The following is a 142,015-nucleotide window of genomic DNA, read 5'->3' on the forward strand; positions in this document are numbered from 1 at the left end:
TCTCGGTTCTTTTTTCAATATATATATGTTACCATTTCCAAAAAAATAAAATAATAATGAACTTTTGATGCTGACGAAAATCACGAAGAACATATCATATGTTGCTATGGAACAAGTCTCTTATTCTTTAACTTTTATTTTCATCATTTTGTTCGTATCCAGCTTTTCCGGTTGGCGATCGAAGTATTCTTTTCCCTACGATGGTGATTGAATGGCAGTTTTTGCTTTATTTGTTCAATTTTGCCTCCGCTACTACGTAACAAGGTAGTTCGTATCTTCGGATTGCAACAACTTTGAATAAAACAAAAAACATATAAGACAAAAAAGTAAAGGCAGAATGCAAATGATGAGAAGCCATTGTGGGTTTTTAATCCCACATTGCTTAGGAGAAAAAGTTGGGGGAGGGAAGAGGCTATAAATATGGCCTTCCCCTCTTCCTTTATTTTGACAAGTCCTCACATCTGTGAGGCCCCTTTGCTTGGCCATTAAAGGCTAACTTAGGAAATATAATATAATATTTATATTGGTGGTGACTCTCAATCTATTATTTTTCGCTCTAAGTAACAGCATAATGGTTTCAAGTCTCGTGCTACCTTTTTAACTTCAAGGCAAGATTTCCAGCGCTTGGAGTCACCTCTGGTAGCCTAAGCTCTCCCTGGTCATCATGACGGATAGCCCTATCGTTGGCTCACGACGTCTACATCTGATCCGGCATTCCTCTCTATGGAAGAAGTCCGAACCAATCTCAACTGCTTTGTGAGTTTCTCCACCCGCCTCTTCAGTGCCACGATCTATCTCTAAGACGCTTCCAACACCATATGCTTTGGTCTTGGTAGTGGAACACAAGCTTTGGTACCAGATGATGAAGCATGGCTACGAGCATGTGGGTGTTTTACTAAGGATGAATGACTGTTACACCCACTAATTCAAATTGGAGAAGAAGATAAAAGGAAACATTTATGTTTCTCCCTTCTCTATATTATTTCACAAAATCAATAAAAGTCCCCTAGAAATGCACATCTTTTATATTAAACATAAATCCTCATCCTAGCAGCTTTCTTAAGATAACCACCATACCTCTAAAATATAGGAAAACCTCTAATAATAGACTCCTAATAAAAGGAAACTTTCCAAACTACTAAAATATATAAATTATTATAGATATAAAATTCCTAACAATATATCTTAGAATCTGAAATCTAATTTGTTGCTCAAGATAAAGGTGGATATTAGGAAACAAAATCCCATGGCTCCAAGTTGCCAAAACATGCGATTGCATCACTTCCAAGGTTGGAGAAAATCCATCCTCGGATTTGAATCATCTGAATAGCGCACGCCCTTAATAATTTTTATCGGCATGAGAATGAGTTGAGATCGGTTTACTGATTATCTATGTGCAATAGCCACCATTCCAATGAGGAACCACACTCTAGATGTGTCTTAATTCTTCTGAAGCTCCTAGAACATGAAAATGTGAAAGAACCATGCATCACTCCCAAGGTTGAAGAAAATCCATCCTTGGATTTGAATCATCTGAATAGCGCACGCCCTTAATAATTTTTATCGGCATCAGAATGAGTTGAGACCGGTTTACTGATTATCTATGTGCAATAGCCACCATTCCAACGAGGAACCACACTCTAGATGTGTCTTAATTCTTCTGAAGCTCTTAGAACATGAAAATGTGAAAGAACCGTGCATCACTCCCAAGGTTGGAGAAAATCCATCATCGGATTTGAATCATTTGAATAGCGCACACCCTTAATAATTTTTATCGGCATCAGAATGAGTTGAGATCGATTTACTGATTATCTATGTGCAATAGCCACCATTCCAACGAGGAACCACACTCTAGATGTGTCTTAATTCTTCTGAAGCTCCTAGAACATGAAAATGTGAAAGAACCGTGCATCACTCCCAAGGTTGGAGAAAATCCATCCTCGGATTTGAATCATCTGAATAGCGCACGCCCTTAATAATTTTTATCGGCATCAGAATGAGTTGAGACCGGTTTACTGATTATCTATGTGCAATAGCCGCCATTCTAACGAGGAACCACACTCTAGATGTGTCTTAATTCTTCTGAAGCTCCTAGAACATGAAAATGTGAAAGAACCGTGCATCACTCCCAAGGTTGGAGAAAATCCATCATCGGATTTGAATCATCTGACTAGCGCCCGCCCTTAATAATTTTTATCGGCATCAGAATGAGTTGAGATCGGTTTATTGATTATCTATGTGCAATAGCCACCATTCCAACGAGGAACCACACTCTAGATGTGTCTTAATTCTTCTGAAGCTCCTAGAACATGAAAATGTGAAAGAACCGTGCATCACTCCCAAGGTTGGAGAAAATCCATCATCGGATTTGAATCATCTGAATAGCGCACGCCCTTAATAATTTTTATCGGCATCAGAATGAGTTGAGACCGGTTTACTGATTATCTATGTGCAATAGCCACCATTCCAACGAGGAACCACACTCTAGATGTGTCTTAATTCTTCTGAAGCTCCTAGAACATGAAAATGTGAAAGAACCGTGCATCACTCACAAGGTTGGAGAAAATCCATCCTCGGATTTGAATCATCTGAAGAGCGCACGCCCTTAATAATTTTTATCGGCATCAGAATGAGTTGAGACCGGTTTACTGATTATCTATGTGCAATAGCCACCATTCCAACGAGGAACCACACTCTAGATGTGTCTTAATTCTTCTGAAGCTCCTAGAACATGAAAATGTGAAAGAACCAATTACTCCAAAAGCTTAAGATGTCAGAGTTGGTGTTATTTAATTATGATCACTGCTAGGAAACGGGATTCCGTTTTGCAGGAAAAAAGGGCATCAACCATTTGAGCCACGTCCGCTAAAAGAGAAAGGTAGTGAGCACAAATCCAAGTAAAAGCAATAAATACAACTTCAAAATGTTAAATCAACACTCATGTCACGCCCGTTTTTATGCTCCGTTTGGTTGCCGGAATTTTTTGATTCTTGGGACTTTTTGTGGAATTTTCGTAGGAAACTCACTTTTGGTTGGTGGGCCCAAAATAATCCCAGGAACAAAAAATAAGCTTGCAGAAGAATTTTTTTTCTTCCCAACAGTTCAAGCAACCAAACAAAGCTTTTTTCCCACCATAGTCCGGTCAACCAAACATGGGATTTTTATTTTGCCGGGATACTTCCAGGGAGTTTTTTTCCCCACCGAAATTTTTTGTTCCACAAAAATCCCAAGAACCAAAAAATTCCGGCAACCAAATCGGAGCATTAATTATTTATACTTCAACAACACTCCCCTCACACGTGGCCGCCCCTCATTTTTGGGTTGGCCTCACATGTGGATTTTAGGGAGATCATATTAGCACAACCATATTTTGATATTTTCGCTATCCTATCCTGTCTTTTAGTATTTAAAGACTTGTAAAAAGGTTATTACATTTCGCAAAAAGCTCTCACTGCATCCGATTAAAGAAGAAAAGACAGCTGAGTTTGTGGAAATATCAAAAAATGATGGTTGTGCTGATAGCATTTCCCGATTTTTAATATCAAAGAGTTATTGGGTTTTGATATGTCGTGAGGCGTTATCTCAACACCGCGTGAAACACCCAATTACTCCAAAAGCTTGCCTTCTCTTAATTATCAATTTATGTCTGTGTATGACAGCTCTTTCGAGTGGCATCATTATGTTTTTTCATGTTCAAGAGTCACGATTGCACATGCACGTACGTATCCTATTAGATAACAAAAGACAAGGCGAGTTCGCGTCCATATCAAAACATGGTAGTGTGCATATCATTAGCGACAAGGTTATCTGCCCTAACTGAAATACAAAAGTATGGACCAGGACTGGTCGGTCTCTGTTAGGTAGAAACCTTTTTTTTTTTTACCTTTTGTAATCCGACATCTTCCATGAATTATGATTGATAAAGTCTATTGATCTGTAGTACCATGTTTTGATAATAAGACGAACTCACCTTTCCTTTTTAATAGGCTGATGAGAGCTTTTGAGGAATTGTAATAGCTGGTTAAATAACAACCATTCACATGACAGTGCAAATATCAGAGGACTTAATAAAGTAGGAATCACCCTTCAAATCTCTGCTCCAACTCGAAAGTGGAAAGAAAATATGGCTGGAATCATGGAAAAGCCACATGCCCTTTGCCTTCCATATCCTGCCCAAGGCCATATCAACGCCATGATGCTCATCGCAAAGCTACTCTATTCAAGAGGCTTCCATGTAACCTTCGTTAATACTGAGTTCAACCATCGACGTCTTGTTAAGTCTGGAGCCATAGATCCAACGGTCCAGATCGATGGGTTTCGATTCGAGACTATCACAGATGGTTTACATACACCAGATATGGACGCGACACAAAGCATTCCTGAGCTTAGTGATTCACTAACCAGACATTGCTTGGTTCCTCTTAGAGAGCTTATATCAAGGCTTAGTGAAGAAAGGGTTGGTGGTCGGATTTTCACTTGCTTAGTCAGAGATGGAGTCATGAGTTTTGCTCAAGAGGTTGCAGATGAGCTCGGCATTCCTGATGTCATGCTGTGGACGATGAGTACTTGTAGTTGGATGGGTTTTTTTCAGTACGATGAGCTTATCAGAAGAGGCTACACGCCCTTCAAAGGTTCTTCTCTTATCTTTGTTCTCCCATTGTTTCTTTCTCGTAGCCATGAAATATGTGAAATGCTTGTAAATCATTGCAATATTTGTGCTCCATTATTTTGATAGATTCATCTTTATCTTAAACTTTGTATAGAAAATTTTGAAGGCTCATTTTCATAGCTTACTGTTGAACTGTCGAACCTTGTGCGTTTGGTTGCACAAAAGCTCGACAGCCGTTGGCATTAGGCTTACATTTGGCATATTATTACAAGTTCCCAAAATGGCATTGGACTCCTCTTTCACTCCCTTTGATGTCTTCCTTTTAAGAATTGCTTGTCTGTTGGCATGGATTCCTTTTTAAGCCAAATTCTTCCAAAAGAAAGGAATTTTGTTTGAATTTTCTGGGGAATGATGCTCTCTCTCTTACTATATTGGAAATGACATCCTTCCTTATTCTCCTACTCTCCGAGTATATGCCGTGCAACCGAACACTACTCACACTATTCTCTTAGGTAATTCTAGACAACTCAAAATGCTTGCCTAGCCGGAAGCTTAAAGAACTAGGCAGGTAGATCACTCTAGACCTATTGCGCATGTGGCTTTCTTTTGGGTTTGGCCATTACATGTGAATTTTCGCTATCAAGGAGGTTTGAACCCGGGCATTTGCTCTGATATCAGTTACTCCAAAAGCTTAAGCCATTGGAGAAGGCGTTATTTAATCTTTCATACCTTAGCACTTTCAAATCAACGAAGATAAAACACTACTCTCTAAAAGTGAAAGGAGATTTTATTTTATTTCAAGCAAACAAATAGTCAATTGTATAAACACACCCATTGCGCGTAGGTATTTTATTAACCCACTGCCGGTATTAAACCCCTGTACTATGTACTAGCAAACACCAACCACACATAGCATCTATATTTCCACTAGGACTCCCCTACACAAGATACAAACGGTGAGGGTTTTTTTTTTTTTTTTTATCTTTTTTAAAGTCATATTATTTGAAGGAGAAACAAAACAGAGAAGTGTCGGTTTTCTTCCTCACTAAAGAGACGTGGACCGCGTCCTCTGATAATTCCTAAGTGCACGTTTTTATGGCATCCAACGGGGAGTAATTGATACAATAGAGATGCTCAGCGCTCAGTCACACTATCGTCTGATGGGAGTAGTTTTTATATAAATGGTTTGTATCATTAAATAAGTAGGCTCCATGTACTTCTACCTGCTCATATTTTGCCTCAAAAATATGCACAAACATCATATAAGCGTCCAAAACTATCGATTCTAATAAGGAGTATTGATATGGTGTCCACATCTCAAGAGTGTGCAACTCAAAAAGGACAATGAGGCCCGCATTAATAAATAATCTAAGATCATTTTCCGGGATATGATGTTTCTATGATTGGATCTAAATTAGAAACTTTATGCTCTCATTGTTGTCATTTTAATCTTTTGTACTAATCCATTTGATCAATTAACATTCTTGCTGATGCAAGTAACTCTCATGCCCATTGCAGATGCTAGTTGGTTTACCAATGGATATCTCAACACTCCAATCGATTGGATACCAGGAATGCCGGATATTCGTTTGAAGGATCTGCCAAGTTTTATAAGAACAACAGATCCCAACGACATACTGCTCAATTTCTGCAAAGAGGGGGTGACGAGGTCATTGAAATCTTCGGCGATAATTTTCCATACATTTGATGAATTAGAACATGAAGTTGTTGATGCCATCAAATGCGTGTTTACACCGAATCTTTACACCATTGGTCCATTGCCACAACTCTATAATAGCAAATCAGAGAGTCGAATGGATTCAATCCAGTCCAATTTGTGGAAAGAAGAGAAAGGAAGTGTAGAATGGTTAGACAAGAGAGACCCCAATTCGGTAGTTTATGTCAACTTTGGAAGCATCACCGTCTTAACGCCTGAGCAGCTAAATGAATTTGCTTGGGGGCTTGCAAACAGCAAGCATCCCTTTTTGTGGGTCATTCGACCTGATCTTGTCTCTGGCGAGTCTGCGGTTTTGGCGCCAGAGTTCGTTGAGGAAACCAAAGAAAGGGGTTTGCTTATGGGTTGGTGCCCACAAAAGGAAGTCCTTGCTCATCCTTCAGTTGGGGGTTTTCTTACACATAGTGGTTGGAATTCGACGTTGGAGAGCATTTTCAATGGGATTCCAATGCTATGTTGGCCTTTCTTCGCAGATCAAATGACAAATTGTCGATACACTTGCAATGTGTGGGGAATTGGCATGGAGATTGATAACGGCGTAACTAGAGTTGAAGTTGAGGGTCTAGTTAGGGAGTTGATGGAAGGAGAGAAGGGAAAAGAGATGAGAAAGAAGGCAATTGAATGGAAGGAGAGTGCTAGAAAGTCGACTGAACCTGGAGGATCTTCTTACATTGATTTGGATAGGTTGGTGAATGACTTGCTCATTATGAAACGTTAGCCGTTTGCTTTGCATTTAGATCGATGTATTAGTACGGTTGTGTTCTTTTATTGTTATTAACTTGAATTTTAATCTAGTTATCTATAATAAATTAAAGAACATTGCTATCCCAATTTTGCTGCCTAGGAACTTCAGCAAGCATCTTTCCATATTGTCCTACACCACATTGTGGAAGACAACATAATTATTAGTCGAATGCATTTTTCAGCCATGCCACTTGTAGAACTTGGCTCCTTTTAGCTCTTCCGTCAATTATAATTTTTGGTTGGCAACGCGTCGACCGAATCGGCTGGCGAGAAGGAAATCAAAGAACCCATCGACTAAGGGTGTCACTTTTGGCTCGGGCTCGGAAGCTCGCTCGAGCTTGGCTCGATAAAAGCTCGGCTCGAGCTCGACTCGAATCCTTAACGAGCCGAGCCGGCTGGCCAGGCTCGTTAAGTTTAACGAGCCGAGCCCGAGCTAGGCCAGGCTCGGCTCGGCTTGTTAAGGCTCATTAAGGATTATATATATATATATATATACACACAAACACACTAAAAGGGTTGTCCAGGGAGTGAAAGGGGGAGGCAAAATATGTCACTTTTTTTTTGAACCCCATTTGTTACTTGGATCACCCCCCTTGGTGTAAAAAGAGTAGTCAAATTACAGTAGATAGGGCTGTCCAAGGAAGATGGGGGTGTGAATATATCATTGCCTTAATATTTCCAGAGCTTGGGAAGGCTCGCGAGCCTGGCCGAGCCAAGCCGAGCTCGAGCCTGGTTCGAGACCAAGCCGAGCCCGAGCCGACCTCTTGAACTTAACGAGCCGACCCGAGCCTAGCCAAGCTCGGCTCGGCTCGGCTCGTTTACACCCCTACCATCGACCTTTGTTATATCAAATGTACAAATGTGGTTAGACTCTGGTCTGCCAAAGCCGATGGCATGGATTTCTTTCGGGAAACCACTTGGCATGAGAAACCTGCCGAACATGTAGGCACGTGCTACGCTATGGGAAATGGTATCGCAGTATCTAGGGATGCAACTCGGGTTGGGTTGGATCGGATCCGGTTGAGGCCAACCCAAGCCTAACCAGAGGCTGCATTCCATCAAATCTAACCCGACGTAGCCCGAGCCTCGAGTCGAGGGATGTCACCCCAACCCATCCACCGCCTCTAAATCTCTCAACCCTTTAAATACTACGTGACAAGCAAGTGAGGGCATGTTTATCAAAACATTGGAGCGCTGAAATCATTTTTCAAAAATATTTCTTACCTAATTAATCATTATAAAATTAGAGGATGGCAGTTGGGTTCGGGTTGCCCACAGCATCAACCCTAACCTAACCCAAGTACCCAACCTAACCCTAACCCAACCTGAAATTAAATCGGTATGGTTTTTCCCAACCCCACCCGAGCTACATTCAGGTTGAACTGGTCAGGTTCGGGTTATTAACATATTTTTTTTGCCTTTGTGATTCTTATAAAGTAAAAATAGGGTTTAAGTTAAAAAGGTAAGACATTAGCTATAAAGGAAGGAATTTACTAGGGGTGCAACTCGAGTCGGGTTCATCCCAAACCCGCCGGGTTCAACCCGAATTTGGGTTGGGTCGGGTTAAGCTTTTCAAAAATCAGGTTGGGTTAGGGTTGGGAAAAATCAACCCGAATTGAAAATGGGTTGAGTCGGGTTGGGGTGTCAGGCAACCCAACCCAACCCACCCGGAATTGGAAATTTCAAATTCCCATTTAGTAGTGATGTTAATTCCAATATATACATATGATCCTAGTTTATATTAATATCACTGTATTCCATCTGAAGAAGTTCTGTATGTGTTTTTCTTTTTCAACATTGAAATAGTCTCCACAGTCCACAATGGATGGTTTGGATAATCCTATGGTTCGGGCCATACCTCACTTTAAGAAAGTGAGGAGTGTGACCATCAAAATATAGTAGTACGGATAAAATTTCCCTTTGTTAATTGTTAGTCCCTGTTTGTTTTGGATTTTGAGAACCTATTGTGAGTCAAAAACTAATTGTTGGTGACTCACTATTGGTTCTCAAAATCCAAAACAACCCAGCTTGAGTTGAGGTGGTCAATTGTTGGTACCATATCAAATCGGGTCAACCCGACCCAACCCAACCCGAATTGGAAATCGGGTTGGGTCGAGTTGAACCCAGCCGGGTTGGGTCGGGTTGGGTTGGAAAAGTGGGTTCCTCGGGTTGGCCTCAACCCGACCCAACCCAACCTGAGTTGCACCCCTAGAATTTATGTCGACATCTAGAAAATTTATATACGGTATTGAATAGCTACGAAGTAAATTACATTCTTAACTTAATAGGAGATTTTATATGATAGGTGGCCAACCAGGGGCGGAGCCAGGAATTTTGTTCCAAGGGGGCAGCAAATGGTTGTTATAGACTTATAGCATGTCGGGCTCACCATTTTATACGCACTTTGCACGATCGAAAGTGCAGAGTGCCTCTGGAGACGCAAAAGAGTTTTGATTGACTTTTGTTTGACAAAATGTGGACTCGGACAAGAATGTGGACAAGGTAAACGGGAGTTGATTCTGGCCGAGTTGACGGTGACGGGGAGGAGTTTTGAGACTGTCTTGCATAGAAACAACCATGGATAGCCCATAAACAAAAGGGCACTATACTGTACAATACCAATAGTTGACAAAAAAATAAGTCTTGCAAACATTGATAGAGGGCATTGATGATTTGTCCAAAGAAGAATTCATGTTCCAATGCCATTTTCGCACATTCAAAGAAAGTGAAGCTAGAGTTATTTAGTAATCAAAATGTTCCATGTATACAGAAAGTTGAGCTGCATTGAATTTCTTTAGATGTTCATGCTATAACTATAATTGGCTGTTGAGATGTTATCAAAAGGAAAAAAAGTAAGTATAATAGGTTGTAATGACGCTCATGAGTACAACACCACATGATAAGAAAAAATATGACAAACAAAATGCAATTACATTTAAGCAAAGAAATTAGACTGACAACAGAAAGCCCACCAAAGCAACAAACTTTTACAAACAGGAGCCAAGTACAGTAAAGGCACTCTGCAACATGTTTACATTTTGGACTTCTTTTTCAATATAAAATATATAAAAGAAAAGGAAGACAAGATTTACATATTGGAGTTTTCATGCTCTCTTCATCCACTTTGAAGAAAGTTTCAGGAAGGGCTGACGTTGCACCGAAGATAAGGTCATCGAGAGAAGCAGATTGAACATTCTAATGGACTGTAAATAAGTTACAGGCTTCTAGCAACACCAACCAAACAATGAGGCAATTCAATCAGGATATTGAGGCCGAAGAGAAATCATCAAGTTATTCCCAATGAATTGCAGTTAAACAGTTAAACCTGTTAGGGCCTTGAACAAAAACTGGAAACTAAGGGGCAGTTTGGATAAGCGGATTTTAGAATCTTGGATTTCCTCAAAATCATGGATGGGAGACAAGAGAAGAAAGAGACCGTCCGTTTTGCTTCTCTTTAGAATCTTGGATTTTAAGTAAGAAGTCCAGGTTTTAGAAATCTCTCCCTCATCCTGAGATTTCTAAAGCCTGGAAACATAGGATGATCTCCTACGCTCTTGCTAACAGAAAGAGGGGCGAGAAATCAGAAAACAACGGCTGGTCTCCTTCTCTTGTCTCCCATCTACGATTTTGAGGAAATCCAAGATTCTAAAATCCAAGTATCCAAACGTCCCCTAACAGAAGTACAAGATAGATTTTGGAATGCCTATAGCTCCTATAGGGAAGAAATAAACAAGTCATGTATGCAGCAAATTTGTCTGGATTTCAAGAACAGAACAGTTTAGAAAACAAATACCCATGACAACCCTGTACTGTATCAAGAAAAGGAGCTGTCTGGCATGCTTCCTCAGCAGGACGGTCCATCCATTTCTGAACAATTTCTTCAGCAACAAAAGCAATCTGGTGCTGCAATACTGATGCACCGAGAGGTCCAACCAAATTCAGCCTCGTCGCTGCAGAAATAACATCTCTCATTGTCATGAACAAGTAAGCACGCTGAGTCGTCCCACTGTCAAACCCAAGACGTCCACATATAAGGCCAAAAATGGGTGCATGGTGGAAATAGACCTTCCCTGAACCTAATAATGTCTCTCTCATTTTCTTAAGAGATGGAACCTCCAAAAACACTGATGCAGCTACCCTCAAAAGTGCCGAGCCTTGTGAAATGGATGCCTTTCTACTTACTTCGTTTGTTAGTGTTGCCTCTAGCATTTTATCAAGTCTGGACCATGTTTCCATGTTAGGAGACTTGTTTGCACTAAATACAAAGGGAAGAAGTAGGCTTCCAGTGTTTTCCAACACATGGATCACATGGGTTTTAAGATCTTCTGGCCCTGTGATAATGCGAGCTTGGATGGCAGCCTCGAGACCATAAGAATGGGCAAATCCACCAGTGGGGAGAATGGAATCCAGCAGTTGCCATTGGGACCATTGTAGAAGGCGATCTGGAGATGTAGGATGTCTACAAATTTTGCTCGATTCCAGCTCACACTCCATTGGAGATTGAATACTCTGATAACAAGAAAATGATGCATTGGTCAAAGGATCAAACAAACATGAATGGAAAAAGGAATAATGTTTAAAAGGAAAAAGCCATACATCAAATTCAAAACATCCCCAAAACAATCCAGCACTAACTAATCCTAAATATAAAAAAATAACGTTTAAAAAGGAAAAAGCAACAGAAAAAAACAATATTGGAGGATCCATACGAATGGACAGTGAAATATAAATTATAGGATATAATAGAAGTAGAATAAGACATGAAAAACGGCTGTCCTAGATCTCAAGATTTTAGAAAAAGTACAAAACTAGGAAAGAGAACACAGTTTCTAATCAAAACCTTAAGAAAGATCAATATAACTCTCAAGCTAATTCCCATTTAACATGTACACTGCAAGCTTGAAAATATGAGGAAAAGGCCTCATGGTTATCGAAACTGAAACAAAGGCAACTTCAGACCTAAGGCCCTGATTGGATTGCATTAATTATCTGGAAAAGTTTGGAAAGCAAAAAGATTCTTAAAATTTTCTACTTTTTAACTCACAAAAAAAAACATATAACTTGAACGAATCCTATTCAAACATATAACTTGAATGAAGCCTTCGATTTATGATAATATCTCACTAAATTAACCTTGATCATATTATTTTCCTCTAAATTATGGAAAAGAAAAGAAAATCCTAGGAAGACATTTTCCATCAGAAATGTTTTTCGTGAAATCCAAACAGAGCCTAAGTGACAAGCTAAAGATCCAATAAAGCCTAAAAATTCAAACAGATTCTCCCAATTCTGAAACCTAGAAATCCTACATAGAGGGTCATAATCTGCTTAGCACTAGGAGCAAAAGAAAAACAACTGTAATCATAGATCACCATACTGTAAACAATCCAAGAAAGGAAACATGACAAGAAAAGAACTTGAAGAATACAATTAAAGGATAACAGATTAGTATTCCGAAAAGGAAAATTAAAAATACCCTGAATCGGATCATAAACCCTAACTCCACCACTCTTTGGAGAATCAAATCCCACACCCCTGAGAAAACCTAGTTCTAATACTAATATTAGAGATCAGCTACAGAAGGCCAAAAAGAGAAGCATAAAAATAAAAACAAGTATTTGAAAAAGAGGAGCATAAAAGAAAATTGTAAACTAAAAACAATGAAATTGAAGAGAATTAAAGCCACAAACCCCAAATTCAAGCCCCAGATCATAAACTAAAAATCAGCTTAGGACTAAAAATCAATTGATCAACCAAGAAAAATATTTACCCTAGACCCAATAAATGAAGGAACCCAGAGCAATTGAACTATAATATCCTAATCGAGGGAATCATGTATAGATAGAGAGAGAGAAGGCGTGAGTTTCAGAAACACTAACCCTAGGCCAGATAGATAGAGAGAGATTAGAGAGAGAGAGAGAGAGAGAGCGAGCGATTTTTCCTAATTTGAGGCGGAGCCCATGGTTGAGGGCAGAGACCCGATCAAAGGACCCATTTTCTCTTTCTTCTAAGAATTCCAATTTTCTCTTCTTATTATCTCCCTCAAGATGATAAATTCGCACCCGCTGTAGGATTATTCGTACCACTTATTACTTTTTTTGTTTTGTTTTGGTAGGCAAGCTGGACATTTATTACTTGATTTGGCGTCAAAAAGCTTTAAAGTCTGCCAGAGAGGGGCGTGAATTAACCTACAGGGAGTGTGAATTTATCATCTCCTGGATATCATATCATCAGAGAATAAAGGGCAGAAGAAGATGACGTGGAAATATTCCACGAGGATGTGTTGACAATTCTCTGACGAACAAAGTGTCTTGAATGAAAGAAGAGGAGAGAATAAGGACGTTGAGATCATGCGCGCGGGATTGTAAAGTTTTATCCTACGCACCTCCACAACGGGAAAAGAAGCATGTGGAGGATGTGGAGATGCAAGGCGGACTCTGATTGATCTGAGCCGTCGCCTTGTTTCGGATTTCTATCTGTCTTTGGTTCTAACAGCATGTCGGGCTCACCGTTTTTTCTCTGTAAACGCACTTTGCACGATCAGCCATCCACTTTGCACGATCAGCCATCGTCATCGTATTACTCAGTGCAAAGGCCCTGATAGATTGCATCCACGTGCGCCCACATTCATCAGCCTCCATCGCCATCCTCATTCCAACTTCTTATGTTCTGCCCCTGGCCGCACGCGCCCACTTTATCTGTGTACCTCCCACTTTAAACGATCAACCAACATCCTCATCCTCATCCTCATCCTCATATTCATTCCAATGTCCTTGTTACTTTCTTCCCCATATTCTGTGTACCCAATTTAAACGATGAGCCAACATCCTCATCTTCATTCCAATGCCCTTCTTACGTCTGTGCACCCACTTCAAACGATCACCCAACATCCTAAACTATCCCAAAATCAACTTAGGGAGAAGAAGAGTAAAAGAAAACGTAAAGAGAGATAGCGGTGTATGTAAGGTTTGTCTACATAAGATTGGGACTCCAATTTGGTTGCATTACATGTGTAAGCTTGGCTTAATTTGGAGAGAGAGGGAGGATAGAGATCAGATTTAATGAGCCTGGCACACTGAGCTATCATTAATAATCAAAGAAAAGCAAAAAATCTCGGGGTTGAGATGGTGGCCTCCACCCATCAAATCTTTTGATATCTCATCCAATACTAACAGACAAGAAGCAAGGGTGTGTATAACAAGACAAAGGTATGTGGATATCATTTCCCTTTGGTTTTAAAACCCAAACGAGGTGGGTTTCAAGTATTTAAAATGGGGGTTTTTGTGAAGCTCGAACCATGGGTTTTGGGTTTAAGTACTCAAAATTGAATTGGATTTTTTAAATTTCAGTGTGCTGTGATCATGAGAATTCAAGTGGGTTGCTGGGCTAGTCTTGAAATCGAGTGGGTTGTGTTCATGGGTTCATGAACTTAGGTGTGGGTTTTGAAATTATGTGGCTGCAAAGGTGGGTTTCAAAATTAGGTAGCTGCAAACGTAGTTTTTGAGCTAAATTGAAGAGGACCTTGATGTTGTTGGTGTTCGGGATTGCAAATAAAGTGGGTTTGTGTGCAAAAGTTGATGTGGGTTGAGTTTTCTGGTTGAAATCAAATTGGTGATTGTGCTGTGTGTGAAATCATATTGTGAGTGCCCCTTTTTGTTCCAGCAACATCAAGTGTGCTCTGCATTTTCATCAATATGAAATCAAAGTTGATTAAACATGTAGATTATGTTTGAAAGCATATAACAGAAAACAAGAACCCAGAATTAGAACTCATGAAAACTGAAATCCGAACTCGATGTTGACAATCGACCTTCTTAAAACCAAAAAAAAGAGCAAGAATCTAGTGCTTGAACGTGAAAATTGCTTACTTGAATGGGGAATAGAGGTGAGTCTTAGCCGTTCACAAAGAAAGATGAAATACGAGATTCTCTTTGAAGAAATCTCTTGAGAGAGGAATAAAATCGGTGACCAAGAAGAAGATGGCTGCTGTTGTTTCAAAAGGTTGCAGAGACCTGTGGTGACCTCCTTTCCAAAATAAATAAAGTAGAGAAAGATCTCGGTTTCCAAAAAAATTTAGATTGAGAAGTTTCTGAAATTACTAAAAATAGCTCAGAATGAGAGAGGTGAAGGTCTTGCGAAATCCAGGGGCGGAGCCAGGAATTTGCTTGAGGGGCGGAACATGGGTGAGGCCCATTACTCTTTTACACTAGAGGGTTTCTCCCAGGTAAAAAAGGGGGCTAGTATAACTTTTCCCTTACATTTCATGTAGTGGGCCAAATTATATTACACATGTTTTGACGGGTTGGGCCCACTATTTAACACTCCGAACATGGCATGGGTAATTTGTTCTGGGATGGTGAAAGTTCGCGTAGTCTAGTATCATTCAAAAAGTAGTGTACAACTTACCATACAATTATCCAAACCATTCATTTGATAGGCCACAATGTAAGGCTATGCTAGAAAACTCATTTCAATAGAACGATCCTAGCTCTATGAAAGGTCTCCATAATATGCAATTCCAATACAGATCGTAGAGCTAGGATCATCCTATTGAAATGTGTTTTTGGGCTATGACCCTAACATCGGAAATACATTGCACCCCAAAAACCATGTTCATTGGGGTGCCAATGTATTTACGATGTGGCCTAGGATCATTCTATCGAAATGAGTTTTTGGGCTATGACCCTAACATCGTAAATACATTGCGCCTCAAAACCATTTTCATTGGGGTGCACTCTATTTACGATGTGGCCCATCAAAGGACAGCTTGGATCATCCTATGGTAAGTTATACAATACTTTTTAAAAAAATAATTTGAACTATACGAGCTTACACCATATTGTAACTGATATATTTTGAGCGTATCAGTGGAGATTTTATATGGTGTGTGTATGCGTGAATTCCAATTTTCTTCTGGGTCCCACTTCAGAGGATGATCGAACCGTTCATTTGTGGGCCACAAATCCACAATGTCATAGGAGATTTTTAGTTCGCTGGAGAGAGAGAGAGAGAGAGAGAGAGAGAGAGAGAGAGAGAGATTATTCGAAGTTGAAAAAAAAAAAACGCTATGTTCTCATCCCAGAGAGAGAGAGAGAGAGGTATTAATTGCAAGAGTCAATTTCTGACAATTACAATTTTGGACAATTTTGTACACAGATTATTCGAAGTTGAAAAATATGCTATTTTCTCATCCGAGAGAGAGAGAGAGAGAGAGAGAGAGAGAGAGAGAGAGAGATTAATTGCAAGAGTCAATTTCTGACAATTGCAATTTTGGACAATTTTGTACACAGATTATTCGAAGTTGAAAAAACACTATGTTCTCATTCTAGAGAGTGAGAGAGAGAGAAGTATTAATTGCAAGAGTCAATTTCTGACAATTACAATTTTGGACAATTTTGTACACAGATTATTCGAAGTTGAAAAAAAAGCCTATGTTCTCATCCTAGAGAGAGAGAGAGAGAGAGAGGTATTAATTGCAAAGTCAATTTCTGACAATTACAATTTTGGGCAATTTTGTTCACAGATTATTCGAAGTTGAAAACAACGCTATGTTCTCATGAGAGAGAGAGAGAGAGAGAGAGAGAGAGAGAGAGAGAGAGAGGTATTAATTGCAAGAGTCAATTTCTAACAATTACAATTTTCGACACAGATTATTCGATGTTGAAAAAAACACTATGTTCTCGTACCCTAACTTTGTCCATACTTCTATAGATCCGAGAAATTGAGAATTTTTCAACCCTGATGAAATCTGACGAGGGTTGCGTAAAACCAAGTAGCCGCGAGTATTTATAGCCTTTTTAATATGAACCTTTTTTCTTAGTATCCACTTAATAAAGAATCAAACTTCGACCAAGTATTTAAGAAGGTTTCATTCTATTATAAGTGGGACCCACACGGAGTAGATAAGTTCAATACCTAAGGTGGACCCCACTTCAACCGAATATGCATACATCCAAACTATAACAACCTTGTTAATTATTAGTGAGTCCCAACATAATTATGTGTCCCTTTAGAATTCAAAAATTTTATACAGTTGTGGACCCAACTTGAATAAATTTCAAGATTTTGAAACTTTGTTGGGCTCCACTCAATTTTATTGCATTCTATTGGGAAATAAGTTCGAACCATTTGTAGGCCCCACTTAGGTTCGACCAATGGAATGAAATTTGATTAAAATTGGAGTGCCCTGCTTGGTCCGGCCGAAACCCATAAATTGAAAAATTATGTGGGCCCACTAACTCGGGCCCAACTCCATGTAATAAACCCAATTTCGAGAATTTGATGGGCTGACCTCTGTCCCTCATTTTGAAATCCAAGCATAAAAATGATATGTCCACTCCCCGACCAAAATCGGACCTTTCAATTTTCCACGGAAAATGAATTCTCTTTGAAAAATGTACCAAGGAAAACGAATTGAGAATGAGGAAAATCCCGGCAAATTCCGAGAAAACTCCAAAAAATAGAAAGACGTAAGGGAATGAGCATTGGGAAAAATGCCAAAAAGTGGGAATTTTTTGGAATTTAAAATGCCTTGCGTCGTTTGGTTGTTGTTTTATTGCTTTAGCGCCATTTTGACCACCTGGGATGTCGGGTGCTGGTCGGCTGATGTGACATGGCTATCCAAAGAGAGCCGAATTGCAAACCCTCAATTCGAGGAAATTTGGGTGGAATCTTGGTGCAATGGAGTTTAATGACGCTTCTGCGCCTTAGAATTTATTATGATTTTTTTTTTGTCATTTTCAACTAAAAGTCCAACACCAGTAAAAGCAACCAAACAACATAAATAAATATGCCAACTTATCTTCTCTTTGACTTCCATTCCACCGAAAGCACTTCGACTTCTTCAAAACTTCCGCCCCAACGGGCTACCAACATCCAAATAGAGCCTAAGACCTGCCTGGAAATATTATGGGGATTAAGAGGCTAGGAAAATAACCCTGGGGAACGTCCAAAAGTGTAAAAACGGAATCGGCAAAATGGAAAACGGACCTGGAAATGGAAAACATTGGAAGAATTGATAGACAAACACTAACTTCTTTGTTGATTAAAGCGGAGCAAAATGAGGATGTCTACACACACCAATTAAAAAAGATCTTGCTAATTGATCTTTGGAAAGTCCAGGAGAGACCAAACAATTGACCATTGCCTGCCACAGCAGTATGAGAACGGACAATGCACCATAATGTGATCTAACGACTCCTCGTTTTTGGATAGAAAACATCTACTTGCAATGTGAAAGTTTCTTTTCTGAGGCCAGTCACAAGTGTTGATCTTCCAACTAATCATAGACCATGCAAAGGCTGTGATTCTTGGAGGGGCTAAGGACTTCCAAAGATTCGCACACCGAGTAGCTCTGCCTTGAAAGGTAGTTAGAAACTCCTGCCCATCTATTGGTCGCTAAGATGTATAGGTTTGGAAAAGCATGGCACAGACCTACTCTCCTAACCATGGGTCTACCCAAAACCTCGTACCCTCGCCTATCCCCACCCTAAGCTCTTCCTCTTTGTTTATACATAGGTCATTTGAGCTGGATTTTGATGCTCTCTTCTTGTCCTATGTTCATCGTTGTGATTTTGTGGGGTTTGTATTGTTGAAACGTGAAGCTTAGTGTCCACTCCAAGCTGCTGATTTCATTTTGATTCAAAAGCCTCGAGATACATCACAATTGGTAAGATCTTTCCACTAATCGGTTAAGTGGAAACAATGTGCAAAAACAGCATTTGCCTTAAATGTAACTGTTTTTAAAAGTGGAACAGTGTGCTACTTGGACTCCATTCGATTCTGGAAATTTTGGCATGTTTCTAATATTTGAATAAGGGGACATTTCAGTTATTGTTCCCTTCTTATCCTAGATTTCCTGTGAGGCTTGGGATTGAAAAGCATTAGCATCAAAATGGCTTACTGCCTTACTATGTCGGTGTCTTACAAGTTGAATGCATATAGCAACATATTCTTTTGAAAAATCATTTTAACTACAATTCATTTGGTCATTAAAACAGAGCTCTGCTCTTGATATACAAAGGATTCCTAGGCCATTATTGTCCTCAAGAGATGGGTTGTCTCTTTGGCGGGAGTTGTGATTTGAATTCATATTGGGAGCTGTGCTTTGGGGAGACTGTAAATCTGTAATGTATTAGACAAGTTATGAGTTGGGGTCAGGGAAACAGAGCTAGGACTATTTTTTGAATTAAGGGAAGTCATTAATCCAGTGAATTCAAAGACCACCTGGGAGTTTCTACCAGTCAAGGACCTTTGGGTATTGCAGGTCTCATTTGCCAATTTTTCTGGGTTGTCTTTTCTAAGGAGGGGTTGGCAAGAATGTGATCCGTCTTCAACCTCTCGCTCACTCTCTGCTGGCCAGTTTCTGTCGCCGAGGTGATGAACTGGTTAACTGTAGGAGTTTTGAGAGGAGGTTTCTCAAGATGAGGCTCGGTGTAGGATGGGGCTTTTTTTTCACATTGTATATGTTAAACCAGTGCATATGAAAGACGTCCCTGAATATTTCCTGATTTCGACAAGCAGAATTTATCGGACGGTGGTGAATACTCGAGGAAGCCATTTAATCTACGTCGCGAGGTAGGCAAGACGGCCTCCAATGTAAAAGCATGTGTGACTTGTGAGAATGTTTGGTTTGACTTACTGATAAAAAGCTAAAGATAAGGATAAAGATTATAAAATAAAATCCTTTAGAAAAGTAAGTTTTTTAATACCTTTCTTTGGCTGGACGCTTAGACTCGTAATGGTGACATGGGTTTTTAAGAAATTAGACTCATCTATGTGATATGCAAAATATTTGACCTTTATACCTGTTCATATCATCATCTTTTAATTTAAGAAAAGGACTGATGGATGTAGGTTTCTAAAGGGGTGTTTGCCTGTTTGAGTTATGGACAATTTTATTGGAAAAGATTTTCCCTAGAAAATGGATTTTCAATCCTTTAGTAGATTTTCAATCATTACAAGCATATATACCATTTATATTCCCATGTGTGTCTCACACTCTCACCTATGGTTTTAAATTTCGACCGAAATCCGACCGGCACCGAAATCACCCAAAACTGAAACGGTCATTTATTTCGGCCGAAATTTCGGTTTTTCCCAAATTTGACCAAAAAAATCTGTTTTTTAATATTAATTTAATATTTCGCCGAAATTTAATATTGAATAAAATATTGGTTTTGGGTTTTGTACCAGATTTCGGTCGAAATTTCAAATTTTCAGGGTCCGAAACCGGTACCGAAACTGAAATTTTAAACCTTGCTCTCTCACCTTATCCTTTTCTAAGATAATGTAAAAGCATTATTTTGTCCCGTTTTACATCCACCACCCATCCATCCATCCATCCATCATCAAAGTATAATTCTTTCTATAAATCATATAGTTCACAACTAGACTCTAATCCGAAAGCGAAAAGAAAACATGGCTGAAATCATCCAAAAACCCCACGTTCTCTGCCTTCCATATCCTGCCCAAAGCCATATCAACACCATGATGCTCATCGCAAAGCTACTCCATTCAAGAGGCTTCCACGTAACCTTCGTTAATACCGAGTTCAACCATCGACGTCTTGTTAAGTCGGGCGCCATCGATCCGACAGTCCAGATCGATGGGTTTCTATTCGAGACCATCACAGATGGTTTACATACACCAGATATGGACGCGACGCAAAGTGTTCCGGAGCTTAGTGATTCACTAACCAGAAATTGCTTGGCTCCACTTAGACAGCTTATATCAAGACATAGTGAAGAAAGTGTTGGGGGTCGGATTTTCACTTGCTTAGTCAGAGATGTGGGCATGGGTTTTGCTCAAGAGGTTGCAGATGAGCTGGGCATTCCTGATGTCTCGTTGTGCACGACGAGTGCTTGTACTTGGATGGGAAATTTTCATTGCGATGAGATTATCAGAAGAGGCTACACCCCCTTCAAAGGTACCTCTCTTATCTTGGTTCTCCATTGTTTCTTTCTCACATACTTGAAATATGTTACATGCTCCATTGTTTTGATAGATTCGTTCATCTTTACTTTAAACTTTGAATGGAGCATTTTGAAGGCTCAATTTTGCAATGTACTGCTGAACTCCATGGTTCCGCCAAAAAGACCATGATGTAGAACGAGTGGGTTAGAAGTTCTAGCACAGCGGGAAGCACAGAGAACGAGTCGGGGTTGATCATCATCGACCACTGATTGGCTAGAACTTCGAATCCAATGAAAAGAGGTCCTCTTACAAAAATTAATAGCTAATGCCATGCTTTGGGTATACGAGGTTAGGCCTACCCTATTAAAACAAAACATGAGGTATAAAGAAAAAAATTTCCAATAAATTTTTTGGAAAGAAAGCGAATTACAGTGGAAAGAAACATGTCTAGGAAATCTGCCGACAAGTGAGCCTATGTGGCTGCTCTCACATGCAACAGCCCATCCGCGAAATTCCTTCTATGAGGGACCCGCCATTTTCCACCTCATGTTTTGATGTAGTGAGCACATCTCCACCCAATCCCATCCATAGGGTGGGGTCCACCATTTTCTAGCTCGAAGGGGCCACTATTTTACACCTCATGTTTTTTCTGGGGTGGGGCTTACCAATTTACACTTTGTTTATATGGGTGGAGCCCACCATCTCTACCCAAACCGATGCATAGGGTGGGGTCCACCATTTTACCTCAAAGGTTGTTCTAGGGTGAGGCCCACCAACTGTACCCGAACCTATGCATTAGGGTGGGACTAGGGCTGCAACAAGGTCAGGTTGGGTCGGGTTTTTCAAAACCCTAGCCCAACCCTAGATCCCATTATCTCTGCCCTGACCCTGAGTCAGGGCCGAAAAACCTCAACCCATTGCCTGCCCTACAGAGCTCAGTGCTAGCCCTGACCCGCCCTGATTGGGCAGGGCCGGGCCGGGCCGGCCCTAATTGACCATAGTGCAAAATACCTGTTAAGAGTGCCAAAAATAAAGCAACCACTTATCATATAGAACAAAATGATCAATAAACAGAGAAAGAGAAAGGGAACAAAATAAGACAATATGAATTCAACAACATGACGGGCAACAGAGACAATTAATAATAATAATCTAAAGAAACATCAATCCAAGATAATAGAAAACACTAGCAAAAGAAACATGCACAGATGGTTCAATTCTATAATAAAAAACTTAGGGTCGGGCCGGGTCAGGGTACCTGAGGCAGTAACCCAGAACCTGACCCGACCTGAGTCAGGGTCTAAAAAAATGAACCCTGACCCGCCCTCAGGGTTGGAAAATCCAGTCCTGACCCTGTTCGGGCTCAGGGCGGGTCAGGGCTGACAGGGCCAACCTTGCACCCCTAGGTGGGACCCACCATTTTAAACCTCATGTTCGATAGGGTGGGGACCTTACACCTAGGGGTGCAACTCGGGTCGGGGCCGTTGGGCGGGTCGGGTTTTAAGAAACCCTACCCTACCCAAGAATTATCTCTGGTCAGGTTGGGTATAATTTTTTATGGGAAAACCCGAGATTCATAAACCCAACCTTACCCATGATTGTTTCTCGGGTTGGGTCGGGTCGGGCCGGGCTGGGTTTTCATTTTTTAGCGTAGGATAGTGACTAATTTTAAAGATTGTAGAGAAAAAAGCAAATCTTTACACCAAAAATCTCTAAATGTATAGCATCAAGTGTTTATATTTAAGGACACTATATTTTCACATAATAGACATGATCACCTCAATGAAAACAATTGTATCAATATATTGGAAAACAACTTTCTATGTTACTCAAGAGATATTTAAGAAAGTCACACGACACCCATATGAGTCGGGTCGGCTTTTTTTCTTTAAACCCGGTCCTACCCAACCCAAGATTGAGTAGGGTTTTCCAATTTAAAACCCGACCCTACCCAAGACCCATGATTTCTAAACCCGTCCCATGTTATTTTCAGGCCGGGTCGATGCGGGTCGGGTAAAACCCGACCCAAGTTGCAGCCCTACTTACACCAGTGCATAGCATGGGCCTGGAATACTAGTCTCATATATATGGTTTGGGCAGTGTTTCAAAACTCGGCGACTCGACTCGGAACTCGGCCGAGTCGACGTGGAAATGGAATGGCTGCGTTTTGGAGTCAAGAACTCGGCGAGTCCGCGTCAAGTCTGGCCGAGTTTGGCTGAGCCTGGCCGAGTTTGGCTGAGTCTTGGTGATTTCGAGAATCTTGCTGATTCGTGACCTTAGACTCAATCATCCCGCAATCAAAAAAGGAAAAAAAAAAAGATTTCAGGCAAAAATCATACCTGAAAATATGCTTAGGTTTCTTCATTCAAGGTAGAAAGAAAGAACCCTAACTTGAGGGGGATGGGAGAGGATGGGTTGGTGATAAAACAATATAAAATGCTTTTTTGTCTTGTTTAATGCTATTTTGATTTTTTTTCCAAAAAACGAAAGAGCTACTGCGATCTTACAGATTTCTAGAAAAAGAGATGGAGATGACAGGCTCTGCCCAACAACCCCATTATTTATTATAAAAATGAATAGTTTATTATGAAAATGACTTTGGCAGATTTTGTCTTCTTCATTTAATTCATAGGTGGCTGGCTGTTCTCACGTCCAAAAGCCAGACGCGAAACTGGGTAGCAAATCCCTTATTTACTATGTGACAGATGCAACTCATCTTCATAATAAATATGAGGAAGTGATACGTACGCCCCATTTTCTTCCCTTGGCCACTCCCCTCTTGTTTATTTATGGCTACTCATCTATACAACAAGAGGGTAGCCCAGGTAAGGAAAGGGGGCTAATATATCATTTCTACATTTGCTTTTCTCCCACTTTCCTAGAACTGTCATTCGGCTATTTGAATGAGAGCTTCTTGGTAACTGCTGTACCACTCGACAGCTGGTTAAATAATAAAGACATAAGGGAATTGTTATTAGCACAACCCTTTTTGATATTCTCCTTACTAAATGTAGGAAAATATCAGTAAAGTAACTAAAATCTAAAGTTCTAAATTAACTGTAAAGAAGAGAAGTGATATACTTGCCCCTGTTTTTTACTTTGACAGCCTCCTTTAGTGTATTTATGACTACCCTTTTACACTAGAGTGGGCTGTCCTAAGAAAAAAAGAGGTGAATATATCATTTCCAAGCATACTAAATTTTTTATAAATAATTACGACTCGTCTGACTTGGCCGCGTCACCCGCGTCAACCGCGTTCTTGACCGCGCCCGTGTCGAGTCAACAAGGATTTTCTTCGCCCGCGTTCCGCGTCGAAACCGCATTTTCAAACACTGGGTTTGGGATCTTCCAATGGGAGGAACTTTGAGCCATGACAAGTATTAATGGCAATAATATTGTTATGAGTTGAAATCAAGTTTTGTGCTTCAGGCTCTACTTGTAGTCATGTTAATCTTTTGTTCTAATCTTTTTGTTGAATTAACATACTTGCTGATGCAAACTAACAATTCTCATATGCTTTTACAGATGCTAGTTGGTTTACCAACGGATATCTAGACACTCCCATCGATTGGATACCAGCAATGCCGGATATTCGTTTAAAGGATCTGCTCACTTTTATAAGAACAACAGACCCCAACGACATAATGCTCAATTATTGCATTAGTTCTGTTAAGAGGTCACTGAAGTCTTCGGCTATCATTTTTCATACATTTGATGAATTAGAACATGACGTTATTGATGCCATCAAATGCATGTTTACACGGAGACCTTACACTGTTGGTCCATTGCCGATGATCCATCAATGCCTATCGGAGAGTCGGTTGGATTCGAGTGAGTCCAATTTGTGGAAAGAAGAGAAAGGATGTGTAGAATGGTTAGACAGTAGAGACCCCAGTTCGGTAATTTATGTGAGCTTCGGAAGTATCACGGTTCTAACGCACGAGCAGCTAAATGAATTTGCTTGGGGGCTTGCAAATAGCAAACATCCCTTTTTGTGGGTCATTAGGCCTGATCTTGTCTCTGGTGAGTCCGCTGTTTTGGTACCTGAGTTCATTGGGGAAACCAAAGAAAGGGGTTTGCTTGCAAGTTGGTGCCCACAAAAGGAAGTGCTTGCTCATCCTTCAGTTGGGGGGTTTCTAACACACTGCGGTTGGAATTCGACTTTGGAGAGTATTTATAATGGGATTCCCATGTTATGTTGGCCTTTCTTTGCAGACCAACAGTTGAATTGTCGGTACATCTGCAATGTTTGGGGAATTGGAATGGAGATTGATAATGATATAACGAGAGTTGAAGTTGAAGGTCTAGTGAGGGAGTTGATGGAAGGGGACAAGGGGAAGGAGATGAGGAAGAAGGCAATTGAATGGAAGGAGAGTGCTAGAAAGGCTACAGAACCTGGAGGATCTTCTTACACTGATTTTGATGGGCTGGTCAATGACTTGCTTGTGATGAAAAGGTAGTTGTTTGCTTTGCATGCATATGCTTTGCTCTCAACAGTTTTTAGACTATTTTGTTCTTATTAACATATATTTTATTCTAGTTATCTATAATAAATGCATTACCTGCATTGTGTTCTATTGGTTATGTCACAAAATTAAAAAAGAAATCGAAAATAAATATTTTTTCAAGAAAAATTAGTTTTAAAATAAAGTTTTTGATATACTCATAAATTTTTGAAAAACAAATATTGGAAAGCAAAGTAATGTTAATTAGAACCGTCACCTTTACTATGTGTGTGTTTGGCGTACCGTTTAAAACACCGTTTGGCGTTTGAAACACCGTTTTGGAGTATACATCAAGGGAGACAAAAACAACCGTGAAAAAAATACAACGAAGGGTAGAGCAATAGAGGTTGTGGAGAGGAAGAGATATTTTTTTCCTTTTCATTCTAGCAGAGAAAATAACCTCAGACCTCCAGAGGAGATAGTCGTAGAGAGGTGATCCTGAGCAAGTGCGATCAGGACCATAGGATCGCTCGGATGAGTTCTAACGGCTAGTACTCGAACGGGTGCGTTCCAGAGCGGATCGGTCGGGATCTGATCTGGTGCAATCTGGGTCGTCAGATTGCGAGCTATCGACGTCCCAACAATCAAGCATCAATGGGATGCAATCAGAGCCGTGGATTGGCAGTTGGTCATGACCTAATGGTCATCGGGGGGTTGGTTTGCACACGAAAGACAGAGAGACAAATGAAATACCTTTAGGCCATTTTTGGCAGCATTGATTTTTATTTCATAGAATATTAGATTACTAAGTGTTGAGACTAGGGCTGGCAACGGGGCGGGTCGGGGCCGGATGTTGGGGTCCCCTAACCCTTCCCCTCTGCGGGGAATTTTCCCCCTCCCCTTCCCCCTCCCCTTCCCCTTCCCCTTTGCGGGGATGGTGGGGAATCCCCCTCCCCTCCCCGCGGGGAATATCTAATCCCCTTCCCCTTCCCCTTCCCCTCTCCGCATCCTTCGGGGACAAAATCCCCTCCCCGCCCCGCCCCGCATCCTTCGGAAACAAAGGGAATTCTCCTGATTCCTACCTTAAACAAATTGAAACTACAGGGGTGTATTTGTCACATTTTAAACTATAGGGGTGGAAGTGGATGTGTCAGAAACTAGAGGGAGTGTAAATGTAATTATCCCTATTATTTTAGTGTCCATTTGATATTCTATGTGTTGTGTCTCTCAGTCTCTGTGAAGGCCGTTCAATACCATAGTCATACCATCTAATTACTGATTTACTGGGGAGTGGGGAAATGATACATCTCAATCTAATTACTGGGGAAATGATAGAACCATCTAATTTGGGATGATTTTTGGCCGTTCAATACCATAGCAAATTAGGGACTAGCAAATGAACAATCCAGATCATCCGAAGCGAGTCATGTTCTGGGTTGTTGTTTTTTGTGATCTAATGTAGTAATGTGGTACGTGGCACACACGCAAGGTGATCCGAGCTGTTGGTATGGTTTGGCAATTGGCACTTTGGGCCTTTGGCCACCGCCTACTAGATTTGAGATTAGCTGATCCACAACTAGGGGGCGAAAAATCATCTCCCACAAATAAATTGTACATTTTTATTGTGGGGCTAGGATCGTTCAGATCACTTTTAAGCCGTTTCTTTCGTGGGAAGGAATTAAGGAAACCCTAACTCCCTAAGTCCCTAACCAAAATAAAAATGCAATTTATTATTTTATTTTCGCCACCGATATTGAGCCTGTTGGCACTACGATTTTTTGATAATTGCATATACTCAGCGTCTCAGCTTTTCTTTATTATTTCAACATCTGTGAAAATGTTATTATAGTTCCCAAAATGCTCTCAGAAGCTAATTAAAAGGAAAAGACAAGCTAAGTTTATGTTTGGGGGAATCTTGTAGCCGATCCACAGAGTTTATAGTAGTTTTCCTTAAAAAAAAAACTTAAAAATTTACAAAAAAAAATGGCATTGATTATTTGATTAGCGGGGCGTAGCGGGGCGGGTCGGGGCGGGGCGGGTCGGGGCGGGGACAACTCCATCCCCTTCCCCTTCCCCTCCCCGCACCGGGGAATTTTTATATTCCCCTTCCCCTTCCCCTTCCCCTCTCAAATCGGGGAATCCCCTCCCCAAACGGGGCGGGGCGGGGCGGATCCCCGCTTTTTCGGGTGAAATTGCCAGCCCTAGTTGAGACTGTGTGATAACTTTGGGAAGAGTTGTGTTTCTTTCCATTCATCAACCGTTCCTATATAATTAGGATGGATCCCTATTTTGAAGGGATATAGTTACTGGAGAATTTATATTGCCAGACCGTCAAAACATAAAGGGCCGAGAGAGAACCCTCCACCCTTGATTTACAATCTAGCAAAAGCCGCCTCTTTTGACTCTTTGCTGGATCGCAAATCAAAAGCGGAGTGTTTGACTCTCCTTTATTTTGACGGTCGGGCATCATATAATTTCTCATAGTTACAAATGATCGGGATAAATTACACGGAGGTTATCTATAAGTCAACATCCTAGACTATCTAATCTTATCAACATCCTAAAATATCTTTGTATTGCTGTAATCTATCTTTGTATTGCTGTAATCTTCGGAACTGATGTCACACGGTTTATAATATCTATTCTTATCAACATCCTAAAAGATCCTGTACTGCTGTAATCTTGGGAACTGTTATCACACGGTTAATACAGTGAGGTTCTGTTCACTTGGCAACCTGACTTGACTCGAACCTTGATCCTCTAAATTTATCTTGATTTTCTTTAGGTTATGAGTGGCATGACCCCAAGTGGAGGGCTGCCAGTTCACGGACATTCACAGGGTCATAATATTAGCTGTCTCTCCTCGTCCCTAACGCCGGCATTAGTTTAGAAAAGGACCAATTACCAATGGAGGACAAACATTAGGAAAAATTATCAACACCCATGCTTTTCAAAAGTTATCAACAGGAGACAAAAGAGGTCTTGCCAATAAAAGCTGGATGAAAATACCCTTTGGCATTTACAACACTTTTTTACCTTGTTTTCTCCTTCTTCCCTCTTCTTTTACTTTTCCATTATTACCTTTTTGATTTTTTACCCTACTAGTCATCTTCCTCCTTCCGCAGCCACCATTGTTGCTGGCAAATCTTGAAAACTTGAATGTTGAGTTCTTACCATCTATCTCTTTGTATTTAGGTTATGTTTTTCTTTTTTTTTTTTGTTTAGGGTTTTGCACTATTTTTCATTCATCTGTTTCTGATTTATCTTGTTAGGGTTTAAGCGATTTGTTTTTTAGGGTGCGTTCTGGAGATAATGCATGGATGACTTCACTCACTTTTTTGGAAGACAAGTGGTTGTATAAGAAAAAGTTGATGTAATACATGAATGGATGACTGCACATTTTTTGATTTACTTAAATTTTTTTTTTTTTGTAATACACAAATTGGGATGTAATACATGAAGCACATGTAATGAAAACAACATCCATTTATTTTGCTATTTCTATCATGAGCAGAATTATAATGCCATTAGAAGAGTTGCTATAGGCAGGGGGTTTTGTAGCAGAAGGGGTTTATCAACTCTCTGGAAAGGGGTTAGTAACTCTCAAAAGTAGGGTTACCAGTTTTCAAATGGGCTTATCAAGTGCTTGAAAATTGGCAGAGGGTACTTGTAGACACCCCATTTTGCTCTACCTTAATCGATAAAGAAATTAGGGTTTGTTTTCCGTCGGTTTTCCAATGTCTTTCTTTCCCGCATCCGTTTGTTACATTTCTAAATATTTTTGGTCGTTTCCGTCGTGTTTCGTATTTTCCCGCTAAATGTTGAGAAGGATTATTCAGAAAAATCTAAACCAGAGAGAATTGGGACCCGTTTGGTGGGCCCGCATTGGGTGCTTCGATTAAATTTGGATCGAGAAAGTTGGACCCATTTGGTGGGGCCGCATGATGCATTTTGATTAAATTTGGACTTGTTTGGTGGGCCCGCATTGAACATTTGTTTAAAATCGAATCAACCGAGGGCCCACATTGTGGGGCCCGCGTTGTAGGGCCTCAGTGGGGCCTCTTGTGAGGCCTCTTATGAAGAGCAATGATGGTAGCTCTCCACTAAGACAACATGATGGGCCCTCCACTAAGAGCAATAATGATGGACTCTCCACTAAGAAACATGATGGGCCCTCCACTAAGAGCAATAATGATGGACTCTCCACTAAGAAACATGATGGGCCCTCCACTAAGAGCAATAATGATGGACTCTCCACTAAGAAACATGATGGGCCCGGGCCCTCCACTAAGAACAATAATGATGGATTCTCCACTAAGAGGGACAACATGATGAGCTCTCCACCAACATATCTCTCTCTCTCTCTTTCTCTCCCTATATATATCTCCCTTCCCATCCATAAAAAAGAAAAGGAAAAAAAAGGAGAAATTTATCTTCCATTATCTCTTTCTAATCACTCCCTCCAATCCCTTTCCTCAATATATTCTTCCATCCCTCTCCCTAATATTCTTCTTCCATTATCTCTTCACTCCCTCAATCACTCCCTCTAAACACTCTGGAGAAAGCGAAAGACGGCGGAGCGGATCGGCGGCGGCAGGATTTTTTATATTTTTTTGGATTGGGCGGAGATCTTCACCACAGGTAGGTGCATTGTTCTCAAAATATTTCTGTATTTTTCCGAATTTTTCTGATTTTTTCCGCAAATTGTGTTTTAAAAATGGAAAACTCTTCAAAAAACATCTTTTGACGAAGAAAAATTAAATTATATACCAAACAGATTCTAAAATTAATGAAATTTCGTGGGAAAATAATATGTTACTGATTCATTTTACCATGAATTTGTAAAGATTTTTGGAGTTTATTTGGTATATTATTTAATATTTTCTTTGAAACTTATCAGATTTTAGGAGAATTTTTACTAGCATCAGATCATCATTAAAATTCATAAAATTTTTACAGTAGTCTTATCTTCCATATTACTTGTTACTGTAAAATTTTCGTGTGATTTGGATCTGTTTTAATATGGGATGTAGTGTTAATTTATAATCTGGTCTGGAAATTGTAAAATCCGAAATTGGTAGTAAATAATTTCTAAAATTCATGAAAATCTCACTGCATGCAATTTTGATTCATATAGTATTTCTGTAGAAATTTCATAGAATTTAGAGTTATATTTCTACTAGTTTATGTGTTAATTGTGCAATCTGGACATTTAATGGTTTAATCAAGATTAAATGTGAATTTAATGTAAAAATATGCAAAACTCATCCTGTAAGCTACATACATTTTCATCTTGCTGCTCTAGAAATTTCAAATCATTTCGAATTTATTTGCAACAATTTCACTTGTAAAACCGCTCATATGCTTAAAATTGATAAAATCCATGGAAAATTCGAAATTAATTGAAAATCATATAAAAATTCCTAAAGAACTTTAAAATTCTGTCACATGTTCACTCCTTAATCCATTGAAACAGAAATTTTAGGATCTTTAGATTTTCCTGGAAAAATGGCCAGTGCATCCATAATCGTATCCCAATTGCAACTTGATCTTTGACAATTTGAATATTTAAGTTATAGCATGTTGTTGGCTCCGAGGTTAGTGTCCACGGAAATCCTGAGATTCTGCCAGGCAATAAGATGCTATAACCTAAGTATTAAATTGCACAAGGAAAGAGCGCACGATTCCCTCCTTTGGATGCCATTCAAGGCCGAAATTGGTGAACCCTAGAACCATTGGTAATCCTTAAATGTCTAGAAACTGAAAATCTTCGAAATCTGAAACTCATTAACCTCGAGAACTTAAATCGATTTATCTTGTGTCTTTCGGAACCATTGGATTATGGTTTCCAATCTAAGAACCATTAGAGCCCAATTTAGGAACACTGGTGTCGTGCCGTGTCCTAGGTTTTAGGGAGTCCTAGAGTTAGGAGTCCAGCCTCATCACGGACGCTTGCTATGAATAGCAACCGTACCATAGGTCTAGTTACACTAGTCACCCGATCTTTCCCTAGGACAAGGCTAGTAAACTAGGATGTAGGCAAAACCTGCATTAGTCTAAGGGACAACTTGCATTCAGATAAGAATCATATAGCATCTTAGATGAAATCCTAAGATAATAAAATCCTCAACTTGAATTAAATAATTCCTCTTAAAACTGTTGAAACAGTCAAATCCGTCTAAGTCGGTGTCCTAATTGAGTTAGGCATATGTAGCTTAGCTTAGGTGCACCGAACTACGTCGACTCTGATCCCAGTGAGGCTTGGGTACGTAGGCAGCTTGGATGTCTGATGGCATACCACCCGCGAGTCGGCACCACAACAAATTGTGGTGTTTTGTATATTAATTTTCTTGTAAATGCTTAATCAAATCACTTAGGATTTTTCATGAAATTAGAATTTTAGGAGAACTTTCACCTAGATTGAATCCAGACAAATTAAGAAATCAAGATACACATTTAGGATTCACATTGAAATTAGATCATAGGATGCATGTCACTTAGTTCGCACAATAACATAGAGTTGAATGAGCCATTTAAAATAAATTTAAAAGAGTTAACTTTTGGAATCGAAGACCGACTATCGGGCAAGAATGGTGCATGTGGTGGATAACTCCCCATACCTTCCATTCTCGTAACCAGGTAGCGAGTCTAGATTTCTGGTTAATTATGGGTCCTAGATCCCACATCTAGGTGGCGACTCTGTCAATCTCTTTCGTGTGGAATTCGGATTGCCTTAGTGATCCCAAGTTCACAGGAAAGACGAATTCAAATCAATAATTAAAATGCACACGCCAATCGCGTGGGTACGAGAGACCAAAGAGAGAGCGCGCGGCGGCTCGCGCCCCACGCCCCTCTCGCGGGATCATGTCCCACAGTCTGGCGACTCTGCTGGGGACCACCTAACTTCATTAAAATTCCAAAAGATAATTCATTTGAATTTAATTTAACTGGCTCATAAAAACTCTATACTTGTTAGATTAGTTTGTCTTGTTTTATTTTCTCATCACATTTTACTTAAACTCAATCTAACAAAACCTGAAGGCATCATAGATTGCGTAAACTTATTGCACACACTTATATCACTTGCATCTAAACCCTTGCATTTCACATGCACACACATCCTATTTTAGGAACCCGGAGTGTTATCTAGCATGGTTGACTGGGATTTCATCACCTGGTGCCTCTGTGCTAGAGAAGCATTCCACCCTTAGCCTAGCACCTTATGGTGCGTAAACGGATCTCTTGTTCACGTACTGATACGCCGGACACTGGTACAGTATATCGAACATGGATTCGCGCTAAGGGGACTCTTGGCCTTACCCCTAGATTAACCCACACATGCATGCAGTATACGAACACATGTGCACCACATGTGTGAACCTAGTTTAGGATATCCTACCCATTTGTGTCTAGATTAGGCCGTAGTCCATCTTCCAATGGCTACGATCGGTCCTAGGTACACAAACAAAGTCATGAGTCGAGATCCTCTCTCCACTCCGCTAGATTAGGATTAGGGTTGATGCCTTCAGGTAACACTGTTAAAATGTGCGAAGACTAAAAACTTTTCCTTTGGGGTTAGGATATAAATCCCATCATTTCCAAAGATCTCATAGGATTAGTTATTCTTGATCTACCCGTTGAAAGTAATCCTATGCAATCTCACATTTTGATCATGTGTCTATCATTCGTCTCTTGTGGGATTCGATTGTGTCTTCATTGGCGGAAATTGTGTCTCAATCATTTGATCATGCCTGGTCCAGATGATCCAATCTTGCTTGTACCCTTGGTCTTTTCTTACTCTAAGGGCAACCTTTTTCAAGAATATTTTGCTAAGTCCTTCAGAGTTCACTATCATAATCCTTGAACTAGGGGCATTCCTCTATGCGAATCAGTAATCATGGTCAGTACAATTGTTGAGTCCGGTCTTACATTTCAAGGTCAATGCCTAGTCCAGGCAAGATATCTTCTGCTTCTCTTTTTTATTTAGAGTTGTGAATCCTGAGAATGTTCAGGATATGTCATCAGATGTAATAGCCTTTTCTTTAAATAAAAATTTCAGTTCCAAAAGTTCATTGGTGTCTGTTTCTTAAGTGTGCTTCTGATCTTAAAATAAGACTCCCTCCTCAAATGAGGACAAAATTGACGAAACTCCTCTTAGGTTGCAGCCTATGCTCAAACAAGAGGAGGAGTGCCAATCTCAGCCTTTCAAAGATGAAATTAAAGTGGTAAACACTGGCACTGAAACCTTGATCCAGTAAATGCCGATTGAAAATACATTACCCTCTGAAAAATGTGAAGAATTGGTAAACCCATTTTGAGGATAAAAAGATGGTCCGGTAAGTGTTACCATTAATGCCAAGAGAAAGACCCAGATAGAAGGTTCAAGAAAGAATGAAGTGAATATCATATGCTATGCAAGGGGCATGGAGTGGAAACAACTTTCATATTTCCAATCAATGACCTTGGTTCTCAAATTCATAACATGAAGCCATCAAATTCGAGATAAGAAGTTCAAGAGCAAGCATTGAAAAGTGATCATCAGATATCAAGAGTTACAAATCCATAGATGGAGGATGTCGAAGAACAAGTTTCGCTCTATGAAAGTCGAAGGCACGTATTAGAATCTTGAAAGAAGAAGATTTATTATCTCTTACCTGGAAATGCCGTCAAACTCCGTAAAAAAAAAGAAAAAGAAAATAAAAAAATAAATAATCAGTACCAGAGGGACTCTAGTAAACTAGATCGACTCCCAATCTGAACATCGGAAGGCCTCCTTTGGCCGAATAAATCCCAAAATCAGAACCCAACGTCAAAAGAATACTGGTTTGCAAACCCTTCGAGCCTAAATGAAATTTTCTTGAAAACCCATCAAACTAGGGGCATTCGCCCCGAACTACGCGAGACCTGATCCCTACACTGGGGTACGTAGGCAGCTCGGTTAAACTGAGTTCGGTCAATTCAAAAAAGAAAAGCAATTCAATCAATCCAAAAAAAAAAAAAGAAATTCAATCCTTTCAAAAAAAAAGGGGACAAGTTCCTAAAGAAGAGAAGTCAATTATTCCAGAAAGAAGAAAAAAAAGAAAAATCAATAAACTTTCGAACAATTTATCTTCAAACTAGGGGCATTCGCCCTGAACTACACACGACCTGATTCCTACCTTGGGATATGTAGGCAACCTGTTCACAGGTTCGGTCGAAATCTTTGTTGAACCTTAAGCCATTCTTTGAAAAGCCCTATCCTACCTAGAAAGTCCTTCCGGTGTTCAGAACTAATGATCTAGGTCCCGAAACAAAAAAAAAAATGATGATGAATAAAAAAAAATGGAGTTTGAAGATCTGCTAGACTGAAAACCTGAAAGGGCGGTTTAGGCAAAATTTAAGATCATTCCCCTGTTAAGTTGAAAACCCGAAAGGGCGGCTTAGGCAAAAGCTAAGGGGATAGCCTGCTGAATCGAAAACCTAGAAAGACGGTTCAGGCAAAAGTTAAGGCTACCACGGTCCGCCAAGTTAAAAACCCTGAAGAGGTGACTTGGTCACGGTAAGAGAATCATTATAAGAAGGCTACAGCCAGTATCAAGACTGAAGATCAACTGAAGTTCAAGCAAATTTATAAGAAGGTTACAGCCGGTATCAGGACTGAAGATCAATTGAAGTTCAAACAAATTCAAGTGACATCCTCAAAACTGGGGGCATTGGAGCTAAGCAATCCTAGGAGTTGTAATTAAATCATTGAGGCATTACTGTTTTAAGGAAAAAGTCCAGTGTTTACCAATTGAAAAAAATATTCCTTGAAAGGATAGACTTACCAAATAAAACGTTAACTAAGTCAGAAGCATTACTGTGTCTGTCAGTGTAGTTAATCAATCGTTGTTATTCTATGTTCATTCCTTCAGAGCTCCTCAATCCTTTGAGTAGTGTCTTTTATCTAAGTTTTCTCTTTAAAAAGAGTCAATCGTCGTCCTTGTGTCCAAAATGATGCAACTGTCTTGGTGAAGGAGGCCCGGCCTAGGCAGCTCCCTTCAATTGTACCTGAAAGAGCTCGAGAATTTAGTCAAACAACTTCATTTCAAAAAAGATCAGCTCAGAAAAATTCAGAAGTGGAAACATCAGAAAGCCCAGCTTCCGTAAAAAGATCATACCCCAGGAAGGCACCTTAAGCTTGGAAGAACCTCAGATGCAATGGTGGTTGAGCCAATTTCTCAGAAAGATGAACCATTAAAATTCAGAATTTCCTTCCGGTTAGTTATCCTGGTCAAGAAATGTTTATCTAAACACCTGTCAAGCCATGTTAATATCCAAGAGAGCCGTTGTTCTAAATTACCAATCTCAAATGTCTTGTTCAAGGTTTCAGTTATCAAAATCCCCAAAGACAAGACCAGCAGTCTCTTTGAGAAAAATCTTGTTGAAGTTTCATAAAAGTGTTTCTAATCCATTCTTGTTAGTAATGGTTCTTCGGTTTGCCGTTTCATCATTCGTCAAAGTCCTAGTTTCCGATATCTTTGTCAGGCACGATCTATAACATCCTCGATTTCATTAAGTTCAAAAAAATCAAAAATTCATCAAATCCAATCCTATGTCAAATTCAAGTTCATGAAAAATCTCTAAATTCTTCGTTATTGAATTCATCAATCAAAGCTATCTTGTTTCTTTGAGCCTGTTTGTGAACGGTGCCTCTTTTCTCGAGTCCATTTGTAAATGGTCTCGTCTTCTCCTTGAACCCGTTTGTGAACGGTGTCTCATTTTTCTGAGTCCATTTACGGTCTCATGTCCTCCTTGAGCCCGTTTGTGGATGTAGACACCCCATTTTGACAAGGCCCTAAACCCGCATATTCGAATAAAATCCCGAGGTCAGACGGAAAATGAATGAAATTAATCCGAGCAAAAGAGAATGTGGGGCCCGCTTGTGTGGGACCCGTTTGTGTGGGACCCGCCTGTGTGGGACCCGCTTTTGTGGGGCCCGCTTTTGTGGGGCCCGTTTGTGTGGGACCTGCTGATGTGGGGCCCGCTGATGTGGGACCCGCTTGCGTGGGGCCCGCTTGTGTGGGGCCCGCTGTTGTGGGACCCGCTTATGTGGTCAAAGAGAGAATAAGGACGGTCATCATTTTCTTCGTTTTTAAAAATGGGCGTAATGAGTAGTTTTGGTTTTCGTATGGCATCCGATGCCATTTGAAAATTGTTTTCTATTTTTTTATTTATTTTTTTGCAAAATTTAAGGGAATTAGGGGGGACAAGAGGGGGACAAAAGACTCTCATTTTCTCCCCTCATGATGACTCGTCATCATGGGTCTTCTGATCTCTCTCTCTCGCAGAGAAAGAAAGAAAACAAAAAAAAAAAAAAAAACGGGTGGGAAAACAGCAAGGGAAGAACCAGAGAGAAAAAAAAAAAAAAGGAAAAACCAGAGAAAAAGAAAAGGGGAAAAACCAGAGGGGAGAGGGAGAGAGAGGGAGATCTGCAGAGGGGAGAGAGAGAGAGAGAGAGAGAGAGGAGAGATCTGTAGAGAGAGAGAGGGAGAGAGAGAGAGAGAGAGAGTCTTCTCCTCCGGCAATCCAGCCGGAATCCGGCGAGGCCAAACCCATCTCCGACCGGCCATCCACCGATCACCACCACCTTCTCCGGCATCCTCCCAACCAACCACTGGAGCTCCACCGGCATCCACATCTCCTCCACCCCACCTCCAGCGGGCCCCACCTCCAGCGAATCCCACATCAACGGGTCCTACATCAGAGGGTCCCACATCAGCGGGCCCCACACAAGCACGACTCTGTCAACACCTTCCTGGATCTCTTGTGGCGTAAGTTCATTTTTTTTTTAATTATTCATTCTTTGCACTACACGGGTCCCACAGTGGGTCCCACAACGGGTCCTACAGCGGGTCCCACATCAGTAGGTCCCACAGCGGGTCCCAGCGGGTCCCACAACAGTGGGTCCCACAACGGGTCCCACAACAGCGGGGTCCCACATCCGTGGGTCCCACAGCGGGTCCCACATCAGCGGGTCCCATATCAGCGGGTCCCACAGCGGGTCCCACAGCGGGTCCCACAACAGCGGGTCCCACATCCGTGGGTCCCATATCAGCGGGTCCCACAGCGGGTCCCACAGCGGGTCCCACAACAGCGGGTCCCACAACAGCGGGTCCCACATCAACGAGTCCTACTGTGAATAGTAGTTTTGAATAGTACTTATAAATAGTAATTATGAATAGTAGTTTTGAATAGTACCTATAAATAGTAATTATGAATAGTATTTTTGAATAGTAATCTTGTATAGTAATTATAAATAGTAATTATAACAGTCTTCAGCACAGGAGTCAGTCCTTCAGTCAGTCCAGGAATTTTTCCTGTCATCATAGGGGTTAGGATTCTGTCCATCCTCCCATCAAGTTGTGATCTTTACCCGCTCCTGCAAGGTATAGGATGCTGTCCAACCCTTGCCGAGTTATTTTCCTGTTCGTTCCCCCCGCAAAGTATAGGATGATGTCCAACCTTTGCGGGATTCCAGAAGTCTCCCTACCCTTATGATGATAGGATTTTATTCTCTGGTGTCAAAAAACAATAAAAACATTTCAAAAATACTTGAAAACAACAAAAACATTCCAAAAAACACTTGAAAATTCAAAAACATCTAAAAAACAATTCAAAATCCAAAAACATTTTAAAAATCAAAATTTCAAAAAATCTTGAGTCATGTGCAGAGTAGTTAGGAATTCTAGTCCGAACTACGTTGGCTTGATCCCTTTCAACAGGGTACGTAGTGCAGCTTGGGGTCCACATCCCAGGTCCAGCCAAACCTTTAAAAATAAACATTTCAAATATTCCAAAAAAAATACAAAAAAACTTCAAAACCTTTTCAAAAAAGATCTTCCCCTAGAGTTAGGAGTCTGTCCTAGATATTTAGGGTGTTTTAGAGTTAGGAGTCGGTCCTGATTTGTATTGATATGGTGTGTCCTGTCGTGTGAGTGTCCCTAGAGTTAGGAGGCCTCAAGTCGATCGGTTAGACATTTAGTCGAACCGATGGCTAGACTAGGAAGCATATAGTCAACCCATGGTTTTCCTTAGAATGCACAGCCTAGATACACATAGGATATAGGGCCCACCTGCATTAGCTTAAGGCTAATCAACTTGCATTAGTTAGGGCATATAGAGTCCTAAAAATTACAATCCACTTGAATTTAAGCAATCGCACAAAAAGCTTTAAAAACTAGTCGAGTCTAGTTGATCGAGTCTAGGATAGCGGTCCTAGAGGTTTAGGCATTGTAGTTTAGCATAGGACACCGAACTACGTTGGCTCTGATTCTTCCCGAGGCCGGGATACGTAGTGCAGCTAGGATGGATGGCCATCCTGGTCCGAGTCAAGTATTGCATTAGAGTCTAGGGTTTGTCGTGTCGGGTCGTGTGTCGAGTCGTGTTGTGTTGTGTGTTTTGCTGTGTTTTCTTATTTTATGTACAGATCCTATACCTTTAGCTGTAATATGCATGTGCTTGTCCACCAGAACTTAGACACCAATTAGGCATGGCACTCATAACCTAGCTATTCTTAGGCGACATATCTTTCATTTCTTTTGTGTGTGCTTCTTATTCATCTCCGAGACATGCATGATTAGCTAGACGTTATCTCGGAGATATTCGTTCCCATTTCGCATGATTTTCGCCCAAAACTCTTCAAAATTAATAATAAATGGCATAAGAGACCAGGTGCTAGCACTTGGGCGAATTGGGGGCGCCTAATCCCTTCCCCATTCGTCATCAGGCACGAACCCTATTTTATATCTCTGGTTATCTGTTGCGACAGAGCACAGCATGGGATCCAGGGCCCACTTCCTTGGATGGCGACTCTTTCTTTGCTTAAGGTGCGTCTCGAATCCGGGCTAGTCCCCGAATCGAGAGGTATCTCACTTTACATCGCCGCTCATGCTGTGAGGGGCACTCTTTCGAGGGTTCCTTGGTGGGGCTCTCCTTCACGTGGATGATCTAGAGACTCGCGCGGGGGCCCGTCCCCTCACGCCCGTCCCGGATCGGGGTCCACAGACTGGCGACTCTGCTGGGGAGTTTTTGAAACATTGCCTAACTCCGTAAAAATGCCATTTTAATTAATTTTGAAGAAATTTGGGTCAAAATCAAGCTAAATGGGAACTTTATCGTTAGAAATCCAGGGGCACCAAGTAGGTGCGTAATTAAAACAAGGGATTCACACACTGCACATCATGCATTGTCATATTCTTTATTTCTTTCATTATTTTCCTTATTGGCCTCAGGGAATAGATATGACGCGCACCAGATGGGAGCCGTTGTATCTATTTCCTAGCTATGCGCCGGAGCTGCAGCCGTAGACACTGGGTGTGCTGGTGTTCTACAGCAGCCGATGAGCAATGAACATACTCTGTATAATGCTGGGTGTGCTGGCGTTATACATCAAGGGTATGGTCATAAGCATAGTACCCTGCAGAAATGCCTGGGCCCTACTTTGTTTTATATATTATGTATATACTTACTGGCTTAGTGAAAACCAACTAGGAAGTACCCGTGCTTATATACATCTATATTGCATTCATATGAGGACGAACATGTGTTGCTTACACATGTGAAGCCTAGAGTTAGGAGTCTTGTCCCATTTATAGACTAGGATGGCTCACCTTGCGTGGCTACAGCGCGGTTCTAGTACACTCATCAGTCTGTCACGAGTCGAGACCTCCTTGGCTCCGCTAGATTAGACTAGGGTTGGTGCCCCTGGTTAGTATGTATATATATATATACATATTTGTTATTAGATTAGGGTTTACTTCCTAGTTAAGTTTTTCTTCATAATCATATCAATTATTCTTCTCTATCCATTCTGTGGATTATCATCAGATGCTTGGCTCTCTTAGCCATGATCTATCCCCCATGAGTCTGATCCTTTGATTGATCCTGATCAGACCGTGTTCCACATGTCGATTGTGAGTCTATCTTGCCATTATCATTATCGGAGTGTGTGTTCTTGCTGAGAACCCTGCTTTATCTTGACCATGACGGCATACTCTTCATGTTTAGTTGCTGAGACCCTCCTAGTATAGCCGTCATGCTGCCAATTTTTTTTAGAACCCTTGAGCGTAATCATTATCCTTTTGGGTTCATTGACAAACCATGTGCTTACCTTACCACATCTCCTGGTATAGCCGTTATGCTGCCGAATTTTCTCCAAATACCTTGAGTGTGGTCATCATCCTTTTAGGCTTGTTGACAAACCATGTACTTGTCGTACCACATCTTCATGTACAACCGTTAAGCTGTCGGATTTTGATCCAAGGGAAGGATGTGTTGGCGCTACCTTTTGTCTCAACTTGCACATTACATTGCTATGGGATTAATTCTCATTGAGCCTAGTGTTTATGATGTCCATGACAGGAGTCTTAGTCACTCGTCTACCATCAACCCCAAAAAAGCTTTCATCTCTAAACTCGCTTGGTCTAGCCCGCTACCTGGTAGACAGGGATTCCCTCATTCTTCTTGAACTCAAATGCTTCTGAGAACCCTGCACATAACCATGTTGCACTTCTTTCACCCACCATGGGAACCATTTCACCCATTCAACCCTTCACATATCTTACCACCTTTACCTGTACCGCCTCTGGGCTGGAAAATGATTAGGAAGGGAAAAGAAAAATGTCAGAGCTTGAACTCCTTGAAAACATTATACCAGAGAAAGCCTTGCCATTGTCAGGTGCTAAAGGACAATTTAAGCTGGATCAACAGAAACTTGAGAGGCCCTCCCTTCTGAGATTCTAACTCCAGGATTGCTCTCTCAAATCATTATCATCATTAATGAAGGCACGTTGCCCTTGAACTTTCAGCGCCAATCCGTTGCCTCCGATGAAGTGTCCCATCTTTGAAATTTGCTTTGAAGTGTGTATACCGACCCTCCTGTCAAAGTTGGTAAGTCTAACCATGTCAATATCAATTCTAAGTATGTCGTGTTTTGTGGTCTCTCTCATTGTGAGCCAATGTCCCATCTTTTGTTGAATTTGATGGAGAGCCTATCGTGGCGCGTCAAAAATCAATGTATGTACTTCAAACATTCAATGCAACGAACATTTGATTCCAGTGTCGTCGGTATTCTTGTATATGTTCACTCTTGGATCTAATGTTAATAAACAAATTAAGACACCCTCCTCAGACGAGGATGCCGATGAAATTCTCCTCGAGATTTGAAAGCTGATCAAACGAGGGGAAGAGCGTCGAGCAAAGCCACTCGAAGATGAAATCGATACCGTGGATAGTGGTATCCAAATCCGAAACTCGGGAAATAAGGATTGGCAAAATCTCCCGAAGAGCGCAAAGAATCGATAAATCTATTTAGAGGGTTCAAATAAGTGTTGCTTGGTCCTATGAGGATAAACCGGAAGCGTGTCTTGGCATTGTTCAACGTAAGTCACCCTCAGCTTCAGACATCGGGTGGAAAAGCAAAAATTTCAAACGAAGAATACCAGATATCAAGTGAAGTTAATGAAAAATTGAGAGAAGACTTTCGGACAACAAAGTCATGAGCATAGAACATGAACCCCAAAAAGAATACTTGGGCTATACATTACGATGGAATTCTAAGTCAAAGTAATCAAAGGGTAAGGGCATTCCCGCATTTCAAATGAACAAAAAAAGAAAGATAGAATCCAGAGACGAAAGGAGAAGGGAGCATGCCCCACGTCAACTCCTTAGAAATATCAGAATCCCGAGAATTTGAGTCGGTTTTAAAGCATCTTCAGCATATAGAGAAGACCCTGAGTCTTAGAATACTGAGCATCAGTGCAAGATCCCAAAGACAAAGTGGGAATTCAATCAGTCAAGTTTGCGCAGTACAGATGAAGTCTTGCCAGGAAATGCCGCCAGACTCCTAAAAAAAAAAAAGAGAGAAAAAAGTTCAAAGCCATTGAACCTTAGCCATTCAAAAAGCTTGTATGCCAAAACACCAGAAGGCCATCATTGGACGCCTGCGCTTTAAACGCCAAAAATCCCAAGTTTGAAAAATCCTTTTGCAAACACCTTTGAGCCTCAACAAAATCAAACATTCTTTTCAAACACCCGCAAACCAGGGGCATTTCGACCCGAACTACGCGGACCTGATCCCCAACTCTTCGGGGGTACGTAGGCAACCTGATCAACTCAGGTTCGGTCAAATCCTTGGGGATAAAAGCTAAATCGTCCCCTTTTTCAAACTTTTGAAGCTAAAAAGATAAACCATTCATTGTAAACCCAAAGCGAACTACGCGGATCTGATCCTCCATTTTTGGGGTACGTAGGTAGTCTGGCGAGACCAGATTCGATCCAAATCGTTTGAACTTCCGATATCTAACCCTTTTGAACCCAAGCCCGCCTAGAAAGTCCTTCTGGTGAACAAGCAGTGGTTCAAAGTCAAGAAGAAAAAATGATGGAGTTTGAAGACCCGCTAGGCTGAAAACCCGAGAGGGCGGTCTAGGCAAAATTTAGGGTCATTCACCCGCTAAGTTGACAACTGAAAAGTCGGGTTAGGCAAAAGTTAGGGTATCGAGCCCGCTGGATTGAAAACCCGAAAGGGCGAACCAGGCAAAAGTTAGGGCAAGCGGTCCGCCAGATTGAAAACCTGACAAGGCAATCTGGTCAATGGCAATGACTTCCAACGAAAAAGCGAATCATTGAGGTGGAGAAACAGTCTTCAACCAGGGTAAAATCTTGGAGTCCAAGTAGTGCCAGCAAGCTTACTTTAACATTCATCTAAACTAGGGGCATTGAAACCGAGCAATCCGAAAGGGATAATAATCATGACATAAACACCGAAAAAGGAGAATAGTGCCTCTTGACACGGTCTTCGAAATACTCTAAGAGTGGCTAAGCCATACCCTTGAAAAATAACACATCAGATCCAAGAGTGAGTCGAAAGCGAGTCGAGTCCTCCGAACAACAAGAATCTTCTTTGACCGAGTCCTTGGAAATCTATTCCTCCTTCATATTTGTGTTCCCTTTCCTTGCAAAGTCCAAACTGTCGGGTGCTAGAAGAATGGGAGCGTGTCCTCCAAATTGCGAAGAAAATTCAGAGTAAATCCTGGTTTAGGTATCAGAAGGGGCGGGAGACATCTTGTTCAAACCTACCCAAGACCTTAAGCCTCCAAAAGTGAGCCATGCGAAAGAAGAGATTTCCAGACTCAGCCATCATGGTTATTGTCCTATTCTCTCCATACAAAAGAACTTTGCATCCTCGAGCCTTCATGAAACGAAGCATCTTTTCTTCAACCATCATTGCCCTGCCTCCTTAAAACTCCTGTCATGGAAACACAATATACTAAGGGCATCTTTTATGACTTGCGTCATAAAAGATATCAAGCACAAAAGGCAATCAGTGCCAATGTCTTCAGTAATTTGAGATAAGAGATGTACGAGTATATCTCGAGCCAAACTTCAAACTTCTCAGACAAGTGCACTCTCTGAAAGGTCAACTTCCTAAGAAAATCAGTTTCCCAAGCGGAGTCTAGAATTTGCTCGCGCAGCCTTCAATCCCCGGCAAAATCAGAAAAAATGGTCAATATCCAAATCCCTGCAAGTTATCTGAGTCCAATTCTCAGCAAGGAACTCATACTCCCAATTTCCTCGGCAAGAGGCAATCAGTCTAAAAAAAAAAAATCATCATTCGAAATCAATCAATTCTCAGCAATATCACTGTCCTTCCAAGGCTCTTCGTGGTTTGTCAGGCAGGCACATCATGGACCCTTGCTCCCTGAATGGCTCTTCGTGATCTGTCCTTTAGGATATATCATGGACCCGCTCTCCATGCTCATTTCATTCATCTCCATTACTTGTTATTCTTGTTGGGCTCTTCGTGGCTTATTGTCATGGACCCCAAATTTCATTCTAGGCTCTTCGTGGCTTATTGCCATGGACCTTAGATTCATTGCGTGGCTCTTCACGGTTTGTTGTCGTGGACCCTCGATTACTTCTTGGCTCTTCATGGTCTACCATTCAGGTATACTACGGACCCATGCTCCCCGATTGGCTCTTCGTGATATGTCCTTCCAGAAATATCATGGACCCACTATTCATAGTCATTCCATTCATATCTTTTACATGTCATTTGTTTCTGCATGTTGGGCTCTTCATGGCTTATTGTCATGGACCCCAAATTCAATGTTTGGCTCTTCACGGAGTATTGCCGTGGACCCTTGATTCCTTTCTGCTGGGCTCTTCATGGTTTCTTGCCATGGACCTTAGATTCATTGCGTAGCTCTTCACGGTTTGTTGCCGTGGACCCTCGATTACTTCTTGGCTCTTCATGGTCTACCATTCAGGTATACTACGGACCCATGCTCCCCGATTGGCTCTTCGTGATATGTCCTTCCAGAAATATCATGGACCCACTATTCATAGTCATTCCATTCATATCTTTTACATGTCATTTGTTTCTGCATGTTGGGCTCTTCATGGCTTATTGTCATGGACCCCAAATTCAATGTTTGGCTCTTCACGGAGTATTGCCGTGGACCCTTGATTCCTTTCTGCTGGGCTCTTCATGGTTTCTTGCCATGGACCTTAGATTCATTGCGTGGCTCTTCACGGTTTGTTGCCGTGGACCCTCGATTACTTCTTGGCTCTTCATGGTCTACCATTCAGGTATACTATGGACCCATGCTCCCCGATTGGCTCTTCGTGATATGTCCTTCCAGAAATATCATGGACCCACTATTCATAGTCATTCCATTCATATCTTTTACATGTCATTTGTTTCTGCATGTTGGGCTCTTCATGGCTTATTGTCATGGACCCCAAATTCAATGTTTGGCTCTTCACGGAGTATTGCCGTGGACCCTTGATTCCTTTCTGCTGGGCTCTTCATGGTTTCTTGCCATGGACCTTAGATTCATTGCGTGGCTCTTCACGGTTTGTTGCCGTGGACCCTCGATTACTTCTTGGCTCTTCATGGTCTACCATTCAGGTATACTACGGACCCATGCTCCCCGATTGGCTCTTCGTGATATGTCCTTCCAGAAATATCATGGACCCACTATTCATAGTCATTCCATTCATATCTTTTACATGTCATTTGTTTCTGCATGTTGGGCTCTTCATGGCTTATTGTCATGGACCCCAAATTCAATGTTTGGCTCTTCACGGAGTATTGCCGTGGACCCTTGATTCCTTTCTGCTGGGCTCTTCATGGTTTCTTGCCATGGACCTTAGATTCATTGCGTGGCTCTTCACGGTTTGTTGCCGTGGACCCTCGATTACTTCTTGGCTCTTCATGGTCTACCATTCAGGTATACTATGGACCCATGCTCCCCGATTGGCTCTTCGTGATATGTCCTTCCAGAAATATCATGGACCCACTATTCATAGTCATTCCATTCATATCTTTTACATATCATTTGTTTCTGCATGTTGGGCTCTTCATGGCTTATTGTCATGGACCCCAAATTCAATGTTTGGCTCTTCACGGAGTATTGCCGTGGACCCTAAATTCCTTTCTGCTGGGCTCTTCATGGTTTCTTGCCATGGACCCTAGATTCATTGCGTGGCTCTTCACGGCTGGTCACCGTGGACCCTCGATTACTTCTTGGCTCTTCATAGCTTATGGCTATGAACCCTTGATTCTCAGTTTTTCTAATCCATTAATCACTCAATATCTTTCTTGCAAGGTTCTTCGTGGCTTATTACCACGGACCCCGGATTATGGCTTGGCTCTTCGCGGTTTGTTGCCGTGGACCCTCGATTTCTAGTTTCCTAAAAATAAAAAAATATAAATAAATTTCGTTCCGCGAGGCTCTTCGTGGCTTACTACCATGGACCCTCGATTCCCGTTTGCTTGGCTCTTCACGGTTCACCACCGTGGACCCTCGTTTTCTGCAAGGCTCTTCATGGCTTATTACCATGGACCCCTGATCAAAATTTTCATTCAACTGTTGTTCTTCCTTGTCTAATTTGGTGAAAAGCTGGACAACAACTCTCTCTAGTTATTTTGTTGTCAAGTCATGGTCCGTCGTTCCACAGTGTGCCGTCACCCAAGTGCGGAGTCAGGAATACCTGTGTGACCGATGTGTTACTCGAGTGTGACCGATGTGTTACTCGAGTTATTTCTCTGGTGGGAGGCTATCTCACCAATATGTTTTGAATGCTGAGTTATGTGTCCAGCATTTCACCAAATTAATATTAAGTCATGTTGAATGTGAAATTTTAAAACGAAAGTCTCTCTGAGAGCATCTTTGAGAGCATCAAGCCAATAATCAAAATCCTTTTCATTCAAAACCCCTGAGGCATCCCTTCCCTCCAATTCGAGTGAGACCCCTGAGACATCTATTCCCTCCACGAGTTCAATCTTTGTAAAATAAATTTTGGGCCAGTCAAAATGTGTTGTCTGTTCAGCTTTGACATTCGCGCGACAAGCACACTCTGCCAAAGAGGGGCATCTGTAGACACCCCATTTTGACAAGGCCCTAAACCCGCATATTCGAATAAAATCCCGAGGTCAGACGGAAAATGAATGAAATTAATCCGAGCAAAAGAGAATGTGGGGCCCGCTTGTGTGGGACCCGTTTGTGTGGGACCCGCCTGTGTGGGACCCGCTTTTGTGGGGCCCGCTTTTGTGGGGCCCGTTTGTGTGGGACCTGCTGATGTGGGGCCCGCTGATGTGGGACCCGCTTGCGTGGGGCCCGCTTGTGTGGGGCCCGCTGTTGTGGGACCCGCTTATGTGGTCAAAGAGAGAATAAGGACGGTCATCATTTTCTTCGTTTTTAAAAATGGGCGTAATGAGTAGTTTTGGTTTTCGTATGGCATCCGATGCCATTTGAAAATTGTTTTCTATTTTTTTATTTATTTTTTTGCAAAATTTAAGGGAATTAGGGGGGACAAGAGGGGGACAAAAGACTCTCATTTTCTCCCCTCATGATGACTCGTCATCATGGGTCTTCTGATCTCTCTCTCTCGCAGAGAAAGAAAGAAAACAAAAAAAAAAAAAAAAACGGGTGGGAAAACAGCAAGGGAAGAACCAGAGAGAAAAAAAAAAAAAAGGAAAAACCAGAGAAAAAGAAAAGGGGAAAAACCAGAGGGGAGAGGGAGAGAGAGGGAGATCTGCAGAGGGGAGAGAGAGAGAGAGAGAGAGAGAGGAGAGATCTGTAGAGAGAGAGAGGGAGAGAGAGAGAGAGAGAGAGTCTTCTCCTCCGGCAATCCAGCCGGAATCCGGCGAGGCCAAACCCATCTCCGACCGGCCATCCACCGATCACCACCACCTTCTCCGGCATCCTCCCAACCAACCACTGGAGCTCCACCGGCATCCACATCTCCTCCACCCCACCTCCAGCGGGCCCCACCTCCAGCGAATCCCACATCAACGGGTCCTACATCAGAGGGTCCCACATCAGCGGGCCCCACACAAGCACGACTCTGTCAACACCTTCCTGGATCTCTTGTGGCGTAAGTTCATTTTTTTTTTAATTATTCATTCTTTGCACTACACGGGTCCCACAGTGGGTCCCACAACGGGTCCTACAGCGGGTCCCACATCAGTAGGTCCCACAGCGGGTCCCAGCGGGTCCCACAACAGTGGGTCCCACAACGGGTCCCACAACAGCGGGGTCCCACATCCGTGGGTCCCACAGCGGGTCCCACATCAGCGGGTCCCATATCAGCGGGTCCCACAGCGGGTCCCACAGCGGGTCCCACAACAGCGGGTCCCACATCCGTGGGTCCCATATCAGCGGGTCCCACAGCGGGTCCCACAGCGGGTCCCACAACAGCGGGTCCCACAACAGCGGGTCCCACATCAACGAGTCCTACTGTGAATAGTAGTTTTGAATAGTACTTATAAATAGTAATTATGAATAGTAGTTTTGAATAGTACCTATAAATAGTAATTATGAATAGTATTTTTGAATAGTAATCTTGTATAGTAATTATAAATAGTAATTATAACAGTCTTCAGCACAGGAGTCAGTCCTTCAGTCAGTCCAGGAATTTTTCCTGTCATCATAGGGGTTAGGATTCTGTCCATCCTCCCATCAAGTTGTGATCTTTACCCGCTCCTGCAAGGTATAGGATGCTGTCCAACCCTTGCCGAGTTATTTTCCTGTTCGTTCCCCCCGCAAAGTATAGGATGATGTCCAACCTTTGCGGGATTCCAGAAGTCTCCCTACCCTTATGATGATAGGATTTTATTCTCTGGTGTCAAAAAACAATAAAAACATTTCAAAAATACTTGAAAACAACAAAAACATTCCAAAAAACACTTGAAAATTCAAAAACATCTAAAAAACAATTCAAAATCCAAAAACATTTTAAAAATCAAAATTTCAAAAAATCTTGAGTCATGTGCAGAGTAGTTAGGAATTCTAGTCCGAACTACGTTGGCTTGATCCCTTTCAACAGGGTACGTAGTGCAGCTTGGGGTCCACATCCCAGGTCCAGCCAAACCTTTAAAAATAAACATTTCAAATATTCCAAAAAAAATACAAAAAAACTTCAAAACCTTTTCAAAAAAGATCTTCCCCTAGAGTTAGGAGTCTGTCCTAGATATTTAGGGTGTTTTAGAGTTAGGAGTCGGTCCTGATTTGTATTGATATGGTGTGTCCTGTCGTGTGAGTGTCCCTAGAGTTAGGAGGCCTCAAGTCGATCGGTTAGACATTTAGTCGAACCGATGGCTAGACTAGGAAGCATATAGTCAACCCATGGTTTTCCTTAGAATGCACAGCCTAGATACACATAGGATATAGGGCCCACCTGCATTAGCTTAAGGCTAATCAACTTGCATTAGTTAGGGCATATAGAGTCCTAAAAATTACAATCCACTTGAATTTAAGCAATCGCACAAAAAGCTTTAAAAACTAGTCGAGTCTAGTTGATCGAGTCTAGGATAGCGGTCCTAGAGGTTTAGGCATTGTAGTTTAGCATAGGACACCGAACTACGTTGGCTCTGATTCTTCCCGAGGCCGGGATACGTAGTGCAGCTAGGATGGATGGCCATCCTGGTCCGAGTCAAGTATTGCATTAGAGTCTAGGGTTTGTCGTGTCGGGTCGTGTGTCGAGTCGTGTTGTGTTGTGTGTTTTGCTGTGTTTTCTTATTTTATGTACAGATCCTATACCTTTAGCTGTAATATGCATGTGCTTGTCCACCAGAACTTAGACACCAATTAGGCATGGCACTCATAACCTAGCTATTCTTAGGCGACATATCTTTCATTTCTTTTGTGTGTGCTTCTTATTCATCTCCGAGACATGCATGATTAGCTAGACGTTATCTCGGAGATATTCGTTCCCATTTCGCATGATTTTCGCCCAAAACTCTTCAAAATTAATAATAAATGGCATAAGAGACCAGGTGCTAGCACTTGGGCGAATTGGGGGCGCCTAATCCCTTCCCCATTCGTCATCAGGCACGAACCCTATTTTATATCTCTGGTTATCTGTTGCGACAGAGCACAGCATGGGATCCAGGGCCCACTTCCTTGGATGGCGACTCTTTCTTTGCTTAAGGTGCGTCTCGAATCCGGGCTAGTCCCCGAATCGAGAGGTATCTCACTTTACATCGCCGCTCATGCTGTGAGGGGCACTCTTTCGAGGGTTCCTTGGTGGGGCTCTCCTTCACGTGGATGATCTAGAGACTCGCGCGGGGGCCCGTCCCCTCACGCCCGTCCCGGATCGGGGTCCACAGTGGACGGTGCCTTATTTCTGAAAAATCAAAAATTCATCAAATCCAATCCTATGTCAAATTCAAGTTCATGAAAAAACTCTAAATTCTTCGTTGTTGAATTCATCAATCAAAGCTATCTTGTTTCTTTGAGCCTGTTTGTGAACGGTGCCTCTTTTCTCGAGTCCATTTGTAAATGGTCTCGTCTTCTCCTTGAACCCGTTTGTGAACGGTGTCTCATTTTTCTGAGTCCATTTACGGTCTCATGTCCTCCTTGAGCCCGTTTGTGGACGGTGCCTTATTTCTGAAAAATCAAAAATTCATCAAATCCAATCCTATGTCAAATTCAAGTTCATGAAAAAACTCTAAATTCTTCGTTGTTGAGTTCATCAATCAAAGCTATCTTGTTTCTTTGAGCCCGTTTGTGAACGGTGCCTCATTTCTCGAGTCCATTTGTAAATGGTCCCGTCTTCTCCTTAAGCCCGTTTGTGAACGGTACTTCATTTTCTGAGTCTATTTGTGAATGGTCTCATGTCCTCCTTGAGCCCGTTTGTGGACGCTGCCTTATTTCTGAAAAATCAAAACTTCATCAAATCCAATCCTACGTCAAATTCAAGTTTATGAAAAATCTCTAAATTCTTCGTGGTTGAAGCTATCTTGTTTCTTTGAGCCCATTTGTGAACGGTGCCTCATTTCTCGAGTCCATTTATGAATGGTCTCATGTTCTCCTAGAGCCCGTTTGTGAACGGTGCCTCGTTTCTCGAGTCCATTTGTAAATGGTCTCGTCTTCTCCTTGAACCCGTTTGTGAACGGTGTCTCATTTTTCTGAGTCCATTTACGGTCTCATGTCCTCCTTGAGCCCGTTTGTGGACGGTGCCTTATTTCTGAAAAATCAAAAATTCATCAAATCCAATCCTACGTCAAATTCAAGTTTATGAAAAATCTCTAAATTCTTCGTGGTTGAAGCTATCTTGTTTCTTTGAGCCCATTTGTGAACGGTGCCTCATTTCTCGAGTCCATTTATGAATGGTCTCATGTTCTCCTAGAGCCCGTTTGTGAACGGTGCCTCGTTTCTCGAGTCCATTTGTGAATGGTCTCGTCTTCTCCTTAAGCCCGTTTGTGAACGGTACCTCATTTTCTGAGTCTATTTGTGAATGGTCTCATGTTTTCCTTGAGCCCGTTTGTGAACGGTGCCTCGTTTCTCGAATCCATTTGTGAATGGTCTCGTCTTCTCCTTGAGCCCGTTGGTGAACGGTACCTCATTTTCTGAGCCCATTTGTGAATGGTCTTTTTATTCTCCTTGAGCCCGTTTGTGAACGGTACCTCATTTTCTGAGTCTATTTGTGAATGGTCTCATGTTTTCCTTGAGCCCGTTTGTGAACGGTGCCTCGTTTCTCGAATCCATTTGTGAATGGTCTCGTCTTCTCCTTGAGCCCGTTGGTGAACGGTACCTCATTTTCTGAGCCCATTTGTGAATGGTCTTTTATTCTCCTTGAGCCCGTTTGTGAATGGTACCTCATTTTCTGAGTCCATTTGTGAATGGTCTCATGTTCTCCTTGAGCCCGTTTGTGAACGGTGCCTCGTTTCTCGAGTCCATTTGTGAATGGTCATGTGTTCTCTTTAAGCCCGTTTGTAAACGGTACCTCATTTTCGAGTCCATTTGTGAATGGTCTCGTCTTCTCCTTGAGCCCGTTTGTGAACGGTGCCTCGTTTCTCGAATCCATTTGTGAATGGTCTCGTCTTCTCCTTGAGCCCGTTGGTGAACGGTACCTCATTTTCTGAGCCCATTTGTGAATGGTCTTTTATTCTCCTTGAGCCCGTTTGTGAATGGTACCTCATTTTCTGAGTCCATTTGTGAATGGTCTCATGTTCTCCTTGAGCCCGTTTGTGAACGGTGCCTCGTTTCTCGAGTCCATTTGTGAATGGTCATGTGTTCTCTTTAAGCCCGTTTGTAAACGGTACCTCATTTTCGAGTCCATTTGTGAATGGTCTCGTCTTCTCCTTGAGCCCGTTTGTGAACGGTACCTCATTTTCTGAATCCATTTGTGAATGGTCTCTTATCCTCCTTGAGCCCGCTTGTGAAAGATGTCTCATTTTCTTTTTTTTTAAAAAAAAAAAAAAAAAAAAACCGCTTGAGAACGATCTTTGTTCGGAATCCATTCGAAAGTGGTATCTCATTCTCTCGTTGCCCGTTTGTGAACGGCACCGCATCAGGATTTCTTATTATGTTCTAATTCTAGGATTTCATTTAGGGCCTTGCATTAGGTAGTAAATGTTTGCGTCTAAGTTCCGTTTGTGTAGAGTCTTTTGTCGATTAAAGCTACGCAAAATGGCTCTGTCATTTTGACTTTGGTATTCGATGACTACGTCATCTCTACCAAAGAGGGGCATCTGTAGACACCCCATTTTGCTCTACCTTAATCGATAAAGAAATTAGGGTTTGTTTTCCGTCGGTTTTCCAATGTCTTTCTTTCCCGCATCCGTTTGTTACATTTCTAAATATTTTTGGTCGTTTCCGTCGTGTTTCGTATTTTCCCGCTAAATGTTGAGAAGGATTATTCAGAAAAATCTAAACCAGAGAGAATTGGGACCCGTTTGGTGGGCCCGCATTGGGTGCTTCGATTAAATTTGGATCGAGAAAGTTGGACCCATTTGGTGGGGCCGCATGATGCATTTTGATTAAATTTGGACTTGTTTGGTGGGCCCGCATTGAACATTTGTTTAAAATCGAATCAACCGAGGGCCCACATTGTGGGGCCCGCGTTGTAGGGCCTCAGTGGGGCCTCTTGTGAGGCCTCTTATGAAGAGCAATGATGGTAGCTCTCCACTAAGACAACATGATGGGCCCTCCACTAAGAGCAATAATGATGGACTCTCCACTAAGAAACATGATGGGCCCTCCACTAAGAGCAATAATGATGGACTCTCCACTAAGAAACATGATGGGCCCTCCACTAAGAGCAATAATGATGGACTCTCCACTAAGAAACATGATGGGCCCTCCACTAAGAACAATAATGATGGATTCTCCACTAAGAGGGACAACATGATGAGCTCTCCACCAACATATCTCTCTCTCTCTCTTTCTCTCCCTATATATATATCTCCCTTCCCATCCATAAAAAAGAAAAGGAAAAAAAAGGAGAAATTTATCTTCCATTATCTCTTTCTAATCACTCCCTCCAATCCCTTTCCTCAATATATTCTTCCATCCCTCTCCCTAATATTCTTCTTCCATTATCTCTTCACTCCCTCAATCACTCCCTCTAAACACTCTGGAGAAAGCGAAAGACGGCGGAGCGGATCGGCGGCGGCAGGATTTTTTATATTTTTTTGGATTGGGCGGAGATCTTCACCACAGGTAGGTGCATTGTTCTCAAAATATTTCTGTATTTTTCCGAATTTTTCTGATTTTTTCCGCAAATTGTGTTTTAAAAATGGAAAACTCTTCAAAAAACATCTTTTGACGAAGAAAAATTAAATTATATACCAAACAGATTCTAAAATTAATGAAATTTCGTGGGAAAATAATATGTTACTGATTCATTTTACCATGAATTTGTAAAGATTTTTGGAGTTTATTTGGTATATTATTTAATATTGTCTTTGAAACTTATCAGATTTTAGGAGAATTTTTACTAGCATCAGATCATCATTAAAATTCATAAAATTTTTACAGTAGTCTTATCTTCCATATTACTTGTTACTGTAAAATTTTCGTGTGATTTGGATCTGTTTTAATATGGGATGTAGTGTTAATTTATAATCTGGTCTGGAAATTGTAAAATCCGAAATTGGTAGTAAATAATTTCTAAAATTCATGAAAATCTCACTGCATGCAATTTTGATTCATATAGTATTTCTGTAGAAATTTCATAGAATTTAGAGTTATATTTCTACTAGTTTATGTGTTAATTGTGCAATCTGGACATTTAATGGTTTAATCAAGATTAAATGTGAATTTAATGTAAAAATATGCAAAACTCATCCTGTAAGCTACATACATTTTCATCTTGCTGCTCTAGAAATTTCAAATCATTTCGAATTTATTTGCAACAATTTCACTTGTAAAACCGCTCATATGCTTAAAATTGATAAAATCCATGGAAAATTCGAAATTAATTGAAAATCATATAAAAATTCCTAAAGAACTTTAAAATTCTGTCACATGTTCACTCCTTAATCCATTGAAACAGAAATTTTAGGATCTTTAGATTTTCCTGGAAAAATGGCCAGTGCATCCATAATCGTATCCCAATTGCAACTTGATCTTTGACAATTTGAATATTTAAGTTATAGCATGTTGTTGGCTCCGAGGTTAGTGTCCACGGAAATCCTGAGATTCTGCCAGGCAATAAGATGCTATAACCTAAGTATTAAATTGCACAAGGAAAGAGCGCACGATTCCCTCCTTTGGATGCCATTCAAGGCCGAAATTGGTGAACCCTAGAACCATTGGTAATCCTTAAATGTCTAGAAACTGAAAATCTTCGAAATCTGAAACTCATTAACCTCGAGAACTTAAATCGATTTATCTTGTGTCTTTCGGAACCATTGGATTATGGTTTCCAATCTAAGAACCATTAGAGCCCAATTTAGGAACACTGGTGTCGTGCCGTGTCCTAGGTTTTAGGGAGTCCTAGAGTTAGGAGTCCAGCCTCATCACGGACGCTTGCTATGAATAGCAACCGTACCATAGGTCTAGTTACACTAGTCACCCGATCTTTCCCTAGGACAAGGCTAGTAAACTAGGATGTAGGCAAAACCTGCATTAGTCTAAGGGACAACTTGCATTCAGATAAGAATCATATAGCATCTTAGATGAAATCCTAAGATAATAAAATCCTCAACTTGAATTAAATAATTCCTCTTAAAACTGTTGAAACAGTCAAATCCGTCTAAGTCGGTGTCCTAATTGAGTTAGGCATATGTAGCTTAGCTTAGGTGCACCGAACTACGTCGACTCTGATCCCAGTGAGGCTTGGGTACGTAGGCAGCTTGGATGTCTGATGGCATACCACCCGCGAGTCGGCACCACAACAAATTGTGGTGTTTTGTATATTAATTTTCTTGTAAATGCTTAATCAAATCACTTAGGATTTTTCATGAAATTAGAATTTTAGGAGAACTTTCACCTAGATTGAATCCAGACAAATTAAGAAATCAAGATACACATTTAGGATTCACATTGAAATTAGATCATAGGATGCATGTCACTTAGTTCGCACAATAACATAGAGTTGAATGAGCCATTTAAAATAAATTTAAAAGAGTTAACTTTTGGAATCGAAGACCGACTATCGGGCAAGAATGGTGCATGTGGTGGATAACTCCCCATACCTTCCATTCTCGTAACCAGGTAGCGAGTCTAGATTTCTGGTTAATTATGGGTCCTAGATCCCACATCTAGGTGGCGACTCTGTCAATCTCTTTCGTGTGGAATTCGGATTGCCTTAGTGATCCCAAGTTCACAGGAAAGACGAATTCAAATCAATAATTAAAATGCACACGCCAATCGCGTGGGTACGAGAGACCAAAGAGAGAGCGCGCGGCGGCTCGCGCCCCACGCCCCTCTCGCGGGATCATGTCCCACAGTACTGGAGTTTTGGAAGAGGGTTTTTAAGTTTTTGGGATTGGGGTTACCTAGTATAAAAAATGGGGTCACCAATTTCCGAATGGGGTGATCAAGTCCCTAAAAATTTGCCAAGGGTACTAGTGTTTTGGAAGGAGGTTTTCAAGTCTCTGGGATTGGGGTTATCTAGTATAAAAATGGAGTTACCAATTTCTGAATGGGTTTATCAAGTCCTTGAAAATTGGCTGAGGGTACTGGAGTTTTGGAAGGGGGTTTTCAAGTCTCTAGGATTGGAGTTATCAAGTATCAAAATGGGGTTACCAATTTCCGAGTGGGCTTATCAAGTCCCTGAAAATTGGCCGAGGGTACTAGAGTTTTGGAAGGGGGTTTTCAAGTATTTGGGATTAGGGTTATCTAGTATCAAAATGGGGTTACTAATTTATGAATGGGCTTATCAAGTTCCTTAAAATTGCCCAAGGGTACTGGAGTTTTGGAAGGGGGTTTTCAAGTCTCTGGGGTTAGGGTATCCAGTATCAAAATGAGGTTACCAAATTCTAAATGGGCTTATCAAGTCCCTTATGAACACTTTTTTACTTCTTGTTTTTTTTTCATTTTTCATTTTCACATTTTTTTCTTTCTACCGTACGATTCATCTTCCTCATCCTCCATTGAAAGGGAGAAGGAGAAATGCAAAACCCTAAAACAAATGAAAAACAAAACTTAGATATTGAAAGATAGATGGGAATGAACTCACATTTCAAAATTTTGAGTTTTCTCACCTCTAATGTGGCTAAATGATGAAGAAGATGACCGGTAAGGTAAAAAAAAAACAAAGTTGAAAATGAAAAAGTAAAAAAAAAAAGGGAAAGAAGAGAGAAGAGGGAAAAGTGGAAAAGCAAAACGTGTTGCTTAAGAAAATGGCATTTTCGTCCAGCTTTTAATGACAAGACCTCTTTTGTCCCTCGTTGATAATTTCTGAAAAGCATGGGTCCTGTTGATAATTCAACCTAATTTTTGTCCCCCATTGGTAATTGATCCTTTAGAAAATGACCCGGTACATGAGTGACCATGAAGATCTACCAAAATAACTTAATTGTCCTTTACAATAATCAAAATGTCAATTTTGTCATCCAAATATTAATCATACCCCAACTAACGGATGGATGGTTTTCATCATCAAATGAGTGACCCCCGCCTCAAACTTTTTTTTTTCTTAGGAAAAATAATGGATGGAATTCAAATCATAAACTTAGATTAATCAATATATGGATTTGCTATGAAATTTTGTGAGAAGTCATTTTGCGGTTCACACAAATGGAAACATTATATCATACTTATTAAAAGGTAAACGACCTTTCCACTCCTCCTTTAATTTGTATTTTCTCGTAACTAATCTTATGTTTAAGAAAAGACAAACGAAAAGAATGTTTAAGAAAAATTAATATCATTATCGGTCAGCATATTGGCAAATATTTTATAATGACTTATGTTTTTCATATAATATCTTTTATAATGTGTTTGATGCATAATTACCAAGTTGAGAAATGAATCCGGGAAGCAAAAAGTAAAACGGAAACGGGAAACAAGTCGAAAATAGATGGGAAGCGTGAAGCGGGGAAGTGATAAAAAATCATGAGATGTAAACGCGTTAAAAATGTTTTAGAAGTGATTGAAACATTAAGGAGGAAACCACATATATATGAAGCACAAGGAAATCACTAGATAAATATGTGAGAGAAATACGCGTAATTTGTTTTTGTTTTTATTTTACTTATTCTATATCTTAATATGTCTTCTATTCTATTCCCAGAAGGTTTTATATATTCTTGTGTGTTTTTGTAGATTTGGAATTAACAAATTCCCGCAAAGAGGTAAGGAAGGAGAAGAGGGTTAGGGTTTTGATGTTGTTGTTACAAACTATTGAGAACGACTATGCTGTTGCGATCTATGGTGACGATCACATCTAGGGTTCCACATGGGGACTTGTTTCAGCAACGAAGGCCGTTGAAAAGGTAGAGCATCAAAATGGGACGACTCTACATAAACGACATCTCCATGGGATGACTGTAACCCTCCGATCCGTCAAGGGTGATATAATGTGCAGTCCATTTTCATATCCGATGGATAGGATCGTCCTATGGAGATGATTCAGGAGATATAACCTATTCACGTTGTGGCCTGTCAAATGAACGGTATGGATCATCCTAAGAAGTGGTCCCCAATGTACTCTTCTGAATAATTTTTAAGGTATAAACATCACATAAAATCATTTTCCCCGATAGGTAAGCTGGGCAGGCGCAGATGTGTGTGAGGAACTCGTCTAACAGCCAGATGTTCTTATCCTCTTCTAATTAAACTCAACCATCTTGGAACACCCCATAAAAATATCAAATTGAAATAAGAGGAATGATAAACTGAGGGGTACCCTTCCAAAAAAAAAGGGGCTGGAAGGACGCTCTCGTTGGCTGTTGGTCACCAAAGTGCATCTAATACTCTTTTGACTTGCAGCCATCGTAAATGAATTTGGTGAGTAAGAGTAAATGGGAGTACCCTACCAGCCCTTTTTGGCAAGGGCGCCCCTCAGTTTAGCGTTCCTCTTGAAATGATGCAGTCTGTGAAAATGAAATAATGGGATCGAGCCTCTAGCTCAATGGTCAAGACTTTATTCTCCGACCTAGAAGTCAGAGGTTCAAATCGAGCTTAACTGTTAAAAAATGAAATGATGCTGGGACCCTAGATTTATTGACAAACCTCTCAAGATGTCTCTTAAGCTGCTGGCTTTGTATATCTCAATCATGTGAATAGGATCCTCAATTTTTACACTAGAGTGTAGAAACTCTTTTCTCTTTTGGTATTGTACCTTTGTTGGTATATATTTTAAAAAGGTAAGAGAAAGAAAAAATAATATAATAATGAACTTTTGATGCGGACGAAAATCACGAAGAACATATCATATGTTGGTGTGGAACAAGTCTCGTATTCTTTAACTTTTATTTTCAACATTTTGTTTGTATCCAGCTTTTCTGGTTGACGATCGAAGTATTCTTTTCCCTACGATGGTGATTGAATGGTAGTTTTTTCTTTATTTGTTCTATTTTGCCTCCACTGCTACGTAACAAGGTAGTTCGTATTTTTGGACTGCATCAACTTTGAATAAAACAAAAAACATATTAGACAAAAAAGTAAAGGTACAAAATGCAAGGGATGAGAAGCCATTATGGGTTTTTAGTCCCACACTGCCTAGGAGAAAAAGTTGGGGGAGGGAAGAGGCTATAAATATGCCCTTCCCCTCTTCCATTATTTTGACAAGTCCTCACATGTGTGAGGCCCCTTTGCTTGGCCATTAAAGGCTAAGTTAGGGAATATAATATAATATTTATATTGGTGGTGACTCTCAATCTACAATTTTTCGCTGTAAGTAACAGTAGAATGATTCCAAGTCTCGTGCTACTCTCTTAACCTCAAGACAAGATTTCCAACACTTGGAGTCACCTCCGATTGCCTTAGCTCTCGCTAGTCGTCACGGCGGATAACCCTATCGTTGGCTCACGACGTCTACATCTGATCCTACGTCCCTCGCTATGGAAGAAGTCCGAACCAATCTTAACTACTTTGTGAGTTTCTCCACCCACATCTTTAGTGCCGCGATCTCTCTCGAAGACTCTTCCAACACCATATGCTTTGGTCTTGGTGCCATCGATGAACATCTTGATAGTGGAACACAAGCTTTGGTACCAGATGATGAAGCGTGGCTACGAGCATGTGGGTGTTTCACTAAAGATGAATGATTATTACACCCACTAGTTCAAATTGGAGAAGAAGATAAAGGAAAACATCTATGTTTCTCCCTTCTCTATATTATTTCATAAAATCAATAAAAGTCCCCTAGAAATGCATACACATCTTTTATATTAAACATAAATCCTCATCCTAGCAGCTTTCTTCTGATAATCACTAGACCTCTAAAATATAGGAAAACCTCTAATAATAGACTCCTAATAAAAGAAAACTTTCCAAACTACTAAAATATATAAATTACTATAGATATAAAACTCCTAACAATATATCTTAGAATCTCAAGTCTAATTTGTTGCTAAAGATAAGGTAACTATTAGGAAACAAAATCCCATGGCTCCAAGTTGCCAAAACATGCAATTGCATCACTCCCAAGGTTGGAGAAAATCTGTCATCGGATTTGAATCATCTGAAAAGCGCACACCCTTAATAATTTTTCTCGGCATCAGAATAAGTTGAGATCAGTTCACTGATTATCTGTGTGCAATAGCCACCATTCCAACGAGGAACCACACTCTAGACGTGTCTTAATTCTTCTGAAGCTCCTAGAACATGAAAATGTGAAACAACCAATTACTCCAAGGGTGCGTTTGGATTGCGGGAATGACTTGCTCATTATGAAACGTTAGCCGTTTGCTTTGCATTTAGACCGATGTATTAGTACGGTTGTGTTCTTTTATTGTTATTAACTTGAATTTTAATCTAGTTATCTATAATAAATTAAAGAACATTGCTATCCCAATTTTGCTGCCTAGGAACTTCAGCAAGCATCTTTCCATATTGTCCTACACCACATTGTGGAAGACAACATAATTATTAGTCGAATGCATTTTTCAGCCATGCCACTTGTAGAACTTGGCTCCTTTTAGCTCTTCCGTCAATTATAATTTTTGGTTGGCAACGCGTCGACTGAATCGGCTGGCTAGAAGGAAATCAAAGAACCCATCGACTAAGGGTGTCAATTTTGGCTCGGGCTCGGAAGCTCGCTCGAGCTCGACTCGAATCCTTAACGAGCCGAGCCGGCTAAATATGTGTGTGTGTATATATATATATATATATATATATATATATATATATATATACACACACTAAAAGGGTTGTCTAGGGAGTGAAAGGGGGAGGCAAAATATGTCACTTTTTTTTTTAACCCCATTTGTTACTTGGATCACCCCCCTTGGTGTAAAAAGACTAGTCAAATTACAGTAGATAGGGCTGTCCAAGGAAGATGGGGGTGTGAATATATCATTGCCTTAATATTTCCAGAGCTCGGGAAGGCTCGCGAGCCGCTCGGGAGCCTGGCCGAGCCAAGCCGAGCTCGAGCCTGGTTAGAGCCCAACCCGAGCCCGAGCCGACCTCTTGAACTTAACGAGCCGACCCAAGCCTAGCCAAGCTCGGCTTGGCTCGGCTCGTTTACACCCCTACCATCGACCTTTGTTATATCAAATGTACAAATGTGGTTAGACTCTGGTCTGCCAAAGCCGATGGCATGGATTTCTTTCGGGAAACCACTTGGCATGAGAAACCTGCCGAACATGTAGGCACGTGCTACGCTATGGGAAATGGTATCACAGTATCTAGGGATGCAACTCGGGTTGGGTTGGATCGGATCGGGTTGAGGCCAACCCAAGCCTAACCAGAGGCTGCATTCCATCAAATCTAACCCGACGTAGCCCGAGCCTCGAGTCGAGGGATGTCACCCCAACCTATCCACTGCCTCTAAATCTCTCAACCCTTTAAATACTACGTGACAAGCAAGTGAGGGCATGTTTATCAAAACATTGGAGCGCTGAAATCATTTTCCAAAAATATTTCTTACCTAATTAATCATTATAAAATTAGAGGATGGCAGTTGGGTTCGGGTTGCCCACAGCATCAACCCTAACCTAACCCAAGTACCCAACCTGAAATTAAATCGGTATGGTTTTTCCCAACCCCACCCGAGCTACATTCGGGTTGAACTGGTCAGGTTCGGGTTATTAACATATTTTTTTTGCCTTTGTGATTCTTATAAAGTAAAAATAGGATTTAAGTTAAAAAGGTAAGACATTAGCTATAAAGGAAGGAATTTACTAGGGGTGCAACTCGAGTCGGGTTCATCCCAAACCCGCCGGGTTCAACCCGAATTTGGGTTGGGTCGGGTTAAGCTTTTCAAAAATCGGGTTGGGTTAGGGTTGGGAAAAATCAACCCGAATTGAAAATGGGTTGAGTCGGGTTGGGGTGTCAGGCAACCCAACCCAACCCAACCCGAATTGGAAATTTCAAATTCCCATTTAGTAGTGATGTTAATTCCAATATATACATATGATCCTAGTTTATATTAATATCACTGTATTCCATCTGAAGAAGTTCTGTATGTGTTTTTCTTTTTCAACATTGAAATAGTCTCCACAGTCCACAATGGATGGTTTGGATAATCCTATGGTTCGGGCCATACCTGAGTGTGACCATCAAAATATAGTAGTACGGATAAAATTTCCCTTCGTTAATTGTTAGTCCCTATTTGTTTTGGATTTTGAGAACTGATTGTGAGTCACAAACTGATTATTGGTGACTCACTATTGGTTCTCAAAATCCAAAACAACCCAGCTTGAGTTGAGTTGGTCAATTGTTGGTACCATATCAAATCGGGTCAACCCGACCCAACCCAACCCGAATTGGAAATCGGGTTGGGTCGAGTTGAACCCAGCCGGGTTGGGTCGGGTTGGGTTGGAAAAGTGGGTTCCTCGGGTTGGGTCGGGTTGGCCTCAACCCGACCCAACCCAACCTGAGTTGCACCCCTAGAATTTATGTCGACATCTAGAAAATTTATATACGGTATTGAATAGCTACAAAGTAAATTACATCCTTAACTTAATAGGAGATTTTATATGATAGGTGGCCAACCAGGGGCGGAGCCAGGAATTTGTTCCAAGGGGGCAGCAAATGGTTGTTATAGACTTATAGCATGTCGGGCTCACCATTTTATACGCACTTTGCACGATCGAAAGTGCAGAGTGCCTCTGGAGACGCAAAAGAGTTTTGACTGACTTTTGTTTGACAAAATGTGGACTCGGACAAGAATGTGGACAAGGTAAACGGGAGTTGATTCTCGCCGAGTTGATGATGACGGGGAGGAGTTTTGAGACTGTCTTGCATAGAAACAACCATGGATAGCCCATAAACAAAAGGGCACTATACTGTACAATACCAATAGTTGACAAAAAAATAAGTCTTGCAAACATTGATAGAGGGCATTGATGATTTGTCCAAAGAAGAATTCATGTTCCAATGCCATTTTCGCACATTCAAAGAAAGTGAAGCTAGAGTTATTTAGTAATCAAAATGTTCCATGTATACAGAAAGTTGAGCTGCATTGAATTTCTTTAGATGTTCATGCTATAACTATAATTGGCTGTTGAGATGTTATCAAAAGGAAAAAAAATAAGTATAATAGGTTGTAATGACGCTCATGAGTACAACACCACATGATAAGAAAAAATATGACAAACAAAATGCAATTACATTTAAGCAAAGAAATTAGACTGACAACAGAAAGCCCACCAAAGCAACAAATTTTTACAAGACAGGAGCCAAGTACAGTAAAGGCACTCTGCAACATGTTTACATTTTGGACTTCTTTTTCAATATAAAATATATAAAAGAAAAGGAAGACAAGATTTACATATTGGAGTTTTCATGCTCTCTTCATCCACTTTGAAGAAAGTTCCAGGAAGGGCTGATGTTGCACCGAAGATAAGGTCATCGAGAGAAGCAGATTGAACATTCTAATGGACTGTAAATAAGTTACAGGCTTCTAGCAACACCAACCAAACAATGAGGCAATTCAATCAGGATATTGAGGCCGAAGAGAAATCATCAAGTTATTCCCAATGAATTGCAGTTAAACAGTTAAACCTGTTAGGGCCTTGAACAAAAACTGGAAACTAAGGGGCAGTTTGGATAAGCGGATTTTAGAATCTTGGATTTCCTCAAAATCATGGATGGGAGACAAGAGAAGAAAGAGACCGTCCGTTTTGCTTCTCTTTAGAATCTTGGATTTTAAGTAAGAAGTCCAGGTTTTAGAAATCTCTCCCTCATCCTGAGATTTCTAAAACCTGGAAACATAGGATGATCTCCTACGCTCTTGCTAACGGAAAGAGGGGCGAGAAATCAGAAAACAACGGCTGGTCTCCTTCTCTTGTCTCCCATCTACGATTTTGAGGAAATCCAAGATTCTAAAATCCAAGTATCCAAACGTCCCCTAACAGAAGTACAAGATAGATTTTGGAATGCCTCTAGCTCCTATAGGGAAGAAATAAACAAGTCATGTATGCAGCAAATTTGTCTGGATTTCAAGAACAGAACAGTTTAGAAAACAAATACCCATGACAACCCTGTACTGTATCAAGAAAAGGAGCTGTCTGGCATGCATCCTCAGCAGGACGGTCCATCCATTTCTGAACAATTTCTTCAGCAACAAAAGCAATCTGGTGCTGCAATACTGATGCACCGAGAGGTCCAACCAAATTCAGCCTCGTCGCTGCAGAAATAACATCTCTCATTGTCATGAACAAGTAAGCACGCTGAGTCGTCCCACTGTCAAACCCAAGACGTCCACATATAAGGCCAAAAATGGGTGCATGGTGGAAATAGACCTTCCCTGAACCTAATAATGTCTCTCTCATTTTCTTAAGAGATGGAACCTCCAAAAACACTGATGCAGCTACCCTCAAAAGTGCCGAGCCTTGTGAAATGGATGCCTTTCTACTTACTTCGTTTGTTAGTGTTGCCTCTAGCATTTTATCAAGTCTGGACCATGTTTCCATGTTAGGAGACTTGTTTGCACTAAATACAAAGGGAAGAAGTAGGCTTCCAGTGTTTTCCAACACATGGATCACATGGGTTTTAAGATCTTCTGGCCCTGTGATAATGCGAGCTTGGATGGCAGCCTCGAGACCATAAGAATGGGCAAATCCACCAGTGGGGAGAATGGAATCCAGCAGTTGCCATTGGGACCATTGTAGAAGACGGTCTGGAGATGTAGGATGTCTACAAATTTTGCTCGATTCCAGCTCACACTCCATTGGAGATTGAATACTCTGATAACAAGAAAATGATGCATTGGTCAAAGGATCAAACAAACATGAATGGAAAAAGGAATAATGTTTAAAAAGGAAAAAGCCATACATCAAATTCAAAACATCCCCAAAACAATCCAGCACTAACTAATCCTAAATATAAAAAAATAACGTTTTAAAAGGAAAAAGCAACAGAAAAAAACAATATTGGAGGATCCATACGAATGGACAGTGAAATATAAATTATAGGATATAATAGAAGTAGAATAAGACATGAAAAGCGGCTGTCCTAGATCTCAAGATTTTAGAAAAAGTACAAAACTAGGAAAGAGAACACAGTTTCTAATCAAAACCTTAAGAAAGATCAATATAACTCTCAAGCTAATTCCCATTTAACATGTACACTGCAAGCTTGAAAATATGAGGAAAAGGCCTCATGGTTATCGAAACTGAAACAAAGGCAACTTCAGACCTAAGGCCCTGATTGGATTGCATTAATTATCTGGAAAAGTTTGGAAAGCAAAAAGATTCTTAAAATTTTCTACTTTTTAACTCACAAAAAAAAAACATATAACTTGAACGAACCCTATTCAAACATATAACTTGAATGAAGCCTTCGATTTATGATAATATCTCACTAAATTAACCTTGATCATATTATTTTCCTCTAAATTATGGAAAAGAAAAAAAATCCTAGGAAGACATTTTCCATCAGAAATGTTTTTCGTGAAATCCAAACAGAGCCTAAGTGACAAACTAAAGATCCAATAAAGCTTAAAAATTCAAACAGATTCTCCCAATTCTGAAACCTAGAAATCCTACATAGAGGGTCATAATCTGCTTAGCACTAGGAGCAAAAGAAAAACAACTGTAATCATAAATCACCATAATGTAAACAATCCAAGAAAGGAAACATGACAAGAAAAGAACTTGAAGAATACAATTAAAGGATAACAGATTAGTATTCCGAAAAGGGAAATTAAAAATACCCTGAATCGGATCATAAACCCTAACTCCACCACTCTTTGGAGAATCAAATCCCACACCCCTGAGAAAACCTAGTTCTAATACTAATATCAGAGATCAGCTACAGAAGGCCAAAAAGAGAAGCATAAAAATAAAAACAGTATTTGAAAAAGAGGAGCATAAAAGAAAATTGTAAACTAAAAACAATGAAATTGAAGAGAATTAAAGCCACAAACCCCAAATTCAAGCCCCAGATCATAAACTAAAAATCAGCTTAGGACTAAAAATCAATTGATCAACCAAGAAAAATATTTACCCTAGACCCAATAAATGAAGGAGCCCAGAGCAATTGAACTATAATATCCTAATCGAGGGAATCATGTATAGATAGAGAGAGAGAAGGCGTGAGTTTCAGAAACACTAACCCTAGGCCAGATAGATAGAGAGAGATTAGAGAGATAGAGAGAGAGAGAGAGCGAGCGATTTTTCCTAATTTGAGGCGGAGCCCATGGTTGAGGGCAGAGACCCGATCAAAGGACCCATTTTCTCTTTCTTCTAAGAATTCCAATTTTCTCTTCTTATTATCTCCCTCAAGATGATAAATTCGCACCCGTTGTAGGATTATTCGTACCACTTATTACTTCTTTTTTTTTTGGTAGGCAAGCTGGACATTTATTACTTGATTTGGCGTCAAAAAGCTTTAAAGTCTGCCAGAGAGGGGCGTGAATTAACCTACAGGGAGTGTGAATTTATCATCTCCTGGATATCATAACATCAGAGAATAAAGGGCAGAAGAAGATGACGTGGAAATATTCCACGAGGATGTGTTGACAATTCTCTGACGAACAAAGTGTCTTGAATGAAAGAAGAGGAGAGAATAAGGACGTTCAGATCATGCGCGCGGGATTGTAAAGTTTTATCCTACGCACCTCCACAACGGGAATGATGTGGAGGATGTGGAGATGCAAGGCGGACTCTGATTGATCTGAGCCGTCGCCTTGTTTCGGATTTCTATCTGTCTTTGGTTCTAACAGCATGTCGGGCTCACCGTTTTTTCTCTGTATACGCACTTTGCACGATCAGCCATCCACTTTGCACGATCAGCCATCGTCATCGTATTACTCAGTGCAAAGGCCCTGATAGATTGCATCCACGTGCGCCCACATTCATCAGCCTCCATCGCCATCCTCATTCCAACTTCTTATGTTCTGCCCCTGGCCGCACGCGCCCACTTTATCTGTGTACCTCCCACTTTAAACGATCAACCAACATCCTCATCCTCATCCTCATATTCATTCCAATGTCCTTGTTACTTTCTTCCCCATATTCTCTGTGTACCCAATTTAAACGATGAGCCAACATCCTCATCTTCATTCCAATGCCCTTCTTACGTCTGTGCACCCACTTCAAACGATCACCCAACATCCTAAACTATCCCAAAATCAACTTAGGGAGAAGAAGAGTAAAAGAAAACGTAAAGAGAGATAGCGGTGTATGTAAGGTTTGTCTACATAAGATTGGGACTCCAATTTGGTTGCATTACATGTGTAAGCTTGGCTTAATTTGGAGAGAGAGGGAGGATAGAGATCAGATTTAATGAGCCTGGCACACTGAGCTATCATTAATAATCAAAGAAAAGCAAAAAAAAGGTTTTAAAATCTCGGATTGGGATTTTATATGGTGTGAGCCCTTATAGTCCCGTATTTTTCAAAATGTACCCTACGGACCACACTATAGGATGATCCAAACTGTCCATGTTATGGGGCGCAAGCTTAATAGGTTGTGCATAAAAAATCATTTCTATAGGATGATCCCAGCCCTCCGATCTATAGAGGAACTGCATATTATGAAAATCGAAGGGCTAGGATCATCCTATGGAATTGTTTTTTTTTTTTTTTTGGCTAACTACCTATTTACTTTGTGTTCTAATCACATGGACGGTTTGGATCATCCTATGATTTGGTCGGTACGTTACTTTTTGAAAAATACGGCACTATAAGGGCTCACACCGTATAAAATCTCGGGGTTGAGATGGTGGCCTCCACCCATCAAATCTTTTGATATCTCATCCAATACTAACAGACAAGAAGCAAGGGTGTGTATAACAAGACAAAGGTATGTGGATATCATTTCCCTTTGGTTTTAAAACCCAAACGAGGTGGGTTCCAAGTAGGGCTGCAACTCGAGCCGGGTAAAACCCGACCCGCATCAACCCGACCCGAAAATAGCCTGGGTCGGGTTCGGGTTTCATGGGTTTCGGGTCGAGCCGGGTTCAGCATTCAAAAGCCCGCATGAATCTCGGGTCGAGCCGGGTTTGAAGGGGCCCGACCCGAGTTACATAAGTTATAGTATGTACATTTTTTTCTATTGTTAGGTAAAAGTTAAAGGGATAATTACATTTACACTCCCTCTAGTTTTTGACACATCCACTTCCACCCCTATAGTTTAAAACGTGACAAATACACCCTTGTAGTTTCAATTTGTTTAAGGTAGGCCCCCTCAGCTGAAGGTTCTTCCATAGATTGAAGGGTTAGGATGATCCGATGGAGCTGATTTTTTGGGCACACCCTAACTATGTCAGGACCCATCAAATGAATGCTTTGGATCATCCAAACAATGTGGGCCCACATTATTTGGATGATTTTTTGGTAGTGTTTGGATTCGGGTAGGGACCCACATTATTTGGATGATCCAAAGCGTTCATTTGATGGGTCCTGACATAGATATGGTGTGCCCAAAAAATCAGCTCCACGGATCATCCTAACCCTTCAATCTATGGACGAACGTTCAGCTGAGGGGGCAAACCTTAAACAAATTGAAACTACAGGGGTGTATTTGTCACGTTTTAAACTATAGGGGTGGAAGTGGATGTGTCAGAAACTAGAGGGGGTGTAAATGTAATTATCCCAAAGTTAAAAGTGAAAACCCACGCACCCACTGTTACTGTATGTGAGTGTAATTTCTGCTTCTATGAGTTGAGTTGATTCAAGTGTTTGATTCAGCATTGTTTGATTGTAATTACAACATTGTTTGATTACAGCATTGTTTGATTCAAGTGTGATGTGAGTGTAATTACATCATTGTTTGATTTAAGTGTAATGTGAGTGTAATTTCTGCTTCTATGAGTTGAGTTGCCTTGCCAAACAAGAATTTTCCTTAAAAATTTGCGTCAACGTGAAAAAACTCGACCCGACCCGACCCGAGATATTTCTCGGGTAGGGTTGGGTTCTCCAAAACCCGACCCGCCCGACCCGATTTGCAGTCCTAGTTTCAAAATGGGGGTTTTTGTGAAGCTCGAACCATGGGTTTTGGGTTTAAGTACTCAAAATTGAATTGGATTTTTTAAATTTCAGTGTGCTGTGATCATGAGAATTCAAGTGGGTTGCTGGGCTAGTCTTGAAATCGAGTGGGTTGTGTTCATGGGTTCATGAACTTAGGGGTGGGTTTTGAAATTATGTGGCTGCAAAGGTGGGTTTCAAAATTAGGTAGCTGCAAACGTAGTTTTTGAGCTAAATTGAAGAGGACCTTGATGTTATTGGTGTTCGGGATTGCAAATAAAGTGGGTTTGTGTGCAAAAGTTGATGTGGGTTGAGTTTTCTGGTTGAAATCAAATTGGTGATTGTGCTGTGTGTGAAATCATATTGTGAGTGCCCCTTTTTGTTCCAGCAACATCAAGTGTGCTCTGCATTTTCATCAATATGAAATCAAAGTTGATTAAACATGTAGATTATGTTTGAAAGCATATAACAGAAAACAAGAACCCAGAATTAGAACTCATGAAAACTGAAATCCGAACTCGATGTTGACAATCGACCTTCTTAAAACCAAAAAAAAGAGCAAGAATCTAGTGCTTGAACATGAAAATTGCTTACTTGAATGGGGAATAGAGGTGAGTCTTAGCCGTTCACAAAGAAAGATGAAATACGAGGTTCTCTTTGAAGAAATCTCTTCAGAGAGGAATAAAATCGGTGACCAAGAAGAAGATGGCTGCTGTTGTTTCAAAAGGTTGCAGAGACCTGTGGTGACCTCCTTTCCAAAATAAATAAAGTAGAGAAAGATCTCGGTTTCCAAAAATTTTTAGATTGAGAAGTTTCTGAAATTACTAAAAATAGCTCAGAATGAGAGAGGTGAAGGTCTTGCCCAAAACCATCACTAAAGTTGCCAAAAGCTGAGCACGAAATCCAGGGGCGGAGCCAGGAATTTGCTTGAGGGGCGGAACATGGGTGAGGCCCATTACTCTTTTACACTAGGGGGTTTCTCCCAGGTAAAAAAGGGGGCTAGTATAACTTTTCCCTTACATTTCATGTAGTGGGCCAAATTATATTACACATGTTTTGACGGGTTGGGCCCACTATTTAACACTCCTAACATGGCATGGGTAATTTGTTTTGGGATGGTGAAAGTTCGTGTAGTCTGATATCATTCAAAAAGTATTGTACAACTTACCATACGATGATCCAAACTGTTCATTTGATAGGCCACAATGTAAGGCTATGTTAGAAAACTCATTTCAATAGAACGATCCTAGCTGTATGAAAGGTCTCCATAATATGCAATTCCAATACAGATCGTAGAGCTAGGATCATCCTATTGAAATGTGTTTTTGGGCTATGACCCTAACATCGGAAATACATTGCACCCCAAAAACCATTTTCATTGGGGTGCCAATGTATTTACGATGTGGCCTAGGATCATTCTATCGAAATGAGTTTTTGGGCTATGACCCTAACATCGTAAATACATTGCGCCCCAAAACCATTTTCATTGGGGTGCACTGTATTTACGATGTGGCCCATCAAATGGACAGCTTGGATCATCCTATGGTAAGTTATACAATACTTTTTTTTAAAATAATTTGAACTATACGAGCTTACACCATATTGTAACTGATATATTTTGAGCGTATCAGTGGAGATTTTATATGGTGTGTGTATGCGTGACCCACTTCAGAGGATGATCGAACCGTTCATTTGTGGGCCACAAATCCACAATGTCATAGGAGATTTTTAGTTCGCTGGAGAGAGAGAGAGAGAGGTATTAATTGCAAGAGTCAATTTCTTACAATTATAATTTTGGACAATTTTGTACACAGATTATTCGAAGTTGAAAAATATGCTATTTTCTCATCCGAGAGAGAGAGAGAGAGAGAGGTGTCAATTGCAAGAGTCAATTTCTGACAATTACAATTTTGGACACTTTTGTAGACAGATTATTCGAAGTTGAAAACGATGCTATGTTCTCATCCCAGAGAGAGAGAGAGAGAGAGAGAGAGAGAGAGATATTAATTGCAAGAGTCAATTTCTGACAATTGCAATTTTGGACAATTTTGTACACAGATTATTCGAAGTTGAAAAAAACACTATGTTTTCATTCTAGAGAGTGAGAGAGAGAGAAGTATTAATTGCAAGAGTCAATTTCTGACAATTACAATTTTGGACAATTTTGTACACAGATTATTCGAAGTTGAAAAAAAAAGCCTATGTTCTCATCCTAGAGAGAGAGAGAGAGAGAGAGGTATTAATTGCAAAGTCAATTTCTGACAATTACAATTTTGGGCAATTTTGTTCACAGATTATTCGAAGTTGAAAACAACGCTATGTTCTCATGAGAGAGAGAGAGAGAGAGAGAGAGAGAGGTATTAATTGCAAGAGTTAATTTCTTAAAATTACAATTTTCGACACAGATTATTCGATGTTGAAAAAAACACTATGTTCTCATACCCTAACTTTGTCCATACTTCTATAGATCCGAGAAATTGAGAATTTTTCAACCCTGATGAAATCTGACGAGGGTTGCGTAAAACCAAGTAGCCGCGAGTATTTATAGCCTTTTTAATATGAACCTTTTTTCTTAGTATCCACTTAATAAAGAATCAAACTTCGACCAAGTATTTAAGAAGGTTTCATTCTATTATAAGTGGGACCCACACGGAGTAGATAAGTTCCATACCTAAGGTGGACCCCACTTCAACCGAATATGCATACATCCAAACTATAACAACCTTGTTAATTATTAGTGAGTCCCAACATAATTATGTGTCCCTTTAGAATTCAAAAATTTTATACAGTTGTGGACCCAACTTGAATAAATTTCAAGATTTTGCAACTCTGTTGGGCTCCACTCAATTTTATTGCATTCTATTGGGAAATAAGTTCGAACCATTTGTAGGCCCCACTTAGTTTCGACCACTGGAATGAAATTTGATTAAAATTGGAGTTCCCTGCTTGGTCCGGCCGAAACCCATAAATTGAAAAATTATGTGGGCCCACTAACTCGGGCCCAACTCCATGTAATAAACCCAATTTCGAGAATTTGATGGGCTGACCTCTGTCCCTCATTTTGAAATCCAAGCATTAAAATGATATGTCCACTCCCCGACCAAAATCGGACCTTTCAATTTTCCACGGAAAATGAATTCTCTTTGAAAAATGTACTAAGGAAAACGAATTGAGAATGAGGAAAATCCCGGCAAATTCCGAGAAAACTCCAAAAAATAGAAAGACGTAAGGGAATGAGCATTGGGAAAAATGCCAAAAAAGTGGGCATTTTTTGGGCTTTTGTTGGAATTTAAAATGCCTTGCGTCGTTTGGTTGTTGTTTTATTGCTTTAGCGCCATTTTGACCACCTGGGATGTCGGGTGCTGGTCGGCTGATGTGACATGGCTATCCAAAGAGAGCCGAATTGCAAACCCCCAATTCGAAGAAATTTGGGTGGAATCTTGGTGCAATAGAGTTTAATGACGCTTCTGCGCCTCAGAATTTATTATGATTTTTTTTTTGGTCATTTTCAACTAAAAGTCCAACACCAGTACAAGCAACCAAACAACATAAATAAATATGCCAACTTATCTTCTCTTTGACTTCCATTCCACCGAAAGCACTTCGACTTCTTCAAAACTTCCGCCCCAACGGGCTACCAACATCCAAATAGAGCCTAAGACCTGCCTGGAAATATTCTGGGGATTAAGAGGCTAGGAAAATAACCCTGGGGAACGTCGAAAAGTGTAAAAACGGAATCGGCAAAATGGAAAACGAACCTGGAAATGGAAAACATTGGAAGAATTGATAGACAAACACTATCTTCTTTGTTGATTAAAGCGAATTGATAGACAAACACTATCTTCTTTGTTGATTAAAGCGGAGCAAAATGAGGGTGTCTACACACACCAATTAGAAAAGATCTTGCTAATTGATCTTTGGAAAGTCCAAGAGAGACCAAACAATTAACCATTGCCTGCCACAGCAGTATGAGAGCGGACAATGCACCATAATGTGATCTAATGACTCCTCGTTTTTGGATAGAAAACATCTACTTGCAATGTGAAAGTTTCTTTTCTGAGGCCAGTCACAAGTGTTGATCTTCCAACTAATCATAGACCATGCAAAGGCTGTGATTCTTGGAGGGGCTAAGGACTTCCAAAGATTCGCACACCGAGTAGCTCTCCCTTGAAAGGTAGTTAGAAACTCCTGCCCATCTATTGGTCGCTAGGATGTATAGGTTTGGAAAAGCATGGCACAGACCTACTCTCCTAACCATGGGTCTACCCAAAACCTCGTACCCTCGCCTATCCCCACCCTAAGCTCTTCCTCTTTGTTTATACATAGGTCATTTGAGCTGGATTTTGATGCTCTCTTCTTGTCCTATGTTCATCGTTGTGATTTTGTGGGGTTTGTATTGTTGAAACGTGAAGCTTAGTGTCCACTCCAAGCTGCTGATTTCATTTTGATTCAAAAGCCTCGAGATACATCTAGGGGTGTAAATGGATATTCGGAAATTCGATTACCGTCCGCATCCGAATCCCTTTAAAGCGAAGATTATCCGAATCCGTTTCAAGCGGATATTATCCGAATCCGTTTATGAGATATCCGGCTCTTAGCGGATGCGAATCTGGTAAATGGTATATCCGATCCGTTTAACATCCGAATCCGAGAAGTAAATCATTTTTATTTATTATTAATAATATCATTAATATTTATTTTTAGTAATGACACACTATCTTTTGTTTCTATAAGAAAAGTGAATATTCTTTTTAGAAAAAAAATAAAAACAAAAATAGCCCAAACCCATTCCATCAAAATAGCCCAAACTCATTCCATCATATACAAAAAAAAGAGGAAAAACCCAAAGACCACTACGAACACTATCATCCATCCCCATCGCCTCCCTCTCTCTCTCTCTCTGCCTTTGTTTTAAAAGGAAAAAGAGGATCTCATATATTTTAGGGTTTGAGAGTTAATTTTGTGATGAGAATGTAGAGGTCTAGTTTTAAGTTTTGGAAAATTCATTCGAGTAAGTAGGAGAAAAAAGATAAAGTGCTGCAATAAAATGTTCGAATTTACCGGATAAACGGATACGGATAATATCCGAATTCGAACAATATCCGACGGATACGAATTCGGTAATAGATATTAAATATCCGTCGAATCCGAATCCGAATTCGGATAGTGTATACTGTAATCGAATTCGGATATAACCATATCCGCTCCGAATTCGATCCGTTTACACCCTTAGATACATCACAATTGGTAAGATCTTTCCACTAATCGGTTAAGTGGAAACAATGTGCAAAAACAGCATCTGCCTTAAATGCTGTGTTTTAATGTCCAACTGTTTTTAAAAGTGGAACAGTGTGCTCTACTTGGACTCCATTCGATTCTGGAAATTTTGGCATGTTTCTAATTTTGGCAATAGAGGTTGTGGAGAGAAAGAGATATTTTCTTCCATTCATTCTAGCATTATTTGATCGTCACTTTCTTCTTGAATAAGAGTCCAAGCAAAATATTTTTCCTATCTAATAAATTAGAGTACTACACGACTACATTGGGTCCCACATCAGACTTATGTGCACAATCGAGACCGTTGATTTGGTTGGCCGCCACCAGACCTGAGTCTTTGAAAGTTTTTGCAGACAATATACAAGTCCTAGAAGGATGGCGGGGGGAGGGGGGATCAAAGCAGGGACCGCCTATAATCATTCTACTTATTAGCTACGTGTTTCCTCGACCCTTGATATGAAAAAGATGTTTTTAAGCCATTGACTTGACTCCGTGCCAATGCCATCTTTTATCTTGCACTTTGATGTGAACTTTAGTGTCGACTTGAATTAATATGCCATTGATGGGAGGAGGCGGAGCCATTACTGCTAGCAATGGCAGGTCGTTGAAGGACCACGATCCAACTATTAGGACCAGAAAAAGTCTAACAGACGGAGAGAGGAAATAACCTCAGACCTTCAGAGGAGATAGTCGTAGAGAGGTGATCCTGAGCAAGTGGGATCAGGACCATAGGATCGCTCGGATGAGTTCTAACGGCTAGTACTCGAACGGGTGCGTTCCAGAGCGGATCGGTCGGGATCTGATCTGGTGCAATCTGGGTCGTCAGATTGCGACCTATCGACATCCCAACAATCAGGCATCAATGGGATGCAATCAGAGCCGTAGATTGGCAGTTGGTCATGACCTAATGGTCATGAAAGGGGGGAGGGGGGGGTTGGTTTGCACACGAAAGACAGAGAGACAAATGAAATACAGTGAAAACTTTAGGCCATTTTTGGCAGCATTGATTTTTATTTCATAGAATATTAGACTACTAAGTGTTGAGACTGTAATAATTTTGGGAAGAGTTGTGTTTCTTTCCATTCTTCATCAACCGTTCCTATATAATTAGGATGGATCCCTGTTTTGATAGTTACAGGAGAATTTATATGGTGCCAGACGGTCAAAACATAAAGGGCGGAGAGAGAGAACCCCTCCACCCTTGATTTGCAATCCAGCAAAAGCCGCCTCTTTTGACTTTTTGCTGGATCGCAAATCAAGGGCGGGAGGGTTTGTCTCTCTCCGCCCTTTATTTTGAAGGTCGGGCATCATATAATTTCTCATAGTTACAAATGATTTGGATAAATTACAAAGAGCTTATCCAGAAGTCAACATCCTAGAATATCTAATCCTCTTTGTATTGCTGTAATCCAGAAGTCAACTACTTTTTTTCAGACTTTTCACGGCCACCCATCATATAAATCCTCTTTTTTGGCTTGGCCTCACATGTGGATTTTGATATTTTCGCTATCTTATCCTGTCTTTTAGTATTTAAAGACTTGTAAAAAGGTTATTACATTTCCCAAAAAGCTCTCACTGCATCCAATTAAAGAAGAAAAGACAGCTGAGTTTGTTGAAATATCAAAAAATGATGGTTGTGCTGATAGCATTTCCCGATTTTTAATATCAAAGAGTTATTGGGTTTTGATGTGTTGTTATCTCAACACCGATTTTTAATAACAGCCATTCACATGACAGTGCAAATATCAGAGGACTTAATAAAGTAGGAATCACCCTTCAAATCTCTGCTCCAACTCGAAAGTGGAAAGAAAATATGGCTGGAATCATGGAAAAGCCACATGCCCTTTGCCTTCCATATCCTGCCCAAGGCCATATCAACGCCATGATCCTCATCGCAAAGCTACTCTATTCAAGAGGCTTCCATGTAACCTTCGTTAATACTGAGTTCAACCATCGACGTCTTGTTAAGTCTGGAGCCATAGATCCAACGGTCCAGATCGATGGGTTTCGATTCGAGACTATCACAGATGGTTTACATACACCGGATATGGACGCGACACAAAGCATTCCTGAGCTTAGTGATTCACTAACCAGACATTGCTTGGTTCCTCTTAGAGAGCTTATATCAAGGCTTAGTGAAGAAAGGGTTGGTGGTCGGATTTTCACTTGCTTAGTCAGAGATGGAGGCATGAGTTTTGCTCAAGAGGTTGCAGATGAGCTCGGCATTCCTGATGTCATGCTGTGGACGATGAGTACTTGTAGTTGGATGGGTTTTTTTCAGTACGATGAGCTTATCAGAAGAGGCTACACGCCCTTCAAAGGTTCTTCTCTTATCTTTGTTCTCCCATTGTTTCTTTCTCGTAGCCATGAAATATGTGAAATGCTTGTAAATCATTGCAATATTTGTGCTCCATTATTTTGATAGATTCATCTTTATCTTAAAATTTGTATAGAAAATTTTGAAGGCTTTTTTTACAGTGTACTGTTGAACTGTGGAATCTTGTGCGTTTGGTTGCACAAAAGCTCAGCAGCCGTTGGCATTTGGCTTACATTTGGCATGTTATTATAAGTTCCCAAAATAGCATTGGACTCCCCTTTGAGTCCCTTTGATGTCTCCCTTGTAAGAATTGCTTGTCTATTGGCATGGATTCCTTTTTAAACCAAATTTTTCTAAAAGCAAGGAATTTTGTTTGAATTTTCTACGGAATGATACTCTCTCTCTCTCTCACTATATTGGTAATGACATCCCTACTTATTCTCTTACTCTCCGAGTATATGCCGTGCAACCAAACACTACTTACATTATTCTCCGAGGTAATTCTAAACAGATCAAAATGCTTGCCTAGCCGGAAGTGTAAAGAACTAGGCGTGTAGATCACTCTAGACCTATTGCGCTGACTTTCTGTGAAACTACCAGTTACTCCAAAAGCTTAAGCCATTGGAGAAGGCGTTATTTAATCTTTCATACTTTAACACTACCCCTCACGTGGCCCTCTTTTGGGTTTGGCCATTGCATGTGGATTTTTGCTATCAAGGAGGTTTGAACCCGGGCATTTGCTCTGATACCATGTGAAACTACTAGTTACTCCAAAAGCTTAAGCCATTGGAGAAGGCGTTATTTAATCTTTCAAACTTTAGCACTTTCAAATCAACGAAGATAAAACACTACTCTCTAAAAGTGAAAGGATATTTTATTTTATTTCAACCAAGCAAGTAGTCAAATGTGTAAACACACCCCTTGCCCGTAGGTTTTTATTAACCCACTGCCGGTATTAAACCCCTGTACTATGTACTAGCTAACACCAACTAGGTAGGCTCCACCTGTGCTTCTACCTGCTCATATTTTTCCTCAAAAATATGCACAAACATCGTATAAGCGTCCACAACTATCGATTCTAATAAGAAGTATTGATATGGTGTCCACATCTCAAGAGTGTGCAACTCAAAAAGGACAATGAGGCCCACATCTAAGATCATTTTCTGGGATATGACGTTTCTATGATTGGATCTAAAAATTGAATGGTTTACATCATCTGTTCATATGGGCCTAGATTCATTTTATGATGAGGGAACGTTGAATGCGCGTGCTCCATACAAGAACTCTCTTGCCTAAGGGATGTTTTTTTGTACTTGTTTTTGTTTTTGTTTTGAAGGAAACATCAGTCGGTACAAGGCATTTCGCAGAGCGTCTCCTGCATGAGAGAGCAGCCACATAGGCTCAGATTGTGTCTAAATCATTTAATTCATATGAGGTGGCTACTCTCTCATGCAACAGACGCTTCGCGAAATGCCTTCTGCGATGGTCTCTAGCAAATCGTTTTGTTGGCTCTTGCTTCTGATGGGCCTTGCATCAAAACTCCTTAATTTTGGATGATTCTAACCATCAAATTTGTGGCCGTTAAATGAACTTTGAACAAATCAAAATAATAATTGTCTGCATTAAGGGTTAGAATTGTTCAGTTGGACTGAGTTTCAAAATGCGAATGCAGGTCAAAACGCGGCCGAAGAAAATCCTAATTGACTAGGCACAACGTAGTTAAGTACTCGGTTGACGCGGCTAATCGAGTACTTGGTTGACGTGGTCATACTTTGCGAGAGTCAAAAGGCATTTTTATTGACTCTATAGGACAAAATGTGGAACATGGTTGTAAAATATGGAATGCGGCCAAGCTAAATGGGAGTTGACTCGGGGGAGTTCATGATGATGTTGGGGAGTTTTAAAACCATTGTTATAGCCAATTGGGACGAACTTTTGAGCCATGAGAAGTATTTATGGTGATAATATTGTGTTGGGTTGAAGTCAAATTAGAAACTTTATGCTCTCATTGTTGTCATTTTAATCTTTTGTACTAATCCATTTGATCAATTAACATTCTTGCTGACGCAAGTAACTCTCATGCCCATTGCAGATGCAAGTTGGTTTACCAACGGATATCTCGACACTCCAATCGATTGGATACCAGGAATGCAGGATATTCGTTTGAAGGATCTGCCAAGTTTTATAAGAACAACAGATCCCAACGACATAATGCTCAATTTCTGCAAAGAGGAGGTGAAGAGGTCATTGAAATCTTCGGCGATAATTTTCCATACATTTGATGAATTAGAACATGAAGTTGTTGATGCCATCAAATGCGTGTTTACACGGAATCTTTACACCATTGGTCCATTGCCACAGCTCTATAATAGCAAATCAGAGAGTCGAATGGATTCAATCCAGTCCAATTTGTGGAAAGAAGAGAAAGGAAGTGTAGAATGGTTAGACAAGAGAGACCCCAATTCGGTAGTTTATGTCAACTTTGGAAGCATCACCGTTTTAACGCCTGAGCAGCTAAATGAATTTGCTTGGGGGCTTGCAAATAGCAAGCATCCCTTTTTGTGGGTCATTCGACCTGATCTTGTCTCCGGCGAGTCTGCGGTTTTGGCGCCAGAGTTCGTTGAGGAAACCAAAGAAAGGGGTTTGCTTATGGGTTGGTGCCCACAAAAGGAAGTCCTTGCTCATCCTTCAGTTGGGGGTTTTCTAACACATAGTGGTTGGAATTCGACGTTGGAGAGCATTTTCAATGGGATTCCAATGCTATGTTGGCCTTTCTTCGCAGATCAAATGACAAATTGTCGATACACTTGCGATGTGTGGGGAATTGGCATGGAGATTGATAACGGCGTAACTAGAGTTGAAGTTGAGGGTCTAGTTAGGGAGTTGATGGAAGGAGAGAAGGGAAAAGAGATGAGAAAGAAGGCAATTGAATGGAAGGAGAGTGCTAGAAAGTCGACTGAACCTGGAGGATCTTCTTACACTGATTTGGATAGGTTGGTGAATGACTTGCTCATTATGAAACGTTAGCCGTTTGCTTTGCATTTAGACCGTTGTATTAGTACGGTTGTGTTATTTTATTGTTATTAACTTGAATTTTAATCTAGTTATCTATAATAAATTAAAGAACATTGCTATCCCAATTTTGCTGCCTAGGAACTTCAGCAAGCATCTTTCCATATTGTCCTACACCACATTGTGGAAGACAACATAATTATTAGTCGAATGCATTTTTCAGCCATGCCACTTGTAGAACTTGGCTCCTTTTAGCTCTTCCGTCAATTATAATTTTTGGTTGGCAACGCGTCGACTGAATCGGCTGGCGAGAAGGAAATCAAAGAACCCATCGACCTTTGTTATATCAAATGTACAAATGTGGTTAGACTCTGGTCTGCCAAAGCCGATGGCTTGGATTTCTTTCGCGGAACCACTTGGCATGAGAAACCTTGCCGAACATGTAGGCACGTCCTACACTATGGGAAATGGTATTGCAGTATCAAGGGGTGCAACTCGGGTTGGGTTGGATCAGATCAAGTTGAGGCCAACCCAAGCCTAACCAGAGGTAGCATTCCATCAAATCTAAACCGACCTAGCCCGAGCCTCGAGTCGAGGATGGTCAACCCCAACCCATCCCACCTCTAAATCTCTCAACCCTAACCCATCCTGTCCAGCCTGTTCTTTCCAAAATGGTTCGGGTTAATCTCAGTCCAAACAGCAGAATACAAAAAATATTTCATACCCAATTAATCATTATAAAATCAGAGAATGGCAATTGGGTTCTGGTTGCCTACGGCATCAACCGTAACCCAAGTACCCAACCTAACCCTAACCCAACCTGAAATTAAATCAGTATGTTTTTTCCCAACCCCACCCGAGCTACATTAGGGTTGAACTGGTCAGGTTCGGGTTATTAACATATTTTTTTGACTTTGTGATTCTTATAAAGTAAAAATAGGGTTTAGGTTAAAAAAGGTAAGACATTAGCTATAAAGGAATCTACACAGACATCTAGAAAATTTATTTACGGTATTGAATAGCTAAAAACTTATATATGGTAAAACCCAACCCAAGTTGCACCCCTAGATGCAAGGGAGCCGGAAAAAGGACCTTTAATTGTTTATGTTATGGTCGGGGGCCGCCTAGGTATGGGACCCACTCTAGCATGGGACAGGTTTAATGGGCCTTGCCTGACGTTTCCGTTTTCCATTAGCTTCGGAGATTTTGGCGTATTGGTAAGGTGCCTAGCATTTAGTATACATAGTAAAGTTGCCAAACCGAGATAAAAAGGGACGCATTTATCATTTTCCTATGAAAAGGGGTGCATTTATCATTGTCCAGACCAAACCAAACCTAAACCGAAACTGAATCGAACTGATCATCGGTTTGGTTCTACCGAACTGAAACCGAACCGAAATTCGAACCAGTTTGGTTATAGAATCCGAATTTTTAGTTCGGTTTCGGCCCACTTCGGCCAATTTTGCCATCCCTAGAGAGAGTGCCTCTTTGCGTCTTGACTAATGAAGAACTTCCTTGATACCTTTAGGGCAGTGTTAAATTCACCCCCATCTATACAATATTCACCCCCTATTTTTAAAAATTGACAGTAAAGCCCACACCATAGGATCATCCAAACCACCCATTTGATGGCCAGAATGTAAATAGGTTGTGCCCCAAAATTCATTTTCATAGGATGATAGTAGCCCTCTGATCTATAGTGATAGATCCTATCATCCTATGGAAATGAATTTAAAAATAGGGGGTGAATATTGTAAAAGATGGGGTGAATTTATGACCCCCTACCTTTAGATACGAGAAATGAGCAGTTGCGTGTACTTTCAGCTGAGGGATTTGCTAGTGACCATCGCAGTAGGAATTTCGATGTTGGGCTGTGCAGGTGCCACACAGGCTCAGATTTTGTCTTATTCATTTAATTGATATGAGGTGGCTGCTCTCACCTGCAACAGCCCAGCCAACGATGGTGTGGTCCATCCATTGATGCATCCTAATTAAGCCGCTATGTTGCTGCAAGTGGGACCAATGGTAACCCACCGAAGATGGAGATTGGGAATTGGATCATCCAACGGCTCCTACATTGGGACATGTATGTTTCAAACTACTAGGAGATTACTTGGCTCGTCTAATCCTTGTTTACCCCATGTGGCATACCAGTAAGCTACTAACAACATACTCGTCTAATCCTTGTTTATTAGTTTTTAGGTAATTATTTTAGATTGGAAAGTTTATCTTAAAAAAACTCGGAAAACTACACCATAATCCTCAATCTTGTGGGGTATTTCCGCCGTTTAAGCAACTAATCAGAAGGGGCTTTATGAGGAATTGATATATCTTGGGGTAATTATAGTCATTTGGAATTGGCGGTGGAAAATGCTGAAATAGGGCTCCCCCGTTTGACTTTGCCACCCCCAATAATCAAATTGTCCCACAAATAGCTCGTGAATAGAATCTTCGAGCTGCTCCCGAACAACTGTAACCCATCTCTTTCTTTTAGTTTTTTGCCATCAGAATCAGAAACTCGTAAGCGTCTTCCTCTCTCTCCTTCTGTTTGTGTTGGAGAACAAAACTTCGCTCCAGTACAGTTAGGAGGAAGTTTGTTCAGATATACTCGTGTCGTGTGCCTGTATTTAATAAAATACCTTAACTCATATTTCTTAGAATAGCAACATATATGTGGCATGATTTTACTAGGCGACGTATTTGTACAGGTGTTTAAAAACACGGATGTGACACGGAATGCAACCAAGAAAAATCCTTATTGACTCGGTGCGGACGCGTCCAAGAACGCGATTGACGCGGTCATAACTCATGAGAGTCGAAGGAGTTCATTGACTATGTAGGGTAAAACGCAAAATGCGGATGTGGTGCAACACGAAATGTGGCCAAAGTAAAAATGAGTCAGCTTGGGCGAGTTATTTACCGAGTCAAGTCAAGGAGTTTTTAAACACTGATTTTTACTGAACGAACTTCCTCTTAACCGTGCTAGAGCGAAGTTTTGCCCTGTGTTGGGTTGACTTGTAGCTTTCACAGGTGTGATCACGAAGAAAGCCCCCCTTGTACGGTTGTATTCTTCTCCGCAACAGACGAGAAGAACACTTTTTTATCAGGCAGCACTGTGGCTCCCATTGTTCTCAACCTTTGTGCAAGGGAAATGATATACTCTCCTATCTGAAAAGAGTTTCTCCCCACCCCAATTTTTGGGTCTGGATTATTCTTTAGGGATGCACGCAATCACCCGTAAGAAGAGAGGTATCCGGACTCACCGCAATGGGGAGCCTTGCCATGACTTTAAGCGAAAGAGCCAAACACGAACAGGTTGACCCTAAGTCCTACGTGGTGCTTCAATAGGAATTAAAAAATATCTTCAATAGGAATGAAAGCGGGAGGCCTCACCCTCTTGTGGTGCTTCACTGTGACTTGCTTGTGGCCCCACTGTTGCGTGTTTTTCATGCGAAAATCAAACCATTCAAACACTATCTACAGGAGCTGCATTTAAGATTATGAGAACTGATTGTGAACCCTAAACTGATTATTGGACTCAAATCAACTAATTGTGAGTCCAAAAATTAGTTTTAGACTTAATCGGCTGTCATAATCTTAAACGAAGCAGGGTTTTAATGATCAAGGCCTTTGATCTGATAGGACCTCAAAGGGTGACCCAATAGTTCCGTATTGATTATTATCTACGAGTTTTATATGGCCCTATAGTTCTGTATTTTTCAAAAAGTACTGTAGGGTTACACCATAAAATGATCCAAACTGTTGGGCCCAGAAATTCATTTCCATAAGATGATCGTAAACCTCCAAACTAAAGAGGTTTCCATATCCTCTTTAGATGGGAGGGCTAAGATCTTTCTAGGGAAATGAATTTTTGGGCACAATCTATTTACGTGGTGACCCATCTAATGGATGGTTTGGATCACCTCGTTAGATGGGAGGGCTAAGACCATCCTGGGGAAATGAATTTTAGGGCACAATCTATTTACGTGGTGTTCCATCTAATGGACGGTTTGGATCATCCTATTGGATAAGGCATAAACTACTTTTTGAAAAACAATGGAGTACCATATGGGCTTACGCCATCTGAAAATGTTTTTTTCAAAAAATAATGTATGGTTACACCATAAGATGATCCAAACCGTCCATTTGATGGGCCGCAACGTAAATAGGTTGTGCCCAAAAAAAATAATTCTGTAGGATGATCCCAACCCTACGATCTAAACTGATTTCCATAATATACAGTTCCTCTCTAGATGGAAGGGCTAAAATCATCCTACGGAAATGATTTTTTGGCAACAATCTATTTATGCTGTCGCCAATCAAATGGATGGTTTGGATCATCTTATGGTGTAACCGTACAAAACTTTTTGAAAAACACTGGACTTCACAGGCTTACACCATATAAAATCTCTCATATACCAACCATGCTCTGCCCCCTCCCACTCGAGCAAATTCCTGGTTCCGCCCTGTGAGCAACTGCAGAATATCTAATACCATCGGAACTAAAACATTTGAAAAAGGGAAATGATATCCCCCCATTCTTAAACAGATAAAATTGCCCCCAACGGTTTCTGTGAAAGTGCTCGAGGATAAATTCACCTCCTTTAACGTTTTTCTTGTCCTTTAAAACTTAACGAATACAGTTAGGGGGACGGGGGGATTTTATCCGTCAGAGGAGGGAAAATAGGGGGCTGATATTTACGGTCCTATTAATTCTGCGGACACCCGCATTCACATCGTGTGACCGGCTAAAATGGGTTTTAAGTTAAAACAAAAGACTAGTTCTCAAAATGACAAAAATGCCCTTTTAATAAGAGCCAAATTCCATCTCTAATCTCGTGTGCCCGCCCTAGAACCTGTAACCCCCTATCTCTGCATCTTCTGGATTAATCCGCTCCTACCTCTAAAAAGAATAACTTCATGCCAAGAGGTTTGGTTGTCTTGTGTGCTTTGACGGATGACAGAAGTTTTTACACTGGGTAATGAGAGTCGGCCAAGAGGTTTGGGGTGAAGTTTAGAGGCCTCTGGTGAATGGAAAAAAAGGCTTGGTTTTCAAGGAAAGGAAGGTGGTTTAAGGTACGGTAAGAACGCGGGCTGGTACAAATGAAGATGGATGGTATACTAGAGAGGTTAAAAGCAAGGTGAAAGAAGTGCAGAATTTTGCACTATTCAGAGAAGCAAACTCACTTGTAATTTGGCTTGAATAGGGGTGGCAGTTGCTGTCTTTCTTGAGCCCTTTCTAATACTTGAGAAGGGTAAGACATAAATCATTTATTAACAAGCCCAAAGTTAGCAAAATGATTGCTGAAATCAAGATTTGAGCGGCGATTGTTGGGCTGCTACGAGGCACCCTTGCCGACGGAGGACTGCGCACAACTTTTTGTGTACAAGGGCATTTAAGTTGCTGTTTTCATAAGTGAAATAAGCTTGTTTGGGCTGCAGGAATTAGGATGTGAAGGCAATCAAGGATCTATATGACTGTGTTGAGGATCTTCTTTAAATGCTTCTCACCCAACTAGCACTTGCCCATCATGAACAAGAGAAATGTGCAGAGGAGGTCTTGGATGGGTCACTTAGATTGTTGGTATGTGGCACGATGAGAGATTTTGATTTGCTCTATGAAGAAAGCAAAGAAGGATCTTGGCAAAAGCTTTGAATCAGTGAAGAGTATGGATGATAAATGCAAGTCCTCTCCTCTCTTAGATCAAGAAAAGCATCTGTCAATGGTCATTAGGCTGTTAAAAGAAGTAAGGGTGCAAGTTAAGCCAATAGTTGTTTTGACCAAAAGGTGACAATATGACCCACTAATTACAGAATTTTGAACTAATTGGGCTCCTCTGCCAGTTAGCATCCACCGGGTGATTGAGCCCAGTCCCTTAAATTCCGTTATAGTTCACAATAACTACAATTCAACAACAAACTTTAATACAAGAGACAAACATCAACACCATTCAATAGAAGTTCCTGCAAACTTTGAGCTCCATTACCATTACCGTTCTAAGCAAATGCCCCGATGATCAAATTCCAAACGTTATAAATCTCCAGTGACCATGTCACCGAAAACACAAGACCCGTTTTCCAGATCACCCAATGAGAGAACTCCAAACAAAGACGTCGAACTCTAAACCCCTCTCAATTATACTACAAGGGATCTGTTGAAGGGTCCTCAATTCATCGCAGGCTCGTAGAATTGAAAAAAAAAGTGAACATATTAAGAATTTATGACTCACCCCTTCTCTACGCATTAGGATAAAACGAGTCTCCAAGCGATCAACAATTAAAATTAATTTGTATAAGCTGAAATCACTGTAGTCCGAGAAACAACCTTACGTTATGACATTTTAACAAACAGCTGGTGTACTTTCTCTATCAGACCAAACTTTGTACATATTCATGAGATTGTTGATTATAAAGGATTTTGGTATGGGAACCCATACGATAAACGGTGTTAATGGACGAGTTTGACTTGTTCAATTGCTCTGAACTTTTTTTTTTTGATAGGTCAATTGCTCCGAACTTCGCATAAATATCGGATGTTTACATGTTTATGGTTTGATGGATTTCAAGAGAGATTTTGAAATTTTGTTTCTTTGTGGAGAGAAAGAGGGTCAAGAGAGAGGAAACAAGGGTTAGAGACATGTGAGAGAGATGGAATAGGGGGCATTTTCGTCGTTTCAGCACTAGTCTTTTGTTGTAACTTAGAACCACTTTTAACCGGTCACAAGGGAAACGGGGTGTCCGCAGAATAAACTCAACTCAACTCAACAAAGCCTTTGTCCCAAGCTAGTTGGGGTCGGATACATGAATCCTTTAGAAAAAAAAAATTCATGAAGAAAAATTCATGAGTTGTCATCCACAAGTCCTTAGGTTAATTTAAAACATTATAAATGCAAGTATCTCACTATCTATTAATGGGAAAACTTAGATAACCATGGAGATTATTTAAAACTTTATAGATGTAAGGTTTGTTTAACTTATAAGTGAAATACTTTATCAATATAAATTTCATTCTATCTTTTAAATTTTCACTAGGGCTCCTGTCTTTTGGGCGTAAATCGGGGGCGAATTTAATTTACGCCCATCTTTTTAATTAAAATGGGTGTAATGTTTCTCTTACCATCTTTTTAAGTCGAAAGATTTTCCTACCTCTCAAATTTAGAAGCTACATCAATCAATACAATAGTTTGAGTGAGAATATAAGAGTATGTATATGAACCTAATTAATTATATATGATATGGTGATTGGCCCTAAAGGCAAGCTAAAGAATTTATTGTCAGACAACATTTTCTCAGTTATGTCCCTAATAATTTTTGCATGTGATCTTAACTTGAAAATATGTCTGCCTTCTATCCCCCTCTCTCTCCCTCTCTCAATGGTAATTGTGCTAAAGAACTTCTATGGTGTAAGAGACCAGCGCCTTCTTCAAAGGGCAAGATCAATGTTTCCTATATGACTACATGTATTAAACTATGGGATATATTGATTTCATTTTGGTGAAGGGATAGGGGGCATCTAACCTTGAACATTACAGGTTGAAACCCTCACATAGTAACAAAATACTTAAAAACTATTGGGTGATGGGTTTTAGATTTCAAAAGAGAATAGTGATTTGTCTTTCATCCCCTATGTCTCAAAGGGTTGCAACTAGTAAGTGGAGACAGAGGAATCTTTTAACTAGCTGCCTCAAAATGAAAGCATCATACTGAAGATTTATTAGTTTTCAATCCCTATTTTCCCGAATCCATGTTATTCTTCCACGCAGAGCGTGGGTTTTGTCGTGAAAACCCCTGCCAAGTCTTGTTTTTCTTCAAAACCCATCTATGGCTTTGAAGGGTTTCTAAGTCTCCTACACTTGTTTCCTTTCTTTAATTGAAGAACACCATTTCTGTTGAAGAATAATAATGCCCTCATTTGAAACCAATTTGAGTCCTGTAATCAGTATGGACTCATGATCAGATCAAAAATTCCAAAATAAACAGGGTCTAAATGTAAATTTGAGTCCAACATCCAAAACAAACAGGGCCTTAGTGTATATTTATTAGAGGGATTATAGAATGGTTGAAATAATTTTACTCTGGCCCACAAATCATAGAGGTGGTGTTTATCATTTGGGGAATTATGAATGATCTAAACTCAAAAAATGTCACCCAATTGAATGGATGGATGCAATTGGGTGACATGCACCAACGGTTCAGATCCTTAAACGATGGCTCCCACCCATATTTTTGTTGGTCCAATAAAAATGTTGTAGTGGTTGAATGTTCAAATTGCCCCACCCTTCCATAAATAGACATCCAACGTATATGCCATACACCAGTCCATTCTACACATTTTTAAGACATATGAGCTGGATCTTGTCAAAAGACTTATGATCTGTACATCATTTTGTGTTGGGAGGCCCACATGGACATGGTGGCATGGATTTCGATGACATAGTGTATTGGATAGATAGCCGTTGCTACATGAACATGCCTGGTTATAAGCAAGCCGCAGCGAAACCAACGTAGACAGACTCCAAATCTATAGACAAAACAATAAAAAAAGAAAGTCTCCCTCTTATCTGTCTAATCGAAACTCGTGATCTATTCACCAGGAACCAGCAAAGAAAGCTTGTTCACGCACTCACCCTCCATTATAAACTCCCCCCACCATCGCCCTCTTTCACATCCCCTTTAAATCAAACATCCTCCTCTCTTCATCTCTTCAAAATTCTTCTCTCAAAACAACCATTTTTCTCACTCTCCTCCTCCTTCTAAAGCTTCCTACAACTATGTTTTGGGGCTAGAAAGCTAACCTCTCTTTATCAACCACCACCTATGGTTCTAACCTACCACAAGGGTGCTCCTCCTGTCTCCCAATGGTGGAAAATCGTTGGCCACCACAAAGAATACCCATATCTCGTTATGTTTCTGGGTCGGAAACTCGTTATGTCCGTTTCACCAGCCCATATACGGACCCAGTGTCCGCCTTTAGTATGTGGGCTTGGATGGGCTGGAACGGTGACCAACTCGCTTCGGTACCACTGGAGGGGTGCTTCGGTACATACCACTGGAGTGTAGAAGAATCGTAGAACAAATCCCAACATGCGACATGACGTGACATGAGAGGGTAGTTTTGCTATCGTATTTGGACACACATATTTTTGCCTATCCGTCCAAGACCATGTCAATCTCAGTAGTTGTTTATTACACTATACACTATTATACGGTGTATAGTATATTAAATCTACGGTTGAACCTAGAATGACTAAATTTTTTAATTTTCAAAAAAAAAAAAACCTAGAAAGACTCAAAATATTACACCCCTCAAGATCTGCGCCTTGATAGTGTAGCGTGCTATACACTGATTAGTGGTATACATACTTTATACACCTAATTCAACTTTTCTAATCATTCGTTTTATTTTCATGTTGTTTCTGGGGGTGTAAATGGATATTTGAAAATTCGATTATCGTCCACAGCTGAATCCGTTTAAAGCGAATATTATCCGGATTCGTTTCAAGCGGATATTATCCGAATCCGTTTATGAGATATTCGACTCTTAGCAGATGTGAATCTGGTAAATGGTATATCCGATCCGTTTAACATCCGAATCCGAGAAGTAAATCATTTTTATTTATTATTAATAATATCATTAATATTTATTTTTGGTGATGACACACTATCTTTTGTTTCTAAAAGAAAAATGAATTTTCTTTAAAAAAAAAACAAAAGCAAAAAGTATTTTGGGTAGGAAATGAAGTAATCTCTCATTTTAAGGGAATTCTTGGAGTTCGACATAGCTTCTTTATGAAGCAACAAATGTGAGTTGTAGGATGAAAGAGATAAATGGATGATGATGATTGAAAGAAGATGTCATAGTTTCTAGAGAATTCTAGAGCAAAAAGGCTATAGTTGTTGATGGTAAATGGACGGCTCTGATCAATTTTCCAACTTAAGGTTATATAAAAACCCAAATGCAATTAAAAGTGGGGACTTCTAAGGTTTGCAAGGAGAAGCAAGAGAGATGAGAAAAGGAGGAGACTGAGACATCATCTTCGGCATTCCTTGGTGCCTCTAACCCTACCAAAATCCACCGCCGCGTCTCTCCACCTTCTCACAACCACCTCCATCACCGCCAGTCACCTCCATCTTTAACCCAATCCCCATCTCCATCCCCATTTCTCTTCATCTTCCACAATCAACACTCCTACTTCCCATGTTCAAAATAGCCCAAACGCATTGTATCATATACATAAAAAAAAAAAACCCCCAAAGACTACTACCAACACAATCATTCATCCCCACCGCCTCTCTCTTTCTACCTTTGTTTTAAAAGGAAGAAGAGGATCCCATATATTTTAGGGTTTGAGAGTTAATTTTGTGAAGAGAAGATAGAGGTCTGGTTTTAGGGTTTGGAAAATTTATTCGAGGAGTAAGAAGGAGAAGAAAGATAAAGTGCTGCAATAAAATGTTCGAATTTACCGGATACGGATAATATCTGAATTCGAACAATATCCGACGGATACGAATTCGGTAATAGATATTAAATATCCGTCAAATTCGAATCCAAATTCGGATAGTGCATATTGTAATCGAATTAGGATATAGTCATATCCGATTCGAATTCGATCCGTTTACACCCCTAGTTGTTTCTAACATGATCTGAACTATTGATTTGTGGTGGGTCTGACATGGGCTCCAATGGGATAAAAGACCGTAGGAAATTAAGCAAAAAGATTGATTTTTGTTAATAAAACCTACCCTATCAACAACAAACTTGTACTGAAAAGTGTCTTGTCTACGGCCAAAATCGGACACCGCATCACACCTTTTGTTCCATCGCTCTATGGCGTCCCAATCTGTGGTACAAAGTGAACAAATAAATAAATAAATAAATGTAGAGATACATGTAAATAATGTATATATACAAACTTAAAATCTCTTGACCCTTGAATGAAAAACTAGATCTTCACAAGTGAACTTGAACATTCTTAATTACTTGTCGAATTCGCGATATTGTCCGTGACAGTAGTTGCGTCGAAGGTTTCTCCGCAAAATAAATAAATGTAGAGATACATGTAAATAATGTATATATACAAACTTAAAATCTCTTGACCCTTGAATGAAAAACTAGATCTTCACAAGTGAACTTGAACATTCTTAATTACTTGTCGAATTCGCGATATTGTCAGTGACAGTAGTTGCGTCGAAGGTTTCTCCGCAAAATAAATAAATGTAGAGATACATGTAAATAATGTATATATACAAACTTAAAATCTCTTGACCCTTGAATGAAAAACTAGATCTTCACAAGTGAACTTGAACATTCTTAATTACTTGTCGAATTCGCGATATTGTCAGTGACAGTAGTTGCGTCGAAGGTTTCTCCGCAGTTTTACTCCTCCCAATCATATTCTGCCACTGACATATTTCTCTAAACCAAAAGAAAAAGCTAACTTTTCGTCCGTCAAATGACAATTGTACCCCTTGCCTAATTTCAATCCAAAATACCCACGCTAGGGCTGCAAATGAACCGAGCCGGATCACGAACATGTTTGGGTTCGGCTCATTAAAAGCTCGGCTCGGGCTCATTTGTTTACTAAATGAGCCGAACCCGAGCCAAACAATTAGGCTCGTCAAATAAACGAGCTGAACTCGAGCTTTGTATAGTTCGGCTTGGAAAAGCTCGTGAACTTTTAGGCTCGGTTCAAATATAGGGTTTGGGGTTTCTCCTCTCGCGCATGGCGACCTCGAGGGTGGCTATGCTGATTTCTCCGCTCACGAGTCACGAGCTCCATCCTTCTCCTTGACCTCAGTCTTCTGGTTCATTATTTTTCTCGTCACGAAATCCATTTTCTGCTTTTTTTTTTCTCTTGAAGCTGTATAAAATTTCTAGGGTTTTGCAAGAAAAACTAGAAGTTGCATTGCTTTTGTTTTTGTTTGCTTTGTGAGAAACACTTGAAGTTGGATTGCTTTGCAAGAAGATGGGTTTACTGGTTAGGGTTTCAATGAAGAAAAACCAGAAGTTGGATTGTCTTCTTCTGATTAGGGTTTCAATGAAGAAGATAGGGTTTACTGGTTTTGTTTCTTTGTTTGTTTGTATTAGGGTTTCAACTCAAATGATAGAGTTTAAGTTTTTCTTTCAAAAATTGATTTTTGATTTTGATGTTTTTGATAGATTTTCTATTCTTCCCCTTTGAAGGATTTCCGATTTGAAGAAAAAAACCCTTATACTGCAGACAAGCCGAGCCGAGCCCAAACTTCAAAATGAGCTTAAGCTCGGTTCGTTCCATTTGGAGAGTCCCATAGTATTAAGCTTGTCAGGAACCCAAGCCGAACTCGAACAACCCAAAGCTCGACTCGTTTGCAGCCGTGTCATCATTCTCACAGCACTTTCTACGTAACAGTAGGGTGTAAAAAGACTAAAATACTCTTAATCATAGAATTCAATGACAAACAGAGGATTCTGCTTTTGCATGTAAAGTATTTTATAATTTCTACACAACAAGTGGAATACTACCTGAGAAAAACCACTAGGTGTGGGCTCCAGTTTGGTTCATATTTGGTAAGGCCTATGTCAGATATTTCCATCACCCTTTCCAGCATTTCTATATCATTTTTTGTTTTGTCTTTTGTGGAAATAGTATTTCTCATCTAAATTAATACATATTTGCCGTTGAATCTGGACCGTTGGATGTAAATGACTCGACATTATCGAGCGGATAGATAGGATCATACAGTCTGGCATGATTTTTGAGTCATAGGAGGTCAAAGATGAGGACCACACTAGACGTACTGACTGAATTTGGGACCTGCAATGTGTAAGTGATTGTGTTTCATTCTAATACAATAATAGGTCACATGTTAATATGCCCCTCTTCCTTTCAGATTGTGACAACCCATTAACGGACAGACAGACTCAAAATTAAGACCACGTTCGTTTTAGATTTTGATACCTGTTTATGGGCCTCGACCGATTATTGTGACACAATAATCGACAACCGATTGTGGCCCCAAAACCGACAAATGGACTCAACATTAACATTAATGTTGAGTCCATTTGTCGACCCGACCCGACCAGACCCGAGATTTATCATGGGCAGGGCCGGGTTTGGGAATCGTGGGTTTTCCGGAAAAAAACCCGAACCGACCCAAGCCGAGATATTTCTCTGGTAGGATTGGGTTCTTCAAAACCCAACCCACCCGAGATGGTGGGTTCCACCCATCAAATCTTTTGATATCTCATCCAATGCTAAAAGACAACAAGCAAGGGTGTGTATAACAAGACACCGGTATGTGGATATAATTTCCCTTTGGTTTTAAAACCCACAACGAGGTGGGTTTCAAGTATTTAAAATGTGTCTTTATCTACCTCCGTCTCGGAACAAACTTGGTCCCAAAGAAGAGCTTTTACATGGCCCATTACTTGTTAATGGAAGCAAGGAAAGAACAGCTGGTAACCAACACATGGAGTAATTTTTCACAGTGAAAAAACGACAACGGTTTTCATTGGAGTAATGAATAGCTTATATGTGCAAGATGGTCTAGAAATAAGTTCGCTTCATTGTTTGTTGAAGAAGAAAAAGAACATATGCTTCCACCAAAGAAACCCACCTTCAATCAAGAAAAACTGTTGGAAGTGTTACAATCCTTCAATCCATTTGGAGTTCTACTACAGAGTCTTTAATCGAGAAATACAATAAAAAGGCATAGGCTTATGAGTCGTGAAAGGTTCTAGTCAAGTTATGTTACATGTTTTTCTCACTGTTTATGTCAAACCAGTGCATATGAAAGAGCAGTCCCTGAATATTTCCTGATTTTCTGCCCTAAAAAATAGGAAAACTGGAAAGGACACCGGTAACTTTTTCAATAGGGTTTCCACCGGATTTAATCTGACCCACAGAATTTATCGGACGGTGCTGAATACTCGACGAAGCCATTTAAGCATGTGTGACTTGTGAGAATGTTTGGTTTGACTGGTGTGAGTAACGACCTACTTATTTTGTCCCGTTTTTACAACCACCATCCATCCACCATCTAGGTATAATTCTTTTTATAAATCATGTAGTTCTATAAATCATATAGTTCACATCTAGACTCCAATCCTAAAGGGAAAAGAAAACATGGCTGAAATCATCCAAAAGCCCCACGTTCTCTGCCTTCCATATCCTGCCCAAAGCCATATCAACACCATGATGCTCATCGCAAAGCTACTCCATTCAAGAGGCTTCCACGTAACCTTCGTTAATACCGAGTTCAACCATCGACGTCTTGTTAAGTCGGGCGCCATCGATCCGACGGTCCAGATCGATGGGTTTCTATTCGAGACCATCACAGATGGTTTACATACACCAGATATGGATGCGATGCAAAGTGTTCCGGAGCTTACTGATTCACTAACCAGAAATTGCTTGGCTCCACTTAGACAGCTTATATCAAGGCATAGTGAAGAAAGTGTTGGGGGTCGGATTTTCACTTGCTTAGTCCGAGATGTGGGCATGGGTTTTGCTCAAGAGGTTGCAGATGAGCTGGGCATTCCTGATGTCTCGTTGTGCACGACGAGTGCTTGTACTTGGATGGGAAATTTTCATTGCGATGAGCTTATCAGAAGAGGCTACACCCCCTTCAAAGGTATCTCTCTTATCTTGGTTCTCCATTGTTTCTTTCTCACATACTTGAAATATGTTACATGCTCCATTGTTTTGATAGATTCATTCATCTTTATTTTAAACTTTGAATAGAGCATTTTGAAGGCTCAATTTTGCAGTGTACTGCTGAACTCCATGGTTCCGCCAAAAAGACCATGATGTAGAACTAGTGGGTTAGAAGTTCTAGCACAGCGGGAAGCACAGAGAACGAGTCGGGGTTGATCATCATCGACCACTGATTGGGTAGACCTTCGAATCCAATGAAAAGAGGTCCTCTTACAAAAATTAATAGCTAATGCCATGCTTTGGGTATAGGAGGTTAGGCCTACCCTATTAAAACAAAACATGAGGTATAAAGAAAAAAATTTCCAATAAATTGTTTCCTCGGAAAGAAAGCGAATTACAGTGGAAAGAAACATGTCTAGGAAATCTGCTGACAAGTGAGCCTATTGGCTGCTCTCACATGCAAGAGCCCATCCGCAAAATTCCGTCTATGATGGACGGTACCAAATCCCCCTTTTCATTTGCACTTAGATTTTTATCTTGCTTGATTTTATTGGGAGAATTGTTCTTTTGTTATAATTTCTTAATTAAGTTTTCATAAGGGCAAAGTTTTTCCCCTCTTGGATTGCCACATCACCTGGGCCTCATATTCTTTTTCATTTGGTTTACACCTCATGTACAGCTTAGGTGGTGCCCCCTATTTTACACCTCATGCGTGGGTGGGGCCCAGCATTTTATGCATGGGTAGCCACCATTTTACACTTATCTGTTTGGCCCATCATCTCCACCAGACCCATGCATATTGTGGGGCCCTTTATTTTACATGTCATGCTATGATGAGTTGGCCGGGCTGAACATTAATTTTGTAACGACATGCCAAGCACGGAAGGGACCCGCCATTTTCCACCTCATGTTTTGACGTAGTGAGCACATCTCCACCCAATCCCATCCATAGGGTGGGGCCCACCATTTTACAGCTCGAAGTGGCCACTATTTTACACCTCATGTTTTTCCGGGTGGGGCCTACCAATTTACACTTTGTTTATATGGGTGGAGCCCACCATCTCTACCCAAACCCAGTGGGGTCCACCATTTTACCTCTAAGGTTGTTCTAGGGTGAGTCCCACCAACTGTACCCGAACCTATGCATTAGGGTGGGACCCACCATTTTAAACCTCATGTTTGATAGGGTGGGGACCTTACACCTAGGTGTGCAACTTAGGTCGGGCGGGTCGGGTTTTAAGAAACCCTACCCTACCCGAGAATTATCTCTGTCGAGTTGGGTATAATTTTTTACGGGAAAACCCGAGATTCATAAACCCGACCCTACGCATGATAGTTTCTCGGTTTGGGTCGGGTATTATTTTTTACGGGAAAACCAGAGATTCATAAACCCGACCCTACCCATGATAGTTTCTCGGGTTGGGTCGGGTTGGGCTGGGTTTTCATTTTTTAGCGTAGGATAGTGACTAATTTTAAAGATTGTAGAGAAAAAAGCAAATCTTTACACCAAAAATCTCTAAATGTATACCATCAAGTGTATATATTTAAGGACACCATATTTTCACATGACACGATCACCTCAATGAAAACAATTGTATCAATATATTGGAAAACAATTTTCTATGTTATTCAAGAGATATTTAAGAAAGTCATATGACACCCATATGAGTTGGGTCGGATTTCAGGTTATTTTCTTTAAACCCGGTCCTACCCAAGATTGAGTCGGGTTTTCCAATTTAAAACCCGACCCTACCCAAGACCCATGATTTCTAAACCCGACCCTACCCAAGACCCATGATTTCTAAACCCGACCCATGTCATTTTCAGGCCGGGTCGATGCAAGTCGGGTAAAACCCAACCCAAGCTGCAGCCCTACTTACACCAATGCATAGCATGGGCCTGGAATACTAGTCTCATATATATGGTTTGGGATCCTCCAATGGGACGAACTTTGAGCCATGACAAGTATTAATGGCGATAATATTGCTATGAGTTGAAATCAAGTTTTGTGCTTCAGGATCTACTTGTAGTTATGTTAATCTTTTGTTCTAATCTTTTTGTTGAATTAACATTCTTGCTGATGCAAATTAACAATTCTCATATGCTTTACAGATGCTAGTTGGTTTACCAATGGATATCTAGACACTCCCATCGATTGGATACCAGCAATGCCGGATATTCGTTTAAAGGATCTGCCCACTTTTATAAGAACAACAGACCCCAACGACATAATGCTCAATTTTTGCATTAGAGAAGTTAAGAGGTCACTGAAGTCTTCGGCTATCATTTTTCATACATTCGATGAATTAGAACATGATGTTATTGATGCCATCAAATGCATGTTTACGCGGAGACCTTACACTGTTGGTCCATTGCCGATGATCCATCAACGCCTATCGGAGAGTAGGTTGGATTTGAGTGAGTCCAATCTGTGGAAAGAAGAGAAAGGATGTGTAGAATGGTTAGACAATAGAGACCCCAGTTCGGTAATATATGTGAGCTTCGGAAGTATCACGGTTCTAACGCACGAGCAGCTAAATGAATTTGCTTGGGGGCTTGCAAATAGCAAACATCCCTTTTTGTGGGTCATTAGGCCTGATCTTGTCACTGGTGAGTCCGCGGTTTTGGCACCTGAGTTCATTGGGGAAACCAAAGAAAGGGGTTTGCTTACAAGTTGGTGCCCACAAAAGGAAGTGCTTGCTCATCCTTCAGTTGGGGGGTTTCTAACACACTGCGGTTGGAATTCGACTTTGGAGAGTATTTATAATGGGATTCCCATGTTATGTTGGCCTTTCTTTGCAGACCAACAGTTGAATTGTCGGTACATCTGCAATGTTTGGGGAATTGGCATGGAGATTGATAATGATGTAACGAGAGTTGAAGTTGAAGGTTTAGTGAGGGAGTTGATGGAAGGGGACAAGGGGAAGGAGATGAGGAAGAAGGCAATTGAATGGAAGGAGAGTGCTAGAAAGGCTACAGAACCTGGAGGATCTTCTTACACTGATTTTGATAGGCTGGTCAATGACTTGCTCGTGATGAAAAGGTAGTTGTTTGCTTTGGATGCATATGCTTTGCTCTCAACAGTTTTAAGACTATTGTGTTCTTATTAACATATATTTTATTCTAGTTATCTATAATAAATGCATTACCTGCATTATGTTCTATTGGTTATGTTAATTAGAACCGTCACCTTTACTATATGGTAAACATTCGCATGTATTAAGATGTACTTTTTATTTTTCAGTATTCCATTTGGAGGCCACCAACCAGTGACTTAAGCACTTATGTTATACAAAAGGGTGCAATTTGCGTGGGTATCTCAAATCCCCATAGGAATAATGACATGGTAATTAACCGAGTAGGAGACTGAGTGTGGAACCGAGCAAATTGGCTAATCCCAATCTCACCCCTTGATTTTTTTCTTTTAATCCGTTGAAATGGCAAAACCAACCCCCCGCCATGGCATGTGGGATTTGTTTGGATCCACTCCCGGTTCGATTCTTGGTCTCCATAGCAGCACTCTATCTATAGTGGGACTTTTCACCACGGGGATAGAAATATGTACGGATAAGCTGTTCTTGTGATTATTTCAACCATTGTTCACCAACTTTGTTGTGGTAATATTTTGTCTATGGAAAAGGGTTCACGACAAAGGTTGACGTAAAGAGATGATAGCAAGTCTAAACAAATTGTCATAGAGCCGAACCTAAACTATGCTTTAAAATTAGGGTGATGATAAATTCGCACGCCCAGTAGTTTAATTATAAGAGGTGCGAATTATCCTACATCGGGGCGAATCTATCATCTCCCTGAAATTATCACCACGATATCCGAGTGCAAATTAACCCTCATCCACCCACGAACTCATCCATCACACAACCCTACACCATCAACACCTCCACATGCATCACATATGTCCTCCCCTCGTGCAACATCATGCATTCATGATGACCCCACGTGCCAAACTGATTGCCAGCATACAGAACTTTTTATAAGAATTTGGTACATAGGAAGGGATTGAAAGAATACAAATGAAATAAGCAACAAATTGGATGGTTAGGATCATCTTATGAAAACTATTTTCGGGGTACAACCTATCTATATCGGAGCCCAATAAATAAATGGTTTAGATCACCTAAAGGTAGGCCTGGCTGTGGCCTGTGGGGATATTTGTTTGTTTATTTCATTTTACTTTTGGTTCCTACATGTAAAGCCGTCTATAGATCGGAGGGTTACGATCAACCTATGGAAATAATTTTTGGGGCACAACCTATTTAGGCTGTGGCCCATCTAATGGACGGTTTGGATCACCCTATGGTGCGGACCATACTGCATTTTTAATAAAGTGAGGAGTGCCGTGTTCAAAATACAGTAGTGCCGATAACATTTCCCTTCTTTTTTCGCCATTGATATTGGCACTAATATGTTTTGATAATTGCACAATCTCATATTTTCTTTTATTAATTATTGAGCTGTCAAAGGTTGTTTCAATTCCCAAAAAACTATCAAATGCCAATTAAAAAAGAGAGGACAAGTTTTGGTTTTTGATAATTGCACTATCTCATATTTTCTTTTATTATTTAATGAGCTGTCAATGGTTATTTCAATTCCCAAAAAGCTAACGAAAGCCAATTAAGAAAGAAAAGACAATGTAAGTTTGTACAATTATCAAAACATGGTAGTGCCAGTAGCTTTCATTTTTCTTTCTTTCTTTCTTTCTTTTTTGAAAGGAGTGTTTGTAATAGGGGTGCAACTTGCTTGGGCTCTACCTGTACCCGTCTGGTCAGACCGATTTTGGTTGGGGTCGGGTTGGCATTTCCTCATGTTGGGTTGGGAAAAGCCAGCTTGATTTAATTTCATATTGGGTTAGGGTTGAGGCCTTGGCAACCTGACTCGACTCGAACCTTGATCCTCTAAATCTATCTTGATTTTCTTTGGGTTATGTTTTTTTTTTTCTTGTATATATTTTTCTGTTTCACCTTAGGTGAACCCGAACCCAATCCGACTCAACCCGACCCAATTTCGGGTTAGATGGTTTGGGTTGAGGATGAGAGATTTAGGGGCGCGGGTTTTGTTTGGGTTGATCGTCCTCAACCCGAGACTCAGGTTGGGTTGGGTTAGGTTAGGGTTGAGGGAATGCTATCTCAGGTTGGGCTAGGGTTGGCACCTGCCCGAGTTGCACCCGTAGTTTGTAACCAATCAAAGGCTCATGTTCATGTTCAGGTACAAAAGACTGCAGGCGTGGGGGTGGGGGCCAGAATACAGAAGACTAGGTGTAAAAGTAGATGAAAATCCAGCTCATATATATGTCAAGGAGTGGCATGACCCCACGTGGAGGGCTGCCAGTTCACGGACTTTCACAGGGTCATAATATTAGCTGTCTCTCCTCGTCTCTAACGCTGGCATTAGTTTAGAAAACGACCCGGTACATGAGTGACCATGAAGATCTACCAAAATGACTTAATTGTCCTTTACAATAATCAAAATGTCAATTTTGTCATCCAAATATTAATCATACCCCAACTACCGAAGTTTTACTAATTGGCTCGGGGATCTTCAATTTAGGCCTATTTTCTAAGGCATATGCGATGTCCAAGTCCCGTCTCTTTCCCCCTCGTTAATTTGGCTTCATAGATGGCTTCTAGGCTTTGCCAATTGAGAACACAGGGCCCTTAATACCATGTTAGGGGTTTGTTAGAGGACTGAGAAGCTTTTTAATGAAAGGAACTTGCTGAATGGCCAGATGGTTTCCCAGGAGCACATACAAAAATCTCACCCAACACATAAAATAATTAACAAAAGGAAAAAATGTTGGATTGATTCTGCTAATTTTCCTATTTTGGATGTTTCTTTTCGATAGTTCCATTTTCGTGGCCCCCCTACCATTGTTGAAACCATGGACACACTTGTTTCCAAATAATTCCGTAGTCCGGAAATTCTTTTTCCTTATGCTCCCTTCACCATTGAATTAACGGATTTTTTTCCAATAAATCCCGGCCCAAGTCTATAAAATATTTAACAGCATATATTCATTAAGCTCATACACCCTACTTAATTATGTTGACATCCATTAAACTCTATTCTTCTTTTTTATTGAGGAATGATAGATGCAAGGGCGGCCTTGCAAAGAGAGCGAGAAAAGGGCCCTTGATTGGATCCACGCCATCAAGTGCAACCGAATTTACGTTTTCAACCGATTCTAAAACATTACCGAAAATGACTTGGATCCAATAAAGGGCCCTTTTCCGGCTCTTTATTCAAGGCCACCTTGGCATCTATCATTCCTCTAAATGAAAATAGCTTATTGGCAAATTAGCTATTTACGCCCCTTTTGATCACCAGGACACCCAGCGTCAGTGTATCAATGGCAAAAAGGGGGCTAATGTACTTTATGTCAGAAAAATCCAATGGCTTTGATTGCAAAGTACACTGGCAAATGGGTTTCGGTGGTGATAAAAGGGGCGTAAATATCATTTCCCTTAAGAAAATCCTAGAATAAAACATGGCTTAATCGTGACAACGCAGTCAGTAATTAGACTATCATGGGTAGTTTGGGAAGAAGGAAGAAGAATTTTAGGAGAGATTAAAGAAAAAAGTCACATCTGTTACAAGCAAATAGCAGAGAGAAGATAAAGGGAAAGCAATAGAAAGAGGGAGTACCGGGAGAGAAAGCGTGTACAGGGAGAGAAAACTGAGTTGCAGCTGTCATTCGATATCCAAAACCTCTTAGACAGCAAAGAACCCTTTGACGTTGTCGGATCTCCCTCCAATCTAAAACCTTTTTTTAAACTCCTTTCCTATTTCTAACCATAGTCCAACAAATCTCTTCTTTTCTCAATCCCTTCTCTTTCCTTTTCTCTTCTCTTTCTATTATACGTAGAGGAGTATGGAGGGCGATGCAAAGGCAAAGGAAGAAGAAGAAGAAAGGAAGAGAAGAGAAGAAAGAGTTTTGGGTGCGAATGAGAAGAACCCATTTCTTCTTTTGATTATTTAAGGTGATGCAGTCCAAAAACCTGAAGGTTCTTCTTGTCTAGCAGCGGAGGCAAAAAGATAAAATAAAGAACAAAAGAGGCTCATAATTAAGGTCTCTCATGGCTAATCAGCACTACCGATCGCAGTTCGGTGATACGACGTTCACCAAAGTCTTTGTTGGGGGTTTGGCGTGGGAAACACCCAGTGAGAAAATGAGAAGATATTTCGAACAGTTTGGAGAAATTCTAGAGGCTGTGATCATCACCGATAAGAACACCGGACGATCTAAAGGATACGGATTTGTGAGTTAGATCTCTCTCTCTTTTTCTATATTTTTGTCTTTCTCTCTCGATTTTGGTGAATTGGGAATTGAATTTTGATATGGGTAGGTGACTTTTCGCGATCCGGATTCAGCAAGGAGGGCGTGTGTGGATCCCAACCCTGTAATAGATGGGAGAAGGGCGAATTGTAATATTGCTTCTTTGGGGAGGTCTCGGCCTTTACCACCACGAGGTTGAGATTATAATGAATTGGGGATTTATAGTAATAAAATTTTGAAAATCAGTGACTTAGATTTGTATACGTTATGTAGGACGGAGTGAAGGAGGGAATCCATATCATGGAGGAAACACTCAAGCTGCGAATTCATACAATAGAATTCAGGCAGCACCAGCACCACCGCATCCTCCTCCTATTCCTCCAGTCATCTATCCTTATGGGTGAGTATTTTATCTTTTTACTAGAAAATGTCAGAATCGGTAGTTAAGCCATGCAATGGAACTTAGTGATTTTCGTTCAAAACAAAGCTTATGACAAGGATCCTTAAAGTAGGGAACTAATTGAATGGTGATGGTCTGTAGATCAGTGTGATTTTCGGGCATCTCCAATCTAAGAGATGATACACCAAGTTGATGATCCCCATGCATTAAATTTTTCTTACCAAACAAAAATAGTGAAATCAATATATCTAGGGAGATGCTACTCACTTTTGCAGGAGAGAGCATCCACCTCAAATGAATTAAATAAATAAGACAAAATCTGCTAAAAAGTTAGCATGCAAAAGTGAGCCACGAATGGCTTTAGCAAATCCCATATATCTATATAATTAAGACATGGTTAAACTGGTTAGTTTTTGAGCTTACATATGGCTAATAAATGTGGATGTGCAGAAATTGCCTAGCAAATCCCATATACCTATTTAATGAAGACATGGCTAAAGTGGTTAGTTCTGGAGCTACATATGGGTAATAAATGTGGATCGTCCATTTGCGAATGGTTCATGTCAGTCTCCATGTGCATGATATGGCTAAAAGCTTGGGAAAATAATGCATAGCAATTTTGCAAAACCGATTTCAGAGCCCTGAAATGCCACCTATGTGGTGATTTACAGGTAATACCCGCCATGTATTAAGTTGGGCCTGTAGCTCAATTGGCTGAGGATCTGTATAAAAAAAAATTATTAGAGGGAAAATAGGCTCTTCATGACTAAATTTTTATGAATTAAAATAGAAGTAGAGCTTAAAATTTTAAAACAATCATCTCTAAGCTATATAACAACTATAGAGAAATTACATGCATAAAATTATTAAAGATCATAGAGAAATTTACAATTATGAAACCCTCTTATAAATTCCCACACCACATGCATAGAAAAAACCCTTTTCAACCTAGATGAGATTTATTCGATACCTACTATTTGTAGGCACTAGTACATTTATGGTGAACCCAATAGAGGAGGGTCTAAAGTTGGTTGCATGTGACACACATATAGAGTAGGGTAGGGTGACAGCATGTGGCACATCTGTCAGCAACCCAACCCACCAATCAAAGTGTCTCAATTAATGTAAAAGAATTCACTTTTTTAACCCGGAATTGTGCACTGAGGCCCTGGTTGGACCAGGAAATTTTATTAATTCTTAATAAGTGTTATACACTGGTCTTGAGAAAACCATCAAGACAGGAGGAATCCTAGTCGTGCAATCAATGGCCCACAATTTAATGGAAAACAACGGCTGGATGGTTCACGATCTAATTGTAAAAGTCCATTGATCGAATGGCTAGCATCGTTCTTTGTTCAACTTGATTGGTGGGGCCAGAGTTCCCTATACGTAACCATTATGCATATGTATCCAATCCGCTTATGCACATCTTATTTCCATTCGCAGCTATGCTACGTATACACCCGAATTCGGATATCACCAAGTAAGTAATCTTATGTTTAAGGTAAACGATATTTCCACTCCTTTAATTTGTATTTTCTCCTAACTAATCTTATGTTTAAGAAAAGATGAGCATAAAATTGTTTCATGCCGATTTTATGTCGAAAGAAATTGAGCCTTATTGAAATTTTATTGGCCTTGCGATTCTTCCCATGGTGTAATGCATGTTCACACATGACAGAATGTCTATAATCCGCATCTTCCACAGCAGTACTACCATCAAATGTACATGCCGTCGTCGTCCGCCATAGCCTCGCCTTACCATTACGGCCATGTTGGGTACTCCATGGAGACTTCCGGAGCGAGTTTTTCAGCCTCCCAAGCTCATCCTTACCGAGTGCCTCCTTATGTGCAGTATCCTTTGCAAGGGGAGGGCTCAGTCACCCAATCTTTGCGGTCATACACATTCCCACCTCCCGTACAAATAAGGCAACCGGTTTCTGTACCTGGTACGTTTTTCATATAATTTCTTTTATAATGTGTTTGATGCATAATAATCAAGTTGAAAAATGAATCCGGGAAGCAAAAAGTAAAACGGAAGCGGGAAACAAGTCGAAAAATAGATGGGAAACGTGAAGCGGGGAAGTGATAAGAAATCACGAGATGTGAACGCATTAAAAATGTTTTAGAAATGATTGAAACATTAAGGAGGAAACCACACATATATATGAAGCACAAGGAAATCACTAGATAAATATGTGAGAGAAATACGCGTAATATGTTTTTGTTTTTATTTTACTTATTCTTTATCTTATTATCAGATTTTTGTCTTCTAAATTCTATTCCCGTAAGGTTTTATATATTCTTGTGTGTATTTGTAGATTTGGAATTAACAAATTCCAAATTTATTCGTACTTTGAAGCACAAATACATGTATTTATAACTTTTTTTTCATAGTTTTTATTTAAATTAGAAGCATGTGTGTGTGTTCTTTACGTATTTTTTAGCAAATTTTTTTATGTTTCAAATGGATTTAACATGCTTTTCTTGTGTTTCGCATACGTTTCTCGTATGTTTCACACATGTTTCCCATAGGTTTTCCATGCGTTCGGAAACGTTTTACCAATTTATTTATTTATTTTTTTGCAATTTTCAGAAAAGTTTCCGAAATGCATTTCCCACTCCCCAAAGTGTGTTCGGCAACTTTGGTTGGATGTATTTTCTAAAGAAAAATTAAGTGCAAGAAAAAGTACAGGAGAAGAGAAGACCACTAGTTCAGTTATCCAAAAAATTCACTTATTGGTTCTTATCTATATATTGATTATAAATTAAGTGGAAAGCTGCTACGAAGACATGTCTAGTGCCAACAGCCTGCTTAATAATCTACACCCTAGGGGTGCAACTTGGGTTGGGCTCAACCTGAACCCAATGGGTTTAACTGGATTTTGGCTCGGGTTGGGCTGGCATTTCCTTGGGTTGGGTTGGGTTGGGTTAGGGTTGGAAAAAGCCTGCTTTGATTTTGGGTTGGCGTAGGATTGGAGTCTTCGTCAACCCGACTTGATGAGAACACAGCTCCATCCTCTAATTTTATCATGATTTTCAAAATCTCAGGGCTATGTTTTCTTTTTTTATTCATTCTTTCTGTCGCAGCGAACCCAAATCCATCCCCACTCAACCCACCCAATTAGTAAAAGACGGAGTAGGTTAGGGTTAGGGTGGAGAGATTTTGACGGGTGTTAGGTTAGAGTTGACCCAAGGCTCAAGCTGGCTCAGGTTAGGGCTGAGGGACTGCTACCTCAGTTCGGGGTAGGGTTAGTCTCAACCCGGCCTGACTTGCTTCCTTACTACACAACCGACTATGCATTAGTGACAGTTTTTTTTTTTTTTGATGATTAAGCTGGGGTTAGGCAAGACCGCCACCAGATATACCGGAAAAGTAGGACAATAAGTACAAGGGGAGCAAGTTAAGCCCTGGGGCTGGGGTCAAAGAGCTTACATAGACAGAAATCCAGCAAACTTACAGAGAGACATCAAATCAATCTAAAATTAGTGACAGTTGTTGGACAAGAATACCCTTACTTCTTTACTAAAGGACAAACATATACAATTTTGATATACGTGGCGATGTCAGGAGAGCTGTTTGGGTTAGTACTAGCACAAGCTTCTCTTCCTATCATTTCCCAATTGGAAAAAGGCTACAAATGATATGGGCCACTTGTGGGCTTTCTATGGTTTTTTAGGACTTCCGCTGGGTATCGAGCTTGTTCGAGTGTCATTCTTAAAATTTTAATGGGCTATAGTCGGGCCCATTATGTAAGCATGCAAAACAAGGTTGAACAAGACCAAATTGTACGGGTGTCATTCTTAAAATTTAAATGGGACATAGTAAGGCCCATTATGTAAGCCGGTGAAACAAGGTTGAACAAGAGCAAGTTGTTCTGGTGTCGTTCTTAAAATTTTAATGGGCTATAGTCCGGCCCATAATGTAAGCCTTCAAAACAAGGTTGTACAAATCCAATAATTAGGCTAGGTTTTCAGCCCTCCCAAATCCCCACACCTACATCAATCTATTTCTGTACACTAAGGCCCCTGTTTGTTACTTAGTTTTAGACTGTGACAACCGATTGTAAACCCCACATTGCTGTCGAAATTACGATTAATTCTAACTTCAATAATCGGTTTGGGGCACAATCGGTTGGCAAATCTAAAACGAAAATGGCCTAAATAATTATGTATTTTTTATGAATTTGATTATTCTTTTTTCCAATCTAAACTATATATTATGGGAAAACTTATGTCCTCCAAGGCTATTTAAATCCTTATAAATGCAAAGTTTCATTTACGTAGTAAATACCTTGTATATTAAAAATCTTTATCGCTCTTTCATTTCTATACAAGAAAATTTTATTAAATACCTTAATCAGTAAAATAACAACGGAGGTTATTATTAAATTTATTTTTTTTTGTTAAATTCAAAGTTTCCCTTTTCTTTTCTTATTTATACAATTGACATTCTATCAGGTTCGCATGCATCAGACTCACAAACTCTCCAACAAGCCCTGGCAACAACTGGTGCTGTTACGGAGAGTGCGATAACTTGAAAGAGATTGATTGCAGCAATAGGGAGACTCTGCTTGGCAATTGTCGATTTGTACAATCCAGACATAAGGATACATTCATCAACAACACTATTTTTTTTTTCTCGCCCCACTGCGGAATGCTACGCAATGGGACGATTACTGCTTCGAGGGGGAAATTGTTCTAGTGTTACGGCGGATTGAGATGGACATTAATCAACCCCTTAACTGCTTTCTTTTTCTAGTTTTCCCCTTTTTCGCTTTCATTTTATATTCTTCGACTATGACCCTTCAAAGATGTTCCACAAATTGATTCATAAGAGGGAGGTTAATCATCATTAATGATTTATAATAATAACTTGTTATATTTGTTTAGGTCATCTTAGATGTGTGCATTGAAATTGAACAACATTTGGAACAAAAGATATGGCATCACAGAGTAATATATGGAAAGTTGTCTCCGATCATGGTGATTAGATCCTACGTTACACTTACTGATGAATGATCCATTACCTCTCGAATAAGGGACCCTTTATGATGGGAAATGATAAATGCGCCCCTTTCCATTACTTGTGATAGCTGCTACGGTGCATCTATGACTGCAAAGGGGCTGATGTACTTCACATTTGAAGGAATGAAGTTACCCATTGCCATGTACAATGCAGCAGGTGTCCCAAGTGATGAAAAGGGGGCGCATTTATCATTTCCCTTTATGATAGGAATTGAACTCTAGTGGTATCATTTCCCAAATATTATCACCGGATTAGAACTAACTACAGCTATTGTTACTAAAAATCTCTATGTGTGGAGAAATAATGAGGAGTTGGGCCGTCCAACTTAGGCCAGACCCTATTTATGCAAACACGGAGAGCTTGAACGATTCTCCCTAGTATGGTGGGGTTCTTCTCACATCACGAGCCAAGGAAGATGGGGTTCTCACTTAACAAGAATTGATCTCGGCCTTTAATTTTGCCAAAGTCACCTATGATCGGGATTTAATCCTAACAGCCTGTGTATTGGCATTTAAAGGGTGTATATGCATCCTCTGTCTTCACAGTTGGTAGAGATAATTCTCCTTCCAATCAAGGCAAAAGTGGTTGAAATGAGAACAATACACCATAAGAATTAAGAAACGTTGCCTCCATCTACCCTTGTTTCTGTTGTGGGTCCTTGCTAATTGTTCAAGCCGTTGGGCCCACAGATTTAAAGTGCTTAGCTTTCTCCTCCCAAAATCAGGCAACAGATAGTAGCAGAGGAAATTGATTACATTATAAGCGAGGGTGGTTCTTCCTCAACCAACACATTCTCCAGCTCCCAACTTAGTTAGAAATACCCAAAATCTCACGACATAATCACAGTATATCATATTTATATTATCGGCATTTTCAAGCTCTTTCCAATAGGGCGAAAGTGGGTCACAAAACCCTAGCTCATCCCAAATGATCCAAACCGTTCATCTGTTGGGCGTAAATAGGGCATGCATGAAAATAATCTCCATAGGATGATTCCAGCTTTCTGTTACGTAGATGTTTATTCGTATAGATATTGCAGGGTTAGGATAATCCATCCTATAGAGATGATTTTCGGAGAATGGCCGATTTACAGTGTAGCCCAATAAATGAATGGTTTGGATCATCGAATAATATGACCCCACTATATATTTACCAAATATATGCACTAATGTGCGTGTACCTGAAAAAATGACCTTTGTTAATCTTGGTGATATTACAAAGAGCCCTAATGCGTGTTTATATAGAACAATGAAGGGACAAACATAGGAAAATCTAAATGAAGATTATCTTAATCTAGATTAGTATCTTAATCAATAGTACTTGCTTAATCTAGCACTGAACGATCCAACGGTCAGATCTCAGAGGATCCAATGTATTCTAACACTTGAGATCTTCATTCGGAGTCAGACTTTGAACCAATTGGTCACCCTCTGGTGTCTCATCATCACCAATAAAATGTGCCACATGTGCATTGAGTCAAGGTCGTTTCCTTGGTCAAGAAGAGATTGTCTCATTTCTTATTATCTTGTCATAAATAGCCACCAAATTACATGGAATAAATCATAAAAATATCACTTAAGTATCATGAAATGATTATCAAAGTTGCACATATTTCTCGTTTACCATATTCCTTGCGAGATATCAGTGTCAAAAGAGAGATAGCATGGAGTTCCCCTCACCATTATTTATAAGAGCTAGCCAAAAGGTCACATGCCCCCACTGTTATCAAATCTACTCTTCTTTTACAAAGACAGAGAATGGAGTCCTGAGCTACAGACCAACTGGTTGAGTCACATGACCAGCTGGTGATCAAGTCACTGTGTCCCCCCTCTTCCATGACCCAACACTCGCTTGAACCCTTACCCTTACTTAGCCGCTTGCTTCGCCCACCATCTTCACCAACGCAAGGATTTCAAGAGGCAGGGAAAGAAGACGATGGTGATGTTACGGTCGCATTACATATCGGACTCCCAAACTCTTCGAACCATCGTTCAAAATTGAAAGGAAGAGAGGAGGAAGAAGAAGATACTACACGCTATTGGATACCGTCTCCTGCTCAGATACTCGTCGGCTTCACCCACTTCTCTTGCCATCTGTGCAACAAGACCTTCAATCGCTACAACAACTTACAGGTCTAGTTCACATCATTATTATAATTTCTTTTTGGTAAAGATAATATTTAATTAAGTAAGAAGGGATTACAAGTGCACTTCAGGGCTAATGATTGTCCCATATAAAATAAGCCGCTAGAAGCTCTTGATTGCCTAAAAGATCAACCAAATTAGTGGTATTATTGAGCTCATTCATGGTAGCTCTTCTACTTCTTAATTAATTGTATTGAATTCTAAGTGGTTTTCGATTTTCTGCTGTAGATGCACATGTGGGGTCATGGGTCCCAATATCGGAAAGGACAGGCATCGTTGAGGGGAGCTCAGCCAAGAGCCATGTTAAGCATCCCTTGTTATTGTTGTACAGAAGGATGTAAGAACAATATTGAACACCCCCGAGCTAAGCCGCTCAAGGACTTTCGAACATTGCAAACACATTACAAGAGGAAGCATGGGATGAAGCCCTTCATGTGTCGAAAATGTGGGAAATTCTTGGCGGTGAAAGGTGACTGGAGGACCCATGAGAAGAACTGTGGGAAGCTCTGGCTTTGTCGATGTGGGTCGGATTTCAAGCACAAGAGATCACTCAAGGATCACATTAAAGCATTTGGGTTGAGCCATGGTTTTATTCCTACCCTGACTAATGATGGTCCCTTGTACACGAAAGGGTTAGAGGACATTGTTGACTCCATATAGTATTTGACCTTCATTGTCTTGGAAATGATGTTTCATCCGTTTATATAAGTCCATCTATGAACAATATCGTCTCGTATCAGCTTAATTATATAAACCCATCCATGAATGATAGCATCTAGCGACTAACCATAACCCGAGCCAAAGAGTCCGCCTCCTCATTCTTGTGCCTTTATATTTTCCAACTTATAACAAATTAATTTCCCCTCTTTTTATCAAAGTCATGTGAAATTCTAACCTCAACCTTAATTTTCCACATTAAGCAACTGTTTCCATGCCCTAAATGAAAGATCTCTAGGGAGAGAAGTGATGCAAGCTAGATTGCGAGGTAGATGCTTATAATATTTGTAAAACAGCCTCTGATAGATCTAAGGTCGTAAGAAACCCAAGAGAAACAAAAATTTATGGGCTAATACCTGACTAATTTAAACAAAATATCAAAAGTCTGAAAAAATAGATTGGAGTTAGATGCTTATAATATCTGTAAAAGAAAACAAATAAGTGAGGCCTATAGACTCGCCAAGCAGAGAGTTCCAAGGACGGTTTTGGAAACTTTCGATTACCTTCCTCCTTATTGGATGCTTTTTTTTAAGTTGGTAAGGACCCCGACAAGATTAATAAGAAAAAGTTATGAATCCTTATTGGATGCTGCTCTTATATTCTTTGTATTTATTCTTTCTTGGTAGCCTTGTACTTTATCATCTCGATTTGCTAGATCATTGGCACTCCTAGGGATATGAGCAACGCAAGACCATATTTTGATTATGAGACCACTGACTTTGTTTTACACTTTTCTGATTAGCTATTGAGAGCTTTTGGGAACAGTTAATTTTAAACTTTTCATTTATCTGGAGAATTTTGTGACTATAGAGCATGACAGAAAATAATTATAGGCCGAAGGGAGTGCTCAAAAGGATTTCTCACACCCTTTCTTGTTGTTTTCATTTTAGTTCTTCCCTCTTTGTGCACGTTTATTGGGCAAAATTCAAGACATTGACTTTTGTTAAGTGAGGCAGCATACAAAAGTGTTGAGTTAGAGCCGGTTGGAGTCCGAAATATTTTGTGCGATCCGACGATGCGGCCTGTTTATTGCCGCTCGGCTCGGCCCATTTTATGTGCTTTCGGCCCGATTCAAGTAAGTTTTGGCACACTTTATATAAAGGGGTTTTAGGGCTTATTTTTTGTTCTCTTATTCTTTGAGAAGAGAGTTGAGAGCAAAATGGGGGAAAGGGTGTACTAGGGGTCTTGGTTTTTTTGGGAGAGATGCTGATCTTCCCTCGTAATATCCTATTTCTATAGTGGATTTTCTCGTCGCCTCTGCCGTGGATGTAGGCTTTTGCTTAACCACGTAAATCTCTATGTCTTTGTGCGTTTGCTTGTGTTTGGTTCTTTCATTTTGCTTTGCCATTGAAACTGTAGATTGCTATTGGGGGGTTTTTCATAACAATGTGAGCTTATAAATATAGAAGAGATGTGATTTCATTACCATACTAAGGTTACTTGCACCGTTATGCAATCATATACAAATAGTATCTGTAGTTCTTATTGATAACTACACATCTCTTTAATCAGTTCTTGATATATAGCTTTTAACATCTAATCATAAAAGGGTCAATATCATCCTCTCGTGTAACTTTGGTCCACTAATTCTTTACCGTGGGCGATGAACCGCTTCCAAAGAGAACAATCTCATTGATTAGCTTCTCCATGTTCATGTAAGAAAACCCTCCGTTTTGTGTACCTTCCTTCCACTCAATGGCCTTTTTTCTCATCATCTTCCCTTTCTCTCCTTGCATCCGTTCCCTAACAACACCCTCCACTTCTTCTCTCTTCACATCGTTGTGGATCTCCATGCCGATCCCCCACTCGGTGCAGGCGAATCGGCAATTGGTGTGTTGCTCTGCGAAGAAAGACCAACACAATACGGGGAACCCCAACGTAGGCCTTTGGATACTCTGGTGAGAAGAGGCGACTCGTGCCAAATTGATGGAGTAAAAAGAGGTAGGGGCAGACAGAAAACAACTTAGGTAGAAACAGTGAGGAAAGACTTGATAGCTAGGAACATAACAGAGAACATGGCCTTGGATAGGATAGAATGGAAGAAAATGATCCACGTTAGAAGAACCCAACTAGAACCAGGATTAGAGCCAGGTAGATTCCTTTCACCTTCTATGAAATTTTTCTAAAGGATTCATATAGCCGACCCCAACTAGTTTGGGACAAAGGCTTTGTTGAGTTGAAGAGGGGAAATCATAGATTTGCCCCCTTTTCTTCCCCGGGCCACCCCATCTACTATATTTATGGCCATAGTGATTGATGTGTATCTGTTCGCGCATCAGCAGTGCTCTCAGAGAAGGATATCTAGAACCTCTTGAATGCACAAAGAAATCAGCTCCAAATCTTCAATTCTAAGCTTGGTTGGGAGGGATATTCATCAATTACCCTTGAATTGCCTCTCTAAGTAACCATGCCATATATGTTTGGACCAGATTCCATTTCTTTGGAGGATTGGCCAAAGTCGTGCCCAATTTTGTTAACAGCTTGCTCAGCTCAAGATCTAAGATCTTTACATGTGGATCGCATGCCCCATCTGTTGGCATTGAAAGAAATAAACTGTTCTTGCTAGGAACTAGGAACCTTCAGAAGGAGCTTAATGAAACTAAACAGGATGAAAGTTCAGCCAGCGAAAGTGGATGCACAGAAAAAGATTGAAAGCTTTTTGCTCTTAAATCTGCCTTGATTAAAAAAATGGGAACTTTCAATTTCGAATCTTAAGTAATTCGGACAGTATTTCACAAGTAAACTTTGACTTCTTATTAAAGATGATCTATTCAAGTGAGCCTTAGGGACAGATATGAGGCTATTATCTTTAGATCAAGATGATCTATCCAGTAGATTCTTTCTAGTGGCATTTAAAGAACAGCGATGCAAACTGTGGCTACAATTGTTGTTTAAACAACTAATCCAGAAGACATAGCGGTAAAGTGCCTAGACTATAAGCAGAAGCGTCTTGAGGTCTAGGGAAAAACAAACTGAAACTTATAATCACTGACCTCAAAGCAGAACAGAGAAACAACACTAAAGATTTGACTCACAGGAACAGTTTGAGTGCAATCTATAAAAGGGAGAGAAAGGAAGAAGGATCTCCCGTTGACAAGCTTTGTGGTGATTGATGTTCATCTCATAACAGTTGAAATAATCTGTTCCTTTTAAACTAAGCAACATCCATCACATGAGAAGGTTTCAGGCTGCCAAAAAACATAACGAAAACACAAAAGGCAGAAGCACTAACTGCCATTAGAAACATCAAATCTCGCTAGAACCCAAAAGCAGATACATCAGCCTAAATGCTCAATATAGTAAAGCAAAAATAAAAGCAATCCTGATTGAACATAAGAACAATCCCAACTCCTAATCCCCATCTTCACATACCCAAAATCCTAATCTCCAATATTCGAATATCTAAAAACTATAACCCTGAAACTAAGTTAAAAAAGTTTTAGAAATTAGGAAATAATTACGCCTAAAACTAAGTAAAAACATGTAGTGTTACAACAGGAAAACAATAAAACAGGCATGGAAAAGTCGCTCTAGTCAGCTTAGATAGAATTGTCTGCCCTAAGTGCCCTTTCACATGGCCATCTGATTTGGAAGCTTGTCCACTAAATCCCAATAATAGATTATGAGGAATTCTTCGATTGGGATCCAAAGCGATGCTAACCCAACCATAGGTAGATCCCATCCAGATTGGATCCATTGACAGCACTAACTTCGATCACTTGAGATGAGATGGTAACAGACTCAAATCTTCTTTTGTGAGAAAAAATTGCTGGGTTAGAACTTTTTCTTTGTGAGAAAAAAATTGTTTGTAGCCAAAATCAGAGGTATCATGGGAGGTCCTATGTTAATGATTCTTATGCGTTTCACTAGGACATGCCTCTTTGTAGGCATGACATTATTATAATACAATGAGGCACGAGCACTCCCCATAGTGGGTCAAGCATTTGAATGATTTGAATCATCTGCTTCAGATCTCCAACAATGGCCAAAAAAAAAAATATAGGTCAATTGCTCGTACTAATGTCCATTATGTATACAACATGAGGTAACTACTAACTACATTAGTTTGCATTCTATGACGAAAAATACATGTTACTGGAAATTCGGATTTGGCACTCTGAGACTCTGAGTAATACATATAAATCGGTAATTTGACTTATGGTTTCATTACTGAAATTATGAGTTCAAAACTAATTATTGTACTCAAAATTAAACACAAATTTCAGTCCATAAGCTGTGGCAGCCTGACCTTTATTTTGATTTAAAGTTCTGTCATCAATAGAAGTCTTCTAAAAGCAAACACACCTATAAGTACGTGTGAGATAAGCACAAATAATCTTCTTTTGTGTAGCTTATTCTTGAAAATTAATACTTCATTTCTTGAAAAAGACAAACTAAAAGGGGTAAAAAAATTAATTTCCATATGCTACTTATTCACCTTATTGACCTTTCCTACCAAGAGCATATCTTTTACTAGCTTGTCCAAATTCATAAAAGAAGATCCTCCTTGTTCAATAGCCTTTCTAGCACTCTCCTTCCATTCAATGGCCTTGTTCCTCATCTCTTTCCCTTTCTCTCCTTCCATCAATTCTCTAACAAGACCCTCAACTTCCCTTCTCTTAACATTGCTGTCAATCTCCATGCCGATCGCCCATTCGGTACAGGCAAATCGACAGTTCATCGGCTGCTCAGAAAAGAAAGGCCAACAGAGAACAGGGACTCCATTGCATATACTTTCTAGTGTAGAATTCCACCCACAGTGTGTTAGAAATACTCCAACAGAAGGGTGAGAGAGCACTTCCTCTTGTGGGCACCAGCCCGCAACTAGACCCCTTTCTTTGGTCTCAATTATAAATTCTTGAAGCAAAATCGTCGAACCACCCATCACAAGATCTGGTCTAGTGATCCATAAGAAGCAATGCTTGCTATTTGCCAACCCCCACGCGAATTCTTTCAATTGTTCAGGGCTCATAACTGTGATGCTCCCAAAATTCACATAAACCACTGAGTTGGGTTCTTTTGTATCCAACCACTCTAGGCATTCCGTCTCTTCTTTCCACAAATTCGACCCGATTGATCTCAACCGTCCATCGGGTATCTTGTTACATAGAAGTGCCAGAGGACCTATAGTGTAAATCTTTGGAACCATGGAAGAGATTACATCTAGAACCTTGTGTTCCAAGTCATTGAATGTATTTATAATTATTGCCAACGCTCTGGAAGCTTTTTGTGCATCTGTGTTCAAAGAATCGAGCATGATGTCTTCAGGATCCGTCGTTCGAATAAAAATTGGGAAATCCCTTAACCGAATATGTTTCATCCCTGGTATCCAATCAATTCTAGTGTCGAGATATCCATTCGTTAAGTCTCTCTCATCTGTTTACCAAAAAATTATAAATTTAATTAAGTTCTAATTCATGTAAGGGGGTAATTGCTCTCCGCATAGACTTTGTTTACATATGTAAATCATGATCCATTAGATATTTGGAAATATTTTCAAAAAATCATTAAGATTACCTTTCAATGGAGTAAGGCCCCTTTTGATGAGCTCAGCAAAATGAAGGTAGGCCATGAAACCGCAAGCGCTTGGAGTCCAGAACAAAATTACTGGAATGCAAAGCTCCTCTCCAGCGTCTAGCGTGAAGCTCATAATCCCGTCAGAAATTATGTGGGTGACTCGAGGTACGTTCTTTCTGGTGTTGTTAAGCTTAGTTACAAGGTTGCAGAAGGGGACCAAGAAATTTTTTCCTATGGAATCACTTAGAGCTGTGATATCTTGGGTGGCGTTTTGATCGGACGGAGGTAGACCATCTGGTATGGTCTCGAACCGGAAATCATCCAACCCATTGAGAGAATCAGGCCCTCTAGACTTCAGTAGTCGTTGGTGGTTGAACTCAGTGTTGATGAAGGTGATGTAGAAGCCTCTATTATGGAGGAGCTTAGCAAGTTTCAGAAGGGGGTTGATATGGCCTTGTGCAGGAAATGGTATCAACACCACATGAGGCTTCTCCACCACAACAGAGCTCATCTCAATGTGTGCAACCAAACAATACTTACACCAAAGTGGACTATCCCATGGCGGTCCATTTTATAAATTTTCTGTGACAAGGACTTTCTTGCATAAGGACGAATAGGTAGGTGCTCCCCACGTCTTAGATTTTAGAGAGGAGTTTTTAACATTTTCCCCCATTGTCCTTCTTATAAAAATGGAGTCTCATTTTCCAATGAGGAGACTACTTTGGCTTTTCTCGTCCCCTGTTGTTGACTAAGTTTTAATTCACCACTACTCTAGGATGCAACTAAAAAGGAAATAATAAAAAACATCTCAATGGTGCAACTTGGGTAGGGTTGGGTCCAACCCGACCCGACCCGACCTGAGGAACCCAATTTTCCAACCTGGAGCTGACCCGAGGAACCCTTTTTTCCAACCTAAACCCGACTTCAACCCTATCCAACTTAAGTTTTTAAGCTTAAAAAAAATAAAAAAATGTCGGGTTTCACTCAAATCGATTTGTCCCTCAACCCGAACCCGACCTGAACTCAACCCGGGTTGGGAAAAGCAACCCAAACCCGAACCTAACCCAACCTGACCTTTTTTTGGGTTGAACCCGACCCGAGTTGCATCCCTACACTCATGGGAAAAGATTAAAAAAACCCAATCTAAGAGATTCATTTTCTTTAAAAAAAATTGGGCACTAATAAATCGACCGCCATATATCTTAAATCAACCCCTTCTAATGAAAAACGTTAGGGCATGGGAACAAAGTTGCCATCTGGCGGTAAACACCGTAAAAGTGTACAACTCACACGCTAATAATTTCCGTTAAAAGGGTGATTTAAGATATATGGGGGTTGATTTATCACTCGCCAAAATATATTCTTGTCTTTGTCTATCTTCATCGGACTGCCCAATTAAATTAATACGACACCAGACGAGAGTCCAGCCCACAAAGAATTGATGTAGGCCATAAGAAAATCAATCTATAACATAAATATAAATTTTTTTGGGAGATGATAAATTCGCACCCTTCAACGTGATTTGACGTCAAAAAGCGTCAAAAAGGAAGGTAACATGAATAGACTTTAATGCTTTTTGACATCATATCACATTCAAGGGGTGTGATTAATCCTAAAGGGGGTGCGAATTTATCATCTCCTATTTTTTATTGACCAATAATGGGCCATCCTTGTTAAGACTTTTATGGACTTGCACAGAACAAGGTTTGGTTTTTGTAGAAACCGAATTGTAGAGAATGTTTGATTGAGAAAGAGCAATCTAGATCAGCTCATATACGGTTGGTGATTAATACGGTTTTCAGCATTGAAAACTTCAGCCACGTGTGTTCATATTGGAAGGGGTATGATAATGGGTTAGCAATTTGTGTGACCCTGAAGTAAGCCCAATAAGATTAGTGGGCTTATTTGAATAATAAGAGCCTGTAATGGGTGGACTCTTGGGTTTTTCTTTCACTTATTATAAAATACAAGAATGGTCTCTGCTGTCACATATAAGGTTGTTATTTCTTCCCATTGGAATACATTTTTCATTCTCGTAGAAGGGATCAGAATCATGTCAAGAATGTGAAATCATCTTTGCCAAAGGGCCATGGACAGAGGTATTTATGCCTGTTCTCTTCTTGGGTTTAATTTCTTGAATCATATGCTTATGGTTTCGATCACGCAATCGAAGTTTTACAAATTTTTCCTAAATGATATTTTTCATCATGTTATTAATATTTGTTTTGCCTGGTAGTTTGTTAACTTTATTTACCTCTTCGCCTAGCACGTGTCTTTGGACGGTACTTTAGTGAAAAAGAGATTATATTTTTCTAATAAATCTATATAATATTATAATAGTGAGGCTCATTAGGTTGCAAAAATATTTTCAAAAGTAAAATTTAATATATAATATCTATTGGATTAGCCAAGCCATTTTGGTAACAAATCGTGTTCATGAAATTATTAACCAACTAACACTTATTTAATCTGAAGAGGAAATTAAAAAGATATCATCCGAATGCTGTAATTAGATTTTGCATAAATGAACCATTCAACCCAAAAATATAAAACTATTTAATTGAAAATCTATTTTAAGACAAAATTGATTTGCAATTGCAATCAAATTAAGTGACAATCAAACTATCCCTTAAGCCCCGTTGGATTGCAGGAAAAAGAATGATTGAGGATTTTAAATTTTTTTTTGTTTCCACAATTTAGAAGGAAATAGTAAATTTCATAGATATGACAATAAATTATGGCAAATGATATTGGCACGACCAACTTTTGATAATAGGCAACAAATCAACTTTCTCTATATGGTTTAACAACCTATCAAAGGCCGCTGACAGCTTTTTTTTGGGAATTGTAACAGATGGTTAATGCATACAGAACAAGTTGAGTTAGTCCATATTTTCAAATCATGGTTGTTATGATCTCAACTCAACTCAACTCAACTAAGCCTTTGTCCCAAACTAGTTGGGGTCGGCTGGTTTGTGATGATCTCATTTTCCTAAATTAAAGGTCCCTCTAAATAAAACGAACTGTGGTGTCAAGTCACTTTTTTTTTTCTTGTGCAATCAAACAATGGAAAAGCTTGAAATTTTAGAAAAATTTCTTCTCAGACTTACCAAAACTATCCTACAATCAAAACAGGACCTTGGCTTTTAAGAAGTGGGGTAAAGGGGCAAATCAAACCTTGCTTCAAGGCTATTCAAGCCATTTTACATGAGAAGGAAATCCCTTAATTGGCACGGGACATGGCTGCACCTCCGTAAGGTTTTGTCTCTTTCTCTCTTTTTAATATTTTTTTTGGTTGCTTGAGCCTTGAGCCCACGAGGCCACAACCTGTAGGTCAAAGAAGAAAGTCTTGACCATTGACAATCCCAGCAACACGACAAAACACTTTCCGCCAAAAATAAATAAAAGGGAAAATGACCAAATAGAAGGGGTTTCTACTGACTATGACATTTCAAGAGGGGTGTTTTCTAAATCACCAATCAAGAGTGCATATGACTAAAATGCCCTTTCCTCTCTCTCTCTCTCTCTCTCTCTCTCTCTCTCTCTCTCTCTCTCTCTCTCTCTCTCTCTCCCTATCAAATCACCTTTTTGAAATGATTACATTTAGAGAAAAACAAATCTCAAAACCCACCTTTTTCCCTCTTCTTCTTCTTCCTCCCACCTACCAAAAAAACTTACGTATGAAAAACCCAAAAACCTCCATTTTTGAAACCCAAAAACCTCCATTGTTAGATGCCAAAAGCTCCATTCTATTGTTGAAAACCTCATTTTTAGATGTGAAAGCCTTCCTAACCCTTCATTGCATTGCACAACGCCTCCATTTTCAACAAATATTGGAAAAAAACGTTATTGGATTTGAAAATCTTAAAAACCTTCACTATAAACCACCATTCCATTGCAGAAAGCTTCCATTTAATGGAAAGGTGTGTATTTTTACCTCTCTCCCCTCTCTTTCCATTATAAGGCATGCTTATAAACTTGAATGAAAGTTTTTCATGTTAAACTACTGTCTTCCATTGCAGAAAGCCTTCAATCACTATTTAATCTTATTTAAATTACTTTAAACACTTTATAATCATTGTTATTTTTCTGTAAACCACTAATTTCTTAAGTTTAACCAGTATTTCACTACCATAAACCGGTACTGAAGTGGGTGTTTATAAGTGGTTTATATAGCTTCTTTGGTTAAGAATCCTCCGTAGTGGTTTATAATCGTAATTAGTGGTTTATTAAGGCTTATCAGTGGTTTAGAGTGTTTATAATTGGTTTATAAGGATTTATAAATGATTTATATAGGGTGAGCAGTAGTTTATAGTGTTTATAAATGGTTTATATAGGCTTATAAGTGGTTTAGAGTGTTTACAACTGGTTTATATAGGGTAAACAGTGGTTTATATAAGCCTATCAGTGATTTAGAGTGTTTATAAGTGGTTTATGTAGGCTTATCAGTGGTTTAGAGTGTTTATCATTGGTTTATACAGGGTAAGAAGTAGTTTATAGTGTTTATAAGTGGTTTATATAAGCTTATCATTGGTTTAGAGTGTTTACAACTGGTTTATATAGGGTAAACAGTGGCTTATATAAGCCTATCAGTGGTTTAGACTATTTATAAGTGGTTTATGTAGGCTTATCAGTGGTTTAGAGTGTTTATACATGGTTTATACAGGGTAAGAAGTAGTTTATAGTGTTTGTAAGTGGTTTATATAGGTTTATCAGTGGTTTAGAGTTTTTACAACTGATTTATATAGGGTAAACAGTGGTTTATATAACCCTATCAGTGGTTTAGACTGTTTATAAGTGGTTTATGTAGGCTTATTAGTGGTTTAGAGTGTTTATACATGGTTTATACAGGCTAAGAAGTGGTTTATAGTGTTTATAAGTGGTTTATATAACCCTATCAGTGGTTTAGAGTGTTTATAAGTGGTTTATATAGACTTACCAGTGGTTTTAGAGTGTTTATAAGTTGTTTATTTAGGATTACCAATGGTTTAGAGTGTTTATAAGTGGTTTATATTGGCTTAACAGTGGTTTATAGAATTTATAAGTGGTTTATATAGGGTAAGCAGTGGTTCATATTTCCTTGTCATGACTTAGTAGTGGTCTAGAGTGTTTAAAAGTGGTCCGAATTGTCTTACTAATGGTTTATGTTGTTTTATGGAGATTTAGTAGTGGTTGAAGTTGTGCATAATTCTAAAATGGCTGCTTTACTTGTTAATTGGAATGATTTTTTTTCAATTGGTTATTTTGACAATGGTTTAATTTTGTGTAAACAGAAGAACGGTAGAACGAAGAGCTTCTTTTATCTTACACGTCGACGGCTTTGTAAAGGATGCGGTATCATTTGAATACATCGGCGGGAAGAAGTTGCCCGTAATTGTAGGTCGAAAAAAAATTGTGAAAAAATTGGAAGCAATTAGGGGTTTAAACCAAACTTTAGGGCTCTAAACCATACAATTCTAAGAAATTAGGGGTTCAAACAAAACTTTACGACTTTAAACCATATATTTCTAAAAAACATAACCAAACTTTAGGGCTTTAAACCATAGATTTCTAAAAAAAAATTAGGGTTTTAGTTGCTGATTTTCCAAACTGAAAGAGAGAGAGTACCAACCCTAACTTATTGGTTTGAGTCTAAACTGATTTGGGAAAATTATAGAGTTTTCTAAACTGATTTTTCAAAATATACGGTTTTCTCAACTAATTTGGGAAAATATAGGGTTTTTTAAACTAAATTTCTAAACCAAACTTGGAGGTTTAAACCAATAATCTGTGAAAAATTTGGGAAAAATTAGGGGTTTAAACCAAACTTTAAGGCTTTAAACCATAGATTTCTAAAAAAAATTAGGGGTTTAAACAACTGAAAGGGAGAGACTACCAACCTGTGAGAGGAGGTTCACTCAGAATAAGAGAATACCGGAGAGAGGTGCACGAACCTGAGGGGCATTGTGACCCTCTAATGGACGGTTGGGATCATCCCATGAGAGAAAGAGGGCATTGTGGCCCTCTAATGGACGGTTGGGATAATCCCATGAGAGAGAGGGGCATTGTGACCCTCTAATAGACGGTTGGGATCATCCCATGAGAGAGAGGGGGGCATTGTGGCCCTTTAATGGACGGTTGGGATCATCCCATGAGAGAGAGGGGGGCATTGGGGCCCTCCCTCTAATGGACGGTTGGGATCATCCCACGAGAGAGAGAGAGAGAGAGAGAGAGAGAGAGAGAGAGGGGGGGGCATTGTGGCCCTCTAATGGACTGTTGGGATCATCCTATGAGAGAGAAAGAGAGAGGAATTGTGACCCTCTAATAGACGGTTGGGATCATCCCATGAGAGAGAGGGGGGCATTGTGGCCCTTTAATGGACGGTTGGGATCATCCCATGAGAGAGAGGGGGGCATTGGGGCCCTCTAATGGACGGTTGGGATCATCCCACGAGAGAGAGAGAGAGAGAGAGCCCTCTAATGGACTGTTGGGATCATCCCATGAGAGAGAAAGAGAGAGGAATTGTGACCTTCTAATTGATGGTTGGGATCATCCCATGAGAGAGAGAGAGAGAGGTGACGGTATTTTAAAAATGAGGGTATTTTTGTCCTAAACCCTTACAAACCGGTCACTATCACTATAGATTGGTTATTTCCAAGTCTCCCCTCTTCATATGTCATAGTCAGTAGAAAGTCCTTTCATTTGGTCATTTTCCCTAAATAAAATACAAGTGACAGCGTGATAAGTACAAAGTTCCTTTCCGCTTTAAGAAAAAACAAAGATTTATTCAAACGACTTTGTGTCTTTTTGATGGGTTATTCAGACGTTTGAAGATTTACTCAAACGACTTAATAAGCAAAATAAGACAATAAAAGGGGTGCAATTATCATTTCTCCATGATACTTATTGTCCTTTTTTTCCTTACAATCTCTTTTACTAGCTTCTCCACATTCAGCCAAGAAGATCCTCCTCGTTCTGTAGCCTTGTTGGCACCCTCCTTCCATTCCATGACCTTGTTCTTCATCTCCTTTCCCTTCTCTCCTTCCATCAATTCCCTAACAAGTCCCTCAACTTCCTCTCTCTTAACATTATTGTCTATTTCCATACCAATCTCCCATTCAGTGCACGCAAATCGACAATTCGTCTGTTGTTCGGCGAAAAAAGGCCAACATATAACAGGCACTCCACCACCTATACTTTCTAGCGTAGAATTCCAACCAGCATGTGTTAGAAATACTCCTATAGAAGGGTGAGAGAGCACTTCCTCTTGTGGGCACCAACTTGCAAGCAAACCCCTTTCTTTAGTCTCATTTACAAATTCTAGTGGCAAGATTGGAGAATCACCCATCACAATATCAGGTCTAGTTATCCACAAGAACGTATGCTTGCTATTTGCAAGTCCCCAAGCAAACTCTCTCAATTGTTCAGGGCTCATAACTGTAATGCTCCCAAAATTCACATAAACCACTGATTTGGGCTCTTTTGTATTCAACCACTCAATGCATTCCTTCTCTTCTTTCCACAAATTTGATCCAATTAGCTTCAATCGGCTATCTGATATCTCATTACATAAAATTGAAAGAGGGCCTACAGTGTAAATTGGGGGAAGCATGCTTGAGAGTACATTTAGAACATTATGTTCCAAGTTATCAGATGTATTTAAAATGATCCCTGATGCTCGACAACTTCTTCGGGATTCTTTGTGCAAAAAATCGAGCATGATGTCGTTTGGATCCGTGGTTCTAATAAAAGATGGGAGATCCCTTAATCGAATGTCCTTCATTCCCGGTATCCAATCAATACTAGTGTTGAGATATCCATTCGTGAAGTAGCTCTCATCTGTGCACCACACATACAAACTACGTTACCTTTATTTTAAGAGATAAAAACTACATTACTATTGTTAGTGATTTTGGATTTTCAAAATCATGTATTAATGTTTTGGAAAATGTTTTATCAAAAGCGTTTGGGAAAAAGAAAATGTTTTCTTGAAAAAATTTGCTTTTACAAAAGGATGTAGAAGTGTAGTTGAAAAGATAGTCCCGTACCGGATGAGAGAAAAGAAAGAGAAAAGCTTATAAAGCACTACCCTTTTCTATTACTTGTTTGATTGCACATTGGGTTGAACCCATAGTTGGACCCGCGGGACGGTGCAACGCACCGTTCGCACGCGCGCATGGGACGTGGGCAATGGGCTATAGGGCGCATAATGGCGCTTTTTTAGGCGCACTTTGCACTTCGCACGTACCCCCAACGGTCAAGTGCCAAGGGGGTGCGATCCACACCATAGATGGTTGATCTAACGATGACTGAAGAGAGGTTTTACTCAAACCAACAGTCACATCTAGGATCGATCAGGACCGTTCAATATCAATGGGTGCGATCTAACGGTTAGATTTCAAACATTCTGGAAAGGTGCCCTGTAGAGGTGTTTTTTCACACTGAAAAGACACCAGGTGGTCTATAAAATGTGCAGAATTCGGTCATTTCACACAGAAATCGAATTGGCAATTCTGACAGACTTTAAACTCTCTTCTACACTCCTACAAAAATCCCCAAGTATTTCTACATACTGTTTTTCTTTTGTTTACTGTTCTAGATACTGTTTTTCTGCAGAAACAGAATCTAGAGATTTCTCTAAGACTTAAAATTTCGGAAGGGCATTTCGGGTTTGATTCTGCTAGTGCTACGCGTCATCAAACATTAGTAGGGCTTCCCTACTAGGCTTCATTGTATCTTGGAGGCAATTCGCGGATCCCCTTTGCACACTACTAGTGGGGGCGAATCTTGTCTTAAGGAAAGTGATATCACGCCTTGAAGCAACAAGTTTCTGTTTTCTATCATCAACAGTACCCTCAACAAATTTTTTCCAACAACTATTACAATAAATCTCGATCTAATAAATGTCGTGAGCAATTCTGTCACAAAATAATGACTCTACTAGATTTGTAAAATGCAAGCAAATGTGGTGTCTGTCTTCGTAGATTATAAAAGTGGAAGACTATTTTTCCAAATAAGTCCTAAGAGACTTCTTTTCAGAAATCCCATTTTTTTATTTTTGTCTTCGACCCACCCTAACTCAACCAACCCAATTTAGAAAATCGGGTTAGACAAGTTGGGTTAGGGTTGACCCTCTCAACCCGAGGGTCGGGTTAGGGTTGAGTTAATACACTACCTTAGGTTGAGTTAGGGTCGTTCTCATTCTTATGCAACAGGGCCTGTGTTGCACCCGTAAAATTGTTTAACAAATCAAATGAAGAAGAAACTTCATTAAAGTTACCTTTGAATGGTGTAAGTCCTCTTTTGATGAGCTCAGCATAATGGAGATAGGCAAGGTATCCACAAGCGCTTGTTGTCCAGAATAAAAATTCAGGAATTTGAAGCTCATCAGCCGCGTCTAGGGTGAAGCTCATCACCCCGTCCGAAATTATGCAGGTCACTGGAGGTACATTTGTTGTGTTGTTGAGCTTAGTTATGAGGTTGCGAAAGGGGACCAAGCAATTTTTTCTTACTGAATCACAGAGAGCAGGGATATCTTGGGTCGCGTTGCGATCCGACGGCGGTAGACCATCGGGTATGGTCTCGAACCGGAAATCATCCAACCCCTTAAGAGAATCAGGCCCTCTAGACCTAAGTAAACGTTGGTGGTTGAACTCAGTGTTGATGAAGGTGATGTAGAAGCCTCTAAAATGAAGGAGCTTAGCAAGTTTTAGACTAGGGTTGATATGGCCTTGTGCTGGATAAGGTATCAGCACCACATGAGGCTTCTCCACTCCAACAGACCCCATCTCTGTGTGTTTGTGGAATGGGGCTATGAGCATTGGGCTTTATAGAGGAAGAGGACTGCAAAGAATATTATAAAAACAAGCGTAGAGCGCCCGTTACCAATTTTTTTTAATTAAGACGACTACTTCCAGGTGCACGAATCGCTTCTGCAATTTTTTTCTCCTCTTTATTTGGCGCAATTGGTGTTTCACACGTGAGCATCTAGTTTATTAGTAACCATTAGACCACGCCATGAAAGTTGAGACAATATAATAAGGGAGATGATAAATGCGCCCCTTTTCATTACTTGGGACACCCAGTTGCATTGAACTATGGCAATCAGGTCCCTTAAATCCATTGCACATGATGTCCGCTAGCCTTTTGCAGTCACAGATAAAGTGCAGCTGGTGTCCCGAGTAATAAAAAGGGGGCATTTATCATTTCCCAATAATAACTAGGGCAATGATAAATTCGCACTCCCTCTAGAATAATTCGCACCACTGTAAGCATTAAAAAGCGTTAAAGTCTGTCGCATACCCTCCTTTAAAGGGGTGCGAATTTATCATCGCCCAAAAACTATTGGTAAACCCCACTTCAAGTTTTTCCTACTACTTTTTTTTGGTCGATACCATGCAATAACTCTTCGTAAAGTGGGGGTAAATAGGGGTAAAGGGGTAAAATATTCATTTACCCTTGGTGCAAATCTTAAGGGTGTTCTAATAATCAAAATATAAGCAACTTTCTTCGTAAATTGTTTATGTGTTGCCATCTATTTACCGTGGAAGAGGCGAAATGGCATACACTAATGGAGGTAGTAATTAGAAGCTACACATCCAAGTCACATTGAGTGGAAGTCGAAGAAGTTATCAAAATACTCCTTAGTCATGGAAAATGACTAAAATACCCTTACAACATAAAAAATGATCAAAATACCCCATATGGGATAAATAATTAAAATACTCGGAGTCATGGAAAATGACTAAATTACCCTCATTACATAAAATATGATCAAAATATGCCGTATCGGATAAAACTGACCAGAATACTTCCGCATCATGGGAAATGACCGAAATACCCCTATATCGGGTGAAAATGACCAAAATACTCCTGAGTCATAGAAAATGAATAAAATACCTTATGACATAAAAATGATCAAAATACCTTCTCTTGGGGCTCCACGCAAAAGCAAATACTCCCACTTCGGATAAGTGAAGTGGATGGGGTTGGGTTATAAGGGAATGTGCACCCTCCCTCTAACAGCTAGCTTTTAGGGGTGAGTTCTACCCGGTTAAATTCTCCACACCTTCATACAAAGTAAAAATGACTAGAATACCCCCAAGTCACGGAAAATAACTAAAATACCCCCATGACATAGAAAAAAGATCAAAAGATGTTGTATCTGGTAAAATCACCAAAATGCCCCTACATCATGGAAATGACCGAAATACCCCTAGATCAGGTGAAATGACCACAATAACCCTTAGTCATGGAAAATGACTAAAATACCCTTATGCCATAAAAATGTTCAAAATGCTCCCATATAGGATAAAGTAACTAAAATACCCTGAGTCATGGAAAATGACTAAAATACCCTCGTGACATAAAAATGATCAAAGTACATCGTATCAGGTAAAAAATGACCGGAATACTCCTGCATCGTCGAAAATCTCCCAAATACCCCTATATCTGGTGAAGATGACCAAAATACTCCTGAGTCATGGAATATGATGTTACTTCAAATCATGCTTGCAAAATAGAGCATGTTAAATAGGGGTCAACTTGGGACATGCTCAACCTGAACCCAACAGGTTCAACCCGAATTACAATTGTTATGGCACATGCGCAAAAGACAAGTAAGCTCGATCTTATCCCTACAAAATGCAAAAAAAAAAAAAAAAAAACTGTGGAATTGAACAAATCGTGGGTCAGTTCCACTTTTGTCCTTATTTTCGAAACAAATCCCCTTTTGGAAGGGCATGTGGTGAGAGAGCAGTAGGGCAAGTGAAGTGCCTAAAAATCAGGAAACTAATGTCTCCAAGTGATGAGAAGTGGCTAAAAATTAGGAAAAAAGAAACTCTAGTACTGAAAATAGGATCAACTTTTTTCTTGATTTTTATGCCTCTCAAATCTTTCTCCTACTCCCACCCGCCCTACCCCCATCTCAATCTTGCCTCTCAAGATTTTTAGCCATTTTTCACTTCTTTATTATGCGAGCGGATAGGTGTTTCACGCCCTGACAGTCCCCTTTGGTTGAAAAAACAATGTTTTGTTCACTTCTTTATTATGTAGATGAGGGTGGTTCTTGCCTGGAAGGGGTTGAAAAATCTTCACAAATAATAGGGCTATGGTTGTCACTTAGCAGACATTTGGAGCATTGCCACCACATAGAAGTGATCAACGTAGAGGTGACACAATATAATACGTATAGGTAAACCTCACGGTCCCCATCTGTAGTTTTTCCTACTATATATATATATATTTTTTTGCCGACACCATGCAATAGCTCTTATGTGTAAACAAATGGGTTATCTGTTCTGAAAAGGAAAAAAATGTTTCTTTTTTAGCATTTATTTTGATAAACAATAGGTATATATTTTTAAAAGGGGAGCGAATGCGTACTGTTGGGGGAGTGAAAATATCATTGCCCTTTTTTTATTGTGATAATATTTTGTAATGTAAACATGCTAAGTATGGTATAAGATGTACTTGTAAAGTTTCCTTCTTAACAATTAGGAAACTTTTCCAATCAGAAATAGGATACATGCAGAGGCGGACCAGTGAGCGTAATCAGAAATAGGATACTTAAAAAGACGTTTTGTTGATGGCCTTCATTTCTTAGAATATTTCGTTTTCATTTAACATGCAGCACATTAAAGAGCCCCTTATTTTCAGGAGAAAGACACATGAAAGGAGACTAATTTTAGGAAAAGACAAACAAAAGAGAATAGAAACGCTGGAAAATGGGGTGAGAATATCATTTCCCCAGAGACAACAAAAAAAGAGTGGAAATATCATTCATCTTCAATGTCAAGCAAACGTTTATGATGATAGTCTTTTTCCACGTTAAAAAATATAAATAAAATACAGCAATCGGATTGGCATTGAATGACACACGCCACAAACGTCGGTTTTAAACACAGAAGAAAACAAACATGATAAGATGAACATATTTATTGATCTTTCCTTAACCGGAAAGTACACTCACTAGCTTGTCAATATTCACGTAAGAAGACCCTCCTTTTGTTGTCGCTTTCTCTGCTTTTACCTTCCACTCCATGGCCTTGTTCCTCATCTCCTTCCCTTTCTCCCCCTCCATCAATTCCCTTACAAGTCTCTCCACTTCATCTCTCTTCACATCATTGTCAATCTCCATGCCGATCCCCCAATCGGCACAGGCGAACCGACAATTCGTCTGTTGCTCGGCGAAAAAAGGCCAACAAATAACAGGCACTCCACCACTTATAGTTTCAAGCATAGAATTCCACCCACAATGTGTTAGAAACACCCCAACTGAAGGGTGACAAAGTACTTCCTCTTGAGGACACCAACTTGTTAGAAGACCCCTTCCTTTAGTCTCCTTCAAAAAATCGGGAGGTAAAATCGCCGAATCGCCCCTTACTAAATCCGGTCTAATGATCCACAGGAAAGGTTGCTTGCTATTAGCGAGTCCCCAAGCGAATTCAGTCATTTGATGAGGTGTCATCACTGTGATGCTACCAAAATTAACATACACGATTGATTTGGGTTCTTTTGTATCCAACCATTCAATGCATTTTGTATCTTCTTTCCACAAATTTGATCCCATGGAATTCAATTGGGGATCAGAAATCTGATTTGATAGAAGTGATAGAGGACCAATGGTGCAAGTACGAGGAAACATGCCTCTCAATCCATAAAGAACTTCAGATTCCAAGTCTTCAAACGTATTGATAATGACTGCCGAAGCTCTGTAGGCTCTCTCAGCTTCCCGTAGTGGAAAATGGAGCATGATGTCATTTGGATCAGTTGTCCGAAAGAAACTTGGGAGATCTCTCAAACGAATATCCTTCATCCCTGGTATCCAGTCAATACGAGTGTCTAGATATCCATTCGTTAAGTAACTCTCATCTGTACAACCACACAGTTAAAGGCTTAGATATATACTCAGACACCGTTTATTTCTTAATAGAAATCCCTCGGTTTAGAACTTCTGTTGAATATTAAAATAAATAGAGGAATGTGAATCCCAAGGCTTAGTTAAATCATGGGTGTGGAAATATTTACAGAACTTTTAAATCTTGTAAAGACACTTTAAATGAAACATCTGGATCGATTCTTCAAAGCATGGAAGAATAAATGACTAAAAAACACCAACCCTAACCGCTTTTGGAGTAATTAGTTGTTTAAAATATGAAACTCCGTTAGAATTACCTTTCAGTGGTGTAAGGCCTCTTTCAATTAGTTGTCGATAGTGGATATAGGCCCATAAACCACAAGCGCTCGTCGTCCAGAATAAGACCTCAGGAATTCGAAGCTCCTCTGCGACGTCTAGTGTGAAACTCATGACCCCATCAGAAACTATGCAGCTGATTGGAGGTGCACCAGGAGTGTCGTTAAGCTCAGTTACAAGGTTACGAAACGGAGCCAAGCAGTTCTTACTCGTGGAATCGCATAGTGCTGGAATGTCTTGTGTGGCATCGGAATCAGATGGCGGCAGACCATCAGTTATGGTTCGGAATCGAAAATCTTCGAGACCTTTTAGAGAATCAGGGCCTCTAGACTTAAGTAGACGTTTGTGATTGAACTCTGTGTTGACAAAGGTTATGTAGAAGCCTCTGGTATGGAGGATCTTGGCTACTTTTAGCATGGGATTTATATGGCCTTGTGCAGGATATGGAATGCAAATTGCATGAGGCCTCTCAATTCCCATTCTTCCCATCTCTCTCTCTCTCTCTCTCTCTCTCTCTCTCTCTCTCTCTCTCTCTCTCTTTTCTTTCTCTTTCTCTTTTTCTCTCCGTTTTATAGACGAAGATAAGAAGAGTAATGGGCTTTTATAACGAATGAGGACATTTGGAGAACAACCCATTTGACTAATGGAACCACTTGTAGTAATGATTCTAACTTGGAAGCAGGATTTTTTGGACGATTAGAGAAACAAAGTTAGACTTTTCCACGCAAAATTTTCACATCAATCAATTATGCCGAAGGTCATCCCCTTCCGGAGTATTCGTTTATCAGCTGTATCTTGTACTTGGTTTGCATGTCGACAGTACATTTTCTTAAGCAATTCACAACCCTTGTGAGGAAGAGACGAGCTTTATTTTAGGAACCATTTTATTAGATTATCTCTAGATCTTTTTCTCTTTTTTTTGGTTGGTTTTGCTAGCTAAGCATCATTTAATTGACCCTGGGAACTTGAATTTACACCTACTTTTAGACTTTTACACATGCTTTGAGATTTTTTCCTCAAAGTACACGTAAATCCAAGATCCCAAAAGAAATTAAATGATGCTTAACAAATGCCCTCAGGGCACTCGTTAGCAAAAATTCTTTTGATTGTCCTTACACATGTCGGTTAAGGTGCACTGGGAAAATGTTTTTACACACGTTTTGAGAATGTTTTGATTTTTTTATAAGAGTTTTTATATGATGCCCGACCGTCAAAGGACGGTAAGTGTGAAAAGATGACTACCATTTCAACCCAATAAATAAATAGCTTTTCAAATCAAATCTAACGTTTCTTCTTCTTCTTCTTCTTCTTCTCAATTTTGGATGTATGAAATTATTTTCATTAATTTAATAATGATGGTAGTGACGGATGATAATAAAATAATAATAATAACACGGTGCATCTACTCCATCAGAGTGCCCACGATTGGTATTGCCAGTAGTTGTTGGACCAATAAGAGTGCGCCCAACTTGATTTCATTGATGACGGTAGAGTTTCCACGTTCAATCACTTAACCCATTATTTATGCATTCTTTTTTCTAAGGGAAATGATATACTTGCCTTACTCGGGACAGCCCACTCTAGTATAAAAGAGTAGTAAAAAATACACTAGAGGAGGCTGTCCCAGGTAAGAAAAGAAAGCGAAATATCATGATTGTATAACATCCCCTTTAGACGTAAGTGCCAATACCAAAACAAGCCAAGTTGGCTCAATATTTGCCTTCTCCTCTCTCTGAATTTCATTATCCTACACGTCTTACCAAGAGGATTCGTATCTGTTGCAAACTCAACTCGTAAATCAACCTAAAATGCAACTATGTAGGGTTGAACGTTTACATTAGAAAATCAAAACGTCTTTCTCATCTCATTTTCATTCATGGATTATTTTTTTTTAAGTATACGTTCAAACTTATATAATTGCGTTTTAGGTAAACATATTTTCTTGTGATGGCTATAACTGTACTTGATCATTAATACATTGTATTTTAGGTTCACTTATTTTATTGTGACGCAATAACACGATGACACTAGTTGCAGACCCATGTGCGTTGCACGGGAACGGAGAACAGAGAAAATAAAGAATCAAATGAAGGAGATGGGAAAAAACAAATAACTTACTATTTTCTGTTTATTTCTTCTACCCAACTAAACACAGATCTCAGAGGTTTTCCTTTCCATTTATCAAGCTTGATGGTAAAAAAATAATCAATAATAAATTAAGCAACAGATGTTAAGCAAAAAGAGTACACTGCTACTAGAATTTTATAGCAAAGAATTCAAAATGAATCTTCACCGACATTGATGCAATCTTGATGCTAAAAAACAGAAATCAAATGTACTTTTCTTTGTACCAAGATGTATGGGCAGATGTATGAATAGATATATGAGTAGATAGTAGTCCTTTTAGCGGAATTTAAATCCAACCTATGCAGTTTGCTTAGGGAAAACCAGATGTATGGATAGAACATAGTCCTTTTTATTTCACAGATTATTGGAAGCAGAGTCATCCACCAAGGGATTCGCTAATGTACATAGCAGAAAAAAAGAAAAAAGAAATGCTTGAAGCACATAGGTAAGCAACTGCATCACCTGGACACAGTACAACTGATATGTGGCTGTCTTCGTTCCAATCACAACGTTAGGCTATTGTAGCAAAGGCAAGACAGTGGGATATTTCATAGAGAATAATTATACTTAGAATAGATAGAGTGCACATAATAGATAGAGAACGTGAGTGCATACATCAAGGGAGACAAAAACAACCGTGAAAAAGACAGCGAAGGGTAGAGCAATAGAGGTTGTGGAGAGAGAGAAATTTCTTTCCTTTCATTCTAGCATTATTTAATCGTCACTTTCTTCTTGAATAAGAGTCCAAGCAAAATCTTTTTCCTATCTAATAAATAAGAGTACTACACGACTACATCTCCTCATTAGATGATAGTTATTGCTTTAAAGAGGGATAGACACGTAGCATAACACGAAGAGTAGGGATTCTAGTATATATGGGATTCTAGTAAGAGAGACATAAAGAGAGAGCGAAAAGAGGAAATAGCCCTAGTTTCTAGGGGCAAGGATTCTAGGATATATGGGATATACATTTAGAAAGAACGGGTGCAGGAGGGGTGCCCCGTGGCAGCACTACGCTGTGCGACATTCAGCTTTACTTATATATAGTTAGCTTAGATTAGAATCCTTGTAATTAAAGAATATTATGGAAGCCCGGTAAAAAAAAAAACAGTCCCAATCTACAATAGAAACTTTAATCAGTTTACTTTGTGGATAGGCGAAATAAGAGTTTTTATATATGGAGCTGTCATTGGATCAAATATACAATAGATCAAATGTGTGAACCTTCACACCCCGAAGAATATATATAAAAAAAAATACAATTCAAACAGATCATAGAATAATCTGATCCTTTAAATTTACAAATTCCATCTTATAGCAATATATTAGATCTAAAGAATATGGATTGTGAAAAAAAAAAAATTGAACCACAAGAAAAATCTGGAACAGAAATCATAATTCACAAAGCTTAAAATCCACTTCTTTAAATTCTAAGCCTTCACATCTTTCTATAATATAATAAATTCTTAGATAATTGCAGAAGAATAAGATACCGAGCCAATGAAACGAAAATCCTATGATTCAGAGCTATAGAGTATTCACTATCCATGATTTTCATCACCACATAAATCACTATGTGCATCTTATATATAAACTAGATCATGAAAACAGAGCAAAGAGAACAAACATCAAATAAATTTACTCTTTATCTCAAGATAAAATCTCAACAAGAACTGAAAATTAACAAAAAATCAAATAAACTTACCTTTCTTGTTGAGATGAAAACCTCAAAACAACAATAGGAGTTGATCGAAGCGATTTACCCTCAGCGAAACTCCTTTGCTAACAAAAATTCCTCAGAATCTTCTTTGAAACACAGATTTAAGGCATCATTTAAAGGATCAAAGTAGATCTAACAGTAATGAGGTAGAAGATAGGTAATTTCCGAGATTTATATTTAGATTGAGAATTTAGGGTTATGAATTAGGGAAATTAGAGATCTGATGCTAAAAGGGATGGCAATCAAGGAGATCTAAGGTATTGAGCAAGATAGAGGTGAAAATAAATGATCAGAGCACCGGCGAGTCTTGCCGGAGGAGATGATTGATAGAAAATAGGGAAGGAGAGACTAGGTTTTTGAAATTTCTAGATAGAATATCGAATAATGAAAGGAAGAAAATGAGTAAATCTGAGGCTGAATCTCAGATATTCTAGCTAGAATTTCGCTGGATCTGACCGGAGCCTAACCTTGCTGGAGTTCCGATCGGCTGAGAATTAGCTGGAACAGATGATCTTTTGTCGGAAGTTGCGGAGATCGACCGGAGAAGATAAGCGGATTTGGCCGGAGAAGATGAAACTTGATCGGAGAAGAAGGGAAAAACCAAAAAAGGGTTTGAGATCTAGATTAGTTTTCTCTTTCTCTCTCTAAAACGATGGAAAATCTTGATTTTTTTCTTTTTTCCTCGGAATCAATGGAGCTTGCGGCTTTATTTCACAGGAAAAAGTTGGATCTAGGTTTTAAAGGTTGGGAATAGGGTTTCTAAAATGAGAAACAAAGAAATCGGCCATTGCAATGGAGAATGGGAAGAAAATATGAGAAATCTCTTGGCCGGAGCATGACCGGAATGAGGCCGGAGAAGAAGGAGAAGGGAGTTAGGATTTCGGGATTTTCTCTCGGCGAAATTCTCAGATCTGGAAATTTTTTTCTTCTCAAATGAATTTTTTTTTCATTTTTATAGGGAAAATGGGAAATTGATAATGGCACTACCATTTGTGATGAGCCGCGGTTGCGCGAAAAAGTGATAGGCGTGCGGTTCTATCGTGTCCTATTCGGACCACGATCTGCACCGCTCCGGATAATTCACCCCCCTATGCGCATTTACACTACAGCAAAGCTTCGACCTGTTCGCTAGGCAAACGCGCTCGGATTTCGACGAAATTTTGCAGGGACCTTGCTGGGACCCTAACCTACCTTGGGGTGAAATTTGGAGTTTTAAAACATTGGTTTGGTTAGGTTTGACTCAAACATGGGAGGTTTAGGGTACGGTCAAAATTGGGTGTCTACAGTTGTACAATACTTTTTGAATGATACCAGACTACACGAACTTTCACCATCCCAAAACAAATTACCCATGCCATGCTAAGAGTGTTAAATAGTGGGCCCAACCCATCAAAACATGTGTAATATAATTTGGCCCCACTACATGAAATGTAAGGGAAAAGTTATACTAGCCCCCTTTTTTACTTCGGAGAAACCCTCTAGTGTAAAAGAGTAATGGGCCTCACCCATGTTCTGCCCCTCCTCAAGCAAATTCCTGGCTCCGCCCCTGGTGGGGCCTAAATTGGGCCTTAATGTTATCGTACGAACCACACCATAGGATGATCCAAACCATGGACGGCTTGGATCATCCTATGTTGTGGACGGTATGCTTCAATTTGAAAAAATATCGGTGGGGCCTACGATTGGGCCTTAATGTTACTGTACGACCAACTCCATAGGATTATCCAAACCATGTACGGCTTGGATCGTCCTATGTTGTGGACGGGCCTTAATGTTACTTTACGACCAACTCAATAGAATGATCCAAACCATTCATTTGATGGGCCACAATGTAAATAGGTTGTGCCCCAAAAATCATTTCCATAGGATGATCACAACCCTACAATCTATAGAGGTTGCATAAGATGTAGTTTCTATTTAGATCGGAGGGCTAGGATCAGCCTATGGAAATGATATTTTGGGATGCAACCTATTTACGTTTATGGCCCATCAAATGGACGGTTTGGATTATCCTATGGTGTGGTATGGGCGAGGCCTACGTTGTTCAAAGATGGGCCCACCATTCCACCAACGATTTCTGTTGGGCCCACCAACTGTTCCTGTTGTGTGTGTGTGTGTGTGTGTGTGGAGAGAGAGAGAGAGAGAGAGAGAGAGAGAGAGACCGATCAAATGGTGGGAAAGTGACATATACGTTAAATCCTAACGTTTAACATTAGCCAGCCGTCAAGATTCAAGAAGGGGGAGGTATCAGCGCCCTAAATCTATAATATATGCTTTTACTTGAACCGAGAATATTCTTCTCATAATATAGGTATTTTATGAGGAAGTCTAAACTGAAGGGAGCCCTTGCAAAAAAGAGGTGAAAGGGCTCCCCCATTGGCTGCACATCACCATCATGTTTGACTTTTCAGCCGATAGTAATGCATGATGGTGATGTGTAGCCAATAGGAGAGCCCTTTCATCTCTGTTTTGCAAGGGCTCCCTTTAGTCTAGAATTCCTCATATTTTATATGCATGTGCAGTTTTTTTGGAATTGTAATAGCATTTGACAGCTGGTTGAAACATGTAAAACAAGGTGGGTTTGTCCTGTTATCAAAACATGGCCGCGAAGCGAAGGATCGTTACCCTAAAAAATATCAATATAAAAAGATATTTTGTTTCCACATGTATTGAACATCAACAAGAGATTGTTTAGCCTAAAAAAATAACAATAAAAAGTCATTTGGTTTACATTGTAGGTTTGCCAAACGGTATGATGCAAAATTCTCGGCAAATTGGGTATTTCATGGATTTTCCCTCACTCTGCTATTTGCGGGGGGGGGGGGGGGGGGGGGGGGGGGGGGGGGACCTATATGTGCCTCCACCCCTGATAGCAGAGTGAGTGCGTGCCCCCCACCCACACAAGTGTAAATTCCTAACTCCGCCCCTGCTTGCTATTTGATCACCTTGAGTCTTGGTCCGTTGTACCTTGCGCCAAGAAAGGGAGAATACTATGGAAGGTTATGGTGCTAGTGACCTTATGGGTAATCCGGACGGAAAGAAATACTCGGCTACTCAAGGACATAACTAAAGGCTCATTCTTTGTTTACATGAAGATTGTTTCACTCATAGTATCATGGGTGAGCTGCATTATGCACTCCAACCATCACTCAAGCTCAAAGATAAGATTCTACTGGAAAGAAATCTATGCAATCAAGGAAATGCCAAAGCAAATTACTCCGAGATGGATCCTCCTGACACTAGGTGACTAAAGCTTAACTTCGACTGCTCTAGCTTGGGTATTTCTGATCCAATTGGATTGGTGGTCTACCTAGAGATGAGGTAGGAGGCACCAGATGGGTCTTCCCTATCCCCATAAGATTCAATGATTCTAATGAGGTGGAAGTTGTGAAAAAACCAATTACTCCAAATGCATAAGCTGATAGAGTTGGTGTTATTTAATCATTTATACTCCAACACCTCCTCATGCGCGACCCCTCTTTATGGGTTGGTCATACACGTGGCCCGTCCTTTTGGGTTGGCCGTAGGCATGTATTTTTAATATCAAGGAGTTGTTGGGTTTAGAACCCAGGACCAGCCGCGAGGCAATAACTCTGATACCATGTGAAACAACTAGTTACTCCAAAAGCTTAAGCTGCTAAAGTTGTTGTTATTGAATCATTTAGACTTCAATAGAAGTAAGAGTGTGTTTGCAAGCCATTAGGATTGTGGATAGGTTGGCGGCATATTTCGATGAGATACATGATTGCTAACAAGTGCTCTAGTTAGAGTATAGCACGTTAGAAGGTGAGCTAACAGTGAGTCGAATCGCCTAGCTCGGGTCATGGTCAACCGGAATAACTTGGAGCTATTTGATTTCCTCCCCCCTTAACCTTTATTTTCTCCATGTATCTTGTATCTCTTATTTGTACTTTCTTTCTTCCATAGCTCCGACTCCCTTGGTTGGGTAGGGTTTTTTAGCAAAGAAAACCCACTAAATTTCCGAAGCAAATAAATATGTGGATTAAGGAATCAAACCATCAAGAGGGCTATCACACAAGATTACACAAAAAATTTACGTGGAAAACCCTCCAATGAAGTGGGAAAAACCACAAGGTGAATCCGACAAATATCCACTAATCTAAATATATAATACAATGTCTATCTCAAGTTTTAGCCCAAGACTTGAGAAAATAGAAGAAATTAGAGAGATAAACGGTTACCTCTAAGGGAACAACATATCCCACTTTATCAACGCAAATACCCACTCCAATCTTCAAGTCAGAGAAACTCAAATCCTCGCAAAGTCTCCATGTAACAAGAGGATTAAGCCACGCAGCGAAAATCTCCAAGAAGAACTCTTCAAACTCTAGAAAACCCCAAAATTCTTGTTTTATTCTTTCTCATGGTTTCTCTTTTTACGTCAACACACACCAACACAAACCTCACTTTCCTTTATTAAAAGCAAAAGAACTCACATTTCCTTCTTAACAATTAGGAAACTTTTCCAATCAGAAATAGGATACATGCAGAGGTGGAGCCAGGAATTTACACTTGGGGGCGCGGACTAATTTACACCGGCTTGCATTGGTCATTGGGGGGCCATGGCCATCAAACTATCCAAGCATGCATGTGCATGCCATGTACCATAAAAGAGATTTTGCCAGTCATGGGTAGGGCTAGCAATTTCACCGGGGAAAGTGGGGATCCACCCCGCCCGCCCCGCTTGGGGAGGGGATTCCCCGATTTGAGCGGGGAAGGGGAAGGGGATTTTAAAAATTCCCCGGTGCGGGGAAGGGGATGGAGTTGGCCCCGCCCCGCCCCGCCCCGTATTAATGCCATTTTTTTTAAGTGTTTTTTTTTTGGGGAAAACTACTAGAAACCCCTTGGATCGAAACATACCTACAAGATTCCCCCAAAATTTTCATAATTTCCATGAGTACAGTTTTGTCCCTGAAATAGCTTTTTATGTTTTCTTTTACCCATAATCGATTGGGCATTGTCCCTCATTATATTAGTATATTACCCTTAGAAATCCCTAAAATCTCTCCATCGAACCATCATTGTAAGGCAACATTAAATCATTTGAAAATCCCCCTCCCCCAAATAAAGGCAACATCTCTCTGATGAGTGATGAGATTTTATATGGTGCGTGCTCTTATAGTCCATTATTTTTCAAAAAATAATGTATGGGCTACGCCATAGAATGAGCCAAACCGTCCATTTGATAGGCTACAATTTAAAAGTACTTTACAGGCCACACCATAGACATCCAAACCATCCATTTGTTGGGCCACAACGTAAATAGATTGCGGCCCAAAAATCATTTCCATAGGATGATTGCAACCCTCTGATCTATAGAAGGTACCATAATATGGAATTCCTCTATAGATCCGAGGGTTGGGATTATCCTATGGAAATGATTTTTTGGGCCACAACCTATTTACATTGTGGCAGATCAAATGGACAGTTTGGATATCCTACAATGTGCCCATCAAGTGGAAGGTTTGGATCATCCTATGCTTATGGTAGTATGGTGTGCCCATCAAATGGACGGTTTGGATCTTCCTATGGTGTGGCACGTACTACTTTTTGGCAAGTGGGATTGGGAATTAGGGATATGCTAGGGACTATCGATCAATTAAATGAATATGAGAGCAACCTCCTTGGTCCCCAGGTTAATAAAATGAATAAGACAAAATCTTAGCCTGTGTGGGTTGTGTGGCTACTCTCACATGCAACAGCCAAGCCGCAACATGCCTGAAGTGATTGTCCCTAGCAAATCTTTAGTTTTAAACCTAACATTTAACAAAGTAAAGTGATTGTCCCCGAAGGATGCGGGGCGGGGAAGGGGAGGAGATGGGGATAAGATATTCCCCGTGGGGAGGGGAGGAGGATTTCCCATGATCCCCGCAGTGGGGAGGGGAAGGGGAGGGGGAAAATTCCCCGCAGAGGGGAAGGGGTAGGAGAATTTCGTTTTCATTTAACATCCAGCGCATTAAAGAGCCCCTTATTTTCAGGAGAAAGAAACATGAAAGGAGACTAATTTTAGGAAAAGACAAACAAAAGAGAGTAGAAACGCTGGAAAATGGATAAAGCTATTGTGGAAGGAGATTCTTTGAATGTGATTCAGTGGCTTAAGCAAGGGGTGGCTCCTCCTTGGAGATTCCTGGCCGTATTTGATGAAATAGAGGATTTAATCATGGGATCATCTATTGTTTTTAATCATGTCAGAAGGTCGGCTAATGAGAAGGCGGATTTGCTTGCTCGGAGGGGAGTTTCTGCTGAATTGCTTGAGTGGTTTGATTATCTTCCTCCTTGAGGTTTTTTGTGCTTTCCTGTATTTTTCTCTCTTTCTTTTGTTTTCTCTTTGTATTCTTGGGGTGGCTCATCTCGGGCTCCCGTTTTTTCTTATTCAATATTGCCATTTCAAAAAAAAAAAGAAACGCTGGAAAATGGGGTGAGAATATCATTTCCCCAAAGACAACAAAAAAAGAGTGGAAATATCATTCATCTTCAATGTCATGCAAACGTTTATGATGATAGTATTTTCCACGTTAAAAAATATAAATAAAATACAGCAATCCGATTGGCATTGAATGGCCATGTTAACATTTGACTTCCATGAATAAGACTAAAAAGACACACCCCACAAACGTCGGTTTTAAACACAGAAGAAAACAAACATGATAAGATAGAACATATTTATTGATCTTTCCTTAACCGGAAAGTACACTCACTAGCTTGTCAATATTCACGTAAGAAGACCCTCCTTTTGTTGTCGCTTTCTCTGCTTTTACCTTCCACTCCATGGCCTTGTTCCTCATCTCCTTCCCTTTCTCCCCCTCCATCAATTCCCTTACAAGTCTCTCCACTTCATCTCTCTTCACATCATTGTCAATCTCCATGCCGATCCCCCAATCGGCACAGGCGAACCGACAATTCGTCTGTTGCTCGGCGAAAAAAGGCCAACAAATAACAGGCACTCCACCACTTATAGTTTCAAGCATAGAATTCCACCCACAATGTGTTAGAAACACCCCAACTGAAGGGTGACAAAGTACTTCCTCTTGAGGACACCAACTTGTTAGAAGACCCCTTCCTTTAGTCTCATTCAAAAAATCGGGAGGTAAAATCGCCGAATCGCCCCTTACTAAATCCGGTCTAATGATCCACAGGAAAGGTTGCTTGCTATTAGCGAGTCCCCAAGCGAATTCAGTCATTTGATGAGGTGTCATCACTGTGATGCTACCAAAATTAACATACACGATTGATTTGGGTTCTTTTGTATCCAACCATTCAATGCATTTTGTATCTTCTTTCCACAAATTTGATCCCATGGAATTCAATTGGGGATCAGAAATCTGATTTGATAGAAGTGATAGAGGACCAATGGTGCAAGTACGAGGAAACATGCCTCTCAATCCATAAAGAACTTCAGATTCCAAGTCTTCAAACGTATTGATAATGACTGCCGAAGCTCTGTAGGCTCTCTCAGCTTCTCGTAGTGGAAAATGGAGCATGATATCATTTGGATCAGTTGTCCGAAAGAAACTTGGGAGATCTCTCAAACGAATATCCTTCATCCCTGGTATCCAGTCAATACGAGTGTCTAGATATCCATTCGTTAAGTAACTCTCATCTGTACAACCACACAGTTAAAGGCTTAGATATATACTCAGACACCGTTTATTTCTTAATAGAAATCCCTCGGTTTAGAACTTCTGTTGAATATTTAAATAAATAGAGGAATGTGAATCCCAAGGCTTAGTTAAATCATGGGTGTGGAAATATTTACAGAACTTTTAAATCTTGTAAAGACACTTTAAATGAAACATCTGGATCGATTCTTCAAAGCATGGAAGAATAAATGACTAAAAAACACCAACCCTAACCGCTTTTGGAGTAATTAGTTGTTTAAAATATGAAACTCCGTTAGAATTACCTTTCAGTGGTGTAAGGCCTCTTTCAATTAGTTGTCGATAGTGGATATAGGCCCATAAACCACAAGCGCTCGTCGTCCAGAATAAGACCTCAGGAATTCGAAGCTCCTCTGCGACGTCTAGTGTGAAACTCATGACCCCATCAGAAACTATGCAGCTGATTGGAGGTGCACCAGGAGTGTCGTTAAGCTCAGTTACAAGGTTACGAAACGGAGCCAAGCAGTTCTTACTCGTGGAATCGCATAGTGCTGGAATGTCTTGTGTGGCATCGGAATCAGATGGCGGCAGACCATCAGTTATGGTTCGGAATCGAAAATCTTCGAGACCTTTTAGAGAATCAGGGCCTCTAGACTTAAGTAGACGTTTGTGATTGAACTCTGTGTTGACAAAGGTTATGTAGAAGCCTCTGGTATGGAGGATCTTGGCTACTTTTAGCATGGGATTTATATGGCCTTGTGCAGGATATGGAATGCAAATTGCATGAGGCCTCTCAATTCCCATTCTTCCCATCTCTCTCTCTCTCTCTCTCTCTCTCTCTCTCTCTCTCTCTCTCTCTCTCTTTTCTTTCTCTTTCTCTTTTTCTCTCCGTTTTATAGACGAAGATAAGAAGAGTAATGGGCTTTTATAACGAATGAGGACATTTGGAGAACAACCCATTTGACTAATGGAACCACTTGTAGTAATGATTCTAACTTGGAAGCAGGATTTTTTGGACGATTAGAGAAACAAAGTTAGACTTTTCCACGCAAAATTTTCACATCAATCAATTATGCCGAAGGTCATCCCCTTCCGGAGTATTCGTTTATCAGCTGTATCTTGTACTTGGTTTGCATGTCGACAGTACATTTTCTTAAGCAATTCACAACCCTTGTGAGGAAGAGACGAGCTTTATTTTAGGAACCATTTTATTAGATTATCTCTAGATCTTTTTCTCTTTTTTTTGGTTGGTTTTGCTAGCTAAGCATCATTTAATTGACCCTGGGAACTTGAATTTACACCTACTTTTAG

At 40.1% G+C, this 142,015-nt stretch overlaps 12 protein-coding genes across 19 annotated transcripts; 6 read left to right on the forward strand and 6 right to left on the reverse strand.

Moving 5' to 3' along the window:
• Nucleotides 1-4,043: 4,043 nt before the first annotated feature.
• Nucleotides 4,044-7,175, forward strand: LOC143849087 (7-deoxyloganetin glucosyltransferase-like). The gene is made up of 2 exons (XM_077358141.1): nucleotides 4,044-4,631; nucleotides 6,128-7,175. Exons 1-2 carry the CDS (start codon nucleotides 4,124-4,126, stop codon nucleotides 7,060-7,062), a joined length of 1,443 nt encoding a protein of 480 aa, XP_077214256.1. The 5' UTR covers nucleotides 4,044-4,123; the 3' UTR covers nucleotides 7,063-7,175.
• Nucleotides 7,176-10,000: 2,825 nt separating this feature from the next.
• On the reverse strand, nucleotides 10,001-15,310 carry LOC143848753 (urease accessory protein F-like). Of its 4 annotated transcripts, none has more exons than XM_077357790.1 (2): nucleotides 14,957-15,310; nucleotides 10,001-11,597 (listed from the first exon to the last, which is right to left on the reverse strand). In XM_077357790.1, the coding sequence occupies exon 2, from the start codon at nucleotides 11,580-11,582 to the stop codon at nucleotides 10,851-10,853; it is 732 nt and encodes a 243-aa protein (XP_077213905.1). In that variant the 5' UTR covers nucleotides 11,583-11,597; nucleotides 14,957-15,310; the 3' UTR covers nucleotides 10,001-10,850. The 4 variants fall into 4 exon arrangements, with proteins under 4 accessions (XP_077213905.1, XP_077213904.1, XP_077213906.1 ...); XM_077357789.1 differs by lacking the exon at nucleotides 14,957-15,310 and adding an exon at nucleotides 13,598-14,116; XM_077357791.1 differs by lacking the exon at nucleotides 14,957-15,310 and adding an exon at nucleotides 13,474-13,609.
• A 5,146-nt stretch (nucleotides 15,311-20,456) lies between these two features.
• On the forward strand, nucleotides 20,457-57,829 carry LOC143848594 (7-deoxyloganetin glucosyltransferase-like). 2 transcript variants are annotated; one of them, XM_077357562.1, is made up of 3 exons: nucleotides 20,457-21,015; nucleotides 24,528-25,458; nucleotides 57,472-57,829. In XM_077357562.1, exons 1-3 carry the CDS (start codon nucleotides 20,508-20,510, stop codon nucleotides 57,521-57,523), a joined length of 1,491 nt encoding a protein of 496 aa, XP_077213677.1. In that variant the 5' UTR covers nucleotides 20,457-20,507; the 3' UTR covers nucleotides 57,524-57,829. The 2 variants fall into 2 exon arrangements, with proteins under 2 accessions (XP_077213677.1, XP_077213676.1); XM_077357561.1 differs by lacking the exon at nucleotides 57,472-57,829 and adding an exon at nucleotides 28,743-28,875.
• A 5,075-nt stretch (nucleotides 57,830-62,904) lies between these two features.
• LOC143848741 (urease accessory protein F-like) lies at nucleotides 62,905-69,724 on the reverse strand. Of its 3 annotated transcripts, none has more exons than XM_077357765.1 (2): nucleotides 69,320-69,724; nucleotides 62,905-64,502 (listed from the first exon to the last, which is right to left on the reverse strand). In XM_077357765.1, the coding sequence occupies exon 2, from the start codon at nucleotides 64,485-64,487 to the stop codon at nucleotides 63,756-63,758; it is 732 nt and encodes a 243-aa protein (XP_077213880.1). In that variant the 5' UTR covers nucleotides 64,488-64,502; nucleotides 69,320-69,724; the 3' UTR covers nucleotides 62,905-63,755. The 3 variants fall into 3 exon arrangements, with proteins under 3 accessions (XP_077213880.1, XP_077213881.1, XP_077213878.1); XM_077357766.1 differs by lacking the exon at nucleotides 69,320-69,724 and adding an exon at nucleotides 65,873-66,005; XM_077357763.1 differs by lacking the exon at nucleotides 69,320-69,724 and adding an exon at nucleotides 65,471-65,500.
• Nucleotides 69,725-75,715: 5,991 nt separating this feature from the next.
• LOC143848543 (7-deoxyloganetin glucosyltransferase-like) lies at nucleotides 75,716-79,459 on the forward strand. Its single transcript, XM_077357496.1, has 2 exons — nucleotides 75,716-76,323; nucleotides 78,412-79,459. Exons 1-2 carry the CDS (start codon nucleotides 75,816-75,818, stop codon nucleotides 79,344-79,346), a joined length of 1,443 nt encoding a protein of 480 aa, XP_077213611.1. The 5' UTR covers nucleotides 75,716-75,815; the 3' UTR covers nucleotides 79,347-79,459.
• A 13,910-nt stretch (nucleotides 79,460-93,369) lies between these two features.
• Nucleotides 93,370-97,184, forward strand: LOC143848662 (7-deoxyloganetin glucosyltransferase-like). Its single transcript, XM_077357655.1, has 2 exons — nucleotides 93,370-93,944; nucleotides 96,080-97,184. Exons 1-2 carry the CDS (start codon nucleotides 93,437-93,439, stop codon nucleotides 97,012-97,014), a joined length of 1,443 nt encoding a protein of 480 aa, XP_077213770.1. The 5' UTR covers nucleotides 93,370-93,436; the 3' UTR covers nucleotides 97,015-97,184.
• A 3,377-nt stretch (nucleotides 97,185-100,561) lies between these two features.
• Nucleotides 100,562-106,550, forward strand: LOC143848975 (uncharacterized). Of its 2 annotated transcripts, none has more exons than XM_077358012.1 (6): nucleotides 100,562-101,241; nucleotides 101,329-101,452; nucleotides 101,532-101,658; nucleotides 103,105-103,162; nucleotides 103,340-103,607; nucleotides 106,120-106,550. In XM_077358012.1, the coding sequence occupies exons 1-6, from the start codon at nucleotides 101,059-101,061 to the stop codon at nucleotides 106,197-106,199; spliced, it is 840 nt and encodes a 279-aa protein (XP_077214127.1). In that variant the 5' UTR covers nucleotides 100,562-101,058; the 3' UTR covers nucleotides 106,200-106,550. The 2 variants fall into 2 exon arrangements, with proteins under 2 accessions (XP_077214127.1, XP_077214128.1); XM_077358013.1 differs by having other exon boundaries at nucleotides 100,570-101,241; nucleotides 103,105-103,141.
• A 1,869-nt stretch (nucleotides 106,551-108,419) lies between these two features.
• Nucleotides 108,420-109,549, forward strand: LOC143849124 (protein TRANSPARENT TESTA 1-like). The gene is made up of 2 exons (XM_077358172.1): nucleotides 108,420-108,819; nucleotides 109,060-109,549. The coding sequence occupies exons 1-2, from the start codon at nucleotides 108,523-108,525 to the stop codon at nucleotides 109,489-109,491; spliced, it is 729 nt and encodes a 242-aa protein (XP_077214287.1). The 5' UTR covers nucleotides 108,420-108,522; the 3' UTR covers nucleotides 109,492-109,549.
• Nucleotides 109,550-113,757: 4,208 nt separating this feature from the next.
• LOC143849056 (7-deoxyloganetin glucosyltransferase-like) lies at nucleotides 113,758-117,338 on the reverse strand. Its single transcript, XM_077358104.1, has 2 exons — nucleotides 115,066-117,338; nucleotides 113,758-114,924 (listed from the first exon to the last, which is right to left on the reverse strand). The coding sequence occupies exons 1-2, from the start codon at nucleotides 115,574-115,576 to the stop codon at nucleotides 113,975-113,977; spliced, it is 1,461 nt and encodes a 486-aa protein (XP_077214219.1). The 5' UTR covers nucleotides 115,577-117,338; the 3' UTR covers nucleotides 113,758-113,974.
• A 4,363-nt stretch (nucleotides 117,339-121,701) lies between these two features.
• Nucleotides 121,702-124,990, reverse strand: LOC143848342 (7-deoxyloganetin glucosyltransferase-like). Its single transcript, XM_077357261.1, has 2 exons — nucleotides 124,325-124,990; nucleotides 121,702-122,883 (listed from the first exon to the last, which is right to left on the reverse strand). The coding sequence occupies exons 1-2, from the start codon at nucleotides 124,863-124,865 to the stop codon at nucleotides 121,931-121,933; spliced, it is 1,494 nt and encodes a 497-aa protein (XP_077213376.1). The 5' UTR covers nucleotides 124,866-124,990; the 3' UTR covers nucleotides 121,702-121,930.
• Nucleotides 124,991-127,829: 2,839 nt separating this feature from the next.
• Nucleotides 127,830-129,822, reverse strand: LOC143848929 (7-deoxyloganetin glucosyltransferase-like). The gene is made up of 2 exons (XM_077357976.1): nucleotides 129,220-129,822; nucleotides 127,830-128,916 (listed from the first exon to the last, which is right to left on the reverse strand). Exons 1-2 carry the CDS (start codon nucleotides 129,725-129,727, stop codon nucleotides 127,994-127,996), a joined length of 1,431 nt encoding a protein of 476 aa, XP_077214091.1. The 5' UTR covers nucleotides 129,728-129,822; the 3' UTR covers nucleotides 127,830-127,993.
• Nucleotides 129,823-139,536: 9,714 nt separating this feature from the next.
• Nucleotides 139,537-141,608, reverse strand: LOC143848843 (7-deoxyloganetin glucosyltransferase-like). Its single transcript, XM_077357904.1, has 2 exons — nucleotides 141,010-141,608; nucleotides 139,537-140,706 (listed from the first exon to the last, which is right to left on the reverse strand). The coding sequence occupies exons 1-2, from the start codon at nucleotides 141,515-141,517 to the stop codon at nucleotides 139,784-139,786; spliced, it is 1,431 nt and encodes a 476-aa protein (XP_077214019.1). The 5' UTR covers nucleotides 141,518-141,608; the 3' UTR covers nucleotides 139,537-139,783.
• Between the last annotated feature and the right edge of the window lie 407 nt (nucleotides 141,609-142,015).

This window comes from Tasmannia lanceolata, unplaced genomic scaffold, assembly GCF_043159265.1.
Source record: "Tasmannia lanceolata isolate RefF3 unplaced genomic scaffold, GAP_Taslan_0.1 ptg000016l, whole genome shotgun sequence".
Classification (NCBI taxonomy): domain Eukaryota; kingdom Viridiplantae; phylum Streptophyta; class Magnoliopsida; order Canellales; family Winteraceae; genus Tasmannia; species Tasmannia lanceolata.

Excerpts from the sequence above, each read along its gene's own strand:
- LOC143848594 (XM_077357561.1), top strand. The coding sequence starts at position 20,508 with ATGGCTGAAATCATCCAAAAACCCCACGTTCTCTGCCTTCCATATCCT. Across the intron at positions 21,016-24,527 it reads AGGCTACACCCCCTTCAAAG|ATGCTAGTTGGTTTACCAAC; the intron begins GTACCTCTCTTA and ends ATGCTTTTACAG. Across the intron at positions 25,459-28,742 it reads GACTTGCTTGTGATGAAAAG|GGTGCGTTCTGGAGATAATG; the intron begins GTAGTTGTTTGC and ends TTTGTTTTTTAG.
- LOC143849056 (XM_077358104.1), bottom strand. The coding sequence starts at position 115,576 with ATGAGCTCTGTTGTGGTGGAGAAGCCTCATGTGGTGTTGATACCATTT. Across the intron at positions 114,925-115,065 it reads GGGCCTTACTCCATTGAAAG|ATGAGAGAGACTTAACGAAT; the intron begins GTAATCTTAATG and ends TTTGGTAAACAG.
- LOC143848662 (XM_077357655.1), top strand. The coding sequence starts at position 93,437 with ATGGCTGAAATCATCCAAAAGCCCCACGTTCTCTGCCTTCCATATCCT. Across the intron at positions 93,945-96,079 it reads AGGCTACACCCCCTTCAAAG|ATGCTAGTTGGTTTACCAAT; the intron begins GTATCTCTCTTA and ends TATGCTTTACAG.
- LOC143849124 (XM_077358172.1), top strand. The coding sequence starts at position 108,523 with ATGACCCAACACTCGCTTGAACCCTTACCCTTACTTAGCCGCTTGCTT. Across the intron at positions 108,820-109,059 it reads ATCGCTACAACAACTTACAG|ATGCACATGTGGGGTCATGG; the intron begins GTCTAGTTCACA and ends TTTCTGCTGTAG.
- LOC143848929 (XM_077357976.1), bottom strand. The coding sequence starts at position 129,727 with ATGGGAAGAATGGGAATTGAGAGGCCTCATGCAATTTGCATTCCATAT. Across the intron at positions 128,917-129,219 it reads AGGCCTTACACCACTGAAAG|ATGAGAGTTACTTAACGAAT; the intron begins GTAATTCTAACG and ends GTGGTTGTACAG.
- LOC143848543 (XM_077357496.1), top strand. The coding sequence starts at position 75,816 with ATGGCTGGAATCATGGAAAAGCCACATGCCCTTTGCCTTCCATATCCT. Across the intron at positions 76,324-78,411 it reads AGGCTACACGCCCTTCAAAG|ATGCAAGTTGGTTTACCAAC; the intron begins GTTCTTCTCTTA and ends TGCCCATTGCAG.
- LOC143848342 (XM_077357261.1), bottom strand. The coding sequence starts at position 124,865 with ATGCTCATAGCCCCATTCCACAAACACACAGAGATGGGGTCTGTTGGA. Across the intron at positions 122,884-124,324 it reads AGGACTTACACCATTCAAAG|ATGAGAGCTACTTCACGAAT; the intron begins GTAACTTTAATG and ends TGTGGTGCACAG.
- LOC143848843 (XM_077357904.1), bottom strand. The coding sequence starts at position 141,517 with ATGGGAAGAATGGGAATTGAGAGGCCTCATGCAATTTGCATTCCATAT. Across the intron at positions 140,707-141,009 it reads AGGCCTTACACCACTGAAAG|ATGAGAGTTACTTAACGAAT; the intron begins GTAATTCTAACG and ends GTGGTTGTACAG.
- LOC143848975 (XM_077358012.1), top strand. The coding sequence starts at position 101,059 with ATGGCTAATCAGCACTACCGATCGCAGTTCGGTGATACGACGTTCACC. Across the intron at positions 101,242-101,328 it reads GATCTAAAGGATACGGATTT|GTGACTTTTCGCGATCCGGA; the intron begins GTGAGTTAGATC and ends TGATATGGGTAG. Across the intron at positions 101,453-101,531 it reads TCGGCCTTTACCACCACGAG|GACGGAGTGAAGGAGGGAAT; the intron begins GTTGAGATTATA and ends TACGTTATGTAG.
- LOC143848753 (XM_077357789.1), bottom strand. The coding sequence starts at position 13,741 with ATGAGGATGGCGATGGAGGCTGATGAATGTGGGCGCACGTGGATGCAA. Across the intron at positions 11,598-13,597 it reads GCGTTTACAGAGAAAAAACG|AGTATTCAATCTCCAATGGA; the intron begins GTGAGCCCGACA and ends TCTTGTTATCAG.
- LOC143849087 (XM_077358141.1), top strand. The coding sequence starts at position 4,124 with ATGGCTGGAATCATGGAAAAGCCACATGCCCTTTGCCTTCCATATCCT. Across the intron at positions 4,632-6,127 it reads AGGCTACACGCCCTTCAAAG|ATGCTAGTTGGTTTACCAAT; the intron begins GTTCTTCTCTTA and ends TGCCCATTGCAG.